At 42.3% G+C, this 144,179-nt stretch overlaps 3 protein-coding genes across 7 annotated transcripts; 2 read left to right on the top strand and 1 right to left on the bottom strand.

Moving 5' to 3' along the window:
• Positions 1 to 39,906: 39,906 nt before the first annotated feature.
• Positions 39,907 to 117,796, top strand: LOC141809285 (trinucleotide repeat-containing gene 6C protein-like). 4 transcript variants are annotated; one of them, XM_074696252.1, is made up of 21 exons: positions 39,907 to 40,011; positions 50,819 to 50,921; positions 54,880 to 54,901; positions 76,573 to 76,929; positions 86,501 to 88,981; positions 90,984 to 91,175; positions 91,617 to 91,789; positions 91,879 to 91,956; positions 92,106 to 92,324; positions 94,480 to 94,626; positions 94,933 to 95,052; positions 95,207 to 95,290; positions 95,392 to 95,626; positions 95,710 to 95,874; positions 96,008 to 96,184; positions 96,294 to 96,443; positions 96,735 to 96,845; positions 109,271 to 109,489; positions 112,131 to 112,204; positions 112,284 to 112,423; positions 112,513 to 117,796. In XM_074696252.1, the coding sequence occupies exons 2-21, from the start codon at positions 50,859 to 50,861 to the stop codon at positions 112,907 to 112,909; spliced, it is 5,604 nt and encodes a 1,867-aa protein (XP_074552353.1). In that variant the 5' UTR covers positions 39,907 to 40,011; positions 50,819 to 50,858; the 3' UTR covers positions 112,910 to 117,796. The 4 variants fall into 4 exon arrangements, with proteins under 4 accessions (XP_074552353.1, XP_074552355.1, XP_074552354.1 ...); XM_074696254.1 differs by lacking the exon at positions 76,573 to 76,929; XM_074696253.1 differs by lacking the exon at positions 96,735 to 96,845.
• Positions 117,797 to 121,151: 3,355 nt separating this feature from the next.
• On the bottom strand, positions 121,152 to 127,464 carry LOC141809287 (uncharacterized). Its single transcript, XM_074696256.1, has 4 exons — positions 127,331 to 127,464; positions 125,513 to 125,863; positions 122,752 to 122,858; positions 121,152 to 121,352 (listed from the first exon to the last, which is right to left on the bottom strand). The coding sequence occupies exons 1-4, from the start codon at positions 127,371 to 127,373 to the stop codon at positions 121,152 to 121,154; spliced, it is 702 nt and encodes a 233-aa protein (XP_074552357.1). The 5' UTR covers positions 127,374 to 127,464.
• Positions 127,465 to 133,458: 5,994 nt separating this feature from the next.
• On the top strand, positions 133,459 to 141,831 carry LOC141810004 (zona pellucida sperm-binding protein 3-like). Of its 2 annotated transcripts, none has more exons than XM_074697297.1 (10): positions 133,459 to 134,002; positions 134,077 to 134,192; positions 134,281 to 134,384; positions 137,559 to 137,733; positions 140,538 to 140,655; positions 140,729 to 140,811; positions 140,886 to 141,043; positions 141,151 to 141,312; positions 141,414 to 141,476; positions 141,593 to 141,831. In XM_074697297.1, the coding sequence occupies exons 1-10, from the start codon at positions 133,610 to 133,612 to the stop codon at positions 141,802 to 141,804; spliced, it is 1,584 nt and encodes a 527-aa protein (XP_074553398.1). In that variant the 5' UTR covers positions 133,459 to 133,609; the 3' UTR covers positions 141,805 to 141,831. The 2 variants fall into 2 exon arrangements, with proteins under 2 accessions (XP_074553398.1, XP_074553396.1); XM_074697295.1 differs by having other exon boundaries at positions 141,414 to 141,512.
• The last annotated feature ends 2,348 nt before the right edge of the window (positions 141,832 to 144,179 follow it).

Genomic DNA, 144,179 nt, shown 5'->3' with positions numbered 1-144,179 from the left:
AGCACCGGGGGGCTAGTAGCGCTGCATATAGCTGGCTACTGACGTACAGTACAAACTTATGTTTGCTTGTTGTCATGTTTCAAACAACAGCGTGTAACTGTACTGATAAATACCTTACCTTGTCACGTTGTAGCCTGTAAAAAGTTGACTGAAACGAAGGAAATTAGTTCCAAAACATACACAAGCCTGGTTAAAAGTCACATCTTTAGAGCAGTGTGCACGAGACTCCGGGCCAGGAGGTAGTGAGGGAGTCAAATTAAAACAGATCCTCTTCATAGCATCTTTAACAAAAAAAAAGACAAAGCTTACAAAGATTATTGTTCACTTATTTTAAGATACTTCCAAAAGTACATAAACATACTGGGCTCTAATTTCGTAGACTAGGCACAAGTGCAGGCACACCTGCCCTGCCACCTGCCCTGCGCTGGCCTTCGCCGCATGGACAAGGCGTGACTGGCGCACTTTGCAAGTTTCCTGCAGTGCCAAGGGAGGCTCACTTAAGGCGCAGATGAGCGCCTCTCCTTACCTTGAAATGCCCTGAGGCTCAATGCGGCTGAGGCGCAGCATCTGATTGGTCTGAGTGATCCCCAGCACCGCGGAAAGTGTGCTGGAAAGACCTGGTAGCGGAGACGGTCAGAGCCACTGTCCCTGCAGCAGGAGAATGGACAGCGGGGTGCTTCAGAGGACACGAAGCGTGTCACCGTGTGGGCCAGCTCCCGGGACAGATTTGATCTGTTCCTTTGTCATTAATAGGAGTATAAAAGTAAGAGACAGTTACACAGCTGGCAGAACCTTTGGTGATATACTGTATACTCTCCTGGTGTCTCCGCCTCATCCTCCTTACAATAATGTACTCCATCTTTTTACCAAATTGTCAAATTGGCGGTGTGCCGCACGAAATTCACACTGCGCAGGGTGGGCCAGGTTTGCGCCCCCTGTGCTGCGCTATGAAATTAGAGCCCTATATCTCATTTCTACTGTTTTTGTTCAGCCATTGCAGACAACTTTTACACGCTGCTCCTTTAAGAACACACTTATGTGTTCTTTTGACTCTTTCATCGCACTGTATCACAGCATGTTACTGTCATACTGTACTGAATCTTTTTTAATATCAAATCCTCTGGCACCATACCCTGTCTTATCCATCCTATCTGATCTTATTGTGAATCTTTCCATAAAGTATGGTACCATCATGTATTGTACCTTAAAGTATCATTTTCCCTATTATCCCCACCTCTAATGCTGGATATGTAAATGAATTAGAAATACTTTGAAAGGAGTGAGGAACCTCCATCCTGAATAGCAGCAGTGTGTTTGTCTCCTGCTCGAGGGGGCATGATATAAATCTAAATCTCTCTAAGTGACTCTCATTCAATCACCTCAGAGAAAACTGATTTAATCGGAAGACCTCAGCCTCCCATTCATCACCCGAATGAAGCGCTGCAGCCCTGGAAATTAACACCAGCACAATGAGTATTTGTGTGTGTGTGTGTGTGTGTGTGTCTGTGGTTTATAAATAACTACCTTGTTCCCTGCCTGTCTAAATAACTGCATTTAAAGCTTTTCCTCGTGCTATACAAAGTTCATTTCATTGTTTCTTCACAAAAAAGCCAGAAACTGGTTTAAATGTTAGATGTTAAAAAAAAAATAAATGAAACAGAGCCTCTCACATTTGATCCTCGAGTCCAGGGATTCAACACTGCAAAGGTGTAAGAGCCAGAAGTTTTTATGAAGCACACCCAGTTCTTTTTTATCACAGTGTCCCTATGATTGAAATAATGAAGAGAAGATATCTACAGCTGTAAACTGAAATCACTCTCATTTTAAGCTTTACGCCCCACTGTGACACACAGATGGCACAGACAGTACCAGCCTGCCTGGGAGAATCTAATCCAGCTCACACACACACACACACACACACACACACACACACACACCAGAAGGAGTGCGCTAAGGTTGACTGACAGACATTTGGACTATTTATCGACTGCTGTGTAGGTGAAAATGTCAGGGGTCATGTCTGGGGTGGTCTGTCTGAGGCCCTGACCTTAGACCTGTGCAGGGACTCCCAGGGGAGTCTGACCAGGAGCAGTGTTAAATATTGACCGATTGTTTAGCTGTTTCAATTAAGTTAAAGAAAAAATCGACATTTTGAGAATTATTTATAATGATTTACTCATATTTATATCCTTCAGGGTTATAAATTTGTTGTTGTTATTGTTGTTTGTTTCCATCGGGTTTCATGTATTTAAATAATATGACTGTCTTGTATTTTTCCTTAATACTTTTTTTTTTATTATTTTCCTTTTTTTTTTTTTACTTTTTTTGTGAGGCACTTTGCAGTGTCGTTTCTTGAAAGATCCTTTTGACACATTCAAGCTTAATGTATGTTGATGAGTAGGATCGATTCCTGGCCCCAACAGGATGTGGTTCATTCATTTCCCCCCACTCTCTCCTCACATTTCCAGTTTCTCTCAAACTGTACTGGACGTCCTCTTGCTTGGCTCGAAGTGAGGTCGCCACAAAAACTGCTCCCCCTGGTGGCTGGCTGCAGTATAGGTTCAAAAATCCAGCTATCCAGTCATTCCAGATGAGCTGTGGTCAAACTTTAAAAATTTAATACTCCTAGTAGAAATGTTTCTTACGTCCAATTGTTGTGGTGATTTGAAGATATTTGGCTGTCTTGTATTCAAGTCCTCTTTTTTCTGATATTATTCAATTATTCTGAGATGAGCTTTGTTTTGAAATGAACTCACAGTGAACTCAGATACTTTTATTTCCATCCAGCTTTTCCCAATTTCCATCTTCACTTACAGACTGATGAAGCCCAGGAATAAAGTGAATTCTTTGCCAAAGATAAAAGATATGACTCGCCCTCAGGTCAATGGACCCCCACTTGCAACATTATTTTGACTGTGAGCAAAAAGATATTTTTACCAGACAAATTTAGAAAAAATAAAGTAGAATATTTTCTTGAAATTTCATACGATTCTCATGGAATGTGTCAGATTTTATTTCCAATAGGGATTTAGCTGCAGTTTATTTGATTAGTTTTGATGCAGCAATTTGTCACATTTCCACCCTTCTGCTCTACACACACCGTTTTTATGCCTCCCACTACAGGAGTGTATGATAAGAGAGCATTGTTGTAAAAGACCAAACACCCATCGGTGTGCTGCTGGAACCTGGTGCTCATTGTCAATTCACACTCCTCCAATTTAAAGGTCATGTCGTCAAATAAAGCCTCCTGGAGCAGATAAGGGTGAAAGAGGAACAAAGAGCAGAGCTGTTTCCTCTTTCCTCTCCTCTGTCTCCTCCACTCTTTATCTGTTAATGAAGCACAATCCTCTCCAGAGCACCAGCGCTGGGATTTGACAAGTTATCACAAGCTTGGTTCATCTGCTCAGCTCAACACTGCTACTCTTCAATTATACAGAACTTATGTGTCAGCTTGTCTGCCCATCTGTCTACATTTTAAGCCATTTTTTTTGCATGTTTGTTTATTTTTTTCTGCTTCAAAAGACTTAAAGTTTTTTCTTTCAGTCCTAGACTGCAAAAAAATGTTCACTGTAAAATAATGGTAAAATATTGGCTGCAGAAAAAGCCAGTAGTTTATTTCAGAGTGCATGTACTGTACTTTATTTTTACAGTTTAAAACTGTATATTGGATTACAGTATATGAATGTAAAATAACTGTAAAATACTGGCAACCCTGCTGCCAGTATTTTACCGTTATTTCACTATTATTATTGTGCACACTGTAATAAATTACTGTAAATTTACCAGGAAAGTTCAGCATTAAAACCTTGTTATGTTGAAATACTTTGATGTTGAGTCAAAGTAATTTCTGTTGTGATGGCATTTTGCAAAAGTAAGTGAGGGGGGAACACAGTGGATATGAGACCCTGCTGTGCATTGAGATATTGCACAAGGCACAGACTGTCTGTGCTAATGTCTGTCCTAATAAATCACTGCCTCAGTATTGTAAAATGAATGTCAAAAAAAAAAAAAAATTCTCAGTTTATCTTTTTCTCCATTTTCAAATTGGCCAACACGATGTAAAAATCACCAGGTACATGGTCTGTGCCATGTGGCGCATAGATAGCCATTCTGTGCTCGTGAGATCAGACAGCTAGTGTGTAGACAGCCTGTGCCCCTTACAGTGTAACATATCAATGTACAGAGGGTAGGGATGGGTAGGCACTTACCACATTTTGTCTGTAGTACCAAGTACCAAATACCGTAAAATCAAACAGTATATAGTTGGGTCATTTTGGAGTGAAACGTGACCACAGTGAGCGAAGGTCCATTTCTCAATGCATTTGTCATCTAGGAGGGCTAAAAAACAAATTTAGTCGGGGTGTATTTTTTAAAATGGCGGGGAAAATTTTTTAGAGGCCAAAATCCAAAATGGCTGTCATGGAAATGATCTTTTTAAAAGCTTGACCTACAATGATGGACAAAACATGTTTTCAGACCTTATTTTTGTTGAGAAATACATATTTCAAGGTTACATAATGATTTGACCTTATTGTAACCTTCAAATTCAAGATGGCTGCCACTTTTGATGTTTTTTTTAGGGGTTTTTTTTGGAAGTTTTTGCTGTTTAGGGGGCATATTTTTTCAGTAATATTACAGAGTCTCTATAGGGTTATAATGGAAGCTCTGCTTATGATGGGTTGAGTAATATGCAGTTAAAGTTCACCGAAATAACATCTGAAGTAAATAAAGTAGATGTTTATGTATAAACAACACTTGTTGACTGCCCATTTCCCATTTAAAAGGACTATGCAGAAATGACTTTTCAGGTCTATATCACAATATTTTTGGCTTTATTAAATTCTTTTGCAGTGTCAGACCAATGGAAATGAATATTCCTTTATTTTGCTCCACTTTAAATGAATGGAGATTTATCATCACCATGGAAACCACTAGAGCAAAGACATATGTGTGATGTCACAAGGAAACTGCAGGCTGTTTTGGAATTTGCTAGATACATACATATCTACATACATACATAAAGTAGTTTGTAGTAGGCACTGCATACTGCCTACTACACTTGAATGCAGTATGTATTATGACTGTTCTGTTAGGTTTATTTTATAGTGAAGCGGAAAAAGGGGTTATTTTTTTTATTATTCCATTTATTTTCAAACTTAATTTTGATTGTACAAAACAAACTATGAGTAGCTGACATTTCAGTTATTAATCTGCAAAAATATTCCCAAAAGCAGTATTTTATATGAAACAGTCAGTGGTGGAAAATAGTTGTTATTTTGAAGAGGAATTACTTATCATTTCGTGACGGCGTACGATGGCCTATTAGGGCCACTTAAAAAAAAAAAAAACACATGAAGCTTCAAATAACTGCCTTTCCATTAAAATAACTGCTCCTTTAAATTTTAAGACATCAGTCTTGGTAAAATAATCTTTGTTGTGGCGGCATTTTGTAACCGTGAGTGAGGAGGGAATGCATTGGATCTGAGACCCTGGTGTACGTCACATTTTGTGTGTGTTATGGATGAACCGTCTGTGTGTCGTCACAACAAAATGACTTCGCTGTTGAATAACAGTAAAACACTGGCAGCAGGGTTGCCAGTATTCTACAGTTATTTCACAGTGAAATTCTTTGCAGTGTTGTATTTAAACAGGATTGTATCATTGAAATTTCCTGGAAAATGTGCAGTGATTTCTTACAGTGTCACCTTTCTGTTCGACTTCTCTCCCTCAGTTCCACTTCACTCTCTTTCTGTTGCAGTTGCTCCTGCTGAGGATCAAAGTGGACGGCCAGGATCCCACTATCAGGTTGAATTTAATTCTTTATGAATGAGTTCCGTGCACGTCTCCTCCCTCCCTCAAAGTACACCTGCAGAGGAAGCCTGTGTGGGACTCCTCAGAGAAATAATGCATAATACTTACAGCTGATAATTTTAACTGCAGCTTGGGAGATGTCTTATCACAGAAATGTGATTTTCATGTGCTCATTTCCATAAAAATGAAACACTGTGTCGTTACACCTCATGAATTAGATTGGAGCTAAAACAGTAATTTTCCTACATATATTAAAAGATGCAGAATTGCGTAATTGTGTTGCCTGTGTAACAGTAGTTTTGACCCAAGATAATAATATGACAGACATCACAGTCCACCTCAGGTCTCCTCTCCCCCACCACACATAGCAATTGTATGCTAATGATGCTACGCTAACAGCCACAATAAAAAGCAATTATGATTAACAAGGCGATGGAGGTGGTAACAATAACAAACGCTGTGATACATCGTGAATCATAAACATCCCCTCGCTGTAATTTCAGAGTTAATTCAGATTTTTCATTCAGGACTGGAAAATTGTCTCTCTGTATTCATTGCTGTGTTGATTGAGTTTAGGTGTGACTGCAAATAAGCATATATACTGTATGACATGTTATATTTACTATATTCTTTTATTGCCATATGCATGACTTCATCTGTTAATTTTTTTTTCATGAGGAGCACTGCACCTGGGTGTCTGGGTGGTTAGTGTATCACCAACTCTCTCTGGCAAAATTACAGGAGGATTCAGGTTTTCTTGGAGAAAAAGTACAAGTAGAATGGGACATTTAGCAGATTATACTGTGGGTTACTTGGCAGCCAGAAAGGATTTTACATTATTTACAATAAGTAGTGCTAAAAAGAATTTAATTCAATTAATATGATCAACAGTAAGTGTGGGACATAGCATCTCCCACTGAGTCAACACAAAGGACTCTAATTTCGTGGTGCAGCGCAGGGGGCGCAAGCCTGGCGCACCCCGCGCAGTGTTAACTTTGTGCGGCGCACCGCAGTGCTCTGACAATTTGACAATTTGGTAGACCGTCGACGCAGAAATGGGTGTGACTGCGCGCCAGGGGGAGTTGACGGCACACCAGGGGGAGGTGTCAGCAGATTCATGTTGGCGCAGTGACAATTTTGTGGCAAAAACAGTACAGAAAGTGCGCTGAAAGCTCGCCAGCTCCAACCTGGTCTATTCTCGGCGCAAAGCGGAGTGCACCCTCCGCAGCTGTAATTTGGTGACAGGCGCACATGTGCGCACATGTCAACAAAGCCTCAGAGGCAGGTTTCTAGAGTGTCAGGCACATTTTAATGCAATAAACAATCACAGCAATCACTATTTAATGTAACCGTCTGAACCAGCATATACATTTGTATCTATATTAACTGTCCCGTCACATCTGATGTCAGGAAGTTTGATGCACATCTTACAATTAAACAATAAACAGCCTTAACATCTGATACTGAGTATATATCTGGCTTCTCTCATTTCATTTTATTCAAAGAAAAGAGGGAGAGAAAAGATGAAGAAAAAAGAGACAAAATAAATGTATGTCACTCAGGATTTACCCGTGATTTCCCATATTTCTCTGTTTTAGTCTTTATTTTTAACCTGATCTAAAAAGATGGAGTACATTATTGTAAGGAGGCTGAGGTGGAGACACCGGGAGAGTATACAGTAAATCACCAAAGGTTCTGCTATTTGGCGATGACAAACCAGGAGTGCAGGTGGATCAAAAGTATTCTGAATGGATAAGCCAGCTGTGTAACTGTCTCTTCATTTTGTTCTCCTATTAATGACAAAGGAACAGATTACATCTGTCCCGGGAGCTGGCCCACACGGTGACACGCTTCGTGTCCTCCGATGTGCCCCACTGTCTATTCTCCTGCTGCAGGGACAGCGGCTCTGACCGTCTCCACTACAGGGTCTTTCCAGCACACTGTTTCCGCAGTGCTAGGGATCACTCAGACCAATCAGACGCTGCGCCTCGGCCACAGGGCATTTAAAGGCGAGGAGAGGCGCTCATTTGATTGATGAAAACAGCGCTCGGCTGTGTTAAACCCACTCACGGCTTTTCTCCTCCCTCTCTGACATTTGCGCGGAGGGAGGCGTGAATGCGCACATCTTGGCACTGCAGGAAACTTGCAAAGTGCGCCAAGTTTGTTGTTGATTCCAGGAAAGTGAAGACAAGGGAATATGAAAAACAGCACTGCCTGCATTTTTCTTGACAAACTTAAACATTTTGTGTACTTTCTGTGTACTTTCATTTTGTGAAACTGAAACATCAGGGAATATTTTGCTTTCCTGTGATTCACTTAACTCGTATTTAGTTGTATAACCTGTTTCTGAGAACTGCTGTATGGAGTTGACCAACTTCTGACACCTGTGAACAGGTACTCCGGTCAAAGATGATCGGACAACAAGCCATAATTCCTCTATAGTTCTTTGTTTTTCTCAGAACCTGGCTTTTATGTATCATCTGCCAAGTTTCCAATCAGATTGAGGCCCAGGGACTGGGCTTGCCACTCAGTAGCATTACGCTTGTTGATCTGGAACTAAGATGCTGCTTGTTTACTGATTCAATTGGAGTTGTTGTCTTGTTCAAACACTTATTTGAGCTGTGGTCTCTATGTCATAATACTTGCACCTTTATGCTTTACTGTCTTCACAGTGCGCTTGAGGCTTGAATTCAGTGTTTGAGGCGTCTGACAAATTGCCTGCAATCCCTAGAGACCCAAACAGCTGACAGAGGGTTGCACTATTTCTGTTGCGGTCAGTGATTATGTTTTTTTATGTTTTTTTGTTTGTTCGTTTGTTTGTTTTTTTCTCGTTTTTATAACGATGAGACTTGTTGATAACATGAGCCCTTTTTCGTTTGGTTTGGATCAGTACAGTTTGGTATGGGTTGGATCGGTGAAGCCTGTTTGCATTTCTGAAGACTAACATCATGAAAATGACCATGCATGGCGTCTTGGAACTTTACTTCTACCCAGCTCTGGCCTTCATTTGAACGGACTGGTTGTGTGTTGTTGCCTCCCAGTGTGGCAGGCTCACCTGCAGGTGGCAGTGTATCTCACGGTCCTCATCTGATGTGTGTATTTGTGTGCATTTTGTCACTATGAGTGCAAATGCATGCATGATTTTGCGAACGTGTGTGTGTGTGTGTGTGTGTGTGTGTGTGTGTGTGTGTGTGTGTGTGTGTGTGTGTGTGTGTGTGTGTGTGTGTGTGTGTGTGTGTTTGTGTGCGCACATGCATAAGCTATGATAGCATATGCTGTGCTGTGACTCCTGTCTGCTCGGATCCTCTGCAGCGATCTGATCGTTTATGAAGCTCGCTGACTGTTTTGTCATGTTGAGTGTTCAGAGAGTCCCAAAGGGTAGCACACACGCATGACAGCCACAAGGACTGTCCAATTGACTGATCTATGTTAGGACACACACACATCACCTCACAGTTATGCTGCTGTTACACACACACACACTCACACACCCACTGACATGTTTTGTACTTGCACACACACATCTGGCCTAAGGGTCTGTCACTGTTCCCCAGAGAGGCTGCTGCTGGGTTCGGTTTTATTGCCTGTATTGATTGTGGTGTGGGCCCAGCGCAGGGATCGATATGTGGATTATAGCGGGGAGTTAACTCCTCAGTGCTGCCCCAGAAACCCCCCAAGTCCTCTGACACCCCCCTCCTCCATGTTCACACCCTGTAACAAAAAGAGGGAGGTATTAATTCACTGACAGTGTGTCTGTTAGTTTCAATGACAGAGAACAGACATGGAGACAGAGTTATATTCAAATGAGGCTCCGTTCCTCCTCAGTCTGCTACACCGCAACCCAGATCCCCCACACCCTGTATCTGCACCTTTGCTGTAACTGACATTTCCATTTGACAGGAGCTCTTGCTCCTTGCTGCTATTTCTATGGTTACCAGTGATGGAGGTCTCAGTGATTTGGTTGCTCCTTTCAGGCTGAGGCGAGTGATACTTTTATTCTGTCAGACTTTCATAATCTCTTTGTTTACAGCATTCATAAAACTTCAAACTGTCACAAGTTTAACAATAGTTAAGGATTAAACATTTGTGTGAATCAGATAATTGTCTTTTGAGAGCCATGGTAAAAATAAATCAAAAACCATCAATTTCAATCTACAGTTTTAGAAAAATTAGACCATCATTACCTAAAATGCTAAAATGCTGAAATAAGACATTTTTCTGGACAAACAAGATGACTGTGGCTCGTATTAAGTATAATAAGACAAATTTTACTTAAATTAAGACAAAAACACTTGATTAGATTTCAGTTTTTTGCCATTTTACAGTTATCTAAAGACAAAAATGAGGTCTGAATTGTTTGTAACAAATTAAAAAAATCTGCCAACGTAACAAGATGTGCTCGGAAATTTGCTTAAACTAGAATAATGTCTTTATACAAGTAATTTCTCTCTTGTTCCATTGGCAGATTTTTATCACATGATACAAACAACTCAGACCTCATTTTTGTCTTAAAATAACTTGAAACAAGACATTTTTCTGGACTCAGGTGAATGTGGCTCATATTAGAGGTGCCATATTATGTTCCTTTCTGCAGTTTAAAAGAATAGAATAGAAATAGAATAGAAAATAGTTTAGTTATCCCCGAGGGGAAATTCAGGAGTCACAGCAGCATTTAAGAAAACAAAAGTAAGAAACTCTATTGAAAGTGTAAAAGTGTCCACAAGAAAATAGATGACGACATCCCGTCCACCACTCGTCCACCACTCTCCAGCCCAGCCAGTCTCCACCTCCACAGGGTCCAGGACTGAGCCTCCCCAGCAGTCTGTTCAGTCTCTGTCTCCTGGATCCTGTCTGCCCACAGCAGGCGAAGCTCCTCCAATGTGGTGCCGGGGTCCGATGTCAGCTCCGTCAGCCACGTCTGTGAACAGCATGATGCCACTCTGCCCTCCGGCAGCCCCTCTGCCGCTGGGCTAGCAAGACTTTGGTCAATCCCACCGGAGATAGATCCCACAACAACGATGGATGGAAGGACAGGTCCACGTCGTCACCTCCCAGCTCACACCTGAGAACCAGCACGTCGTCCTCACCTCCTCCTCCTCACCTCGAGGGAAATCATCAAGCCTTACACTAGTTAGCATTGACATGCCACAGGCTGCTAACAGCTAATTTCACATGTAAACAATGCAGCCATGATTATATGTAGGATCTCCAGACAAACACAGGAAAAAAGTAGTAAAAATATCACTGAAGCCACAAAAAGTTTGGTGTCCATGACCAACAATGAACCATACAAAGTAATGATCCACTCCAAATACAAGGATGATGAAAAAGAGACAAAAAAAATTACAAGAAAATGGACAAAGAAGAGAGAGCTGCTGCAACAGGCAGCTACTTGGGCAGCGCCTAGCAATGCCTAGCAATATATATATATATATATGTGTGTGTGTGTGTGTGTGTGTGTGTGTGTGTGTGTGTGTGTGTGTGTGTGTGTGTGTGTGTGTGTGTGTGTGTGTCGAACTAAGTTTAAATCAGTGTACAAAGTAAAGGTGTTCATGGGGCTCTGGGACCCTTTAAATTACAACTTTGACTTCATTTAAAATAGATTAGTTGGTATTTTGCTTGTGACTGTAATAAAAATAATTTGCAATTGAAGACCTAAGATTGATTTTTAATGCAATGTTTCAAACTGCAGGGTGTCCCAGTTGTTTTTTTCCCCCTAGCACTGTAAATAAGCACGTTTGCTGTTAACTACATGACCATCATATTTCATACACTGGTTGGTGAAAAATAAAGCATCAACTTTAGATATTGAACACATATATCTGCAAAATAACCCCATTCCTCAGTCTAGAACCGTTTCATGTTCAATTTATCCTATTAACAACACAAAAAGCTGACGTTTACACTAACTTGGTTTGCAGGCTGCTGCTACACAAGCTAACTTAGTGCAGTATCTCATCTTTTAGCTGCTGCTACTTCTTTAAAGTTAGCTTAATAAAGTTTTCCTACACATTCAGGGCAAATTACGACATAATTAAAAAACTAAATTACCATACCTCTCAATTGTCTGACCTCGTTTTTATCCACTCACAATTAATGTTGTCTCTGTCCTGTTTAGCCGGAGCTGCAGGTGACACAGAGATGCAGCGCGCTGAACTCGTTGCTCTACTGACCCCAGACCTGCATGGTCACTGGAAAAACCTTCGCTGATCAGAAATCAGCTCTGTGCAGCCTCAGTCTGACCATATTGTGGTAGTAAAAAGTGTAAAACTGACTCTCGATCAGTCAGTCAGCCATCACCATTGATTGACAGAGTTTCTCTTGATTCTTGTGTTGACGAACTTGGCCAACTAGCAGTGGAGATTTCAGAGAGTGGCCTGGGGTGGCCAGTGCCAACCCTGAAAACTCATTGGCCACCCCTTTGGCCAACTACCTATCAGATCTGGGGTGGCCAAAGGGGTGGCCAATGAGTTTTCAGGGTTGGCACTGGCCACCCCAGGCCACTCTCTGAAATCTCCACTGCTCTCTTCCTCTCTCTGAGAGAACAGGGTGAGAGTTTACAGGGTCTTGTTGTAGAGCGGCAATTAGAAGCTTGAGAGTTTGTCAAGATAAAAAAAAATACACACACACACATACACAAAACACAGACACACACACACACTGTATGCCCTCAGATTAGACGTTAAAGGCGTGTGTGTGTGTGTGTGTGTGTGTGTGTGTGTGTGTGTGTGTGTGTGTGTGTGTGTGTGTGTGTGTGTGTGTGTGTGTGTGTGTGTGAAAGAGAAAGGGAGAGAGATGGGAGGACAGGAGGGGAGGTCTTGGTGAGTGGATGCATTAGCAGAAAAACACTCTGTGTCCTTGAGATGAAAAAAAGATTTTTTAGGTTGCAGAGTGGAGCAGGGGTAATGGAAGATTTAACAGCTCTTTTCTTCTCCCATGTATGCAGACTTGTCATGTTGTCCCCTAATGGCTGTGTTTGTCAGTGTTTCATTTCTCTGCCAGTTTCACAGCAGGAAACATCACTCCAAGATGCCCTCTCCCCCTCTCTCTCCGTCTGTGTTTAGTTTGTGACGAGCCGCAGAGAAGTTGTTTAATCAGTGTTAAACAGGGCTTCTGACATGTAAAGAGGGCATGACAGGGATGACTGCAAATATGCATGAGTGATGGTCATACAGACAGGCTGTCACAAAGTCTCACAAGCAGGCCTGTTTTTCATCAATGCACAGCCCCGATCCTTTTAATCAACACTAAACAAACACAAACTACAAACACTGTTGTCAATTCATGCATGCTAGTAAGTCAACAACAATTTAACACAGCTTGAAGAATGCTGACAGCCAGTAGTGTTCACTCAAGAAGCCAGGGAGGGCAGTCTCTTCCTCTTGAGGCCCAATTGTAGAAAAAGATGCGCCAAACTACATAAAAAAAATAAATGTAAGCAACTCTTTTTGTCTTATTTTGAGTAAAAATCTCTCTCATTATACCTGGTATGAGCCACATTCAACTGACAAGTCCAGAAAAATGTTTTATTTCAAGATTTTGAGAGACAAAAGTGAGGCCTGAATTGCTTGTAGCAAGTAAAAGAAAATTTTCTTAACCCCACAGGCAGAATTGCTACAATTAATTCAGATCTCATTTTGATTTTTGAATAACTTGAAATAAAATAATTTTCTAGACTAGTCAAGTGAATGTGGCTCATCTGAAGTCCAACAGCTGAAATACACCAGATGCGTCAATGGTCCAGCTCCCCTTTCATGCAAGTCCATCTGTCATCTTACTCTGAATCTGCTCCATTGCAGTCTCGCTGCGTGGATGGTCCGGCAGGTTGCAGGCAATACTCAGCCATCCTTTTTTTAAGGATGCTGAGCTGTGACGCAAAAATTCAGCATAGAGAAAATCGAGCCGGGCAGGAAGTAATGCATAGAAACTTGGTAAAAACACCCAGTGTCTTTCAAAATAAAACAAACTGTGTCAAAACCAGATTGTATTTGGCTTGACTAATAGATAAAACAAACATGATGAGTGGAGACCAGGAGTCAACAGGTTTGAGGTTTTACTGCCCAGCATGAATGAAGAGAGACTTATCATTAAAGTGGGAAGCGTGGGAACTTCTCAAGAGGTAAAATACAGGTGAAACTCAAAAAATTAGAATATTGTGCAAAAGGTTCGATTATTCAAGCAATTAGACCTACAAGGTGAAACTAATACATGACATAGGCTCATAACGTGCAACTCAAGATATTTCAAGCCTTCATTTGTTATCATTTTGATGATTATTACTTACAGATTATGAAAACCTCAAATTGGAAATCTCAGAAAATTAGAATGCTACATACAATCAAAAGAAAGGGGATTCTAAACAGAGAAATACTGGCCCTCTGAAAGGTTTAATCTTGCCTATGTGCTTGGTACTTTGTTTGGGCCCCTTTAGCATGAATTACTGCCTCAATGGGGTGTGGCATGGATGCTATCAGCTTGTGGCACTGCTGAGGTGTTATGGAAGACCAGGATGCTTCAATGGTAGCCTTCAGCTCTGCTGCATTGTTTGATCTCATGTCTCTCTTTCTCTTGGCAATGCCCCATAAATTCTCTACAGGGTTCAGGTCAGGTGAGTTTTCTGGCCAATCAAGCACAGTTATCGGATGGTCATTTAATCAGCTAGGCGCTGCCCAAGCAGCTGCCTGTTGCGGCAGCTCTCTCGTCTTTGTCCGTTTTTTGTAATTATCTTCATCTCTTTTTCGTAATCTTTGTATTTGGAGTGGATCATCACTTTGTATGGTTCACTGTCGGCCAAGGACAACAAACTTTTTGTGGCTTCGGCGATATTTTTTACTATTTTTCTCCTGTGTTTGTCTGGAGATCCTACATGTAACCATGGCTGCATTGTTTACATGCGAAATTAGCTGTTAGCAGCCTGTAGCATGTCAATGCTAACTAGTGTAGGGCTTGATGATTTCCCTCGAGCTGAGGAGGAGGGGGTGAGGACGACGTGCTGGTTCTCGGGTGTGAGCTGGGAGGTGACGACGTGGACCTGTCCTTCCATCCATCGTTGTTGGGAACGTGGGACCGAGCCCTGGGGGATGGATAAGCTAGCTGTGCTAACCCAGTGGTATCGTGCTTTTCACGGACGTGGCTGACGGAGCTGACATCGGACGCTGGCCCCACATTGGAGGAGCTTCGCCTGTTGTGGGCAGACAGGATCCAGGAGACAGAGACTGAACAGACTGCTGGGGAGGCTCAGTCCTGGACCCTGTGGAGGTGGAGACTGGCTGGGCTGAAGAGTGGTGGACGGGATGTCGTCATCTAATATCTTATGGACCTTTTTGCACTTTCTATACTCTTTCTTACTTTTGTTTTCTTAAATGCTGCGGTGACTCCTGAATTTCCCCTCGGGGATAAATAAAGTATTTTCTATTTCTATTTCTATTTCTAATCAGGTTTTAGAACTTTTAGTAGTGTGGGCAGGTGCCATGTCCTGTTGGAAATGAAGTCAGAGTCTCCATAAAGCTGGTCTGCTGAAAGAACTATTAAATGTTCTAAAATCTCCTGATAGAAAGCTGCGTTGACTCCGGACTGACAGCGTCTGCACAGTGGACCAACACCAGGAGATGACATGGCTCCCCAAACCAACACAGACTGAGGAAACTTCACATTGGACTTCAAGCATCTTGGGTTGCTTTGATACAGCACTTTGAGAATGCCAACTTCTTTTGCAATCACCTATTGAGGCTTTCCCTCCTCGTGGAGGGTGTCAACAATGGTTTTCTGCACAACTGTCAGGTCAGCAGTCTTCTCCTTGATTGTGAATTCTATTGAACCAAACTGGGACACCATTTAAAGGCTTGGATTAATTAGCTAATAAGCGTGACACTTTGAGCCTACAATATTGAACCTTTTAACAATATCCTAATTTCTGAGATTTTAAATTTGGGCTTTTCAAAAACTGTAAGCCATGATTATCAAGATCACAACAAATAAATGCTTGACGTATCACTTTGCATGCAACGAGTTTATATCACATGCTAGTTTCACCTTTGAAGTTGAATTGCTGACATGAGTGAAATTTTTGCACAATATTCTTATTTGACCTGTAATTCCACATGTACATTTCAGCGTGTACAGGTGGAAGTACACTCCTATAGTGTCCTTTCAGGAGCCATCCTGCGTGCTAAAGTGCCCTGCTGGTTGGGCAAACACACTTAAGTGCCCCCTTGTCAGGATGAAACATTAAACTGCCGTCTTGGGAGGCAAAAACACTACGCTGAAGTGCCTTCAAAAATATGCACAACTCTTTTCAGTGGTGAAGAAATGCTGTACATTCCTGCTCTTCAAAAAGTCTGCACACAACTGACAGCTGCACAAAAACACGACATGAGTACAACAACGTTTATGAAAAGTGTTTACAACATTAACTTAAGGAAAAAGCTTTGATGAAGACAAAAGATGGACGATTTTCACCCTTATGTATCTAAATAGATGATGTTAGCCAACTGTTAGTGCTGCTAATTGAAGCAGCTCTGGAGGTGAGGCTAGAAGCCACATGTTCAAAGCAAAACCAGATATTAATTTTTCATGCTCTGGCTCCCAAAGTTTACTTAAGGAGTTGTAAACCACCCATTTTTGGGGGGGAACAAGCCACGGTGACCCAATCCAAAATATTTCCAATCTGTAAACCAATTGACAGAATAACTGTGCAAAGATTAAAAGGGTTCTTTAATCATGTTTCTGCATCATCTTACATCTTTTGTACCAGCTGACAGACCTAGCATATTTGACGAATGCTTTGTAAGGCTTACACTCAGAAAAAACTTGCATTTTTACTATATATGGTAGCCTGCTTGCTTTTCAGAATTGTATCCCAGTCATGTGATATTCAGGACAAGATATTAAGATGCAATGTTCATCCAGAGTAAAGGTAACAGCATCCATGCCTTGTTTTCAGTGTGACATCACTGTACAGCTGTAACAAGCTGTCACAGCCCCGTTTCTGCAGCTGGTGCCTGTCCAAGATCCAGCAGTGATTTTGGACTTTCAAACTCAAAGGGGTTATGAATCTGACTTCAAATCTTCAAATTCTTTTGAAAACTAACCTCTAGTCATTTTAATGAGAGACGGGTGGCAGACGGCTGGTATCTGAATATCCAGAGCTCTACAATACTGCTCTACCATTGTTCTACATTTACCGTCTACATTAATTTTGTTTTGATTTATTCACAGTAAAGGGGTTCGAACCTTATTTTCCCCTCCGTTTTATAGTCAGTAGTACTGTAGTATTGTGGAACCAACAATTGAAACGTATTTCTCGAGGGAATTCTTTTGATGACGGAGCCTTATTTGTCCCTCTGTTTTTTAGTCTGTATTAATGTTAAATTCAAGAACCAGCCATTAAAATTTATTCCTAGGGGGGATTCTCTTGATGACAGAATCCTATCGTCTTATGCACATTATACAGTAAACAGAAACTATAAGGTACTACTTGGGGGCACGTGTTTTTGAGGTGGGAGTGTTGTGAAGGACCTTTGGGTGGGCTCTGCTGTGACGTTTGCCGAATCACCTCTACGTCACTGACCCCATGCTCATGCCGCGGCAGGAGCTGCTTTGAAAAACGCTCTGCATTTTAGGGGCCTCCGCCAGCAGAGAAGCGGGGTGGTTTTCAGGGCGGTTAACACGCGGCTGTGTGAGGGAGGCTTTAGAGCGAGGATAAAAATGAACAAACCGTGAGAACTCCAAGACCCTGAGGAAGCTGTCCGTGTTAGTTTCATATCTGTGGGCCAAAAAACGCACCCGTGACAGTGAGAGACAGATGAATGAAATTCCACTGATCTCTGAGAAAACCTCTCAGGAACTAGAGAAGTTGCATTTCCTTGCAGCAAATGCGTTGAAATGCTGAAGCTGGAAAAGTTTGAATAAAAGTGGAAAAAACTGAAAATGTAAAATAAAGGAAAAAAAAAATGTTAAGAGAAATGAGGAAAAGACAATGAGTGGATAAAGAAAGTGGATACAGTGGAAATGTAAATCAGCCTACAAAAGTTAAAATAATTAAATAAAAAGAGAGAGAAACCAAACAGTGAAATCTCAAAAATGTAGAAGAAAGCAGAAATCTATGATTAATGTGTAAATGAGATGAGGAGAATAGGACCAGTTTAATGTGTGAACAGAGTCTCGAGTCAAAGTCTGCAAAAGGTAGAAGCAGTTGAAGTTGAAGGAGTAGCAGCCTTTTTTGTTTGATTTGAGTCAAGTTTGAGAATTTTATGGCAGGTTAATCGGCAGTTTTTTTCAGTAGCAGCAGCTGCTTCTCTCAGTCAAATTGAAAACATTCCGCCCTCTGAGAGCAGGAGGAGAGGTGAAAAGAGTGAAAAGTTTGTGTCGCTTATACAGTGAAATCTCAAAAACAGTTGAAGATATTAAAAACGTTATTACAGATATCAGTAGTGGAAAGATAAGTGAACATTTTAAAGCAAAAATGAAGTCTGTAAGTGGGAGTAAGCTGAAGTTAGAGCTTGTTGAAGTTGAAGCAGATTTTAGTCAGAGGAGCTGAAATTTCCCATCTGTTTAACATAGAGAAATTTTTTTGGAAAAAGCTGAATAAATCAAAAAGTTTAATAGTTAGAAAAGTGAAAAGATATAGCACACTATTCCTAAACAAGCTGAATAGTTTAAAAGTTGAACGGTGAAAATCGGACAAAATTTGAAGGCTGTGAAAAGAGCCAAAAAACGTACGGAAGAATAAGAAGTTTAACTAGAGAAGTTGCATTTCCTTGCAGCAAATGCGTTGAAATGCTGAAGCTGGAAAAGTTTGAATAAAAGTGGAAAAAACTGAAAATGTAAAATAAAGGAAAAAAAAAATGTTAAGAGAAATGAGGAAAAGACAATGAGTGGATAAAGAAAGTGGATACAGTGGAAATGTAAATCAGCCTACAAAAGTTAAAATAATTAAATAAAAAGAGAGAGAAACCAAAAAGTGAAATCTCAAAAATGTAGAAGAAAGCAGAAATCTATGATTAATGTGTAAATGAGATGAGGAGAATAGGACCAGTTTAATGTGTGAACAGAGTCTCGAGTCAAAGTCTGCAAAAGGTAGAAGCAGTTGAAGTTGAAGGAGTAGCAGCCTTTTTTGTTTGATTTGAGTCAAGTTTGAGAATTTTATGGCAGGTTAATCGGCAGTTTTTTTCAGTAGCAGCAGCTGCTTCTCTCAGTCAAATTGAAAACATTCCGCCCTCTGAGAGCAGGAGGAGAGGTGAAAAGAGTGAAAAGTTTGTGTCGCTTAGACAGTGAAATCTCAAAAACAGTTGAAGATATTAAAAACGTTATTACAGATATCAGTAGTGGAAAGATCAGTGAACATTTTAAAGCAAAAATGAAGTCTGTAAGTGGGAGTAAGCTGAAGTTAGAGCTTGTTGAAGTTGAAGCAGATTTTAGTCAGAGGAGCTGAAATTTCCCATCTGTTTAACATAGAGAAATTTTTTTGGAAAAAGCTGAATAAATCAAAAAGTTTAATAGTTAGAAAAGTGAAAAGATATAGCACACTATTCCTAAACAAGCTGAATAGTTTAAAAGTTGAACGGTGAAAATCGGACAAAATTTGAAGGCTGTGAAAAGAGCCAAAAAACGTACGGAAGAATAAGAAGAAGAAGAAGAAGAAGTGGAATAAAGTCACAGGATAACAATATGTTGAAATGCTGAGTCAGCATTTCAACATAACTAGAGAAGTTGCATTTCCTTGCAGCAAATGCGTTGAAATGCTGAAGCTGGAAAAGTTTGAATAAAAGTGGAAAAAACTGAAAATGTAAAATAAAGGAAAAAAAAAATGTTAAGAGAAATGAGGAAAAGACAATGAGTGGATAAAGAAAGTGGATACAGTGGAAATGTAAATCAGCCTACAAAAGTTAAAATAATTAAATAAAAAGAGAGAGAAACCAAACAGTGAAATCTTAAAAATGTAGAAGAAAGCAGAAATCTATGATTAATGTGTAAATGAGATGAGGAGAATAGGACCAGTTTAATGTGTGAACAGAGTCTCGAGTCAAAGTCTGCAAAAGGTAGAAGCAGTTGAAGTTGAAGGAGTAGCAGCCTTTTTTGTTTGATTTGAGTCAAGTTTGAGAATTTTATAGCAGGTTAATCGGCAGTTTTTTTCAGTAGCAGCAGCTGCTTCTCTCAGTCAAATTGAAAACATTCCGCCCTCTGAGAGCAGGAGGAGAGGTGAAAAGAGTGAAAAGTTTGTGTCGCTTAGACAGTGAAATCTCAAAAACAGTTGAAGATATTAAAAACGTTATTACAGATATCAGTAGTGGAAAGATCAGTGAACATTTTAAAGCAAAAATGAAGTCTGTAAGTGGGAGTAAGCTGAAGTTAGAGCTTGTTGAAGTTGAAGCAGATTTTAGTCAGAGGAGCTGAAATTTCCCATCTGTTTAACATAGAGACATTTTTTTGGAAAAAGCTGAATAAATCAAAAAGTTTAATAGTTAGAAAAGTGAAAAGATATAGCACACTATTCCTAAACAAGCTGAATAGTTTAAAAGTTGAACGGTGAAAATCGGACAAAATTTGAAGGCTGTGAAAAGAGCCAAAAAACGTACGGAAGAATAAGAAGAAGAAGAAGAAGAAGTGGAATAAAGTCACAGGATAACAATATGTTGAAATGCTGAGTCAGCATTTCAACATAATAAAGTCACAGGATAACAATATGTTGAAATGCTGAGTCAGCATTTCAACATAATTAACATGGAAGTATATGGTGTGCTGGTGCTGACTTTGCCTGACAGTTGCCATGTTGTGAAAAAGTGCTCCATCCTTTTACTTTAAAAAAACACTTTGTCAGAAGCAGGACAAGATTACCTACGTTTTAATGTATTTTTTATTTTTCTACTGTGAAGATTTTGGAATTTATGACAATTTATTCAAGAGATCTGCAACCTGTCACCAGCAGCCTCTCTCACTCTAGCTGAAGAAGTTCCGCACTCTAAGAGCTGAGGTTTCAGGGCAAAAATGAAGAGTTTATGTTGCTTTAACAGTAAAATCTCAAAAACTGTAAAAGATATCAAAAAAGTAAAATCACCCCAACAGTCGAAAGATCAGTGAACATTTTAAAGCAAAAATGGGGTCTCTAAGTGGAAGTGTGCTGAGGTACGCTCAAAGTTAGTGGAAATTTGGGGAAGAGAGTCCTGGATTCCCATTCATTCTTTATAAGAGATTTTTCACTGTTTTTCGCGAATTACTGGGCCAAAATTTCATGAAAAGGTGAAAAAAGTCACAACACATTGATCCCGGGCAATCGGCACGTTTTGATGTATAATTTGTGGGGATTTTCTCAAGGAGTAGGGAATCAAAATTTTGTCCGGAAGATGAAGAAGTTGTTGAAAAAAGAGGTGAACGGAAGAGCTTTGCTATTGAGGAGAGGGGCTTGTTCGAAGCCCGAGCCCCTAACAAACACACTCACCACCACATGCAGGAATAGGACCACAAACTCCTTATTGACGTAAATGCTGCTAATGAGGAAAGTATTTCTCTTTTCCCAGTAACTCTTTGGTACTTTCCAACACTCCTCTTCCCTAACCTGTCACACAGGCTGCTTTTCTTCTTGAGCATAGTATGTACTAAACATCCCAAAGCAAAATTAAACATAATCCAATTGATTTGAGCCACTTATTACAGCTCATTCATGCCATAGCTTCAAAGATTAGCAATTGATCCAGTGTGGTTATATCCAAAATTATGTTTGACTCTTACTCCCAGAAGTTTCTTCTGAATCCCCCTAAAGTCAGAGGACCTGAAAAGTTTAATTACAAAGAAGTGTATACAGAAACATCCTTTCTTACTCAGGTTATACCACTACAAATCACTTTTTCTCCACCCTCTGTAATTCACACTGTTAAAAATAGTTAAGGTTTAAAAAAGCATGAGCAAGCTTCAAAAGTCATTGTAAACTGTAAACAGTGCAAAGCTTTTAACTTTCTGTGCTCACACTTTCAGCTTTTCCTGGATGCTTTGGGAAATTTTGTGCATGTGTGAATACAGCTTATCAAAGTTCACAAGGGCAGATCCCTTTCAACTAGTTTCTGCAAAATATATTAAAGCTTTTTACCAGGGAGCGCATTTAGGTAGTTAAACTTCATGCAGCTGAACAGAGCAGCAGCTGATTTCCCTGATTAATCTAACCCATGGGAGCTGAGCATGCTTTTGTAGTATCCATCCATGCCTCAGAACAGGCTTTAATATGTCACTGCTTTAATATGTGATTACGAAAAGAAAGGGAACGGTGGGAACATGACATAAGGAGAGATAAGAGAGCACAGGGGGTTTCACACAGGGAAGGAGACAGGATCGTCCCAGAGCTGATAAAAGAAGTAGACTCTAATTCAATCCACCTTTACCCCCAGCTGCCTCTCAGCCTTACATCTCAACTCCTCCTGCTGATACTATCACAGAGAGAGGGACAGATTAGCTCTCAAAAAGAAATCAAGACCCCTCCCTTTGACCATGTGCTTACTGTCACTGAGTCTCAGTGTGCTGTCCAAATCCTCCTGCTGCTCCACATGCAGCGCTCTCAGAGGGATAGAAGTGCATTACAAGATGTTTGATTTAATAGTAGACTGTTGCATTGTAGTTTAGAGTAGTAGATGTCATGTGGTAGACTGGGAGCCAATTAAAAAAAGACAGCTGCTTTTAAAATGATTAAAAATGGATAAAAATTTCAAACTTATGTCTCTGGCATATGTCTTAAAGTCCAAAGTCCAGTTCTGCAAAGTAGCAATAGGGTATATCTTTTACAAACTGCCATTACTATTTATATCACTCCTGATCCACAGCAACAGACTTCCCTCAGTGACATGTGTTAAAACAAAGATTGGAAGTTATTTAGAACTTTAAAATATAAATCATGTCATGTGACCTGTGATGAGGACATGAACTTTGAATCTGTTCCACAAGATTAGATTTTTATTTCTCTTTTTAGAAATTGTTTCTTGAAAGTATTTTGTCCTAGATAAAGTAATTGTTTATTGTTGCTGTTCTTTTCAAGCTGTCCAGTGATTTAAATCAAACTCAGTATCCTATTTACTAGTTCAAATGTCGCAAAAGGAGGAATCTTTCATAAATGAAATATAAGCAAATTGTCAAAAAAAAAAAACCTCTTGAAAAATACATTTTAATGTTCTTAAAAAGTTCACTTTGGAGGCCCTGAGTATCTTCAGCATTTTTCAGATGTAACAGACTGTGATGCAGCAGTGCCGTTATGTGGTAAATCGCTTAAAGGGGGACATATCATGCTGATCACTGATTTAATGCTTACATATAATATAATAAATTTGAAAACAAGAGCCCCTGAATTTTCAAAAAATGAGATATTGTATTTTTTCTGATATCCTAGAACGACATTTGATGCCTCTGAAAATAGGTCATTGCCAGTTGGCCGCGAGATTTCAAACATCGTGACGACACGAGGATCCTTTCTTTTTATTGGAGTAATCTGATAAAGCAGCTCCTCCTCTGTGATGTCAGTTAGTCACACAACCGCCACCGAGGGATACACCCACCAAGAGCCGAGTATAATGGCGGTAATAACATAGTGAGGAACTGACGGTAGAGGCGATCTTTAGACTACACTTTCAGCATGATGGATAAAACAGACAGAGAAAAGTGAAGGAGCAGGATGGAGCCCTGTTATAGAAATAGTTAATTGGTGAAGTCTGCCTATATTTCCACGTATAAACTATACATGTTACAGTGCCGGTTTGACTCACCACACTGAAGCGTCCTGAGATGATCTGTGTGGAGGTGGATTTTCTTCCTCCTGAGCTGCGGAACCGTCCGGGTCTGACTCAGGGTCCAATACAAAAGGACGTATTCTACACTCGGCCATTTTACTAGTGCTATCAATGCCTTACGGGGAAGTTTTGGCAAACAGCAAACTCGCTCGGTCTGCCCCATTCAATATGGCGATTTTGTAAATACTGCCATGCTGCAAAAACAGCCCCCTGGCTCTACCCCCTCCACCCCTCTGATAGAACTGACCAATCAGAGCACACAGGGCTGTGACATTGCAAGGTTACTGGAGGTCATTCTCGAAAAGGAGCGTTTCAACAAGATCTTCAGAATGGCCTAAAATGAGGATATTGAGAATGCTGTTGTGGGGCAATGAAGGAACTAAAGGACTTGCACTGAGGGCAGAAATGCTTTACAGACATCCTAGTCTAGCAAAGTGAAAAAGAGAAACAAGCATGATATGTCCTCTTTAAATTTGCAACATAAATACAAATTGATTCATTAAGTGAAATGAGGATTGAACACAATGAACAACAGCTAAAATATTCTGAGACTGTCTAATTTTAAATCAGTTTTGCCTTTCTCATTGGAAAAAAATTATGGTACAAATGTTGAATAATGACATGCTGTCACTATTACAGTTGTTCCCAGTTCTTAACACACGCTTCTCAAAACACTAACGCAGCAGTCCTCGACCTTTTTGGCGCCATGGACCAGCTTAATGTCAGATAATATTTTCACGGACCAGCTCTTCTTCGGGCTATTTCACCCTGCCTAAAGAAAATGTCCAAAGATGTTTGTTTTTTGTCCATTTTGCTAGCTTGGGGTTTTGGCGTCAAGATTGAATCATAGACGGGTATGACGGAGAGAAACTAGTCATTTTTCGAAATACAACATTGTGCAGAAACAGATAATGAGTCAAACTAAAATAATGTAAGTCAAGTATTTTTTTATGTGTGGACCGATACCAGTCTGGGGCCCAGGGGTTGGGGACCACTGCACTAACGAATTCCTTTAAATTGTACACACAAACCTGAAAACCTCACACACAAAATGCAAAACCTGACACTCCCTTTTCAGGATGACTCTTTGCCATCAAATCTCTTGACTATACACAAAATGGAACCCATGTTCTGATTTGGTACACACAGCCACATTTTCGAATGACACACACATACCAGTCAATTGATACACACAGCTCAGCATTTGCAGCACACTACAATATATGCATGTATATACAGTATAAGAAGTGTGTTAAAGCTATGTTGTATGATTTGGAAGCTTTGTACATCTTAATAACACCGTTTAAAGGGCTGTTAAGGTCCTATGGTCCAATTTACACAATATGAAGACCAAAATGAACGAAAAAAAATCCATTCAGTATATCTGCTGCAAAGCTGCATACTTGTTGACCAATCCGAACCGTGCATGCCATGCGCGGTTCCGATTGGTCCTTGAGTCCATCCAATCCCCTGTCTCCCTCGCATCCCACCGTCATGCCCATGGTCCCACCTCGTATTTCCCCACTACCCCTTTCACGTCAGCTAGCTGCTCAGCTACTGAAGTGTCATGGAGCCAGAGAAGACCGAAACCAGGAAGCTGTTACTGTTACCTTCCACAGGGAAGGGAAGAAAATGAAAAAGTTTCAAGGAAAAGGCTGAAGCAAGGAAGAATTATGAGCGATACAGGTGCCAACAGAGACGGAATATTGGAGAAATGCACGACCAGTGGAAAAGGCTGCAGAGGGATTTGGGACTGAAGACTGACGCCGAGACAGCTGAACAGGTAATGACTTTGTTTCCCACAGTGGGAGATGAATAACTCTTGTTAGTCTGTGCCTATACTGGCTAATGACTGAACGCTGCTGGTCGGAACAGGCCGGCTCTGTCAATAGATTTTAGCATAAGTTAGCCACACTTTAGCATTGTAAACTGAGCTGGTGAAGACACGCCGAGGAAGGTAAAGCCTCGCCCACAGTCGGCTCTGCTCTGATCAGCTGGCAACAAATTGAAACGCTTCTAAGCTCACAAACCACAGTGGATACAACAACAAAAGTGCACCTGCACCGCAAAAGTAACTTTGGAGTGCGCCTGCACTCACTAACTATGGCTACGGACGCATACAAGATTTGGATTTCATGTTTAATCATGTGAATACTGCCAGAATTTCAACCCCCCCATACGAGCTGGGGGCGGGATCTTGTATCACGGAGGGGAGGGGTAAGTGAGGCTATGTTTTTCAAATGTGTCTCATCAGCCAAACTGGGTTTCAGATCGTAGACCATAGCTTTAATAACAGTTGTTTATGTGAAGTGTATTATCTAACTCAGCTGTCAGACGTCTACACCAGCTCTCCAAAAACATGCTGTGCATTTGTTTAATCCATTGCACTCTGCATTGTCTGGCATGTAAACCCAGGTCGTTTGTAGCTTAAACAACCAAATACTCTTCCTCCTGTGTCTGCTCCTCTCTCTCTGTAATTCTCTGTCTCTCTCATCCCTCCTCTTACTCTGTCTCCGTCTCTGGGGAGCAGGCTGAAGGCATTATGTGCTGCTATGAATGATTCATCGCTCTCTGTGGCGTGTATGTGCTCCGACTAGAAAACAAGGAGGAGACAGGGTAGAGGCTGGGTTGTGGTTGTTGGAGGATGAGGTGACAGGAGAGAGGACAAGACTAAAGGTGAAGGAACACGAGGGAAGACGTAGAAACCATCAGATTCAAAATAAAATGAGTGCAATTTCCGAATGACTCTTTCTTATCTAATATGTTTGGGTTGGAGTAGCCTTCCTGAGGCTCTTAATCCCGCTGCACACACACACACACACACACACACACACACACACACACACACACACACACACACACATACAAACACATGCACTGCACTATGTTTGCCTTGAGGATGGTTTTTACCTCTATTGACGGAGGAGCTTTAAAATGTATGTTCTCACTACCACTTAAGAGTGCATGGTCCACCTCTGGGTGCTAATTGTAATTCATCATCCTTAGAAACTCTCGCCTTATTGTCCCATCAAACTAAATACATCTCAGAGTTTTTGTGCTTTTTGTTTCGTCCACTCAAGCTTGACTTTTACACTTTTTTTTTCAATAATAGGACTAATTCCCCTACAACACTCTCCCCATGCTCTCTTAACCTCTCATGAATTTATAACCACTCAAAGAAAACACCCCACACTTGCTCTGAGGCGCAGAGAGCTCTGAAACAACATTGTCTCTCCTTATTTAACTTTCCACGACCTGGAATAGATTATCTGCCGGATGATTAAGACCTGCTGAATAATTAAGTGGACAATAACGCTAATCCATGAATAATATATCTGTTTATGATGGCAAGGCAGAGATAGCAGTGGCTGTGGTGCTGACAGGATGATTGATGCTGTGGCCCACATCAGATCTTTGCAGTGAGGGGATGCTGCAGAAAGCCATGCTGCCCAGTTTCATTAGGCCACTGTTGGCTCTTGAGCATAATGACATACTTATGTATAATTTACAGGCTGCTCCTGAGGCAGGGGTGGCATACATGATATAGCTGATCACACCCGTTCTTTCGGACAAGACATGACTTTTGCTTTTTAATCCTCTTCCACGCTTCCAAAGAAATGACCGATCAATTCTTAACTATGTTACATTCTTGTTTCAGTCCTTTCTCCTCTCAGAGTGTCACTGAATATGTGCATACTACAGCCTTCATATTACCAGGAAGGCAGTGAGAGACAGTCATGGTTGGGGGTGCAGAGAAAATGTCTGTGCCTACATGATAATTGTAGGAATTTGCAATTTTGTAGGAATTTGAAATTTCGTTGCACATGTTGCATTGACCAATAAAGTTCTATCCTATAACTCTGCTGTAGTTTCCCATCCTGCAAAATATTGTTGCGTATAATGCTGGGATTTAGTTCCTGAAACATTACTCATGTCATGTTGTCCTAAACATCTGCATTTTAGACTTGACAGCAGTGGTGTGTACAGAGGGGGGGCAAGGGGTAGTTGCCTACCCAATGAGCAAGAAAAAAAATAAAAATGATATATATATAAACTAGATTCACCACAATTTTTTTTTTTCATTTTGTCATCTCCTTGTTGTCAAACACTACATCAGCATACTTTGGCAGAGCATGAGGAGCAAAACGGCAACCATTTGTTAAGCGCTCATTGTGTATTACACTGGGTGCCTCATGCCTTCTGCCCTGTCTGTCAGTTCAGAGGCCAGCTTCACTTCCCCCCCCCTAGAGAAAACAATAATCAGATTGAGGCAAGACTCATTGTTGATGATGTATCATTAAACAAAACAAACACAAAACAACAACAACAAAAAAAACACGAGAAAGGCCAGATCAAACCTGGCATCTAACCATTCACAAGCTAACACAAAAAACAAACAAACAAATAGTGTCCTTGGCCTGCAGCCAAGGACACCTTCTTGCTTTGCTAGAAGGTGTCCTCGGCTCAGGCCTCGGACCCTTAAAAACACTCACACTATATGCAGCTGGCCTATCGTGACCAGCTAGCCCACATAGCATCTTAGCTAGCAAGTCAGAGAATAAACTTAAATGGGGACCTTTTTTTTTCATTTCATTTCATTTTCCACCACTTACCCGGGTCTGGGTCATGGGGGCAGCAGTGCCAGTAGCAAAGACCAATGGCTCCTTTTCCCAGCCACGTCCACCAGCTCCTCTAAGGGGGTACCAAGGCGTCCCCTGGCCAATTGAGAGACATAATCTCTCCACCATGTCCTAGGTCTGCCCTGGATCTCCTCCCGGTTGGATATGCTCAAAACACCTCCCCAGGGAGGTGACTAAGGGCAGCCCTGGAGGAGTCCAACCCCGACTGGGAACGAGTTTGACTTACTGTTGGCAATACTGACCAAGCTCTTACTCCGGAAATACAGAGACTTAACAGCCCATAAAAACGGGCCTTCGACTCCATTCCACAAAGCCCACCCCACAAGATACCTCGGGGGACACGGTCAAAGGCCTCTCTCTAAGCCCACAAAGCACATGTGGACTAGTTGGGTGAACTCCCATGCACCCTCTATCTTATCAACATGGTCAACATGGACCATTCAGATTCCATTTCCCTGGCCACCCCCCATACATAGTCGAAGCTTTGCCGGAGGTGTAAGTTGAAGGCCAACCTGACAGGGTCCTCAGCCAGGCGTCCCCAGTAAACCCTCACTGTTCGTTTAGGTTTGCCAGGTCTGCCCAGCATCTTCCCCGGCCATCTGATCCAACTCACTACCAGGTGGTGATCAGTTGACAGCTCTGCTCCTCTCTTTACCCAATGTCCAGAACATGTGGCCGCAGATCAGAGGATACGGCTACTAAGTCAATCATTGATCTGTGGCCTAGGGTGTCCTGGTGCCAGGTACACTTATGAACACCCTTGAGTTCGAACATGGTGCTAGTTATAGAAAAACTGTGACTAGCACAGAAGTCCAACAACTGAACACTGCTCTGGTTTAGATCAGGCAAGCCGTTCCTCCCAATCATGCCCCTCCAAGTGACGCTGTCACTGCCCACGCGAGCACTGAATTCCCCTAGTAGGACAATTGAGTCTCTAATTGGGGTGTTTTCCAGCACCTGCCCCAAGGACTTCAAAAAGGGTGGGGAAAAAAAGATCCAAAAAAGCAGAAGCTGCTGTTTGGTGCGTAAGCACCCACAACAGTTAGGACCTGTTCTTCCAGCCGAAGGCGCAGAGAAGCAACCTTTTCGTCCACCAGGAAAAAACTGCAACACGCCAGCAGAGAGCTGGGGAGCTACAAGTAAGCCCACACCTGCTTTTCGCTTCTCACCCGGGCAACACCAGCAACGAAGAGAGTCCAACCCCTCTCGAAAAGATTGGTCCCAGAGCCCAAGCTGTGCATTGAGGTAAGCTCGACTATATCTAGCCGATATCGCTCTACCTCCTGCACCAGCTCAGGTTCCTTCCCCACCAGAGAGGTGATGTTCCATGTCCAAAAAGCCAGTTTCCGTAACTGGGGATCAGGCCGCCAAGGCCTCCACCTTTGACCGCCACCCGATCCACATCACACCAGACCCCTATGGGTCCTCCTGCAGGTGGTGGGTCTACAAGAGGATGGACCCATGTCACCCTTTCGGGCTTGGCCCGATAGGGCCCCATGGGAAAATGCCCGGCCACCAGGAGCTTACCTGCGGGCCCCAACCCCAGGCCGGTGACCCTCCAGCCAGGGTGAATGAATCCTGTTAGCACTCATCATTAGGGGTCTTTGACAGCTCTTTTTCTGGCCCCTAACCGAGGACCAGTTTGCCCCAGAAACCCTACCAGGGGCAGTTGCCCCCGACAACATAGCTCCTAGGATCAATGAGGCTCAAACCCCTCCACCACGATAAGGTGGCAGCCATGGAGGAGACCTTCAGTTTCTGATAAAAAGTAACTTTACAAAACTTCCCTATGAGGATCAACTAAAAGTCAAACAGGATGATAAGCTGACTCCAAAGCTCAAAGTAACTCAGGCAGAGCTAAAAGTTTGTGTGAATGTGAACAAACATATTGGATAAAATAATTTGTAATATCTGACTTCGTCATAACTGCTGTATGATCGCCATTCTGTACCCGGCGTTCTGGTGTAGTGAAGCCATGAGATGTTTACTGGCTTTGCAAGGGTTTTCTTCTTGTATGCCATAGCTATGAGCATGCACACAGCCTGAAGAACACACCCACTTCTTCCCACTTTTGTGTAATCATTGGCACGGCATCACGCATACACTCGACATATTGACACCCAGTGACTCTCAGGCTTACTGCCGCTCATTAACACTGCCCTTTTTTTAACACATACGCTGGAAATTTCCCTGAAAAGTCAGTAAAATAACAGTACCATAACTGTAATTTGTTCTCATGTTAATAATAGTTCAACACTACATCTAAGTAGTTGTTCGCTCCGGCTTCCTCTGTAATTTTTGTCAAGAGCCACCACTACTTGTGGTCCAATTGTTGAAAAATGCGCACTATAGTGCCCTCTCTTAACCATGGCTGCATTGTTTACATGCAAAATTAGCTGTTAGCAGCCTGTAGCATGTCAAAGCTAACTAGTGTAGGGCTTGATGATTTCCCTCGAGCTGAGGAGGAGGAGGTGAGGATGACGTGCTGGTTCTCGGATGTAAGCTGGGAGGTGACGGCGTGGACCTGTCCTTCCATCCATCGTTGTTAGGGACGTAGGATCTAGCCCCAGGGGATGGACGACCTAGCCGTGCTAACCCGGCGGCATCGTGCTGACCGTGGCTGACGGAGCTGACATCGGACGCCGGCCCCACATTGGAGGAGCTTCGCCTGCTGTGAGCAGACAGGATCCAGGAGACAGAGACTGAACAGACTGCTGGGGAGGCTCAGTCCTGGACCCTGTGGAGGTGGAGACTGGCTGGACTGGAGAGTGGTGGATGGGATGTCATCATCTAATTTCTTATGGACCTTTTTGCACTTTCTATACACTTTCTTACTTTTGTTTTCTTAAATGCTGCTGTGACTCCTGGATTTCCCCTCGGGGGTAAATAAATTATTTTCTATTCTATTCTATTCTATTCTTGAGAGCCAAAACAGGTGCCAAAGTGCCCTCCTGGCTGGCAAAACACACTAAACTGCCCTTTTGGCTGTTAAAATGTTTTCCTTTTGTATTTTCAGTGAAGCAGACGTCATAATGGGTGCCAGAGAGGGTAGAAAACTTCTCTCACATGCTGTATGCAACCCCTGACTGAGTCAGTTCCCCAACTGGGCCAGCCCAGACAAAACAGTCTTAACCCACTCCTGACATCAATCCGCGGTGCATTTAATGTTTAGACTCCTGTGCATAAATGAACATATTTGACAATAACATGAACACCTCCTTTTGGATGAGCGAACAGACTTCATGCTTCAAAAGTAATTCACTCCCTCTCCTGTATTTCACCCTCTCCTCTTCTCGTGGAGCCCAGAGCTGCAGAGCACCCGGCTGGTTTGATTATGTTTGATATTAGAGCTGTGGCCAAGCTGCGGTGAAAAATGCCCAAGCTGCTACCTCACTGTGGCTGCCGGGGGGAACAATGCGGCTTGGCTGCATTTTGCCCCACTGCTGCTGACCTCTGAGGTCACACACAGGAAGGAGACATTCATCACTCTGACACATGCACGCTGAAATGGAGGGGAGGAGGGGGAGGGGGCTGGCGTGTCTTACATGTGCACCTACTATTACCATTACAGTATTAGTCCCTGAGCTCACGCTTGTATTAAAGCTGAGCTGGAGATATGCAGTGTATACATCATTATTACCTCACATAGCTTAAACAGATTTGTTCCCTCATCATGCAGAGGTGCATTTAAATTAGTTTATGATATGATGGCTTATAAATACATACTGTACACATCCTCTCTCTATCTCACTCTGTGCATCTCTCACTCTGTTTCCTTCCTGTCTTCTGTGAATATAATCGTGAGTGGCAGGCAAATATCGACCACAGCCATTGTTAGCCCTAGTGTCTATCTGCTCTCTAAAAAGACTCATTATGTTACAGCAGATTGATATCCCAGCCCCTGAGGACTTTAATCTAATCGCAGATGAAAAAAGAAACATTCATGGCTACTGTTGGGGATGGGGGCATTTCATCACAACAGTGCGTTTGTTGCTTCTCACCTCCCACTCAAAACAGCCCAGTGACCTTGGCAGGTGCTGTCAGAAATGGGATGCTCTTGCTTTTAAAGATGACAGACAAGGTTTCAGCATGTCAGCCCCCCCTCACCTCCCCCCACCCCCACCCCTGATGTCTGCTGCCTTTAGTTGAGATGGATGAGCTTCATAACTTTGTGTGTGTGATGTTGTTCAAACAGCATGTCCACACGAGCAGCAGGCGTAATGTTGGTCACAGGATGAGGGACAAGGTCCATGAAGAAGCAGGGGGTTTGAACATCTGAGGCTGTATTCAGACCAGAAAAGTCCTTTGGTCCACTTGTTTGGTCCGGACCAAAAGCGGACTTCACTTTTTTCATTTGGTGTGGTTCGTATTCAGATTGTACTTTTTGCAAGTGGACTATATTCTGTAAACACATCCACGTGTGTGACGATCAGTGCTCTCATTGGACAGCACTGACAAAGGGGCGGCACACAGAATACAGACCCAGAAATGGAGGTAAACGTGTGTTTGTGCTCTTATTAGAGCTGCAAAATCATTTTCAGTTTCAAGAGCAGCTCCTTCAAAGAAGGCTTAACAACACTGTTTCAAATTTTGGAACAGCGAAGACGAATGCGCGCAGCAAGGAGACGCTATGCTCTGTGTGTCCTGACCCACAACATGCTAGCAACAGCATGGCTAAACAGAAGACTGAGGATCAGGTATGAACCAAAGACGGTTAGGTTACGGTGGCTTTAGAGGCCCAAAAGGCGCATGTATCCTGTAGTTAGTTCGGATGGACCTTGGTTTTTATTCAGACCTGCACCGGAGAACCACAAACCGCACCAGAGTTCTTTTGGAAGCGGACCAAGACCACCTCAAAAAGTGGGTCTCGGTCCGGTTGTTTGGTCCGCACCAGGGTTCGTTTATGTCTGTTCACACCTGCATGAAAAGTCCACACTAGCGCGGGAAACGAACCCTGGTTCGTTTAAAGTGGACCAAACAGTCCAGGTCTGAATACGCCCTAAGAAAAACAGTATTTGGGAGGCAAATGAATGTTTACCTGGGGCATAATTGTTTAGATGAATCCATGAAGCTCACAAATGCAATGCAATTATGTTCATGCTTGTCATAAAGCTCATTAGCACTGAGTGCTAACACAACAAGGTCTGTTTGGGGGCTAATGCCCACCCACACAGCTCACATCTGATTAGCTGAAAAGCACCATCACTTAGAGATCTTTTTATTAGTGCACAACCTGAAGTGGGGTATGAAGATTTTTCATTCAATTTATCACTTAATTTATTGTGGAATCTTATCCAGTTTATGATTGTAACAATAGCATTTGACTATTAAAATGACAGTCATAAGCATTTCAGTAATGTTGTATTCTTTTGAACGTTTTAAATGTAGATGCACTTTTTTTCATAAATAACTGCAATAATTACATTCAGTATAAAACACCCAGTTTTTTCAATCAAGACTAGCACTTGAAGTGGGCCTGCAAACTCATACACTGTAAAAACAGTTCACTGGAAAGTAACAGTAAAATACTTGCAGCAGAAATATCCAGTAATGTCCAGTTATTTTACAGTGCATGTACTGTAAATTTATTGTTACAGTATAATACATATCAGTGTTACCCAATCCTGGTCCTGGAGGACTCCTGCCCTGCATGTTCTTTATGTTCCCGACTCCAACACACCTGATTCATATGATCAAGCTCTGCTTGAGCCTGATAACGAGCCATTCATTTGAATCAGGTGTGCTGGAGTGGGGTAACATCTAAAACATGCAGGGCAGGGGTCCTCCAGGACCAGGGTTGGGTAACGCTGATATATATTGATTACAGTGTATGAATGTAAGATAACAGTAAAATACTTATAACCCTGCTGCCAGTATTTTGCCATTATTTTACAGTAAACTAATTTTTGTTGTGATGGTGTTTTGTGACCACGTGTGAGGAGGGAACACAGTGGATATAAGACTATACTGAATGTTGGGATATTGTGAGCTTTGTTTTGAGGCCCAAGAGGAAGGGGTAAAAAGAAATCTCTTAGAAGTGAGATGCCGCTCGATTCCCATACACCACCATCCCAAGTCACTCACTTGCTGTATTGTAGGCAGAGTGACTGTTTATTCTCTTCCAAAGCTAACACATTTTTACACAGTGATGATAAACTCATGTCAGATTAGGGCGAAAAATTCACAGCAAACAGACTTCACTACCATGTATTGTATTACATGAATGATGAGATGGCCAAGCTATGATAAACTAAAGTTAAGCTAATGTTACAGTACTCAGACGCTATACTATGTAGCTTCTAAATACTGTAATTTTACCCTATCATAGCTTATGTAGCTAATGCAACGTAGCTGTCCAATCAGTCATGAAATGCAGTTCATTGTAGTGAAGTCTGTTTGCTGTAAATTTGTCACCCTGCTCTGACATTGGTGTAGCTGCTATTAGCTGTAGCTGTTGCTTAAGCAGCATTAGCTAGCAATTTCAAAATACAGCCAACAGTTCAAAACATGGCTAATATTTACATGAAGTAACAAAAAGATTGGTTGTCTAATTAAAAAAATATCAATGTTATAGGAATTTTGTCATACCCCTTGGTATCAAGTGAGGTCCCGCTTTGTCTTTGTTTCAAGGGCTGTGTAGCACCTTCCCCTTGAACACTACTTCACTAGATGCACTAAAAGCACATGCAAAACTTCTGCCTATGCCTTTCAGTCATTTTTCAACACTTGACTCTTGATTCTGTTATTTTGTGTGAAATGTCAATATTGGGTACAATATTTGGTGTCGACATGACTGAATAAAAATGAAAATGAAAATGAAATGAAAGCCAAGGGCTAAGGAGTAGAATTTGGATTGGACCCTAAGTAACTCCCACAGTTGTGTAGTTTCACACCAGCACAGAAATAGATACCTTAAAACCAATACCAAAAATTAAACACTTTATTCTAAAATGGTCTAACACTGGAATTCAAACATTGGAGAATTTGCTGTGTATAAATGATAGTTTATACATACGCAAATGTCTCACAGCATTAGGCAACTATGTGCACAAGTACGTGTGTGCAGTATCAATAATGATAAGCCAGTTACCGTAGGTTGTATACCTCCTTTTAGCTCATAGCTTTATTAGTTAACAGTCTAACCAGGTAACACCTTTAACTAGATCTCCTTTTGGCAGAGCTCTCAGGTCTACTCCCTATACTCGTCACAAAATAATGTAAAGAACATTTTGCTCATTGCTGGTTTTATGTGGTAAAAATCTGATCTTTGAGCTTTAGCCAGACAGGTCAGCAGGCCAGGGTCATGATTGAGCTTTTTCAGGCATACGTTGACCTATATGGTGCTCTGATCAATACTGCAAATGTTAAGACCAAGGGGAGTTGGTTTGCAGGAGTAACAACTGGAGGGGAGGCGTTTGTTGAACCAGGAAGAAAAGTTGACTTGAGTGTACTCCATAGTGCACATCACAGAAATTATAATCAGTGACTGTAAATACTGCTGTCTTCTTTATGTTACCAGTCACATAACACAAAAACTTATTTGAAGCCTACAGAATTTGCAAACCAAAAAACGTGATGTGCAGCACGTGTTCAACTGCAGGCTGCTGGTTTTTTCATTTTCTTTTTTGTGTTTTTGTGTTTTAGTCACGAGGTGTGGTTTCATAGATTATCAAAAGATCATCCTTCTTCTCTGAGCATATTTGCTCTAATTAAATTTGTTTGGCACAAAAAAGGTGGATTGTGAGGTAGCTGGAAAGCTTCCCCCTCACTAAGGTGTAAAACATCTGCACATGTACAATGAGTTTTAAAGGTAATTTTTTTTTTTTTTGGAGACCCCTTACTAATCTTTTTCTCTCTCTGAGGTCTACCTCCGGGGGGCGTGGTTGCATAGGTGCACACATCAGCCGCAGGACTCCAGCAGAGTGTAGGCCAGTTTTACCCAACCCTGGTCCTGGAGGACCCCTGTCCTGCATGTTTTGGATGTTACCCCACTCCAGCACACCTGATTCAAATGAATGGCTCGTTATCAGGCTAGAGCAGAGCTTGATGACGAGCTGATCATTTGAATCAGGTGTGTTGGAGTCGGGTAACATCTAAAACATGCAGGACAGGGGTCCTCCAGGACCAGGGTTGGGTAACACTGGTGTAGGCAGAGTTCAGTGATATTTTGTTGCGTAGGCTTATGTTTAGTATTTCTTTAGGTTATTAGGTATTTTCTTCTATCTGTATTAGCATTGTGTTTATGTGCATTGTGTTTGTTAATTTGTAAATATTGTTAATTTGTAAATATGTTGAAAGTGAGGAGGGAAAGAGTCACTGGTGGGAGGAGACTTTTTAGCTGCTGATTGTGGCCACTGCTTCACCTGTGAAGCTCCTTTGTCCTTGATAGCTGCTGCAGGTGTGTGACTTGAAGTTACTCTGTGGCTGTTTTTGAAACCACCTACTACATACTACCTTCTGCTTTTGCTTGTAGCATGTAGTATGACTGATCTCTTGGGTCTGTTTTGTAGTATACTACTCTGGTTTTCCGTCTCAGAAGGTGGAGCTACAGATGATATTGAGTTGGGTTTTTTTGCCTTTAATATAAATATACAAAACAATCTATGGGCAGATCTTGGCATTTGGTTATTTTGTCAATCATATCACACAAAATCATCATTCTTGATTTCTAATCTTACACTAAAAGTTATATCACTGAAAATAAATCTGGATTTTTATTTTTACAGCTGATGGAAAAACCACTTCTATTTAATCCACGTTTGGTTTAAAAAATGAACTAGTGGTTTATATGGGCTAATGAACTTGTAAAAGTAAACACCTATTTTACAACTGGAAGTGACAAGATTTGGGTGTTTCTTCACATCATTTCACTTCTATCTCATGGACGGTCTAATGTTAGTGTTGTGTTGTAATTATAATTCTGATTAATTCCAGGAGATGGCAGTAATTCACCAAAACCTGTCACTGCATTGACAAACAATGTTAGCGCGGTGCATTGTGGGAAACAGTATGCCAGGTAGACTGGTCTGTTGCATACTGCGAAATTTTCCTGGATCAGTAGGACATCTGGGGATTTTTAGTATACTGCAGATTTTGCAAGTTTTCACATACTGACTACTACACACTGAATATCAGCCAAAATAGTAGGCACTCTAGTGTAGAAGGCGGTTTCGAAAACAGCCAACGTGTGTGTGGCTCCAGTAAAAAAAAGTCAGAGCTCTGAATCTGGTCTCCTGCTCCTCATTTCTTCCACCTCATTCTACTCTTTTGGCTCATCTGTCCTCATCCTGGTAATAGAGGTTTCTATGATTACACTTAAAACCCTAAATGGATATATAAAAATAAAGTGGATATGGAAAAGGAGGTAAATTAGTGATTTAATAGTTTTGTTTTTGCTTTTTTGCACTGGTTGCAAAAATTGTGTTTTTTCTCATCTGTTCTTTTTGTTTATTCTTTTGTTTTACATGTTTGAAATAAACAAATTCAATCAAAAAATTACAAGCAATCACTGGAAATGCATAAAACACACAGGCTCTGGAAGGGATCCACTGCCTGTGACACTGAACATTCTTCACCAGGGTGCACAATTATTGCCACCCATCTCTTCCCCACACACACACTTCTACGCTCACACTCCATCATCTTGAGCAATTGTGAATCTGGATAAATGTGTTTGCCACAATCATTGTAATGCATATATCTGCCATTATCCATATGTTGGTGACACTGTGATCCATATGCTGGGATTTCCTGTGTACAGATGGTTGTGTAATGATGGGCATACTGTGGTGATTGTCCTGCTTTGTAAACAGATTCATGGCTATCCTTTATGTGTGTTCACCAGTTGATGTTTCCAGATTCATTCACACATCAGATGCCACAGGAGTCTTGTAGAGCAGATTATAGTGTCTACTAAAAAGATACAGACAGTAAGGTTCTTTCCACAAGCTCAGTGAATGTTGACGTGTTGCCCTGACAGGTCTTAAAGTCTTAATTTTCCTGTCATGCTTGGATAAAACCTCAGAAAGAGTAGGAGAGGGTGAATCCCTGTTGTATGCAGAGATGTTGATGTTAGTTTTGTTCCTTGTTTGCAACACACACCAGTTAAAAATCTACAAATGATGATCTATGAAGAACCAGGAGAGAGTTTGAAGTTTTGAAGCCTGAGGAGAGAAGCTGCGCTGGGAAAACAGAAAATTATCTGGTATTGTTTGCCAAATGCTTGAATTATTTGATACACTTGTGTCTTATTTTTATGTCTTATCATTTTTACGGTTCAAGTAAAAGAATTGTTTTTAGAATTTTACTTTAAATAGTAGGGAAATTCAGGATAAAAATAAAGACCCACTTAAAAAAGTCCAAAACTGGTTCTAAACTTTGAGCAACTTGGTCAAAAGAAGGTATAACATTTTTTTATGCATTGATGGGGAAATGTTGCTTGCAAGTAACATCATGATAAGTACTTCGTACTCTAAAACTCAATATTTTCCTCCAAACCCCGAGACAGAAACATAATTTTCTGTAGCACAGTTTCTTTCTGGTGTGTTTTTCACGCTAAGGTCAATGGCAGGGAAATGTACTTAATGTCAGTCAATCAGTATTTTTCATGTGCAAAATCTACTTTTTTCTTTGCATACTTTTTTCCTGGGGAAAGCACATTGTTTCACATACAACATCTGTTATCGGTGCATAATAGTTTTTTTTTGGCCATGTGAAAGTAAACAAATCCATGCAATGTTTATATTTCTCCTATATGTGTGCAGTATGTGTAATATATAATATTTTGTGCAATATCTGTTAAACATAGTCAATCTTGCCTTGTATTATCTCTTGATGTAAGTAGGTTTTTATCTTTATTTGGTTTAAGTGGTTCAGTACTTATCACTTTTGTGGTACTTAATGCTTCTCTATTGTGCCACGTCTATCACTTATTTTATTTTATGACCCTTTAACATGATCTTATTTTCCAACTGCTGTGCTATTGGAAGAGCAATGGAAATGCCAAGTCCCCCCCCCCCCCCCCCCCCCCCCCCCCGGAATTAATTAAGGATTTCTGAGTCTGATTCTGATAATCTATATAAACTGTGGGTGCCTTAATGTTTGCACCTTCAAGGTGTTATATTCCAAATCTCCTTTTACCTTGCACGATTATAGTAAAATCTGCCTCTTATCTAATTTGTTTCTTATCTAAAAAAAAAAAACTGGAAAATGCATCTACCTAAATTGAAGTTCTTTAAATAAATACTTGAAAAAATGTTCTGTAAGTTAAGTTTCAACCTCGTATAAGTGAAAAGAAGCAGCGTGGTGTGTCTGTTGAAACAGCAGAGTATGGTTAGAGTAGAAATTGCGCCCTCTGTTGGTAAAAAAATATCGCATGGCCTCCAGATTTCACAAAATGCATCCGAATTTACTGTAATATTAATTACCACATGAAAACTTGCTCTTCACCCTTACCACGTCGACTTCTGTTTTCGCATACTTTCCTCGTTCACTTTAAATCGTAGGGAAAGGGCAGGCACGAGGCCACACAGCTGCACGCTCGAGCGCAGCAGTTAGAGAGGGGAGTGATGGAGGGTGAGGGTGCTGCAGTTGTCATGGAAACATTGGGGGGAGGGGGGAGGTGCATTGGGAAGTGGCACCAGTTTGTTTTGTTATTGAAGGTCACGTGGCAAGATGGAGCTCCTCCCCCCTCCCCCCGTTACCACCGATTCAACCGTCTCGAGCTGCTGCTCCGGTTAGTTACTACAAAATGGCTGCAGAGGCTCCGCCGCCAACGAGAACCTCCTGAACGCTTCACGGTAGGCTTTTATAATCCCACCGGCGCTTAACACGACAGACTTGCACGTTATCGCTCTCAGTTGTTGGACATATTATGGAGTTTTGAAGTCAAACATGGCAGCTGTAACGGGAGTGAAAATTTTCCAGCTCAGCCCACTTTGACATCAATGTTTTCCTCGCTTCGAGCAGTTTACGTCTCTGTTTTTACGTCCTGCGTCGGATGCTTACCTTAGCACAGATTTTGTATATTTTCTTTTTGTTAGCTGTTGGACCAGCCTGCACCGTGGCTTTACAATTCAGAAGAATTCAAGGGCACTCTGGTCCGTTGCTAGTTGAGCCGATTTGCTCCTAGGCAGCCATCGGTTCAAGCGGTTCATGTTGCATTGGTGTGTAGGAGAGTTGACATGAGTATTTCTGCAGCTCAGTCTCAGCGGACATTCTGCGAGCTGCAGAAAGAGCTTCAGGCTCTAACTGTATCACCTGATTATTAAACACAGATTAATTACACCTTGCATGCCCACACGGGGCTTCTTGTGTTAAGTATATTTATTGCATGAACATTATAACCTATCACCTACCCAGCAGTCCGAAGATTTTAGTTTACCTTCACTGTTAAAAGAATAGTTCCTATCGTCTCGCTGCAAATGCAGATTTGTATGTTTTAGATGAGTGTATTGCTGCAACACAACCTCTGTAAACGTAGCTCTGCCCCCTCGTACTTAATAAGCTGCACTTGTCAGAAAGTAGCTTGTCAGCCTTCAGTCTTAGCATGATGGAGTTGTGTAAACATGGAGATCAGATGCATCAGTGATTGCTTCCTGAGTTCCCCTCACCACAGAGAAAGCTCATTGCCCCGGGTTCTTGCTGCAGCTTGATATCCTGCAGTGTCACACGCTCCTGACGGAGGAGGCAGTGTGTGCAGACTGGGTATGCCCGCACACCCATGCATGCAGAGGGCAGGCTGACGTCAGCCTGGAGGCCCGCTGGTTTCTACTAATGTGTAAATAGAGTCCCTAATTTGGGACTGAGACTGGCGAGGGATGAAGGGATGGTGGCAGTGAAGGGAATGGTTGGTTGGGGGGTCTTTTCAGTCCCTGGTCAGGGGCCCCAGTCAGCACCCAAGCCTCTGAAAGAGGCAGTGTGTTCTCTAATAGGCACCAAAGAAGGCTTGATAACAAAAACAGGGCACTAAATAGTGTGATTAGTAAAAGACTCAGGTTACAGCCTCACTGGGTTTAAAACTCTGGGTGGATGTTTCAGTATGGGACACGAGGTGTGAGGGGCAAGTTGCCAAATTGTGTGGTTTGGTTCTGGTGTCAGTGATTACGTGCTTTGCTGAAGTCCTCTGTCATGATGATGGACATTTATTGTGTGAAGGCAGTTTACTGTTGTCACTTAAACATGTTTCAAACTTGATTTGTCATTGTCTTTAAGTGTGGGGTATAGAGCTGAAACGATTCCTCGAATGATTCGAGGTACTCGATTACAAAAAATACTCGAGTAATTTTCCCCACCTCGAGGAATCTTTAATTTTAAAAAAGATCAAAGAGTGGTATTTCAAATAGAGCTGAGGCCATATTAAGAGAGTTTTCAGACCCCTCAAGCTACCTCTTATACAAAATAGCAACTAGCAACAAATCTAGCTTCTTTTCTGGAGTTTGGAGACTAATGGGTCATTCTACGAAACGGGTGCCATTTGGGTCCGCAACATTTGATGAGGTGTACAAAGCACAAAAAATGTGTCAAAGCGTGTTTACAAATTTTGGAGCTACCAAAGCAAGTGCTCTTATTGACATACTGTATCAGAACATTCTATTTCTTAAAGAGAAAAATTTTCATTCAAATAATAACTGCTCTTTAACTAAACAAAAATGTATTTTATCCGATTACTCGATTAATCGATGGGATTTTCAGTAGACTACTCGAATACAAAAATATTCGATAGCTGCAGCCCTAGTGGGGTATCTTGTGCAGACGAGCTGTTAACATAATATTTTAGATAATGAACAGATTTGCTGTTGGAAGTTGCCAGATCTGTGCACTTTAAAGTTAAATGGTAGTTTAAAACCATTTTCAGAAGTGAGAACTGGCAACCCCTGCCTAGCTGTCACTTAGAGTTATGTGAACTCTGCCTCAAGTTCAAGCAATTACATTGTTCAGAAGCTTCATTTCTCCTGATTTATCGAGACAGAATGTGTATTGACTGAGAAAGATACATGATTGGGGAGTAATAAGACAATTTTAGGGATGTTCTGAGATTGATTGGACCAATAAAGAGTCAGTCTGGCTTGGGGGAAAAAAAGCTCTCTACTTTTGGAGCATAAAACTGACATTAGGACTAGAGGCAGTGCTTTTTGGAACATGTCCTCACAAGTTATTTTAGGGGCGGGAGTGCAGGAGCATATGTTTCTCTCTTCCTTGTCGTCAGGCCGGGTCAGAAAGCATTAACATGACCACACTGAGAATAGCTTCAAGTACTTTAGAGAGTGCAATCCTCTTTGCAGAGTACAAGGACTCTGTTAGTGCCTGCACAGCACTTTTTAAACGCTCACACATTTAGATAGGTGGACAGACCGACTTGGTCCTCGTGGAAATCTGCTGAACTGTGCACTGTATGGAACATTTTTCACAGGTTGTTAGAAAAGCGGTGTTGTCCTACAGTGCAACTGCGCAGGAGAGCGGTGTTAGCTGCACATTCTGCCGTAGCAGTGGCGGTGAGCGCTCTCCCAAGGGCTCTCCGTGCTCTTGTTTGGCTTGCAGCGGTGGCATTCCTGGCTCTGTGCCCAGCGACTGCCGTCTAGCACCCCTTCCCCCATCTCTCTCTCACACACACACACACGCACCAACCCTGTCGCTGTAACCTCCTCATCTTCGTCACTCCAATGTGGGGCAGCTCCACATTTACATAGCACGATTCACCTTGCACACTTCGGCTCCCCTTCCCCTCCTTCCCCACTCGGTTCTCTTCAAATTTTACACCTGCTTTTATTAGACTGTCCTTGGTCTCTTTCCAGCCAGACTGCGTTTTTTTCTTTTCCCTTTTTCACTCCCTTTGTCGGCAGAGTGAGTGTGTGTGGTTTAAAAAGGGACACCAGGCTTTAATCCTGTTGTTCTGACAGGAGAGTGTAATTCCACAACAGAGCTGAGCTCATTGACCTGCGTCCTTCATATCGACACAAGATGTGCTGCAAACAGCTGCCAGTGATGGAGCTTCGCCCACTACGAGCAAACAAACAAATTAGTGATTATGATTTAATTCTTTTCAATAAAGATTATTAGTCTCATCTGTATTTGATAAGAAGGGTACTTTGCTAATTTTAGATCAGGTCAAAGTGTTGCCCCATTTAATTATTTGTTTTTTCATAGTACAGGCGCCACAGCATTGAAACAGGCAAGAGATGTCATGAGTGTATCCTCCCCCCTGTCACCATCAGCCGGTGCTTTTGAGGTGAAGCGCATCTGTCCAAGCAAGGCAGATGTTTGGAAAGGAACCAGTAGCTCTCATTGAGGGAGACTCTCCTTCCTGCTCGGGGACCAAATGTTTCTTAAACTGAAATCATTTTGACGCTTTGCTCGGTGCTCACTCTCATCATCTGCATCAGAGGCTGACAGCAGCTCACATTAGCTGGAGCATCTCTCTTATCCTCTGGTCCTACATGACACAAGTCCCACTGATGCCTTTGAAAGGAGTAGCACCAGCTATATTTAGCATGGCAGCTGCACCAGCAGGTTCTCTTTCCAGCTTCTTGGAGGTGAAAATAAGTTAATGATGTGAATTGGTGGCTTTGTAGAATAAAGCTGTGAGGTTTTGTGTGAAAGTGAATCCCAACAACATAATCTCAGACGTATAATCTGTACCACTGAAGTAGGGCTGCACATATGGCCAAAATCCAATATCTCAATATTTTAAGGCTATATCTCTATACACAATATATATCTCAATATTCTGATTTCTCCTCAAAATCACTCTATTAATGTTAAATCCAACCCTTTGATGCATAAAATAACATAATGATTCAAGCAGACCTTTTAGTTGGATTTTTAAATTTTAAATGCAAAAAGGGGACATCTCAATCAGGTAAAGTTTAGCAAACTTTTTATTTCAAACCAAACTTGATGTAGTTACATAGTTTTAGTTCCGGTAAAATCATTCAGATTTATTCAACTGGCTGATTATATTATATTATATTATATTATATTATATTATATTATATTATATTATATTATATTATATTATATTATAGTTTCAAAATATGAACAAAAGTTAATATTACTAGAGATAATATTACTTTTACTTCCATAAATTAGCTTCCTGGATAATGTTGGTCATGCTGAAAGGACTCTAGTAACTTCTGTCTGTGAGCATAGGAGCTGGTTGAACTGTATTGGATTGGGGTTTGTCTAGCAGTATTTCAGTATTCAACTGTGAAATAGAGGGGCAGAGTGCGCAGAAAAGTGAAAGTGAAAGTTAAAAACATTCCGTGTTTGTAGGCCTGTCATGATAACAAATTTTGCGAAATGATAATTTTCCAAAATATTATTGACGATAAACGATATTATTGTCAACATTATTTTGATTTTTTTTTTTTCATTTTTTTCATTGATGTAATTATGATAAATGGGATAATAAAGTGAGTACACCATATCAAAAGCAAGAAACTTTAATTTCTTAAGAGTATTTAACTGTAATTAAAAGGTCAGGATCTTTTAAATAAAATAAATTAAAGAAAAAAATATAATAAATTTAACAAACAAGAAAGAGAAAAAAATACAATGAAAATGAAATGAACTCTCTTTTAGAAAAAAACACATGTCAATGAAAATAATTAATAATAATCAAAAACAATAAAACATAGACCCTGTCTCTAAAGAAAAAACGAAACTCCAAAAGAAAAAAACAACAACAAAAACTATAGCCTAAATAAAAGGGAGTTTATAAAGTTCCTGATTTGTTTGTAACATGTACTTTTTCCCAGTCAATCCGTACTGTCTGTCAAACATTTTGAACATTTCTGGCTTTTCACCGTATTGATGGGCTGCATTTCTTTGGCAATGTAGCTGTCTTTGAGCGCCCACCATTTGGCGCTTTTATTTCTATTTACTTTGCAGACCAAAAGCCTCAGTAAGAGCGGATTGTCAAAGAACAAGGCTCTGCTGCACCTCCCCTTCTTCTTCATCGTCGCCACTATTTTCGAACAAATGCGACATATCAGCTGGTTGGTGTTCATGAGCTCACACTTTGTTCATCTGATAAAAAAACAAATATTCCCACACTGGGACTGTGGCAGGCGGCTTAAAAACAGTATCTTTCGTGCCATCACTCATATTAGCATGAGTTTCTTTCCTCCTTACCCCTCAGGACGCTCGCTTCAGCACTCTCTGTGTGTACGCGCGAGCAGCTCCATATTCACCCCAAAGATCACATTTTTGACAGATGCTCACTCCGCTATAAATCCGCTCTAGAACCTATGCACCCCGATGTTAGGAAAGATAGACGTAGTGAGCCATCTTCTCATTCAGCCTCTTTGGTCGAAAGAGAGGAGGAAAACAAACATGCATGCACGTGTCAGTTTATTGAGGCTGGCAAACCTACCGAGGACGTTTTTATTTATCGTTCGGTTAATTGATTTATTGATTATCATGACAGGCCTAAATATACTCAATATATCCCCCAGCCCTACACTGAAGTTATGAAGCAGCTCTGTTTTCATGCAGCTTGCTGTAAACCAACAGGCTTGTTGTGCTGCAGGAATCACCTTTTAGCCTCTACAAACATTGAAGGCATTTACTGAACAAGCCAGGAAGCTCACAGTGCAAGTGAGTGAAGGCTTAAAACAAGTATTGAGCACAAGTGTTAATACTAAAGGGACGTCTCCATTGATCATTTTTTTGCGCTTTGCAGATGCAGACGTTTTAGCAACAGTGTACTGAAACAGATGCACAGGATTCACTTAATTGTGTGTGTTCCCTGTGATTTCCCTCGTGTGAAATTGCTGAGAGGTGGAAGAGAATCTGATCTTTCCTGTGACATGACACTTCCCCCTGATGACCCTGTGACACCTGTCTGTGGGCTCAGTCTGAGAGCAGAGGTGGCTGTGGCCTCTGAGAGATGAGGGCAGCAGCTGCTGTCACCCTGATCGCAAACTATGACAAACTAGACTGGTAAAAAAAGTCACCTGTGTGGTCCAGAGTGAAGTTAACCTGAAGTAATCTCTGTCAGATTTATAGATTATTGTTTTACAATGCCTGTGACCTGGGCCAGGATCATGACACACACCGGTAAACTGTTACTATGATGTACGTCATTAGAAGAAAGTCAACAGTTGCACCTTTTAGAATTGATGTTTAGTTCAGACAGGCAAACCTTTTTCTCAGGAGTTCTTCTGTTATCACACATGCACATTTCTCACCAAAGCTGCCACTGAAGCAATTTTCCAAACCAAATTCAAATAAAATCCTAAGAGAGATGAAAACTAAAAAACTGTGATGGCAGAAACCTTGTTTGAGAAAAAGTTATTTGCCATGTCTTTTAATTTTACTATGTAATCCTTATATAATCTCTGGGGGTGAAAGAAACGATGAAATATAATTCAGAGATGCAAACAAAACCAGGTAAAAATTAATTAAAGGGCCCCAATTTTAGTGCATGACTACGACGGCATATTAGGGCCACTTAAGAAATAAAATAAATAAATACATTTTTGAGAAAAAAACTCAAAAGTTTCTAAAGTCGCAGATTTACAACTTTAGAAACTTGAAAATTTGCAAGTTTATTAAGTGGAAAATTTACGACTTAATTATCTAGTAAATTTGCGAGGCAAAAAAGTCACAAATTTACGACCTTGTAAAGTCGTAAATTTACTGGTTTGTGACAAGTCCCGGGTGTTAGCTGATGCAATGGGGATGCCACGCTTGAGAGATGCAGATAAGCTGAAAAAAAGCTTAGTTGGAAAAAATGTAAAATTGAAGGTTGTTTTGTGACAGATAAGGGAGATGTCAGATGTTTTCATGTGTCTTTGCACATTAATTAATTAATTAATTAGTTAATCTGTGATCTACTGAGAAGTCAGAGTGGAGTGTAAACTGTAATCGATTGCTCTGGTCTCTGCTGCAGAGCAAGATCGGCTGTTTACTTTTTTTCATTCCTTTAATGAAATACTCCTGTGGAGGAAAATTCAACGACTCGCTCTTTCGTTCATGTCCTGTTGAACCACACACCCCATCTGTATAGCTCGGAGAACCATTTCCCGTATTTTCCGCACTATAAGGCGCTTCGGAATATAAGGCGCACCTTCAATGACTGGCCTATTTGAAAACTGTTTTCATATAGAGGGCGCACCGCATTATAAGGCGCATAGAATAGAAGCTACAGTAGTGGCTGGGGTTGCGTTATGCATCCACTAGATGGAGCTGCACTAAAGGGAATGTCAAGAAAACAGTCAATAAGTCAGTCAAACTCAGGCTACATCCACACAGAGCCGCACATTTTCCTATCCAACTATTTTCTGTGCTGTTTTCAAAAAAAGTGCGCTGTAAAGACGAAGCCATTTCTGCCGTCCACAAAAGCCGTTTCCAGAGATCAGTTCAAATGCCAGACCTTTGGGGGGCGCTGTATTGCTCTGAGAATAAACAAGAGAAGAAGCCCGGGCCAGCCTGTGAGCTAATGTTAGCACTAGGGATGCGCGATAACTTTTTTTTTTTAACCGATACCGATAAACCGATAACTTTCAGCTTCTACAGGCCGATACCGATAACACACACTCTCAAACATTTATATATTATCCTAAGATCATGACGTGAATTCTATAAACAAAACCAAAGTACTGTTATAATTGGAGCTACTGTGTACAGTATAGTGCTTGTATATAACTTGAGTTTGTATCCTATATATTTTTTTCTACTTATGTGCTGGTTCTATTCTTTGGTACAACTGCTGCTGGAATCTGAATTCCCTGGGGTAACCTTCCTGAGGGATTAATTAAGTTCCCGTCTATCTATCTATCTATCTATCTATCTATCTATCTATCTATCTATCTATCTATCTATCTATCTATCTATCTATCTTAAAGGACGACTCTGGCTTCTGGTTTGATTCAAATGAATATCTTTCACTACAGTAAATGAGGTTCACTTATTTTTTTTCTGCAACTTAAACGTCGTAAAAAATTGATAATAGAGACACCAAAATTTCGTGAAACCTCTCAAATTTGAATAAAGCGTTTTTGTGCTCTCATGAGATGATTTTTCAGAGAAGTTTATCACAAAATATGCAATGGAAACACCTTTATACCATATACTATACTATACTATACTATGCTATACTATACTATACTATACTATACAATACTATACTACCTTTAAAAAACATGTCACTTTATTAACGCACCTCCCTCACCTACACGTACAGACTCTGGCGTTCATACTGTAACAGCTCTGCTGTTAGTTCTGTGTTCAGGGCAGATGTTTGTGTTTTTGACCATCAGTATGAAGGCATCATGACGGCTGTGAGCGGGTCAGAGAGCAGCAGGAGGGAGGGGCGGAGGTGTGTGTAAGACCTCACTCAGTGTGAGAGTATGTGAGCTGGAGATGATGATTTTCATTCAGTGTTTTGTTGGTGCCCATAAAGATGGCACATGTTGTGACCTGACACTGTATTCAAAACAAATAAAAAATTAAATTACCTTAGCCCGTGGGTCATGTCCGGCAAATTTCTTGGATTTTTCAGAAGTGTGTAAGTCCCAGTGGATTCGTTGTGGTCGGCTTTACGTTATTAGCGTCTTTAGCATTCTGGGTGTCCTCATGCTTTCAAAACTCTGTCGAAGCGATGGTTACGTTTCAGCTGACTGATTAGGTTTAAAGTATTGAAGCTGCTCTCTTTTCCTCCTCATGGAACTTTCCTGGAATAACTGTCTTCTTCAGAAGCTTTAAAGAAGTCCGACAAAGTCTACTCCATGTTTTCTGTTTTGAAGCGTCAACATGCTGTGCTGTGTTGTGATGCATTTAGGGTGTGACGGAAAATCACGTTTGCTAGTCCTTCTTTCAGCCTTTTTAAATTTATATTTGCATTTTTTATGTGTAACGTGAAAAAATACTGTGGATGCCAATTCAAGTCTGTAACTACAACAATATGACCAAGTTAATGAGTCTTTTCTGACATGAGGGGGAACTCTTCAATTTTTCAGTCAAGAAGTGTTGTTATTTCTTTTTTTGCCAACGCCTCTTGAACGCATCACTCACTGCAGGCCGTTCATGTCTTACAGTGAGAGCGGGACAAAGATACACGTTATCGGGGCTAGCCGCCGTAATATCGGACCGATAGGAATGACGTCATAATTTCCCGTTATCGGCTCGATAACTATCGGTCCAATAGTTATCATGCACCCTTAGTTAGCACTTAGCAGAATTCCTCTGTACAGGTTCTTACTGCTTACCGCTGTTACTCCGACGACACCCTCTGACTACAGTAGCCATGATTAATCAATATTGATCCATATATAAGGCACATCAGATTATAAGGCGCACTGTCTGCTTTTGAGAAAACTGAAGGCTTTTAGGTGCGCCTTATGGTGCAGAAAATACGGTACGTTGTGGAAGGGGGAGAAACTGATCAAACAACAGATGACAGTTGCAATTAATGAATAGCAGAGGGACACCACTGAACGGTTGTCCCATCTTCACTTACAGGAAGTTTGAAGCAGCACTGTTTGATTTGAGACAGCACTACCCTGTAAGATTTTGTGCACTGCTCTAACATGTACAGGTACGCCGTGTGTTTCATGTGAGCGCACTGACTGAGGTATCTGATTTGAGACATAGCCTACGTTTGAAGCCACACTTGCAGCCCCATCAGACCAAATAATATCTGTCACAGTTTTTGGTTGTGTTTCAATTCTATCAATGACACTCAACAACAAACTGTTTCCAGCACAGAGCTGAAGGGCGCTGTCTGTCTGTCTGTCTGTCTGTCTCCACCTGACTGCCAACCAACACTCAGGAGGGAGAGCCTGTTGCCAGGCAATGGCATAGACACACAATGCTATCACCAGCCTGCAGCAGCATTGGCATGGCATGGGAAAAACACTGATGTATAATTTTGCATCTTTTCTTCAAGAAACTTTGTGCCAATTCTTTGTTCTGAGGCTTTTTCCTGAATCCTGAATCCTGGTTTTAGATTTGATGTTTTTGTTTGTCTGTGTAGGAGATCGAGTTAGATAAAGAGCAACTCATATCAGGGAACAATAGGCCATTGTAAGGTTGTGTTGAGCTAGTGTGTGTCTATTGTGAACAGTTTTTCTCTCTTGACTGGCTAAAGAAATTGTAGGTCAACACTAGGAAGGTGTAAAGACCTTGTCAACATATGTACTTCATGAAAGTTGTCTACAACCAGAACACTGTCTGATTTGTCTTCTGTGGTCTCCCATCCAATCAACTGTGTCAGAATCCATATCCTCTGGCAGGAGCCTCGTCTCATTGGCCCTCTTCTTTACTCTTCCAACAAGACCTCCCTAATAGTTTCCAGAACAAACCCCACACACTAACAACCTCAAAACTCCTCTTGCATTTTCAGAATACAGCACTTTGTAATGACATGTGCTTCCAGATAGTACAAAACAAACCAACAATCGCCTGCCCCGTGGTTGTCTTACTATTACACCTGTGTTTGTGTAGCCACAACTTCACCTGACAGCAGAGATTTCATCTTTAACAGCAAGAATAAAACAGCTAATCAACTAGAGTCAGTCTCTTTCTGTACCGTGTTCACCTGTTCAGACACAGAGCATTTCTCTTCATTACCATCTTCTCTCTGTGTCTCTTTTTGTGTCACAGCTGTTAGAAGGAGCAAGAAAAACAAGAAGAGAACCATTTGATGGAAGATAAGAAAAAGAAAAAGCAAGACGAGAAGAAAAAGAAAGAAGCTGCTCAGAAAAAGGTAAGATAAAGATACATTTGCTCATTGTACACACGCAAACATTTATACTTAAGCTTAAAGGTGCAGTGTGTAGAAATTATCAGCGACATGTAGCATTCAGATTTCAGAATGAATCCATCTGTTCCTAAACCATCCCATCACTTAGTGACTCTCAGCCTTTACAGATCAAAGGGGATCCTGAAGATGGCTTCATTTATTCTAGAGCTGAAACGATTCCTCGAATAATTCGAGGTACTCGATTACAAAAAATGATTGCGGAATTTTCTCTGCCTCGATGAATCGTTTAATTTTAAAAAAGATCAAAGAGTGGCATTTCATATAGAGCTGACGCCATATTTAGAGAGTTTTCAGACCCCTCAAGCCACCTCTTTGTCAAAATAGTGACTAGCAACAAATCTAGCTTCTTTTCTGGAGTTTGGAGACTGATATGAAAGCATGTATTGATCTGCATCAGCTGCTTGTATCTCATATCTCAACAGATCGCTAGGGCTGCAACGATTAGTCGACATAATCGACTACGTCGACGAAAAAAATTCATCGACGCAAATTTTAATAGTCGACGCGTCGTATTATTGTTTTTATTGTTGTTGTCGCATGGTGAAATCAAATACCAGGGGGTAATACTAATTGGTAACTTCAGTTCACACCATGAGGTGCTGTGTGATTGGATACTTTTATGGGAAAAGATCACTAAGTTCATACGTGAGGAATATTGATGAGGAAAAATCTCCACTTCCAGAGAGCGCTGTGCGCTGACAGAGGCTCTGACGGAGCCTGTCAGCTCCCGGAGTTTAGCGTCTGATAACGTGATCTAGAGAGTCCTTCACTCTCTGTTACCAACAATTTTTTTAAGGTTCTAAGCGACAAACTAGTGTAAAAAATCCCCCTAACTTTTGAAAAGAGAGGAAATTTATCACTCTCAAGCTCACACTGCAGCGGTAACACTCAGCGGGGAGGAGGAGGGGCGGAGTGCGCATGAGCGAAGTGGAAGTCGCGCATGTAGAGAAACGAAACTTAACGCGTTGTCATGGAGAGTTGGGGGAGAGTCATACGGGATCATACAGAGAGCAAAGCCCCAATGAGCAAATAAACATTAGAAAACGAGCCCAAAGTCACTAATAAGCGGTCTGTCCAACACTGCGTACAACAACTTAATTTCCCTGTTACCTGCTTCATTCAGTTTGAGATTTAGCCTATTTATTTTTTGTATAGCCTAGTACTTATATTTTTTCACGTCATCATGAATGAAATAAAGACAAACAAACAAACAAACAAACAAACAAACAAACGTGACACAGGGCTGACCAATCAGAGGTGAGAACCTAACTCTGGGTAAATGCAGTAAAAATGCAACACACAGGTTGAATTATAAAGGTCTGCACCTTTTAAAGGCCAAATTAGGTTGAAACTCAAAATAATCGTGATTAATCGACTAATCGAAAAAATAATTGATAGATTAGTCGACACTAAAAATAATCGTAGTTGCAGCCCTACAGATCGCACGGAACTTGGAATTAATCCCACAAAGTCACTTGATTTTACACTTGCTTGAAACAAATTTTCATTTGAAAAATAACTGCTCTTTAACTTAACAAAAATGTGTTTTATTCGATTACTCGATTAATCAATGGGATTTTCCGTAGAATACTCGAATACTAAAATATTCGATAGCTCCAGCCCTAATTTATTCTGATCATCATGTTGATGGGCGTTGATGCTGCTAAACATAGTCTCACAGCTGGAGAAACAACAGGCAGAAAACTCCATGACAGCCACATCACCCTCTGCTAGCTCATGTTCTGTTTGACAGAGCTAGCCTTCAACAATGAAGCACCAATCCACCTCTGACTGTCAGAGAGGAAAGAAAACTATCAGACAGAGAAACAACGACGTTTGTTAGACTGTACCATAAACAATAAACAATGACCTTTACAACCAATAAACGTTGCTACAGAATCATTCTCCAATGGCACGTCACCTTTACCTGTGGAGCAGAAAACAACCAAGTTCAGCGTCGTCCTTCAGACCCAACTTTTTCATTGATGACTCCCAGCTTGGAAACTCTACACACGTTTACTCTCCTTTTAGTCGTTGTCCCGGTTTCTCTTCATTTCTTCCTGATCTTTTTGGAGCAAAATCTGACGATTTAGATAGATATAAGATAAAGATAAGGATAAAATATACTTTATTCATCCCTGAAGGGAAATTATTAGATAGATAGATAGATAGATAGATAGATAGATAGATAGATAGATAGATAGATAGATAGATAGATAGAAAGAAAGAAAGAAAATACTTTATTTGTACTCGAAGGGAAATTCAGGAGTCACAGCAGCAATCGATAAAACAAAAGTAAGAAAGTGTATAGAAAGTGCAAAAAGGTCCACAAGAAAATAGATGACAGCCCGACCACCACTCTCCAGCCCAGCCAGTCTCCACCTCCACAGGGTCCAGGACTGAGCCTCCCCAGCAGTCTGTTCAGTCTCTGTCTCCTGGATCCTGTCTGCTCACAGCAGGCGAAGCTCCTCCAATGTGGCGCCGGCGTCCGATGTCAGCTCCGTCAGCCACGTCCGTGAGCAGCACGATGCCACTCTGCCCTCCGGCAGCCCCTCTGCCGCTGGGCTAGCACGGCTAGCTCGTCAATCCCACTGGAGATAGATCCCACGTTCCCAATAACGATGGATGGAAGGACAGGTCCACGTCGTCACCTCCTAGCTCACACCCAAGAACCAGCACGTCGTCCTCACCTCCTCCTCCTCACCTCGAGGGAAATCATCAAGCCTTACACTAGTTAGCACTGACATGCTACAGGCTGCTAACAGCTAATTTCACATGTAAACAATGCAGCCATGGATACATGTAGGATCTCCAGACAAACACAGGAGAAAAGTAGTAAAAATATCACTGTATATATATTTACACTCATGTGATATATATTTGTGATTCTCCATCAGAAAATACTCTCCGTAACAATTTTTTCCTGCAAAACAACAAAAATATACTTTCTCTTCTTCAACAACAACTGCTTTCTTCTTCTTCAATTGTAAAAGCAACATCCACTGTCCTCTTCTCTGCCTGACTTCTCTTCAAGGCCAGGCTCGTATTGAAAACTGTGTTTCACTCTTTCTGTCCCCCAAAATTTGCCGTAGACAAACTTTCCCATTCGTCATGTCTGCCTCTGTGAACCCGGCTCTTAGTAATGTTAGTATAAAAATCTATTTCCAACTTAATCAAAAGACAGTAAGTTGAATTGGGATTATTTTTCACTTATTTTAAGATATTTCACAAACATAAACATTATATCTCATTTCCCCGTTTCTGTTTGGCCAAATGCTGACAACTTCTACACGCTTTACCTTTAAATGACCCCCATTTTTGTGTAATGAAAAGTCACATGGTTGAACATTATCTTAAGACTGTGTACTGTAACTGCATTGTTACTTCATGTTCCTGTATGCTCAGCTGCTTTTTCTCACATGCACTTTGAGCACAAGCATTTACCTTACCTTTATGAAGTGGTCACCCCCCAGCTCCCCTCCTTACCCTTCCCTTCAGTGGGTCATCTGTTTTCTGTGTTAACAGGTTGGCCTGCTCCCCTCACTAACACCTATGTTTCCTTGAACACACATTGCAGAGCTGCTAAAAGTAGTCTTAATGTCTAAGAGTAGCATTTTTGATCTATTTTCACCTCCAGCTCAATGAACCCATTCACCCTGCTGAGCATTAGGAATGAACATGAACCTCTTAGCATTTCAATAGATGCACAAAACCGGCCTCTGAACATTTTGTTCTGACTGCCCTGGCTAGTTGCTCCAGCACTGTTGTGCAGCTGGCGAGCCAGCCAATGCAACTCAGATGTGGATGGAGCGTTTACATTTCAACCCACAGTTTCAACCCAGACGTGAGTTTCTGATTTTTCTTCACATGTTCATTTATATTTTCCTTTTTTTTCTTTCAGACCACAGAACAGATAACCAAAGGTGAGTTTTGGCAACTTTTCTTTCACTTCTAATCTTTGTTTTCTGGCACCAAAATAAAAAAGCAATCATATTTATTCAGCATCTTTATGTTTGCCTGCAGGCGTGCGTTGTCCTTTGCTCCGTCTTACAGCATGATGCCCAGACAACAAAAAACACTGTCAAAGTTGTCTGCTCTGACTTTCAGTTTTTATGTCTCAGACGCCAAGGAAACTTATCTTACGGGGGTGTAAAATGTTCGTCTTCATAATTAGATGGATAGCTCATGACAAAGCTTGCTTGTTTTGCCTCCCAGCCTCAATTTGCCCTCTGTTCCCTGCTGTGCAGTTTGGATAAGATGCATTAGCTTTTATGATCACAAACCATCTTTAGCAGGGACAGCCAGGTGGTCCAATCTACCTGAGCAGAAATGGATGCCATAGTGCTCATACAAGACTAATGGGGAGCACGGGGATGGTGCAGCTGCTCCTGAGGCCTCCCTATGGGCTCCTCGGGCAAACCTGGGAGGTGTAGAGGTGAGGAGAAATCTCAGAAGAGAAGAAAAATAACCAGAAAACAAAAGAAAGGAACTTGCCACCTCCTTTAGGAAAAGTGTTGAGCTCTTACTCACTGTTTCTACTACAGCTAAAGCTCTTAATGATATGGGAAGCCTTTGTCGGACAACCATTTAGCCCAGGAGCTGATAACTCCAGGCCAGGCAGATGGGAGGAGAGTTAATACCTCACAAGGGATGGGCAGAGGCAAAATCTGATTAGAACGTCTGCTACACTTTGGCAGTGTGGCCTTAATAGCAGCAAGAGAATACACACCTGATTACAGCATGTGTGTCTTTGTGTTGAAGCACCCAAAGCTGTTTTTAGACAAATGTGTTTGTGCAAGTTTGGTGGCTAATTTATGTTTGGATTAGTAAAGTCAAGAATGTGTGTTTGCCTCTTGTGGGCGCACAGGACTGTGAGCGCTGGAATCATCTAGGGTCAGCGCCTTGACCTCCCACTCTCCCCCCTGAAGGATGAGTTAATGAGGCTGTAATGTCACTGAGATGCCCCCCACACTCACACACTCACTCCTTTTTCCTCTGGTCTGAGTCATCCTTAGCGCCTCACAGTTTGCAGCACTAATGAATGTGATCTGGGTTAGCTGTGTAGCTCAGGGTTCTCTTCGTCTCTCCTCTTCTCCTTTGTGTTTCACAGCCTTCCCAAATTGACCTATATAACACACTTTTCTCCCCATCCTCAAACTAGACTGTGATAGGCACCATTCTTTTATAGCTGCTTGTAACAGCAACACGCCACGGCCCCCTTACATGCCACATTCAGCATCTTGTTAGTCTTTGTATAAAGCATGCATTAGATTATTGCCAATACCATCAATTCAGTGATACATCTCATACTAGGGATGGGTATGAATAATTGAATACTTGCTGTTAACCCCATTATTCAAGCAACATTTTGTTATTCGCACACCTGCGCTGCTTTTGGCGACATAATTTGAACACACACAGTGTTACAGGTGTGACCCAGCGTTTTGTCTTTGCCTTACTGGATAAACTGGGTAGTAGAGCCCGACCGATATGGGATTTTTGGGGCCGATGTCGATACCGATACTGGGGGCAAAAAGAAGCCGATATCAGATATATCGGCCGATATCCGATATATCGACTGATATCCGATATATCGACTGATATATGTAATAAATTCATTGATATACACAGGATAAATACTGGATATGAACACAAATTATGACTAGCTATTAAAAAGTTCCATCTTCCATTTAATGCATGGGACTAAACTAGATTTTAAGAAACAATGTCGCTGCTTTCAACACATGCAATAAATACAATTACAACAAAATACATTGAAACATATTCAAAAATTATTTCAACCAAAACAATAACTGGTGAATTTATAAGCCCAGGTTAAACCTGCATGGCATTATAAAGTGAGGAGCTGTGTAGTAGCCTTATACTAATTAACACATAGAAACAGGAGCGACAGAATCTCCGCAGGGCAAATTTCTTTATAATCGGCTTAATTTTGGCCGATGTTGATTAATCGAGGACAGGCTATAATCGACCCGATTAATCGGGTGGGCCGATTAATCGGTCGGGCTCTACTGGGTATCAAAATTATTTACAGGATACAAACTGACGACTTCTTGAGCCACAGCTTCAGCACATCAAGCCAGGTTTTAGCAAAAACAATTGTTTTACGGCTGCTACGGCAACTCTCTAGGAACATGAACAAGCAAAAACACAACAAATTCAGAACTGTCTGCTACACCTGAGACATGTCAGTCAAGAAAAGTTATTTCTGGAAGTACTTCAACAAAACCCATGAAGATAATGTGCAGTGACAGATATGTGCTTTAAACTTACATGCATCAGAATAATTAGCTTGATGTTTAACCACATGCGCTCGAAGCACAAGGAGAGAACAGCTGATGCAGGCAGTCTTGCCTCACGTCAGTTGTTAGCCCTGTTAGCACATGGATGTGACAAAAACAGGGCGAAAAAGATCAGCTTGCTAATAACTGGAAGTGTACTCTCGTTAAAGGGGACATATGCTGATGCCTGATTTAATACTTACATATAATATAATAAATTTGAAAACAAGACCTTTCACCCCCTAAATTTTCAAAAAATGAGATATTGTATTTTTTCTGATATCCTGGAACGAGATTTGATGCCTCTAAAAATAGGTCATTGCCAGATGGTCGCAAGATTTTGATCGTCGTGACAACACAAGGATCCTTTCTTTTTATTGGAGTAATCTGATAAAGCAGCTCCTCCTCTGTGATGTCAGTCACACAACCGCCACCAAGGGATACACCCACCAAGAGCCGAGTATAAACGTATAAACTATACATGTTACAGTACCGGTTTGACTCACCACACTGAAGCGTCCTGAGATGATCTGTGTGGAGGTGGACTTTCTTCCTCCTGAGCTGCATAACCGTCCGGGTCTGACTCAGGGTCCAATACAAAAGGACATATCCTACACTCTGCCATTTTATTAGTGCTATCAATGCCTTACGGTGAAGTTTTGGCAAACAGCAAACTCGCTCAGTCTGCTCCATTCAATATGGCGATTTTGTAAATACTGCCATGCTGCAAAAACCGCCCCCTGGCTCTACCCCCTCCGCCCCTCTGATAGAACTTGTGACGTTGCGAGGTTACTGGAGGTCATTCTTGAAACGGAGTGTTTCAACGAGATCTTCAGAATGGCCTAAAATGAGGATATTGAGAACGCTATTGTGGGGCAATGAAGGAACTAAATGACTTGTACTGAGGGCAGAAATGCTTTACAGGCATCTTAGTCTGGCATAGTGAAAGGAGAAACAAGCACATGTTCACTTTAATTATTGTGGAAGGTGACGGCTTCACAGAGCAGATTGCATTTGTCAAGCCAGAGTACAAATGTGGAAAAGGTGTATGCAATGACTTTTGTTATGGCCCAGAGGGGCGGTGTCCCACGGACCCTGTTTAATTTGATGGTTAAACTAAAAATAAAAATAATCTTCCAGTATTTTGATATTCGTTCATTGGATATTTCGAATATTTAGAATACAGGAGTCTCACACTGTGATGTTAGACAAATTGTAACAGTTTCACTCATCTGAAAGTGAAGATGTTCATTTCAATGCTAGTTTTTGATTATACAGCTGCAGGTTGTCAGCTTCTTAAAAATAGTGAACAAAAACAATAAACAGAATAAACAGCTGATAGACTTATCAACAAAAACATGCAGATTTTCTCTCGTACTAGTGCCAGGTACACTTGGGGCTAATTAGGAGAATATGGCTTGTGTGGAGGCTGATAAAACACAGGAGATCTGCAGTAAGACCCCGAGCACCATAGTAACACTACACCACCTCCTGTCTGTTCTAGCAGAGAGGCCCACCCAGGGACCTGCAGGAGGGAAAAGCAAGCAGAAAAAGATTTACTGTGAGGAAAGCGAGAGGATGAATTATTTTTGTTACATTTGTGCAAAGTGTGGGGAGGCGTCTGCTAGAACACGGTGCCTTCAGTTGTTTGAGAGGTCTAGAAAACAAAGCTTGAAAGCCGTGAGCAGAAGAAACAGACGGAGCCATGTGAAACTGTGAGAATGCATGGCAGTTTCCTGTTTGCCGGCACAGCTGAAGGGGCCCTTTGCAGGATAATTCTACTGGCTCACGTCTCAGACTCAGACACACACACACAAACACACTCACTCTCACTCTTGCTCTTGCTCTAACAGTCCCCTTATGTGACACCAGCAGCATATGTACATTGTGTGCTTTGGCAAATGCACACATGGTTTTACTCATATAGTTCTGTATTACTACCAGAAATACTACACAGACCTCACCACCGTACAGAGAATGTTTTGAATTAGCACATGTAGCACATTCACAACAAGCTACCAATATAAGGGAGCCCAATGCCAAACTTTTTTTCACTTCAGCAATCTCTGGTGTGCAGAGGAAGACTTTTGACTGAGGCTCAGACTGAATCTGGTGCATTTTGTTGTGGTTTGGAAAGTTCATGTGGGTTGAAAGTGATTCAAAAATGAGTTAAATATAAATGAATCTCCTGACTGAACACTTCTGAAATTAATCCGTATAAGCGGCATGCATATTCGTGCAAATACATGGACAACTAAGAGAAAATAAAACTAGCCCGATAAGATTGTGTCTTTGTTAAAGGGCATATTGCAGGTTAAAGACAACAGTTAAACGATTTGTAGGGAAATTATTTCAGATTAATATTTTGAAAGAGTTTCCATAATGAACAAACCACAGGGTCTCCTGGAGACATTTTAGTATATTTGTTTTTACTTCTGCATTAAAAACTGTCATTTGAAGGTTAGGGTTTGAAGGTGTTGTCACAGAGAGGAGTCCCTCTGCTTCTACCTCTGTTTAACATTAATAAACATGGATCAGAATGTCACTCCTGTTAATGAAGAAGAAGAAAATCTGTATTCCTATCCATGTGATGGTCCTCGGGTTTATAATTATGAGCCTGTTATGAAAGATGGATAGCAGGAACAGGGCAGGATCAGGAGGAATAACAGCCGTAGGAGAGCAGAGGAGTTGTGGAGTGAGGAGAACAGAGCAGGTGTCCAGGTGAGTGAGCGCTGTTAGCTAGTGATGTGTTCACGTCAACTTATTTAAAGTTTGAAATCAGATACACTGACTTCAAAAATAAGTAGAAAGTGTAAGAGCTGATCATAAAGCAACATGCTTTGAGCTGTCATGATAAAGCCCATAGAGAGAAAGACAGAGAGAGGTCTATCCACTGATCTAGAGTCACAAAACAAAAACTTGGCTACAGAGATCAGCACACATATCTGTAGGGTTGAATCTTTGGTTGAGTCTCCGATAAATCTTGTTTACGTCTGTCACTGGGAGCCAGGCCAGGGTCAGCTGCTGCTGCTGCTGGTGAACCTACAGTTGTTTGTATCAACGGGACAGCACCCAGGTTAGTTCCACCTGGACCTGGTTCCTGGTATCCCTGGACTCCATCATATCACTAGGCACATACATTTCTGACAAAAATGGTCACCACAGACCACCATGTTTTTTTGTCACCAATGCAGAAATACAGTCCCATCTTTTCACCAGCACAAAACAAACCTGAGATCCAAACTCCATTTTTCTTCCTGTTGAGGAAAAAGTGGGCTTTAAAGCTAGTATTTCTGCATCCAGCAAAAATGCAATATTTAACCATCTTAATGAATGGTCAAATTAAATAATACACTGAAAGAAACACAATAAACATGACTCAAAATGATGGCTCTCACTCACTATCCACCTATTATTCACACTGGATCAGAGTGGAGTCCAAGAACATGTCCTTTGCTACATCATATAACAACATGTTGAAAAGAAAAAGAGTAGGGCTGTCATTTTAATGCATTAATAAGATTAATTAATTACACCACAAATTAATGCGTTATAAAAATTAACGCAGATTAATCTGGATCCCAAACCCACAAGGCGTTCAAAGACACATAATTTTCAAATGTCTGGCATTTACAAACTGTTTGTCCTACTTGGAAAAAGTGGTGTTCTCGTGAATGTATGAGTGAATGTATCACACGTGAAGTCAGCAACATGCTTTAAACCAGAGGGGAAGCGAGAGTGATTTTTGTGAGACTGCCGTCCACATCTCGTTTATTCACACGTCCTTTTTGAAAACCTGCAGAAAATCAACCGTTTGCTCTAGCTCAATTCTGTAAAAACCAGATAATTTTACACTCTTTACTGCATTAAAAAAGCACTGAATGATTGTTATTTGTTCTGTTTTTAAATCTAAAGAATTCTTTGAAAATTTGCTTCCATCTTCCTGGTGTCATGTTTCAGCTGACCAACAGTTTGTGTATTCAGAGCATGTAAAATTGAAAATACTTCACTTTTCTTTGATCCAAGACTTGAATAAAGTGTTTTGTACATAGTTCCTCACAGTTTTCAGCCTTTAGCCCCGGTTCTCCTGACATCATAGAAGTATAGAAGTTTATATTGCAGTGAAAATTGAATCCACATCGAGTAAAAATGTCACAGAATCAAAAACCGTCCCAAAAATCACATCAGCTTATATTGGGTACAGGAATGTGTAGATTTTGTAAAGATAGAACCATAACACTTTTTTTCATTTGTTCCTTATGCCTCAGGGTACCTAAAAATGTGTTGTATACATTCCCACCTTATTTTTAAATGTTTTTTAATGTCTTTTAATGAAATTTTAATGTCCTGGAATTCAAATTCTTTATTTTGGGACCTTAAGCAGATATGAGATAAAAATGCAATAAATTATATTAATTAATTACAAATCCTGTAATTAATTAGATAATTTTTTTTAATTGCCTGACAGCACTAAAAAAGAGTGTTTTAAATAGCCGTACTGAAAACAGCCACTTCAGCCACTAAATTTGTGCCTCTTTTGTTGTATAACATAACACATGTTTTTTTTCCTGCAATCTGCCCTTTCACTCTTTTTTGCATTAAAACAACAGACCTACAGTTACTATCCCCCATCATTAAACTAATAATTCTGAGTGAGGCTAGAGTACTACCCATTCTCCCATTAACTGGCTGTACTGAAGTTAATTTCAAAGGGTTAATAAGCTGTTGTTGATGCTGTTTATATTAATCCTTATCAGGGATAACAGTACCACATACATGCACATCAGGACGCACATTTACATGGAGCAATGAAAGATAACATTATTATACGCAAGTGTCAAGCCAGTAATTTCATAACAAATTAATTTGCCATGTCTCTTTTGCCTAATTACGGTGCTTTGTGTTGTAGAGTCATAAATTGGGGTGTGATCAGAGGGGAATTTATAGCAGTGTGCCTCTTGTCAACATCTCCGCCCCTTATGCACGCCGTCTTCCCGGAGCGTAGCTTAATGCATGCAGCCATGGAGATGATAAAGTGCATTTTAAAGAGCAGCAGAGGTAGAAGATAGATACTGCTGCTGGCGAGTGTTGGACCCTGCATAAATTGTGTATATGTCCTTATTTTATTTTAAATGACTGTCTTTAGCATGCACGTTCACAAGGCATGATTCCAAGATGGCTGCAGTAGCCTGAACCTTTGTTGCTCACCTCAGTCTGCTTCTCCAAAATTTGGGTTCTCTACAATTTTGATGCCCTAATTCAACGGCGATGTACTATTGTTATGTATTTTTTGTGTTATTTTTGTATTTTTGTAGGGACCTCCTCGAAAACGAGATGCTGCAACTCAAGGGGCTGTCCTAAATAAATTGAAATATGAATAACTATCAACATTGTTTGATGTAGACTCAGTTCAAAGATCCAGCTTCCTCAGGGAACAGGGTTTAGCTCTACAGCCAACACACACTGGTACTTCAGGCACATCCAAACTATGAAGAGTCGTTTTTTCTTTTCTCTTTACATGGAGGTTACGACGTCAGAAGGTCAGATAAGACATTTACCCAGAGTTAGGTTCTCACCTCTGATTGGTCAACCCTGTGTCATGTTTGTTTGTTTGTCTTTACTTCATTCATGATGACTTAAAAAAATATAAGTACTATACAAAAAAAGTCTCAAAATGAATGAAGCAGGTAACAGGGAAATGAAGTTGTTCACAGTGTTGGACAGACCACTGATTAGTGACTTTGGGCTTGTTTTCTAATGTTTATTTGCTTATTTGGGCTTTGCTCTCTGTATGATCCCGCCTGATTCTCTCCCAGCTCTCCATGACAACGCGTTAAGTTTAGTTTCTCTACATGTGCTTTTTCGCTCATGCGCACTCCGCCCCTCCTCCTCCCTGCTGAGTGTTACCGGTGCAGTGTGAGCTTGAGAGTGAGAGCTCCATCAGATAAAAGTCCTCTCTTTTCAAAAGTTGGGGGAGTTTTGACACAAGTTTGTGACTCAGATCCTCTGTTACTGTTTGTAACAGAGAGTGAAGGGGACTCTCTAAATCACGTTATCAGACGCTAAACTCTGGGAGCTGTCAGGCTGTCCAAGCAGCGCCTCCGTCAGCGCACAGCGCTCTCTGCGAGTGGAGATTTTTCCTCATCAATATTCCTCACATATGAACTTAGTGATATTTTCCCATGAAAGTATCCTATAGCACAGCACCTCATGCTGTGAACTGAAGTTGCAAATGAGTATTTCCCCCTGGTATTTGATTTCACCATGTGACAATGACAATAAAAGCAACAATACACCGCGTAGACTATTAAAATTTTTGTCGATTAATTTTACTGCGACGTAGGCGATTATGTCGACCAATCGTTGCAGCCCTAAAGTGAATGAGGCTGCAAATGGTTGTGAGTGGTCTCATCAGGGTGAGATCTGGAGCTGTACACCTGGCTTGTCATATTGGCTAATCAAGGGTATTTAACACATACCTGTTCAGTAGAAAGCCAAGTCACGTTGCTATTCATCCTGTGCTGTTCTCCAAGTTCCTGAAAGCGAGTGAAAGTCGAGCCAAGGTCCATCCTGGCTTACGAAAAAGCTTTATCTGTTTGGAGTTCTGTTTCACTTTGGTTGTTTTTCTTTCTCCGTGTTAGGTCCACTATCATAGCTGCTCTCATTAGCTTCTTTTACTCGCTATCATCAACACCCAAAGTCACTTGAGCTCTGGGTATGCTGTGACTGGCTGAGGTGACCATGCTTACTCCCTACCCAGATTTGTCCCAACACAACCAAAACATCAACTTACAGGCAGAGGAGGGGGTTGAGGCAGACACAGACAGTAGCCACGGTCACATGAGGAGTTTTTCGTCTTTCCGACTGGAATCTTTCTGAATGACTTTTGCGAAAACAATAGTATACATGGAAAGGAATATTCCAATCTCTGGTCTACGTGCGCCGCTGTAATCAAACAGAATAGTCAATGGGGCATGCGCAGAAAAACATAAACATCGTGTGATTTATCAAAGAGTTTATCTTTCACTTGTTGGAATAACTCTGTATTGCGAGTTTGTCATCCGTCCAGTCTTGAAGTTATGTTCAATTCTTTCAAAGTTTGGATCAAAACCAAACTTTCCAGCCGCAGTCCAGTGCTGACGGCTCGCCGCCATTTTTAAAGTTGAGGAACGTCTTTAGTTACGTCTTAGGTCATGTCTGAGCATGCGCTGAAGGAACGCACCCTGACAACTTTTCGTTTGAGTGGATACATGATACCTCAATCGGTTTGGGGAAAGGAATATTCCACCCCTGTGACACCGATTAAATGTCCATTCGGATTGACACTTTTCTTTGAGAATGAGGTGTTTACAAAGGTTAAATTCTTTCCGTTTGAGTACATAAACCAAATGCAAGCGAAATATTTGAGTCCATGTATACGTGGCTACTGACACACATGTAGAGGCTCAGAAGGGATGATTGAGCAGGGTTATTCCTGTGAAAGTTGACGTTTTATTTTTTTTTAAAAATCTTTCAGACTCTACCTTTGAAATCAGTGTGAATTGTGTCATCAGTACCGTATCAGGAGTTTCCCTTGAATTATCAGCCCATTTGCACCCAGATGTAGAAATGTGTAGTTTTAAAGGCAACCCAAAATCAATTTGTCAGATAAAGAAAATTGTGTGTTGACATTTATCTGTAAGTGCAGCACTTTGCGGTGTTTTTAAAAGGTTATATTACAGGTCAGAAGGATAGCATGTCCCTCTCTCTTTCACACATCACTTCCTCTAAATCATAACAGGCAGAGGAATCTGGTCTGCCTGCAGCTGTTGGCAGAAAAAGACCAGTGACAGAGAGAGATGAGTCCACAAGAGCCGTCTCTGTCCTCCACATGTCTTCTGAGAGCATTGTTCATTCAGGAATAGTTAAGAGCTCTTTACTGGAGACATTGTTTCTTTTACCTGTTGTACATTTTACTCCTCAGCTGTGGGATTATGTTACACCATTTACAAACCTAGTTACAGCTAAATAAATGCCCTGACCTACATGGCGGTGTACTTCACCCTGTGCTTTCAGACATTAAGTGCCTTTTAAATAACATTTTGTCTGTGTTAAATGTGCAGAGCGAGGGAGGGTTTTCCCTTAACTACAGTGTCATATTTATTCACTTCTAATTAAGCCTTTTAATCTCCTCTCATGTGAGACTCACGGCTCACATTTTAAAGCCCACAGGAGGAAAGACATGGAGAACCCTGAAGACGTGCCTCCCCTCCTCTCTCTTGATTCACTGATATTACTGCCACCTCTTTAAGAGAAATTTCATACGATTTTAGCTTCTTTATTTTTCTTTGTGTAGTTCTGTTTCATTAACGTCACACAGGTGAGCATCCTGATGAAGCTGGAAATACACACTGTAGATAAAGACTAAATTCTTGTTTACAGATGGATTCATGCATGTTAGAGAAAAATACAGATTCTTTGGTTTTTAAACTTTGTAAAGTCTGTGTTGAGAAATGTTGTGCTCGTAGCAGACTGCTTTCCTCACAGAGGCTGTGTTAGATATATGCCTGGTCATTAAAATGAGATTATCAGTGTCAAAGTAGGTTATTTCTAAATGATATTTTTTCACTTTCCTGATTGGATCAGACAAGATTGATTTACGACCCGGGTCCCTATGACAACAACACGCTGGCCGAGACAGTTTAGCAGTGAGATCTGAGTTATTCTTGACTGAAAACTATTTCTGAGATTAGTTTTGGAGTGATGGTAGATGCTGGAGCTGGACCAGCCAAAAAAAAAAGGACAGAAGAGCAGAAGAAAGCTAGTCGAGCATGAGCTAAAAACTAGAACACGAGCTAAAGGCTAAAACACGAGCTAAAGGCTAAAACACAGTTTTTGACAATGCTGTTTGTGCTAACATTGATTCCAAACCACATGCTGCAGTTATCCTGCAGTGGTCTGTTCAAACTTGAGAGTCTTTCATTAAAATTCACTAAAATAAAAAGTGAGGTTACGTTAGCTCTGCTTGGTGAGTTACTTTAGCTCTGCTTGATGAGGTTGTAAACACTAGGATTGATAACAAGGATTTGCCAACGTGACAAGTTAAGGACTCGTCTCAGAGCACAGGGCTGTAAGTAGAGCTAAATATAGTCGGCTACTAAACTACGGTACAAACTGAGTTTATAAAGTTTGATTGTTTCACGTTTCAAACAACAGCGCTACACGAATATTAATGAATACTTTACCTGATCGCTTTGCATCCCCTAACCTGCAAGTTGAACTTAGAAAATTTGTGTTCATTAACTCATTGACTACCAGCCATTTTCAGAGCATCTTGAACCATCTTTCAAGCCCCACAGAATATTGTTTTCTATGACTTGTAAAAACTGAAACTACCTAAGAAGAGTGGACTCTCCTCTTTCGTCTCTCTCTTCCTGTTTTTGATCCAAAAATCAGAGGAAACACACTTTTTTAGATTGCACTCCATCCTGTGATCTGTCCTTTTATGATCTCTCTCATCATTTCTCACAATCCAAACACTCTTTCTCTTCAAACTACCATGACCCACACTCTGTTTGAGTGTGGACTGCCTGAACTTTGAAGACTTGCAACGTCTCGCCATGCATCTGTCATATCCATGCTAATCTCTCAACCAAAGAGAGCACTGCTGTCACCTACAGCAGTTTACTAGCCTGATGTTGATTGACAAGCTCCACCAGACACGGCCTCACTCTGCTGAAAAACATAATTTACTTCTATAAACGCAGTCAGTGCTTGTAATAGAACTGGCTTCAATAGACGTCAATGGAAGCCAGCTGAAAAGAAGTGAAAATGAAGATCTACTCTCCGTTGGTTTATTTCAAAACTCACATACAAGAGCCATATCCTCATGACAGTGGGTGCAAGTTCTCATTGGAAATGGAGTCTTTATCGCTGTCTTTTCCAGATAGTACAGTCCCTTTAAAGTTTGGCTGTGTAAACAATAACATAAGACGGGAATTTCAGCTGATTGCAGTATTTTTCTGGTGGAATTAAAATATTAATCTAAAAAACTTCTATGGCGTAATTTACAATGAAATAAGATATTAAATTATTCATCAGATTCTAAAATGTTGCATGCTGCTGTTGTTTAATGTTGTGACTGAAGTATAACACTTTGATCCCTTTGTTGGAATTCTTGTAATCCCCAATCTGACTTTTTTTTTTTAATCTTTAACTGTGCTTCTGTTCTTTCAATCCAGTCACATGTCCGTTAGGTTGTCTGATGGATAAGAAGTAGCTACATATAAAGCCAGCAGGGCCGCCTGTCAGAGGAAAAGCATGCACTCTGCTGTCCATAGAGCAGCAGATAGCACTGTTTATAGGAACAATACGTTCTCCAGGTAGTTGGTACAACCTCCGTGTAGGCTGGCTGATTAAAGGCTCAGCTGTGGAAAGCTTATGAGTGCTAACAAAGATAACTTTTCCATCCAGAACCCCAACAGAACGTGGATCCACTCAGATGAATGGGAAGCAGTCAGTTGGTTGCTTTTATAGGATGTGTAGGAAGAACTGAACTGATAGCAGTGTTAAAAGCTGCAGCTGTTGCTCTTGCAACAAATTAACTCACTCTCACATTTGAAGCAGTGCCAGTGTCTGCTGTTAAACTACATTCTGCTAAACATTACCGCTTCCAGCAAAAAACGAAAGACATTTATTTGCTAGAGCCTGACCGATATGGGATTTTTGGGGCCGATGCTGATACCGACACTGGGGGCAAAAAAAAGCTGATATCCGAAGTATCGGCCGATGTCTGATATATCGACCAATATCGATATATGGGGTGATATATATAAGAAATTCATTGATATACACAGGATATATACTGTATATAAATTAGGGATGGGTACCTTTCACATTTGAAACAATACGGTACCGATGCCCGATACCTGGCAATCGGTACTGGTACTCAACGGTACCACTTTTCGGTATGTTTTTGAGTTTTTGTGGTAAAAAATATTAATTTGTTTAATAATAAAGTATTACATTTTTTCAATTTTACATATTTATTCTTCAATATGTAACCTTGAAATGTTGTAATCATGTCCAGCATGGACAATCACCTTCTCTTCCACTGCCTCACAGTCACAAAGATGCATTTAGGTACCTAAAGATGGTACCTTTGGATTTTACGTGAATCGGTACCCGGTACTTTTGACAGAATTCGGTTGGTACCCATAAAAGTACCTAATTCGGTACCCATCCCTAATATAAATACAAATTATAATACCCATATGATTCAAGACAGAGACAGAACACTCTTAAATTAAAACAAGGAATTTTTATTATAAAACATAAGAACTGTAGTTTAAACCAATGATAAATAGGAACAAGCTGTAAACACAATAATAAATAAAAAAGTCAAACTGTAAACACCTCAAATAAATAAGTCAAACTTTAAAAACAGTAAGTATAAAAAAGTCAAATTGCAAACACGCAATGATAAATAAAAAAGTCAAATTTTAAACACAATAATGAATTTTTTAAAAAGTCAAACTGTAAACACACTATGATAAATAAGGCAATAAGGCAAATTTGTGCAAACAAACTAGTGCAAACTGTATTTTAAGAATACAATGAAAATAAATATTCAAATATCAAGTTTTCAAACTGTAAACATGTAAACAGTTGCATAATGCATATATCGTTTCACAAAGTTGGAGCTTACATGACGTTAAAACGCCGTACAATACTCTTATATTAGATAATGGTGGATATGTGTGAATTAACAGTTCCATATATCTCTGTTTATGTCACAAAAAAACAAAAAAAACTTACACGACATTAAAACGCCATATTATACTCTTACATTAGGTAATGGTGGACGTGTTTCTCCCACAGAGAAATCTTTCATCGTCATGGTCATGTGGCCACAGAGGAAGCATCAAACCCTCTGCCCCCTCCTTTTCTTCCACCTACCTTCAGCTCTCTGATATCTTTCCAGACAACCAGGTCTTAAACTGTGAGGTGAGCATGCTATCATCTCTTCTCTCTGAAAATTAAGACCCCTTTCAAGTGTAAAAAGGATGTCTTCCCCTCCATGAAGTGCACACATCCCTGAGGCCACATTTTGATGTGCATCTTTGATGAAGTGGGAATTCTCCTGTGCTTCCACACAGCTGAGGACTGTGTTTTTGCAAATAGGCTGTCAGAGCTAGTGGCTGTGATCTCTTTTAGTGCTGCTCACTTTTCTCTGCAAAGCATTTCTTGTAACCCACACCTTGTTGATGCCAGAGGTTGGTTTGATAGTTTTCATCTCCTGATCTCCTTCCTAAGCCAGATTCAGTCTCTGATTTCCAACACAAACCTAATTGCAAATGACAGGGTGTTTCACTTTGATGCATCAGTCTTTCTGGTCCATCAGTCCAAACACGCAGGGCTCGTGTCGTTCCTTTGGCGTACTACAGTCAAATACGGCTCTAATTGTAAGTGGATTTGGATCTGAGCTGGTTTCATGTAGAGCGACTCAAGCTCACAGTAGCGCGTGAGGGGGAGGAGACTGTCTTACACACACACACACACACCCACTATTCACTTTATCACTTACCCTCTCTGCTCTATCTGGCTTCCTCCTTTCTCTCTCTTCTGATTGTCGGACAGAGCAGCGAGCCACCGCTCCCCTTCCCTCATCCTTCATAAGAATCTACGTCACACATCAGAGATTCCAAAGTGTACGACGATGGCCTCAATTAATCACATTATACGATGTATCACAACCACAAAGTCCTCTGTTTTCAGTGGAAATCACCTCCGAAAATCAGCGGGGAGAGCTGGCTCGGAATTGTTGCATCCATCTGCCCCCTTAATGCTGCAATAATGATGAGAGGATAATGGTAGATCACAGCAAATAAAGGAGAAAGGGAGAAGAGATCACAGGAAGGTGGGGAGGAATGAAACACAGGGATGGAGAGGAAATGGAAGCAGATGTAGAGAAATCCGATGAGAGGCGAACTCAAGCCCTCCAGCTTCCTCCCTGAGCTCCAAGGCTGCAGGGAGAGGGAGACACACAGACAGAAAGGCTGAAACTGGATCCAAATATGCAGTTGGTGGTCAAAAGGGTAGTGGAGGTAAAAATAACATAGGAATCCCGACACACACACACGCGCATGTAAGACATAAACATACACAGGAAGAATACGAGGAGGAGAGGCTGGTTGTTCGGGGTGTCTGTGTGTGTGTCGGCAGCCTGTGTGGATGTATATGCCCTGACATATCCTGTCCTCTCCCCTCCGTGTGGGCCTCAGCATTACATAACCCTTTGTTTTATGTGTGTGTCGGGCTGGCTGCATGTGTGCGAGTTATTCATTGCTTCACTGCACGCGCTCAGGATGGCAGCCAGTGGTATTGCACAGCTCTTTATAACTCATTTAGACCACACAAAGATTTTCTTTTCCTTATGGCTGAAATTTTTCTTTGCCTCAGTTTTTTCCTCTTTTATTACGAGAGACTAAAACTATGTTGGCTGACTGTGTGGACTTAATGTCTGATCAGCTGATGTTGTGCTCGTTCAGTGCGTGAATGCTCTGAACACGTTTTTTTTTTTTGCATCCTGTTTACATTCTAGTTTACCAGCTTATTCTATTATGTAATGAAATGTACTGAGGCGATTATCCCCAGTGCTACGTGTCCTATAATGCATCTCAGCCAGCAGCGGCTCAGTGACCTCGAGCTGATCATCCTGTTTGACTCAGTGGTGACCTTTAACCCTGCATTTCCACATTCAGCTGCAGCACATTAGCCCGCTCAACATCTAACACCTTATAGCTTGGACCATGGCTTTTCCAGGGGAGGAGTTTTTTGGTTCGCTGTTCTCAGATCTAAATTTGAACTTCTTTTTGAGTTTTTTTTTCTAAATTTGATTAAAGGCCCTGTGTGGAATTTATAACTGATCTTGAAATAGTCTCCCTTTTATGATTGCCTGTTAAAAATCCACAATATAAAATGAGATTATCAGTGCCAATATCTATTCTTTATAAACACTGTTTCTCAGTATCAATCGTCAGGTTGGGCATTCCCGGGAAAACTCAAATCTTGGGGCATAAACACACACTTCCTTTGAGGACACTACACTTGTCAACGTTTAAAAGTAAGAAGCAAGATCTTTCTCTTTGAAGATGCTGAGACGTGAGGAGAATCTGTTTTAATTAGACTGCAGCACCATCCTTTGTCAAGGAGTGCACTCACACTGTCGTGAAGACATGACATTTCAACAAGGTGTGTGTTTTGGAAATGAACATCGATCAGATCTTGTTTATCTTTGTTTAAAGGGGACATATCATGCTGATACCTGATGTAATACTTACATATAATATAACAAATTTGAAAACAAGACCTTACACCCCCTGAATTTTCAAAAAATGAGATATTGAATTTCTCTGATATCCTAGAACGAGATTTGATGCCTCTGAAAATAGGTCGTTGCCAGTTGGCTGCGAGATTTCGACCTTCGTGACGACACGAGGATCCTTTCTTTTTATTGGAGCAATCTGATAAAGCAGCTCCTCCTCTGTGATGTCAGTTAGTCACACAACCGCCACCGAGGGATACACCCACCAAGAGCGGAGTATAAACATATAAACTATACATGTTACAGTACCGGTTTGACTCACCACACTGAAGCATCCTGAGATGATCTGTGTCGAGGTGGATTTTCTTCCTCCTGAGCTGCAGAACCGTCCGGGTCTGACTCGGGGTCCAATACAAAAGGACATATCCTACACTCTGCCATTTTATTAGTGCTATCAATGCCTTACGGTGAAGTTTTGGCCAACAGCAAACTCGCTCGGTCTGCCCCATCCAATATGGCGATTTTGTAAATTCTGCCATGCTGCAAAAACCGCCCCCTGGCTCTACCCCCTCCGCCCCTCTGATAGAACTGACCAATCAGAGCACAAAGGGCTGTGACATTGTGAGGTTACTGGAGGTCATTCTCATAACAGCGTTCCAACGAGATCTTCAGAATAGCCTAGAGGGCAGAAATGCTTTACAGGCATCCTAGTCTGGCATAGTGAAAAGGAGAAACAAGCATGACATGTCCCCTTTAAGACAACTTTTTATTGGACACAACATGTATAACTTTGCTAACTTTACTGTTTTGGCTTATCTTCACAGAGAAATTAAGAGTTATAGACTTTGAGTTATGCTAAATATCCTAAATCCTTAATATTCTTTCACAGCTAAAAAAATAAGTCTCCCTTTTAGCCAAAAAAAAAAAAATAAATACTGAACTAAAATGTAAATTACATTGTTTTCAAATGTTACAATTTTTCCATGGGAAGAAATATCTCTCTAACTAAATGACTTCAGTTTATCATAGCTCCAGTTTGCTTCAATTTATACTGAAAAGGTGACATGTCAGACCTGTATTTGCCGAGTGTTTCTGCTGCCCCCTAGTGGCCCTCAAAAACTAATATTGCAGCTCAGAAACTGTCTAACAGTACTTCCAGTCTGCCACAAACAACAGGAGACAGCCAGGTGTGTGTGAGCCCACTCTCGCTGTGTTGCCATAGGTGGCTGCACAAGCAGCTACTAACTAACAGCACTGAGACCTGTTCATTTCAGGGGACACAATCTGCCAAAAACCATAAGTGTTGTCTGCTGACAGGACGGAGGAGTATTTACAGCGCTGTCCTGCTGGAGACCACAGTAATGCAGCAGGCACATCTAAGTCCATTATCTGTGACTTGACCTTCTCATCACCTCTAATCTGTGTCTTGGCCATCCCTGGAGGCTGAAGGTTTATATCAGAGCCACTTTGAGATTACTACAGCCCTTCAGCTCTTTAAAAGAACAGCCATGTGTTCAGACTGACTGCTGCGGACAATCAAGCTTCAGGCGGGCAGGAGGAAGGCCGATCATGTGCATTTATAGACACTTGCCTTTTCTGAATTCAACATGAAGGTTCTCCTCCAAAAGTAACCAGGGATTAAAAAAAGATGCAGTGCAGGAAATGCTTGGCCACAGGAGCCGTCCAGGAAAGATCGCTGCTTGTTCTGTGTATGCAGCGTTTCCCACAGAGCAACATATCTGAGTCTGCTAAAATATTTGAAAGGATATCACCTCTATTAAACAACTTTGATCCTCTCCTTCAGTCTCTCTCTCATACAGTCTCTCGTTCAGTCAGTACATTCACATGCAGCTTCAGAAATCAGACCATGAGCTTATTCAGGGCGAGATCGGGCTATTAGAATGCATGGAGACGGCTTTGTCGAATCAAAATTGGACAAAGCATGGCTCAATTGACACCGTTACCGTGTAAACAGTAAGCCGGTGTTTCCAGTGCAAACGCTGACACCACGCCACACTTAGCTTTGTGCCATACTTGCCAACCTTGAGACCTCTGAATTAGGGAGATTTTCAAGGGGGTTGGGGTTGGGGTGGGGTGGGGGGGGGGCGCGCATATTCAAACAAAACAAGAAGAGTGAAATACTTGAATTTCACATAGTTCATTTATTGGACAAAGAAAATAACAGTCCACAGTAACAAAGTAAAGTCACCTAGCAAATTTAATAGCTGTCCACAGTACCCATGCAAAAGATGGTAAATAAAAGTATGTCTTAATTAAATAAATAAATAAAACCAAAGAAATGCATACATTGCATATATTGGTGGTTAATCTATGCAATGTATGCTCAATAAATAAAAATACAAACAAAAAAGGCATTTTTACACGAGTACTTTCTCTTCTTACTCATTTCTTCTTCTGCTTCTTCTTTTTCTTCTGTTCTGTTTGCCGCGCTTGACTTCGAGCCAAGGTGTAACCATTATTAATGTCCGGCCAGGAAAGGCGCCCAGTCAGAAGGATGGTGTAGTAATATTGTTGTCCAGGTGGAAATCGGGAGAAATTCATGAGAATTGAGGGCCCGGGAGATTTTCAGGAGGGGCACTGAAATTCGTGACTCTCCCGGGAAAATTGGGAGGGTTGGCAACTGTGCTTTGCGCAAGCCCATCCAACACTACAACAGTACCCTTGTTAGGTTTGCCATGGACTACCGTGTTGTGCTTGTGCTGCCCAATATACTGAATCTGCTGACTGTCTTTCAACAAAATGTGCATCTGTTGCTCCACTTCTGCTCATACCATTCACCAATACACCAGATGATCGGCCCAACTCCACTTCTATGGAGACCAAAAACTGCTTCTGGAAAAGACAGTTATAGCGCCAACTACAGGCCTGGCCTGCTTACTACAGCGTTTCAGGCCCTCAGCGTTTCTGTGTAAATGCATATCTTTTTCACTGCGTTTTAGCGTTTTCAGTTGAAACCTTGTCATGATTATGGGGCCTCAGGTTGTGGGATTGCTTTAGGACTACGGTTGGATTCGGTGAGACTTGGCAGGTCCCGGTACGCCTCAACGTTCAGTCTAAAGAGGAAGTACACAAGCCAGTCTATGGCTCCAACACAAGAAACACACACCACGGCACATACTGACATAAAACATGGGGTGTTACAGCCACATCCATCTCAGCCATTGTTGTTAGAATGATGTAGGGCTGGGCAGTGTATCAATATTTTAATTATATGGAAATACGATTAAGTTCATTTTGCGTATTATTTAGCAGTACATTTCTTTGCGTGGTCTGCAAGTTTGCTCCTATTTTGGTGAAACAGTAGCGTGTGCTTCTGAGCAGAGTGCCAAAAGGGCCAGCAAGATTAAAAAAAAAACAGAGAAACCTGATACTATTTTTGACATGTTTTCATGTTAAGTTGTTGAAACAGTTAAAAAGTTTCATGAAAGCTGACAGGCTGATCACCAAAAGCTTGATGAAAACTCATCTGTTGATTTTTGAAGAATGAGAGGAAAGATGGACAAACTAAAACTTCTGATCCAAAGGGAGCAGAAAGGTTTCCTGTATGAGTGTGACCAGCTGATGCGAAATACACGCAAGTGCTGGAGCGCAGCACTCATCATTACAGTATCCACAAACTGATTAAGATGAAGGTTAAATTAAATATAACCCACGCAGAGTGACAGAAGGAACTTATGCTGCTAAATCTTATAAATCTGGACATAGCGAAGAACGGAAGTTTTCTCCATGACTCACGGAATACTAGAGTACTGTGTACTCGGGATATGACAAATCATTACAGCATAGAAAACGCAGAGGTTGATGATAGCGTGTCTGTAAACACTGGTAAATGATCATAGTAAGCGCAGATTTGATTCCCTCATGCAACTTTTCCAGCCATGGTCTGCATTTGTCTCTATTGTGCTTTCTTTAGGGTGGAACTCCATTACGCATGAGGAGTGATTCATTTTTCTATTATCTTCAAGATCTATCGGGCAAGCTTCAAAGATCAATCGGTTGATCGTGATCTACAGGTTGGCGACCTCTGCAATAGACCTAAATTTGGATACATAATTAATATGATACATAATGAATATGAATAGATACATAATGGATACAAAATTGATATGAATAATCATAATAAATATGAATACACATATCAAGTGTTGTCATTCTGGTTAAAATATAGAGATATACATCTTACATCCTGACATGACCTAAAAATATCGAGATATGGATAAAATGCCTTATCGCCCAGCCCTAGAATGATGCTTTTTCTTCGGATGAACTGAAACTTGTCTGATGCATACAAAGCTTCACTTATCAAAAGCGCAGCCCATAGAAACGGAGTGAGACGTTCTCAGTCAGAAGTCTGATTCTCTTTTCTGCATGTAAACCCTGACAAGAATAGATTCTGTGGCTTTACGATCAGGCTATGACCGTAGCCAGACTGCACCCGGGCATGTTAACATACTGAGTGACTCAGCACACATTTTGGATCTTCTTTTTCACCTGTTTAAAAATCAAAATATTTAAAATGATCAACTTCAGTCCCACTCACAAGCTTTAAACTGGATTAGATAAAGGTCTTTGTTGAACAGAAGAGGTTGGGCCAAGGGACCTCCTTTGCTTCCTCTGTTTTCTTCTGCAGCATGTGTTAAGACAGGTCAGAAGACTGGGTACAAAGCTAGGTCAGATTGTCTGCTAATTTATTGATGGGGGCTTGCTAGTGCTTTTGGAAACATTAAAAAAAAGAAAAATGCAGTTTCAGAGCCTGAGTAAAGTCTGTGTAAGAAAACACTGGTTTGTGTCAGAGCAGAAAGGAACAGTAGTCTTTGTGTTCCCAGGAATATGGTGACAAAAGCAATCTAACGATCAACTAATCACTCAGGGATCGTTTTGGCACTGAAATCAGCTCTGCTAACTCTTCTTTCCCTCCCTGCATCTCTCTTGTTGCCTGTTCCCCACCACCCCTTCATCCCCACAGTGCCAGACTCTGCCAAGCCGGACCCCACCCCTCCTCTCCCCCCAGTCAACCCCAGCTCTGCCCCAGCTGTACCCCCAAGCAGTGGCAATGGCAAGCGCGCCCCCACCGGAGTTCAACTGCAGACAGCACAGCAGCCCCAGACTACGCTCCAGCAGCGCTACCCGCCTAGAGAGGTTCCCCCACGCTTTCGCCAGCAGGAGCACAAGCAGCTGTTGAAGAGGGGCCAGCCTCTTCCCCAGGGGACCCTGCCTATTACCATCGCAGGGCGTCCCAACACCGCTGAACCTGCTGCAGCGGGAGTAGCCATAAACTCCTCTATCTCCTGCTCTTATTCCTCCACAGCCAGCCTGCCTACAGGTCAGACAATCACTACCCCTGACGACAGTGCAGTAAACATGAATGACAGGAACCTTCTGTGTGATTTACTTGTTGCTTTGAAATTTATCTCTTCAGATGCATCCATGAAAGTGACTAGGGCTGCACTACTTTGTCAACAGGATCAATTATGTTGACTCTAAAAAATTAATCGATGCAAATTTTAAGTGATGACGTATCATTTGATTAATTTCATTGTTGTCATACAGTGACATGAAATACCAGGTGGAAAGTGCTCAGCTGTTACCTCAGTTCACTGCATGAGGTGCTGTGTTATTGGATACTTGAATGGAAAAAAGATCGCTAAATTTATACATGATAATATTGATGAGGAAGTATCTCTGCAGCTCCAACAGCACTGGGCGATGGTGGAGGCTCTTCAACTCCAGCTTGGACAGCCTGAGCCTGGGGTTTAGCACCTGATAACGTGATTTAGAGAAATAAATATTCACTCATGTCTTCTTTGTTTTCCGTTGTAAACAATTTTTCAGTAATGGGTTACAAACCAGTGTAAAGACTCACACTACAGTAAGGTCATTTGTCCGATGGAGCTAATTAAAGCTCACATTGCACTGGTCTAACCAGCAACACTTAGCAAAGTGAGTGAGTGCATGTATATAGAGAAGAGAAACTGCAACTTGAGTATGAATTGTTGCTTTCGTGTTGTGAAGAGCTGGGGGAGATCAGGGGGAATCAAAGAGGAAGCAAAGCAAGCCCTAAAAAATAATTTTGCCTTAGAGAACAAACATAAAGTTGCCTATGGTCTTGCAGTACTGCTAACAACAACTTCTCTCCCTACCTGCTCACATGACACAGAGCTGACCAATCAGAGGCGAGTACTTAACTTAGCGTAAATGCAATGAAAACTTGGAAAGCACATTCAACAGATGTTGGTTACAGATATGAGGTGCTGTAGAAAAAATACTTAAACCTCTAAATATAGAGTACTTACTTACTTATAAAGTGATGTTTAAATATATTTCTTTGGAAATACTGTAAACATTCTTTAATGACAGTGTTTGAATTGAAACAAAAATGTATAAAAACTGATTTTACTGTAAAGCTTTCATGTAGAAAAGGAACTGTGGATTCTAAATGATTAATACCCCAATTTTTTTATATTCAGTTACTGACCAATTCATATTTTACATAAACAACGGTTAATGAATTAATGTCTGTTTTAAACAATCAGTTGGACCACCATCATTAATTCTTGTTAGTAAAACACTATTTTCGGTCATATTATTTTGTATGTCATTTGCTGAGTCATGTGTTTAATTATTTGATGTTAAAAAGAAGGTAAAATGATATCAACGTGCATCACCAAAGTCACTGAGGAAAAACAGAGTCCAAATTAGGTTTGAACAAAAAATAACTGATAGATTAGTCAACTTCAAAAATTATCATTATTTGCAGCTGTAGCTAGAATGTGGTCAAGAGTTTCTTTCATGATAAGCAAGAGTGACATTTATATTGTATGAATAGTTACATTGATCTAGTAATGTTAAATAATCGTTAAATGAAAGTTTATTCTCTGAATAATTTTAAAATTATAATTGTAAATTTTTTTTATTAATTGATAATCTAATCGCTAGATTAATCATTGAAAAAATAGTTGTTTGCAGCTCTAAAAGTGACTTTGTATTTTTACCTGGAGCATTGACTAAAATAAACCAATAAAAAAAGAAGTGGCATATTTTCTCTTGTGGAGTGTAAAGTTATACTGCAAGGACCACTTCAAATAAAGCTCAATGAAACAATACGAGAAAGCATTGTTGACGCACTAGGGGTGTAACGCTACACAAAAATCACGGTTCGGTACGTACCTTGCTTTTAGGGTCGTGGAACAATGCAAAACCATTTGCTTGTTTAAATGTTTATTAAACCAAAAACTTGCCATTATACAGCGAGGGGGGGGGCTCTTCAAGCTCTGGTTGGTCGTTGGCAGCACCCATGATGCACAATTCAGACACAAGCTCCTGTGGCTACGGAAGCTCTTTGATATTCATCTTCTGATTGGCTCACCGTGAGATGTCACGTCCACATGATATGCACATGATTGCAAAGCAGAATCACGGACCACTTTCCTCATGAATATTAAAACATCTTCCCTGCTCAGCCAATCATAGACGAGTACTAGCATGAATATTAAAGAGCCATGTGCAGCGGCTAACGTAAACTTACTGTACTCGTTCGAATACAGCACTGTACCCAACTGAACGGCCTTGTGGAGCAGTTCGGCACGGATACATGTAGCATTACACCCCTATGACGTACAAAAAAAATTACAGCATCACCTCTTAATTAAGCCTCAAAACATACATTTCTATTACAGTATATCAAGACCACCTCTCTCCAGTTTGGTACAGGTTTAATATGAATAATAAAATAGATGGATCAGACAAATGGACAGGCCACAATCATTTCTTGTCACGTCAGAAATCAGCAGATTGTCCCAGACTTAAATTTTCCCTCCCTCAAACTGCACTTCAAACAACAACAAACCATCTGGTGGGAACTCAACTGGTCCTAAAATTAGTTCAGAGCCAAAATCAGACTTAATCCGCTCAGTGTGCACCCAGCTTCAAACAGCAACATTAAAACATAATGTCAAAAAAACACTCCCTGATGAAGTGGAATCAGAATATGTCTCAGTTATTTTTACATGTAGTGTTTGCATCTTTATTCATACCTACTTCTCCTCCTCCTCCTCCTCCTCCTGAGAGCTGTTTGTCTAACATGTGCTTTGCTTCTTTACGCTTTGCATAAACTTGCATACCTTAGTGACATTTTCAGTGTGTATTTTTTTCCTGTATCGCACTGTGACTGTAGCAGCGTTGTGTGGTGTACCTGTAGAGCAGTGTATAGGCGTCACAGGTGTTGCTGAGGGTTGTTTGTTTTCCCCCTGCCTCCGCCTGGCAGGGGATTAGAAGTGGGGATAGAGGAATACAGAGGGAGAGGATGGAGAGTAAACACAGTTGGCTATCTCTCTGTGTTTGTGTATTTTCTTACCTGAGGGCTCTGCGCGTCCCACTAAGTCGGTTGTTGTGTTTTTCTCGGTTTGATCTTTAATGAAACATCATCTGCCGTGTGGAGATGATGTTGAAGTCTTGTTTTGGTTATGAATGCTGCGTAATGAAACCTCAGCCCCTTCGATGCTGTTTGGATGCGATTTTATCTCTGTGGTGATTAAACAGTTATCCAATCCTCTTCACTTTCTCCCTCTCATCGTCTTCCTTTTACTTCCTCCTCATTGAGCGTGGCTGACCAGCTCTTCAGTATTTCCTGTTTTTGGAGGAGGAGCTATGAGGAGTGGGCTAGTTGGCCAGGCTCCTTAGTAGGCCTGACCTGATAGAGAGACTGAGTGAGAGGAAAAAAGAAGGAGAGCTCGAGCATGGCAGAGGTCCAGTGCTGTGGGCTGAAGTGACTCATGGCTTACGGTAAAAGCTGCTACTTGTCTCCACCCCTCTCTGGCAGGCCTGCTCTGCTCTGCTTTTGCTCTCTGTGTGTCTTTGAACCCACTGATTACATTAGGATGGACAAACAGGAGGACCTTCCCAGCTCAAAGACAGAAATGAGTCCTCTAGGTTTTTGCACATGAACAAAAACCTCACAGGCTTTTCTACGGGTTCACTTCAGTCACTCCATCCCCACATCCTCATCTGCTGATTGTCTCTTTCCCTTCTTTCGTTTCCCACCGAAAGCTAACAGTAAAGGCACACTAGCTGCTTTCATTCCCTCCTCTCGCTCCCTCCTCTCTCCATCCGCTGACTCCCCCTCGCCCCACCCCGTCTTTCATTACCCGGTCACATGTCCGCTCTGAAGAAAAGAATTGCTGATAAACATGGTCCGTGTGTCTGAATGTATTTGTGCTGCTGCACATAAACAAACTTTCTTTTCTCTGTCGTCTGAGCTGGATGCACCCCTGCTCAACTTTACACAAAGTTTTATTCAGTGGTTAAGATTGGCAGCTGCACCTTCTGCTGAGTTTTAATGGTCAAGGTTCACAGCAAGAGTTCAGACTTAATTCAAACATAAGCCCATATGCGCCTCTTTACTCCAATTTTGCACATTTATTAGTCTTTGTGTGGCAATAATGCAGGCAGTGGAGTTAAGATGACTATTAGCTTCCCTGTAACTCAAAGCTTATAGTTTATAACTGCTATTTCATTTTTTACAGCCCTTTATTACATTTAACAAACTAATAACAAAGATTTGATCCTCAGTAGGAATTGTACTTTCTCTGCACAACAGCATCAACAGAAACTTTGCAGAGTTAAACAGACTTTGTGGAGTGAGAAAAGCATGCTGCTAATGTGCTAATATCTTGCCTGGTGGGGAACAGAGAGTGTGTCTACATGCTAGACTTGATGTGCTTTGTAAGTCTGCTGATGATGCTGTAAGAGAGCCCTGGGAATCCCCCTCAGAGAGGGCTGGGACGTCTTGTTATGTGATTAAACATCAGCTCACTGTTAACCACAAATGTTTAGCACTCTCTTCCTTTTTTTTTCTTTCTGTTTCTGTGATCCTGCTCTTCTCTCACCCTCTCTGCATATTTATTGTCTTCTGATGCATGTGCGTTCAACTCGTCCAACTTCGCTATAGCAACCAACCAGCTTACACATGCACTCGTTGGCCCCAGGATAAATCAAGCGTACGCACTATATGTGAGTCCGTCAATCTTCCTGTTATAGCAGCCCTCTCCCCATGTTGTCGTTTGCTTGGCCAGCAACCCCTATCCCAAGGCCCTTTCATGTAGAGGAGGCGTGAGGGAGCGGGCTATTTTAAGACTGGCATGCTGGAGAAAGCCTTTGACCTTGTTTATCCTTTGGAGGGGGGAGGAGAAAGAGGATACTCAAAGGCAAACATGACGTACAGCTCTCTTAAAAAAGTACTTTTAGGAGACTGAATTTCTCGTCTGTTTCTCTTTTCCCTTGTGATAATGTCAATATAATAATGTGTTAACGGCAAAGCAATGAAGGGGTTAAACCCTAGCACTGAACATTACTAAATGTTGGCCTGTTAAATGCATATTTCACATACTTTTTCTCCCATAAAGTAACAGCATTGAACAGCAGCACAAAGTGTTTTGCCTGCTGTGCATGCAGCTTCTAAAAAGCTGTTTTTCTTTTTTTAAATATTAAAGATGCAGTGTGGAAACGAGGATTTTTGCGACATTTAGCATTCAGATTTCACAGTGAGCCTATCTGTTCCTAAAACATCCCATCACTTAGTGACTCTCAGCTTTTGTAGATCAAAGAGTATCCTGAAGATGTTGATGGGTGTTGATGCTGACGGACATGTCTCATAGCTGGAGAAACAACAGGCAGAAAACTCCATGACAGCCACATCACCCTCTGATAGCTCATGTTCTGTTTGACAGAGCTAGCCTTCAACAATGAAGCACCAATCCACCTCTGACTGTCAGAGAGGAAAGAAAACTCTCAAAGAAATGCTAACGTTTGTCAGACTGTACCATAAACAATAAACAATGACCTTTACAACCAATGACGGTTGCTACGGAATCGTTCTCCAACGGTACGTGTCACCTTTACCTGTGGAGCAGAAAACAGCCAACCTCAGCATTGTCCTTCAACCCAACTTTTTCATTGATGACTCCCAGCTTGGAAACTCTACACCAGGGGTCACCAACCTTTTTGAGGCAGAGCTACCTCACGGCAAATGAGTGGCACAAAGAGCTACTTGTCTGATAAACCTTTCAGAGTAAAATTGCACTGGTCACTGGTCTCTTCATTCCTTCCTGATCTTTTTGGACCTAAATCTGTTGATTTACACTCATGTGATGCATGTTTGAGATTCTCCATCAGAAAGTACTCTCCATAATAATAATTCTTCTCAATACTAATTATCATTATTATGATTCTTCGACAACTATGGCCGTCTTCTTCTCCTACTGTAATAACAACAACCACCCCCCTCTCTTCTTCTCTGCCTGACTTCCAGGTAGATTTCAGGACCAGTGGTCAGGCTCGTATTGAAAACCGCATTTTGCTCTTTCTGTCCTCCAAAATCTGCCAAAGACAAACACGGTTGTTCGGTATGTCTGCCCCTGTAAACTAGGGATGGATACCTTTCACATTTGAAACAATACGGTACCGATGCCCAGTACCTGGCAATCAGTACCGGTACTCAACGGTACCAATTTTCGGTACCTTTTATGTGGTAAAAAATATCAATTTGTTTAATAATAAAGTATAGATTTTTTTCAATTTGACATACTTATTCTTCAGTATATAATCTTGCAATGCTGTGTTCACTGCCTCACAGTCACAAGGATGTGTTTAGGTACCTAAACATGGTGCCTTTTGATGTTACATGAATCGATACCCGATACTTTTGACTGAATTCGGTCGGTACCTATAAAAGTACCTAATTGGGTACCCATCCCTACTGTAAACAGGACCCACTGATGTAAATGCAAGAAGCTTTTTTCTAGCTTAGTAAAAAGGAAACTAATGGTTTATGGGGATGATTGTTCACTTATTTAACATAATTCACAAACATACATTAACATTATATCTCATTTTCACCATTTCTGTTTGGCTAACTTCTACTCATGCTTCTACTTAAAGTGTATTGATCATTATTGTTGAACATGGAGGTAGCACATTCCTGAGCCACATGCGTTCATGTCTGTTTATCTGTTAGAGAGGTTGTTCATCTGAGTGGCAGGAAGTGTTGTCAGCTCGCTCTGTACCATCCAGTTTCTCTGCCCCTCTGGGACTTCATTAAGCCAGGATCAGTCCAGCTGAGGCCAATACAGTCCTCATGGGTAACTTCCTCCATCCACCTCTCTAAATCCATCTCTGTCCTTAATTTTTGTCCTCACTGTCTTGGTTTTTCATCCCTCTTTACGTGAGGGATGCCCATATGAGCTCAGGAAGTCGAGTGGTTATTCTGTTTGTTGGTGTATCTGCATCAACACAGTGCAATACAGTGTGTCTGTGTAACACACAGCAGTGCGAGTGGCCATGCAGTAAGCATGGCATGACCTCACTGCATGTTGGTTCCTTGCAGAGGAGAGCGGACTGCACAATAAAGGGACTCTGTTCTCTACCAAACATTGACTTATTGTGTTGTTGCGTGGGCGCTGGGATCATTTGTAAACAATACCAGCCTTGATCCAGGGGCTGAGGTCCTTTTTCTTCCCTTCCACAGCGCTCCCAGCCAGTCTGCTTCTCCTCTGCCTCTCTGCTGTAACTCCTGTGCAATGTTCGGAATCAGATCACCAGCCCCTAATCTTGCACTTTGATCTTTATGTCATGTCCTTACTGCCCTTAAAGTGGCAGTTTGCTTTGAGTGCCTGGCTCCTTTGGTTCTCACTGTATAATCAAGACATTCACAGCTAGAAGGTGTAGAGTTTGACCAAAACAAACATTTGTCATCATGTGTGGTCTGATGACGTGACTGTGTATACATTAAGACATGCATGTGTGAAAACGCTGTCAATCCAGCACTGTGGGGGCGGCATGCTGTTGTGGGTTATTTTTGTTGCTCTCCCTCATCCCTCGCTGCTATTGAGAAGGCTTTCCATTGTGGGCCGGGAGCACTAATTGCAGATAGAGAGGTCTTGGCTAAATATTTAGTGACAGTTTTGGGGGAGGGGAGGTTTTTGTTTTGTTTTTGCTCATGCTTCCTGAGTGCATAATAAAAGTCTCCAGACTTTATCATTCAGCTGTTAACCAAGTCCCCCCTCCATGCAGGCCACCATCATCAATACTCCCGTCTCTCCGTTGCACCCATCCCCTCCCCCAACCCGCCTCCTTTCAGTGCTTTTCCAGAGAGAGAGAATATCCTCCGTCAGGATAGGAATAGAGCACGATATAAATAAAGCCAGAGGGAGGCAATAGATAGAAGAGGAGAGACCCAGCCAGAGCAGTGTTGGTGGGAGGGACTGTGTATGAGGGGTGAGGAAGGAAGAGAGAGGGGGGGGTGTCTTATGCCGCGCAAGAGCTGTGCAACTTCTTGGCAGCTTTTCAGAAACGAGCCTCAGAGGCTTGGCGAGCCGAGCAGACATATTGAGACAAGGATGGTTGCTGCGTTGCACAAAACCTAGCATTTTACAGGATGGTCGGGAGACACCTCTCCACAGGTATTTCACCACTCTGTTTCACCTCTCCACCTCTCCTCTGCTTGGGCTCCCTGTTTTTCTCTCCTCCTTGGTTCATCTGCGTTGTTTTAGTGGCTTGCTTTTACACTCTGCGTGGGTAAGACGTGAGCACTTTCAGATGTTAAAGTGACAGTGTATCACTGGCATGCAGCGTTGAGATCCTCCGCTTTGTGTGCTTTATTTTGAGTGAGATGTACATGCTTTTACAGCAGCTATGGTGGAGCTGCAGACAGTAGCTCAGAGCCTTTTTGGCTGTAGTTCAGGACTGAGAAAATGGCGGTCCTGCACTTCTCAGTGGAGTGACGCTACAGAACGACAGCACTGTGTGTCAGAAACACAGTGCCCTCTTTCCTCCTATCCTCCCTCACTGTGTTCACTCTCTCCTTTAGTAGCAAGCGTTTGATTAAGCTTGAAAGAAAGGAGTGGTGCACAAATGCTGTAATATCCCAAATGCAGCTGTGACAGCATTCGTGCATGCAGCCAGGACATGCATGTCCTGGAACATGTAAACAACAAACCACTGCAGCACACAGGGCAGCAGGAACGAGGCATTATGTTGGCAGTGGATTCTTCAGTGCAGCAATTATGATCTGCAACTGGGGTTAGTTTGATGTCAACAATATAGGTGTGAGCATGGGAACTCCTGGGAATCTGCTTCACTCAATCCACAAGGATAGACGTGAAATAGGCGCAAGTATTTATTTAGGTTGTTAGAGACGTTTTGCAGCTGGGTGAGAGCTCATGTTTAGTTTCAAATCAGATTTCCAGAGACAGGATAGAGACGTGTGTGCTTTATGTCAAGCAGAGGTCAGAACTTCAGTGCTTATGGGATCAGAAGTTGAAGGAAGCATGGCCTCAGCCATTGAATAACTCTTATTGTGTGATTTTCAAGCATGTTTTTTCATGTGTCATGAGACACACATTATGATAAATATGTTCTAAGTGACTGTAAAACTAGTGATATTTAAGATTTTTTACTTTAATAAATTCATTGAAGAGAACCAGGTGATTTTTTGCTACCTTCACCTTACATTGATGCAAATGGAAAAAAAAATGTTCTGCTGTCACACTGTGGATATTCTCTCATTTATCTTTTTTTTAAATCATGGAAAGTGTTGTTCTTGTGTGGTCAGTTTGTATGTTGTAAAAATATGGATAAAACTGAACATTTCTATACTGTACTGTCACCTTTACTCTATGTTTTCTTTGGGGTGTGGGTGGTATTTATCTGTTTCTGAAAAAGCGTCACATTTAGTTTTCTGCATGTATGCATAAGCTGGCACCTTGCATGTTGCCATGGTATTTTAACCTCAGGGAGCACGTGTGGGAGTGATGATGTTAATGGTTCCTCCTTTTTTCTTATCTTGAATCTTACGTTCCCCTTATCTCCTCACCTCATGTTGTTTCTTTCTTCCCATACAGAACTGCCCCCACAGAGTGGCCAAGGAGCCCAGTATGATAATCCCTTCTGGGGACACCTGCCAGCCAACAGAAGTGCCACAAGTGCTGCATCTTCCACCAATCTCAGTGGCTGGGATCAACTGATCATAGACCAGAAGGACACAGAAGCTTGGCCTTCTATTACCCTCAGCCAGAGCCAGGCCCCTCCAGGAGAATGCCCTTTGGACACTGACCCTGGTCACCTGACCAGCAGCAGCAGTAGTACTAGTAGTAGTTGTAGTACAGTGATTATGGCCACAGGGGCTAATAGCCAAACAGGCCACTTTCCTGCCAACCAACTTAGCAGCAAGGCCAACAGTGGGCCCAGCCCTGCCAGTCATAGTGGAACCAGCATGCTCTCCAGCCAGGTTGCAGCCAATCGTAGCTGGGGCTCTGGGTCTGGACCCTCCCATTGCCCACCTCAGTCCTCATTAGGGAATGAAGGGAAAAGTGATAGCCCAGGGGTGGGAGGAAGCGGCAGAGGCTGGGGCCCATCTTCGTCATCTTCCACCAACAACTTTAACTTGAACCTAAACCCCAGTGCCAACCCTTCAGCCTGGCCCATGCTGGGACATGATGGGGGTAGCACAGGGGGAGGCAGCTCAGGGGGAGCAAACACCATTTCAACTCCTCAGTCTACACCCAACCTCTGTAATCCACCTGGCCCCCCACCAGCCCAGACCAGCACCTGTACTGGAGCCAGTGCTAACAGCAGCTCCTCTGTGATTGGCAGCGCCTGGGGTAGCATGATGGCCTCTGACACGTCAGAGCCGCACCCCTCCCCGTCCACAAATGTGTCTTTCAGTTCGGAACCTCAGAACCTTAAAACTGATGGACCAAATCACACTAATAAACAGGAACCCCCCAGCCCTATTCGCAGCTTGCCTGGCTGGGGAAATGCAACTGTTGCCCTGGGTTCCATGGGCCAACCCCAAACAGGGGGCCCACAGGTCAATGGAGAAGATGGTAGTTCAGCATGGGTCAACAGTGGTGACTCTAAGGCACCTTCATCTAAAGAGGCCCCTGGCTGGGACTCTGGCTGGGGAGGAAGTGGAGCTGGAAATTCTGGAGGCTGGGGGGACCAGCCTGGAAGAGGCTGGGGAAAGCAGCACACTGACGAGACACAGGGGGGCTGGGATGCCCCAAGCTCTCCTCCCCAGGATGCACAGACTAGCCCCTGGAGCAGAGCAGTTAGCACAGCTGGTGCCAGTGAGGGGAGCAGTGACAGCATGGAAGGAAATCCCCAGCAAAGAGAGCGCTCATCCAGAGATAATCCAGCTCCTCTTCTGCCTGCTCAGGATCTGGACCCCAGGGTTTTGTGTAACACTGGCTGGGGACAAACCCCTGTTCGTCAGCATACCTCCTGGGACATGGAGGATGCTAAACGCAAAACTGAAGGCTCTGAGTCATGGGGCTCTGGCATGACTTCTCCAAGTGACACCCAAGGGCCCTCCAAAACTAATATGGGCCCCTCACAAAGGACTGATCCTGGGAGCAAAAATGATGTGCCCGGTTCTCAGGGAGCTTCAGGTTGGGGTGGAGGCATAGCTGCTACCAGCCAGGCTAGCTCTGGTTGGGGAGAGCAGCCCAACAACATCAAGCCCCAGAGTGGTCGCAGTGGCTGGGGAACTCCTCCAACAACAGGCCCTCCCCCCAGCATACCCAAGAACCAGTCCTGGGGAGAGGAGAAGTCCACTGGGTGGGATGATCCTAACATCAAGACAACCTCCCAGGGCTGGGGAGATCAGCCCAAAGTATCTCACAGCTGGGGCAGCAGTGGGGGGAGCAATAATTCAGGGGACTGGAGAGAAGCAGAAGAGTGCAAGAAGAGCCCCACAAACCCTGGATGGGAAGGTGAGGCAGGTGGTTCGAAGGAAAACCCTAGAAGTTGGGGAATGCCTTCTCCTGGACCTGGGATGTCTGGAAGTGGAGGAAATGGAGGCTGGGGTGAGCCAGTCTGCCAGCGTCCAAATGCCCCCCCCTCTACCCAAAGCTGGGGTCCCAGTGGAAATAGTGGAGGAGGGGGCATGGGCACTTGGAGTGGCTCAGGCCCAGTGAAGCAGGGTGGAGGCTGGTCCGGCAGTAAGCCGGAATCCTCAGCTGAGCCTACAGGCTGGGAGGAGCCGTCCCCACCCTCAATAAGACGGAAGATGGAGATAGATGACGGGACGTCAGCTTGGGGTGACCCTGGTACCTACAGCAAAACGGTTAACCTGTGGGACAGGAACAATCCAGGAATATCCCAGGCCAAAGTCCCACCCGGATGCAATAACCCCCCAGGCCCAAACAACAACAACAACAACCACCCCCCTTCACACAATCACACCTATCATGGGCCGCCTGCACCTTTACAGAACCACACTTCAAACTCCCAAAACCAAGGGCCCACTGGTGGACCCATGGATCCTGTTGTCCAACACCAGACTGGACCATCTCACTCCCGGGGTCCCCTTTTGGCTCAAAGTAAGACATCTCCTGTTTTGTTACAGTCTAACTGTGAGAGTTGAGTTGAGGTGTGTTTTAAATAAGCCTTATTTTAAGCTTTTCAGTTTACGGAGTTTGCTTTCAGATTTGTACCCTAAGTATATCATGACTTTGCTTCTTTCACTGCTCAAAGCGAAGGTGTCAAACATGAAAGCCAGTCGGTTAGGTTGTACGGTACTCTGCTGAGCTCCACTCTGTTGATCCACTTAGAGATAATACTTGACCTAGTTTGTCCTCTCTGGATTTACGTCTAATTCACTATCCAAATGAGCTAAGCAGCACCGCCCTGTCTTTCCATGAGGCTCCTCAGATTTCACAACACTGAACCCCTCTGTAAGGGTAACCCAGGCAACCTCTCATGGGTACTCAAAGGAAGCACAAGAATGCTGTTTACAAAGTGCCTCATGAAAACAGCGATTCACCACAAACTGTTTGAGACAGCTCGGAAGTGTGTGATTATATGGGAGCCACCATCTGTCAGTGTTTGAAGGGAGGAGGTGGGGCAGGCTTACAGAGCTGTGAGGGGTCAGACGCCCCCTGCTGTCCCTCACTTGACCCTGCACACTGGCTCCACATTGGATCTGTTTGCTGCTAAATAAGACCTGCTAGCCGACCCTTAAACTGGCCCACTTGTTCTTGAGTGTAATGAAAAATCAGTTTTATTTGTAACTAGGCATAGAAAGTAATTGAAAAATGACCCCCTTGGCAGTGTTTTGATCAGTAAAATCCTGTCTTTCTCCAACTGGATGGTTGGTTGCAGTACTCTTTTAGAGCTGCCGGCATGATTTGACCTCTCCCTGGAGAGAGAGCTAAGCTGAGACTGGCACTGCCACTGGCCCACAGACAACACCGTGTTCCTGGTGCCAAGAGGAGCCGGGCCATGCCAAATCTTAAATGGGCATCTTCTCTGTGTGTGAATGATCCTGTGAGGCAAGCCCAGGTTTCTGCACAAGTGGCACTTGACACTCTAAAAGCGAGGGACAAACGGGGTCAGGGTGTGTGATAGGCTCAGATGGATTCGAAGCTCGGATTTATTCAACAAAAATGAAACAAATAGAAATAAATAAGATTTAAGTTCTGTGGGTCTATTACTTTAAATCATTGTAGGGCTGACGATAACGATTTTGGAAAATAGTGTAATTTCGGTTTTCTTGGACCAATATTGCAGTTGCGATGAGCATGCAATTTTACTTATTCCATTTTTTTTTTCTTTTTTTTGGGGGGGGAGGATTAATCGTCTGCATTTTTTACTCAACACAAGCAATAAACCATTCTATAATATGACCAACACGACAAAGGACACTGGCAACATATAATTAATTCTGTCCTGTAGACCATGATCCATGAATTGATTGTAACATACCTTTATTTAACTATTGCAATCACAGTAGAATGCAAATTGGCTTTTGCTAGTTTCACTAGGTAGACTGACTACAGGTTACTAGTCCCCTCCAGGTCTGTGTACAAGACACTTTTTTTTTCCTTTCTTTTTTTTAGTAATTGCAGCCTTTGCGACCTGAAAATTGTGCTTTATTAAATTGCAATGTCAGTTTCAATTCAATGAATTTTTCAGCTCTAATTTTTTGTTTTAAAAGTAGATAAAGGAAATTTAAATCTTGTTTGATTCACCTGCTTGTCCTCATACTTGGGCCTCCACAGGTGGCACATTTAAAAGTTAAGAAGTAAAAAGAGTTTTTGAGCTTCAGGGGGAGAGCTCTTAAACAAAACTTAGATGGTTTCTGTAGGTTTGATTCTACCATAAATCTTCTTGTAGTGAAGTGAGCTCAAGTGTCAGTTAAGAATGAGATTCTGCACCATAAACCAGCATGAAAAAATGTACTTTTAGAGCAACTTTAGTAAATCAGAATGTGAAACTCGAACTCATCTCAACAGCTGCATAACCCAGACTTTGTGTCATTTATAAAGAATGCAGATAAAAAGGTCTGATGGTGACTCCTGGATATTGTTGTACCTCTTACAGATTGGGGAGAGCTTCCCAGCTCCCACAAATCAGAGAGCTCTTGGGGGGAACCTGCACCCCCTCCGGTCAGCGTGGACAATGGGACATCCGCCTGGGGGAAACCTACGGGCAACTGTGGAGGCTGGGGAGACAACAACTCTGACAGCTACAGCAGGGGCAACTCGACAATGACAAATGCATCTTGCAAACCTGGTTGGTACTCTGTATTCAGTTTGATGATACAGAGTAATGACAGTGCTGTGTGTGCTCCTCACTGCTGAAAAAAAGTTCAGTAATCCTCCCCCAGTGATAAGTGTCTCAAGGACATCCGTTTGATACAAGAGGAATTAGAGCACAGATTAGCCCACACTGGCCTCTGGTGGCCATCTGATAGTATTGTTTGGAATAAATTCTCTTAGATATTGAAAAATATTACACCATTGCTTTGTAATTGATCAGTTATTGGTTGATTTTTCATTTTATATTTATTTTAACTTCAATTTATCTTGAAAAACCTTGCAGTTCCAAAGCAAGAGCGCGATTGATAGGACTTAAACTTTTTGGGCTATTTTGCTGACCAGCATAGCAATTAATCACATAAGGCATGCGTCTATCTTCCTGCTTTGTTTGATGCTAGTTTCATGTGCTTTCCAGCCCCAAAACCTATGCAAGATGGATGGGGAGGTGGAGGTGAAGAGCTGAACCTGTCGGGCAGTCAGTGGGATGCTGAGGAGGGGGACATGTGGAACAGCACCGCCTCCCAGGAAAGCAACTCCTCCTGCAACTCTTGGGGCAATGCATCTAAAAAAGCCCCACCAAAGGTGCAGGTAAGGACCACTCTCTTCAGAAAAAAATTGTTGAGTTGTGTATTATTGAGTTAGTGTGGAAATCACTTTCTAACCTCATTTTTTCTCAGGTAAAAGTCCCAGTGAAGCAAGAAGATGCCTGGATCATGAATCGTCTCATCAAACAGCTAACAGACATGGGCTTCCCTGTGAGTCTGACTGTAGACACTGTTGTGAAAGCAAAGCTGATCTATCATTTGAAGATCAGTAGCCTAAATCCAGTAACTGATTTTGTATAGTTGCTAATAGGCTTGGATTTGTTTGAGTATAACTGCTGTTTATGTGTTTTTATCTCCAGAGAGATCCAGCAGAGGAGGCTCTAAAGAGCAACAACATGAACCTAGACCAGGCCATGAGTGCCCTGCTGGAGAAGAAGACGGAGCTAGACAAGCGGGGGATGGGGATGACCGGCCACGACTACAACAACGGGCTCATCAACAAGCCCATGAGCTGCCCTCGGCCTCCGCTTCTTTCCAAAGACCCCTCAGCAGACCCCCGCCTGCCCTTCATGGATAAGGTAGTTCAAATTAAGCAGATAAGAAACATGAGACCAGGAGACATTTCTTTATTTAAATATGCTCAGCTTCAGTCAGGGAGGGGGGAGGGGATTGGAATTTGTGATGTAAACTAAAAACCTGTAAGAAAATCTCTGCTGGGATGATTAACCACCTGAGTCATGAGGTCATTCTCTCATCTTTATTAAAGCAAAAGGTCCTTGTGCATCTAGCAGTCTACCTCTGGTGGCTGTTAAAAAGAATGCAACACACAAGGCAGAACAAAAAATTGCATCTTACCTCTGAAGTTGCAAAGTCCCCTAGTTTGTATTTAGTAGCTGTAAATAAAATGTTAAAATCAGTGAAACCTGTTAACAGTGGCATTTCATATCCAGACGAGGGATGGAATGGTTCATAAAATCCACTGTTTGGATCTTATCACTGTTTTGTTGTAACAGTTTTTGATTACTTTTGGTGACCATTGTTGTTGTTTTTAACACCCTGAATACCATATATCTCTACAGTCTACTGTGAGTGTTTCCTTAATCAGTTATGTCGTGTATAGTCCTGTAAAACCAGAAAGGAGGAGGCAGTTTGGTATTTGAAACATCAATTAAAGCAGGTGAGACATTGCTCATTTCAAAATTCCAACTCCTCAGTAAGGAGAGTTTCTATTGGCTGTCCCAGGAGTCGCTCAAAGTCACTAAGTGACACCATCACCTAATTTGCACAATAAGCAATTTGCATGTAATTGACATAAACGCTGTAGGACACAGGAATAACACAGAAGAGACAGAAAGCAGGTAAAGAACACCTTAAATGTATTTAAAGGATAAGTTTGGTTTATACAGCTTTTACATTGTTTATAGAATGAAGTAGAACAAAATACTCACCCAGAAGGCTTTCCTGATCCAAGCAGTGCTTCGGGAGATATTTAGATCCAAAATCGTGCAGCGAACGTCTGTATAATGGGATCCATCGGGGAAGAGACAGCGCCGCTCCTAGAACTGCATTAATCGCCCAAAAACTCATGTTTTTCACCAATATTCCATCATGGTCTGCTCCGGGTTAGTCCTCTGCTGCAGTCTGTGTCACTCCAGACAGCGCTGTGTGGCGTTAATGACCTCTGAACTGACAAAGACTTTGTTTACATTTGCCCCTCCGCACATACGCAGTACTCTCTAGAGAGCTGACTCCACTTCCTCATTTCTTTGAGGGGCAAACGTAAACAAAGTCTTCGTCAGTTCAGAGGTCATTACAGCCACACAGCGCTGTCTGGAGTGACACTACTGCAGCAGAGGACTAAGCCGGAGCGGACCATGATGGAATATTTGTGAAAAACATGAGTTTTTGGACGATTAATACAGTTTTAGGAGCGGCGCTGTCTATACCTCGATGGATCCCATTATACGCACGTCTGCTGCACAATTTTGGATCTAAATATCTCCTGAAGCACAGCTTGGATCAGGAAAGCCTTCTGGGTGAGTATTTTGTTCTACTTTATTCTGTAAACAATTTAAAAGCTGTATAAACCAAACTTATCCTTTAAAACAACAAATCTCCTCTGTTGACTATCTTCTAATGTCAAATATCGACCCCCCTCCTTTATCTGGGCTTTGGACCAGCAGAAGTGACACTCACCTGCTCTATTCATTTAAATGCAGTTGTCTGCTGTGGAGCAGCAGGAGGAGAAAGCTTGAAGTGAGGAGGTCTGTCTGCCTGTGTTTTGGAGGGAAGGAACTCAAAGCAGCACATGCTGCTCATCGAGGGGAGAAAGATCAAAACATGCTTCACATTAATGTCTCCAAACTCCGGAGGAGTTGCTAGATTGGCCACAAGTCCCTTTTAAAAGAAAGTCTCCAGAGGGGTCTGAAAAGTCACTAAATATGGCAACAAAGTCTTTAAGTTGGTAACACTCAGTTGCGGTTTTATCCTCCACTTTCTTATCATCGTCATCAGAGCTCACACTGTCCTGCTGTACTCCTCCGCCTCGCGTTGCGGATAAGTATGATCAGAATCACACACGCTCCAAACTGTTTTTTTCATAAACCGGTCCATCCCTAATCCAGACTATGCAGTTATTTAAACTCAGTGGAATTCTGTGACGTACAGTGTACAGCTTGGGTCAGAGGGAGCCACATGTTGACTCTGTCTTCAAACCAGTCTTTCACTCGGCAGATGCAGAGTGGAATGTTTGGCGGTGGTGGAGCAGCACAAGCCCGGGCCATGCAGCAGCCTCAGCCGCCTCCTCAGCCGCCAGTGCCGCCTCTCAGCTCCTCTCAGCCTAGTCTACGTGCTCAAGTGCCTCAGTTTCTCTCCCCTCAGGTACACACACTCACAGATATGCAAACACACCAGGTCTCATTTCTGAAGTACAGGCTCTGTTAATAAATGCATGACTAGAATGTAATATTCACATACTGCCCTTAGAAGCATCTTTGCTGAGAGTTCATTCATTCATTTATTATTTATGACCATATATACCTCAGGACGTTCTGGGTGTAAGCATATACTATCAGTAGATGAGTGTTTTGAGTCACTGTGGGACAACTCAGAGAGATTCTACATCATTCACAGAAGAGTGGGTTTTTTCACAGTTTGATGTGTGAATGTGCTGTAATTTGCCCACAGGTTCAAGCACAGCTCTTACAGTTTGCAGCAAAAAACATTGGTCTGAATCCTGCACTTTTAACCTCACCAATAAACCCTCAACATATGACCCTTCTGAATCAACTTTATCAGCTGCAACTGGTGAGACTCATTGAGCCCAAAGACAAAATGCACCTTCAATGTTCTTAATATCTGTACTTTAAGACACATATCAAATAGTTTTTAGTATTTGTGAGAACTTCTAAGTTAGAACTTATTTGCCACTGACTGCTGTGGACTTCCCTCTAAAACACAGGCATACCAGCGTTTACAAATTCAGCAGCAGATGTTGCAGGCGCAACGTAATGTTTCCGGCCCCATTCGACAACAAGAGCAGCAAGTAAGTTGCCCTTTTATCTTTCATTTCCAGACTAGTGTGAAGTTTAGTTCTTTGAAATTATCCAATTCATTGAACATGTTTTCTTCTCGATGTTGTTCCAGGTTGCACGTACAATCAATAACATGCAGCAGCAGATCCAACAGCACCAGCGTCAGCTGGCCCAGGCCCTGCTGATAAAGCAGCAGCAACAGCAGCCCCCCTCCCATTCTGGCCTTCACCCTGGGACTAAATCCACCCTGGATTCATTTCCAGGTCATCCCCAGGCTCCTGGCCTCCCTGACCTGCAGACCAAAGAGCCGCAGTCATCTCCAAACACTTACAGCTCCTACTCTCTCTGTGAGTGCACTGAACTCCCTCTGCACGCCACATGTACTGTATGTTGAGGTGTGTTGTGTGATAACACGTGTCTGTCTCCCCAGCTGGACTGAATCAAAACATGAATGTAAACTGCATGGAGGTGGGAGGTCTGTCTATGAAGGAACCCCCACAGCCTCAGTCGCGTCTGTCACAGTGGACGCATCCAAATTCCATTGAGAGCCTCTCTGGAAACTCCTCTCCTCTGGAGCCCAACCTGGGCAAACATGGTGAGAAACACAGCTGGCTTCTGAGAAAATAAAAAGGGAAACGTCTAGGTTCTCTTGCCTTTCTCCGGTCATTTGGTCTGACAAAAAACAAAATCCCAAATATTTTAAAAATATTTACATTTTTGTCCCTCAGGTGCCAACTTGGGACCCCCTGGCAAGCCTCATCAACTGGAGGATTCTTACAGCCCCTACAACCTGATGTCCAGCTCTGAGTCTCCTACCAGCCCCCTGGTCCCCCCTGACAGCTGGGGACAGGGCAAGAGCAGCAGTGACAAGATGGCAAACGGGACCAACATCAACTGGCCACCAGGTGAGAAGCTGTTAGCTTACCACTGTCCACCTGTCTGTTTCTTCTGGACCATCATTCTTATATCTTTAACTGTGTTAAAATAGTTTTCATCATATGTTTCTGTTGTCAGAGTTCTGCCCTGGTGTGCCCTGGAAGGGTCTACAGAACATTGACCCTGAGACTGACCCAAATGTGACTCCAGGCAGTGTTCCAAGCGGTCCCACTATCAACACCAACATCCAAGATGTCAACCGCTACCTGCTGAGAGACAGAAGTGGAGGTAAGCGTGGGGAAATAGTTTGAAGAAGTGTTGCTATTTTTAGAGAAACAGGAAATTCAAGAAGTTTTTTTTTAGAAATGATCCCTAAGCAAAATTTGTTCATTCTACTTTTTATTTTTCTACATTTTCCTTTTTTTCTTTATAATCTTTGTCTTTGCTCCTTTCTTCTTAATGAGCTCACTATCATCATTTTTTGCAAACTTTTCCTTGACTCCATTTCTGTGTCTCTTCTTTTCTCCCTTCATTTGTTCGTGTCTGTCTTTTCTGTTTCTATTGATGGCACCGGCTTAGGCTCTTCTCCTACTTCAGCTCAGAAAGAGGCTCTGCCTCCCTCCTCTGATTGGCCAGTCAGTGCCTACACTAGCTCATTCAGTCTGTCGTCCCCGGAGGCAGACGATTCAGGTACACAGTTTGTCTGTAACGCTCTCCCCACACGTTGCAGTGGCTTAATCACTGCAAGTCAACATAATCTTCTCCCTCCTGCTGCTGTAACAACCAAACCCTTAACCTCTAACCAGAGTATCTGAGCTCTCCTGTTCCTGCCAGTCCCTGCTCCTGGTGTTTTTAAGGCCCTGTGTACACGACAACATTTTATCTGAAAACGCTAAAACGCAGTGAAAAAAAATCTACATTTACATGGAAACGCAGAGGGACTGAAAACGCTGCAGTAAGCATGCCAGGCCGAAAGTCGGCACTATAGAGCTGCATTACCAGCAAGCAGACCGGTTCGGTTCGTCTCGGTACGGCGTGCTTTTTGCGGCGTTTCCACAGACTTATCCTGGGACGGATCCCTAAAAACCGAGACGAGCAGGCCTACTTTTTTGGGACCCTTCCATATGGGTGCTAGACTGAACCGATCCGCTCTCGGAAGGTGGAGCTTCAACACTGCAGACCGTTGATTGGTCTAAAAGAATCATCACTTACCCCGACAGTGCCTGCATTCCTCCTGGCGGCACACAGACCTCTCTGAAACAAAGCTTGATTGCACTTTGTATCAAAGAGCTACGTGACAATCACAGAGAGGACAAAATGCTGCATGTCTTCTATCTATGCTCTTTGTTTACTGTGTCACGTTTTTCTTCTTTGTTGGATTTAATAGCGGGGTAAGCTGCTACGATGTCGCGCTATTGTTTAACAGCTGCGGCTTCAGACATCCAGCTTACACGCCGCCTACCACGAGAGGGCACAGTTTGCTGTGGAAACACAAACAGGATCAGGCCTAACTGTACCAAACCGTCCCAAACTGAACCGACCCAGACTGCTTGGTGGAAACGCGGCCTAACTGTCTTGTCCAGAAGCTGCTATTGGTAGATCTCCACTGAAGCAGAGTTGGGCCAATCATCTGGTGTATTGGGGAATACTAAGTGCAAAAGTGGAGCAACAGATGTACAATTTGTTGAAAGACAGTCAGCAGATACAGCAGATTCAGCTGCACAAGCACAGCACAGTAGTTCATGACGATCGTAACAACAGTACTGTAGTCCTGTTATATGCACTCGCATCGGTGTCTGCAGCGTTTCAGAAAAATCACACTCTGGAGGCTGTTGTTAAGGATTTCCCAGATGCAAATACACATATATCAATGATGAGACGACAGAATCAACTTGGCAGCCTTTGCGGGTTTTATTGAAGTCACACAGCTCGAAACACAGCAATCATGGTAGATGGACGGACCGACTCCCCTCAGCTTCAAACATGTATCTTTATGGAAGGTTTCAGTGACGTCATCATGTGTCTGTTTTTGCCAACTCGTAACTATGGGGATAGTTTGGCTCCAGCCAAACTACCACTGGTCACGGCATGAGATTTCCTGTACTCTCTTATCAGGGTGGAACGTTTTGGCAAAGGTTTCGAGTATTGTTTTTCGCTGCTGAGAAACTCACCTCTGACCTCTCTCACAAGCACCTTTTCCGAGAACAAGTCTGCTGCAGGTCTGGCTGAAATTACCTCAACTAGAATCTCACAAACATCACATGAAACGAATAGCTGTATGTTTAGCCTTTAAATTCGCCCTAACATAATCCCCCCTATAATTCCAATTTTGGGATTATATTAGCATAAAGCCGAATTTAAATAAAATGCAATCCCACAATGACATCACCGAAAGTCCACGTTCTTCCTTTAGCTAAAAACAACAAAAATACATATATGAAATGTAATATTGTTACCATGGATTACAAAATGATGTTAGCTTTGATAATATCAGTCTAACTACTTTGGAGTACACGTATAGATGTCTGTATATAACCAGAACATTGACTTCATCATAATCAGAATGCAGAATACATCATTCACCTTAAGAAGTTCACATCTTGCAAGGGCGAAAACCTGCCGGCTGCTTTTAGCAGGAAATTCCCTTACGGCCCCACCCGCTGGCGACCTTCATCGTGAACTTCAAGTCACTACACTTTTCACTTAAACACAACAATTGCCATAGAAGCCATTTGAGATGATTAACAAAATATCTTAACTGTAAGCATTTCTCCCAAGGATAAATGTGATTAATTACCCATCTTTTAAAACTGTTGAAGCTGATGTAGCTAAACCTGTAAGTATACCTTCTGTATTGATTACATGAACTTAAATGAACGTATTATCCCGATTATAACTGATAACATGATTAGACATACTAAAACATAACATACTCATGAACTGAAATATGCATTCACCTGTGAGAATATGAGAAAGTAGTATAAAGGTTAAATGCAATATAATGTCCACTTAATGGCCACTTCTTGGTTATTCCCATTACTCCATCGTCCCTTGTGATATCCTCTTGCTCCTGACAACATTCAGTTTTTACGAGTTACCTCAGACGGGACTCTGTTCATCTCCATCAGAGTCGTCACAGTAGTCAAGATTGGGGTACAAGTCCGGATATCTCCCATTCTCTGCGTCCTTTTCGTCCAGGCAGAGTTGTGCTTTTTGGGACGGAGTCATCATGTTCAACATTTGTGCTCGCTGGAGACCAGCCACCATCATCAGCTGTCTGTCCAGAGCCTGCTCACACCGTCTCCTCAGGATGGGAACGATGCAACATGCCAAAAAGGAAACCAGTATTAGGACTATTAATGCACTAATGCCAACTTTAGCCCAAACGGCTCCCCATTTCCCTAAAATTTGGTCTAACCAATCACCAGACATCCCCCCCTTGCCAGCACTCTCCCTGAGTTCCCCTTTTAGCTTAGTCAATTTCTCCATAGCCACAGAGAATATACCATCAGGTGCTGTGTTGCTCATCTAACTATGATCTCTAATTGCTTCCCCAATTTTAACATTACCTGGCAGACACCTTTTCCTGTGGTTTGTTCTTCTTTCCCTCTTTTGACCCCACACATTTCTTCTCCCATAGAATCCTGAGCCATGACTCGCACTTCATATATTGTATCCCCACTATGCATTGAGGTGGGTACATCTACACTCGCATACCAATGCCACATAGTGTGTACTGCTCTTTTACCACACTTCTTGGCGTTTACTAATTGCTGTAGAATGTGTGTATGTTTGAGCTCAGCTGAGAGTGTCAGCAAAGGGTCTAGACTGTCATGGGATGGTGTCTGTGTTGCATCGTACTCAACTGACTCATAGGCTCTGTCTCCTCCGAGGTGCTGATTCGTCTCGGTCGTGGGTCTGGTCTCCAGGGCATTCAGCTTTACTCTTTGAGTCTCCACTTCCCATGTTCCTATGGGTATCCACATCAGAATGCTTGTTACGCTCAGGACACACCACAATGTCATTTTGTTCATCTTTGTTTTTTAACTGAATACCGCCCTTTGTTTTCCCTGGAACTGCCGTGCAGTGAGACAGGTGATACCACGTTCCACTTCCTTCAACCTGAACTGCCGTTGGGGTAGCTCGCACCACTGTGTACGGCCCCTCTCGTCGCGGCTCGTTCCACTTTCTTCGGAAGACCTTGACGTACACCTGATCACCCGGCACCACCAGTCTCTTGGTCCCCTGGTCAGGGATTGGCTCTCTCCTCTTTTCCTGTAGGTAGATAGTCTTATGTATTGCAGTTAGTTGGTTCATATAGTCTTTAAGCTCAACTTGTAACTGCTCAAGGGGAGGTCCCTTATACGGACCTCGCAACTGCGGAGCTGGCATAGGCCGGCCTGTTAGCATTTCATGCGGGGTTAAATGCGTGCTTCGGTGAGTTTGCATACGATAACTCATTAGTGCAATCGGCAGAGCATCTACCCAGTTCAGCTTTGTGCTGGCACAGATCTTATTGATCTTTGCCTTAAGAGTTCCATTTATTCGTTCAACCATCCCGTTGCTCTGGGGATGATATACCGCGGATAATCTCTGTTTTATTCGCAGCTGTTGGAGGACACCCTTGGCAACTTTATGTATAAAAGCAGACCCATTATCTGAACTTATTTCTGACGGTATGCCAAATCTTGGAATAACCTCTCTTGTCAGAAATTTAACCACAGTCTCTGAACCCAAGGTTTTTGATGGAACCGCCTCTACCCAGCGTGAAAATCGATCTATGATGACTAACATATAGCGCTTCCCTTGCACTGGTTTTATCATGTCAACATAGTCTATGGCTAGGTGTTTGAACGGACCTTCAGGGACTGGGATGTGTCCAACTGGTGTTTTTATTGGTTTTCGTACATTATTTTGAGCACAGATTTCACATTGGCTTAACACTTCATCGACCATAGCTTGCATGTATGGTGACCAATATCCCTGTTGTCTTACCTTTTTTAATACCTCCCCCCTTCCACAGTGGTCTGCACTGTGTACTTCGGAGATTAAAATGGTCAACAGGGGCACCGGTGCAACCAACAGTCCTTCATGGGATCTCCATAAGCCTTTTTCATCTGTTGATGCCCCTCTTTGTCGCCACAAGTTTTGTTCTGTTTCACTTGCCTCTTTTTGTATTAACACAATGTCTTCAGGAGTGACTGTTGGTTCAAGTGAGATCTCAGGAGCCAAGATGGCTGCTTCGCACTTGGATGCTGCTTTGGCAGCCTCATCGGCTGCATTATTTCCTTTTATCACTACATCGTTACCTTTACGATGAGCTTGACACTTAATGATAGCAAGTTCGGATGGCAACATCATTGCCGACATCAATTCACTTATCTGGTTACCATGCTGTATTGGACTGCCATCTGTTCTTCTGAATCCTCTTTGTCTCCACAATGAACCAAAAAGATGGCAAACTCCGTGCGCATACGCTGAGTCAGTGTATATATTAGCTACTTTCCCCTGTGCTAATTTACACGCTTCAGTCAATGCTTTTAATTCGGCCAGCTGTGCTGAACATGGTTGAGCACAACTTTCAGCTTTTTCTGTAACAAACTTGTTAGCTTCTTGTTTCACTACCGCAAACCCTGCATGATTTCCTAGGTGGTCTCGGTAGCAGGAACCATCAACAAAGTATGTCACATCTTCACAGATTACTGGTGTGGACTCAAGGTCAGGTCTGAGTTTCGTGTATCTCATTGTTTCGGCGATGCACTCATGAGGGTCACCCTCAGTTTCTAGAGGAATTACGTTTGCAGGATTTGTTGTCTGACATCTCTTTATTGTTATATCTGGATACGACAACAACGGTGTATACTGCAAACAGCGTGACTGAGTTACAACGAACTTCCCTTGGTTTATCAACTCACTGATTTTGTGATGAGTGAGAATAGTAACGGGATACCCCATTGTTATTGTGGATGCTTTTTCATATGCAAAATGCACTGCAGCCAGGCCCTGATAACATGGCGGCCACCCCTGAACCACATTGTCAAGTTTTGTACTGTAGTATGCTATGGGCTGTTTTTGACGACCACTGCATGTTTCCTGCATTAACACAGCTGTTGCATACATGTCTGCTCTGTTTGATACATACAACAAGAATGGTTTGTCGTAGTTTGGTGTTGCAAGACAAGGAGCGGTTTGCATTTCTTGTTTCAGTGTTTCGAACGCTGTCATTGCTTCGCTCGTCCATTTCAACTGAGCTTTCAAAGATACATTACCTGCTGCTTTGATCATTTCTCTTAATGGAGAAGTTTTTTCGGCATAGTCCTCAATCCAGTCAGAACTGTAACCCGTCATTCCCAAGAATGTCATCATCTGCTGTACATTCCTTGGTCGCGGGACTCTACTCACGCCCTCCACCTGGGACGGAGATATTGCTATTGTCCCATGAGAGATTGTTCTTCCCAGGTACTCCACTTGAGGCTGACAGTACTGCAGTTTTGTTTTGGAGACCTTGTGTCCCCCCTCTGCCAGCCTTTGGAGCACCTTCACTGAATCTCGATGACACTCATCCAAGGAGGATGAGCAGATCAGCAAATCGTCCACGTATTGAATTAGTGTGCTGTCAATTCCAATATCCTCCAAATCTTGCTTGAGGACTTGGTTGAACACATGTGGACTGTGCTTCATTCCTTGTGGGATTCTTGTATATGTTAACTTTTTTCCTCTGTAGGTAAATGCAAACAGGTGTTGCGATTCCTCGGCTAAAGGGATGCTAAAGAACGCAGAGCACAAGTCTACCACTGTGAAGAACTTTGCATCCGGTGGAACATTTGTGAGGAGTGTGTGTGGATTTGGCACATCCGCTGGTAGGTCCTGTATGATTTCATTAACTGCTCTCAAGTCATGCACCAATCGGTACTTTGATTTGTCACTTTTTAAGACTGGAAAAATAGGTGTGTTACATGCACTGTTTGTCTCGATTAACACACCTGCTTTGATTAACCCCTCTATTGTTTTGCTCACACCTGCCTCAGCGTCCGATTTTAATGGATACTGCATGCGATTTGGCAGATGTAAGTTTGGTTTGAGTTCGATTCTGACCGGATTAGCAGATTTTACTAAACCCACATCAGTGTCATGCTTTGACCACAGCTGGTCAGGAACCCGTAATGTCATGTCTTCAAATAGCCCGTTTTTGTCTTTGCTACTTTCAGTGAGTACCTGCTGTGTGCTAGGTTCGGGAATTACCACTTCCTGTGGCTTAGAAATCATTGTTGCGTCACACAAAATTTTCAACATGTCCCCTTTTTGTGAAATCAAGATTAAAGGGTTGTCAGTTTCTTCCCATTTAGTTTGGGCAGCGGCCCGCATCATTGGTCCCAAATCTTTTGATCTAAAGTTTTCATTTACCAGCAGCGTGATGTGTGGCAAAGACTCAGGGACGTTGTACCATTCAGAAATAAATGAGTTCTCTTGTACATTTAGAGCTGCCCCATGTTCACCCACTATAATATACTGTGAGCTCAAATTGATTTTTACACCTGCGGTTGCCTCATCCCACTTTTCTTCAAATGTTTCGCTGCCCGATGCGTCGTAGTACATTGTACAATGATACTCAGAAAATGGCTTTTTTGCTTTTGGTAGCTGCACTTGAATGTACTTTTCCCATTTTTGGAATGTCTCTGTCACAGGCCCTGTGATGTCGCCCAACCAATACACCTTGGCGCCCTCTGTTTGCATGTACATTTGAGATACCAACCCAGCGCTGTCGATGTACACACCCAGTGGTGAACACCAAATTTTAATTTTCAGTTTACATAATGCATCTCTCCCCAATAGGTTAACTGGTGTTTGGTTCGATACCAAGATAGGAATTCTGATTTCATTTTCGTCTGTTGCTATTCGCACTGGAGCTGTCATAGGAATTAACTGTTTTATACCCGAGAACCCCACTGTTTTCACACATTTGCCTGAGAGGGGAAGGTGAGAGCCACATTCAGGACACACACAAGTGTGTGTTGCTCCAGTGTCTACCAACATTGATGTTTGCTTATTTTCAATTTTTACTTGCAACATTGGTTCTGCATCAGCTCCTTTGGTGATTAGAGGAAGCTGACCCTCCCCTGTGGGATTCTCTGGGCACCCCTAATACCCATGGTTTGGACCTGCCCATGGATTGGTTGGTCCTCCACCTCTCTGTTGCATGGGCTGCACTCCACGACCACTTTCTGCCCACTCGGGATTCGCTCGTGAATTTGGACAATACATCGCTTTGTGGTTGGGTTCACCGCAGTTCCAGCAGCGTCCTGGTATCGACTGTCTTCCTCCCCTCCCCCTCTGACCCTCCCCTCTACGCTGCATTGGCTGTCTTTGTGGGCCATAATATGGAGGGTTTCTTGGAGGTTGTGAGTACTGCTGCTGCGGATATATGTTAACCACTGGTGTTGCTTGTGGAGGGGGCGCCGATGGAGCATTCTCAATTGGTTTTGGTGTGATCTGTGCTGCTTGTCTTGCAGTGTCAGCCACGACAGTAGCTTGGGCTTTTACTTTATTTTTACTCTGTAATTCACCAAGCTGCAGCTGTGCCAGTTTCCTCTGTACATTTTTCTCCTGTTCTTTGTTATTTTGCTCCTCCTTGCGATACTTTTCCACAACGTGGGTCACGTGATCGCAAAATTGTCTGTGAGGCATAGATGTCAGTCCAACCACATCCTCCAGTTTGCTTCGGCATGGGGTTGGCAGAGCCTCCACGACTGCATTTCTGAACAAAATCACCAAAGTTGGGCTTTTGTCCACTTCCTCCTCTGTTTCCTGCTTCCATCTTTTTAACAGCTTGTTGATATAGGTTGTCGGGTTTTCACTTTCTTGCAGGGGGTCACCTTTTAGAGCTTTAGGATCCGTTCTAGTTGGATACTCTGTGCGTAACGCTTGCCAGAGTGTTGTGCGATACGCATTAAACTCTGTTCCATCCGCTCTTGGATCAATCATCCAGCCATTGCCACTTTGTCCCAAAATGTTATTCATTGCAGGAGCTCCAAATGATTGAGCCCACACAGACTTAATGTCTCCCAAAGCTAGTAGTTTTCCCACTGTTTCTTCTTCAAATGCCCTGATCCACTTGCTAGCGCCCTCATGAACGTCTGGCAGCCGTGAAACCAGCCCAGCAAGGTCGAGTGTCTGCCATGGGATGTAATGACCCTGGGTGCCCTTAATCAGAATTGGATACTGCCCGTCTGTGTACCTATCTGGTGGGTGTATGTTTGGTCTGTATCTAAGATCATACTGTCTCTGCATTTTAGCTTCGGGATGTACACCTGCAGTCTGAGTCGGTGTCCCTTTTTTCCCTTCTTTTGGTTGCTCCCCTGTTGCTGGTCCCTTAACTGTATGATCATACTGTTCGTCTATAGCTCCCTCTAATTGTTGGATCTCTGTTCTGTTTGTTTCTCTCTCATAATCTGTTCCCACACTCTCTAAATCTAACCACCATGTCGTTGATGCTGACTGTCTGCTGTCGTAGTCTGCGTAGCAGTCTAGAACAGCTTGTTTTCCCTGTGGACTTGCCTTCAGTGTGGTGCTGCAGTGTTTTGGAACTAAGTCGTGTATCTGCTCGCCCTGTGGGGACGTCTGAGTTGGCTGTGGGTTAACTCTGTGTCCAGAAGTCTGGGTCTGAACTTGAGGCTGCTGTTTTTGAGTTGGCGTTTGCGGTGGGGGCTGCTGCTGTGGCTGGGATGTGGATGGCTGCGGTGTGGATGGTTGGGTGTTAGGGGGAATACCCACACTGGCCGTATACTCTGGAGGTTTATTTGCAATCTGTGTAGTAGAACTCTGCCCTTGTCCTCCAAAACTGCTGCCCAATGACTCACTGTTCACTATATCACAGCCTCCATTAATGTGGAATGATCCTGTGATCACTGGGTATAATCCACTGATGGTTGTTGCATTTGTTTGTTCACTCTTTTTCTCTTCACTTGCTGACTCGCTCATCTGAAATTTCATCTTCCTTGCATTGTTTTGTTTGCTTCTCTGCAGCTCAGCAAGACCTTCCCTTATCGTCTTCCTGTGAGATTGGCCTTCTTCTTTGAACAGGTTGATGATCTTGATCTCCAACTCCTTCTGCTTCAGATTGCTTTTTGTCTTAAATGTTGGTTTGCGATCTTTTATGCGACATTCCATATCCCCACACACTCCCACATCAAATGTGCCCTCTTCTGGCCACGCAGGATCTAATCCTTTGTACTGTTTGTGCCACTTGTCCGAAAACTTCTGAATGTCTTTCATTAACTCTGGGTGTTTGCAGCTAATAATAGCTACTGGTGTGATATTCTTAGACATATTGATTATATTATGATTAAATGCAATTAAAAAACTCAATAATAGTAAATGTTAACGTACAAAAAACGTGTGCTCCAACCCTAAGTACCCTTGCTTTAATGTTCAGCACTTTGAAAAAACAAAAACGCTGTCCCAGCTCCGAAAGTTGTTGAGGAGAGAAAGGGAGGGCTTCTCACGAAGGGAGGGGGCGAGTAAAGAGAGCAGGCCGCAGGAAAAGCCTTCAGCGTATAAGGCGGGAAAAGCCTGGTGTCTAAGTGTAGCTTTCTATTTGTGTAACACGCTCCTCCCAACTCTACTTCCTGAATCCTCAGTCTAGTTTTGACCGTCAAACAGGCAACTTCCTCAATTCTCTCCGTGTGCCATTCCCAGCTGTCTTGATTTCAACTTTATCACATCCACACTTACTCACATTCTCTCTATTTGCTCTTACACTTCACACATCCACCTTTTCTTGCTCAGAAAAGCTTAACACGTGCTATTATATACTTTTTGGTTTTATCTAAGGCCCTAGGCCCACAATTCCCAGTTTTTCCACAGTACATGAGATTTATGTTCAGTTTGGCATACACAAGCCCCTAATCTTTGCACAATACGGAGCACATCAGCATAGCACATGAAGTTAGTGTTAAGGTGAACGTAACTCAGAGCAGCACATTAGACTCATTTAGCAGATTCCACGAAATTATACCCCATGCAGCATAAATCAGCCAGCTTTTAGTTTACATAGCACATGTAATATCAGATCTCAACATGTATTATTGCACTCAGCTTCCACATCCAACACACATCACTCGCACACATAAACACACACAAACGGCAGCTGCTTTACTTCCACACTACACTGAGGGTTAACCCACACACACAAGGAAGTGAGACGTGGGAGACAAAGGAAAAGAGACGCTCATTCACTCCGTCTAGTCCGTCAGCAGTCAAGAGTCGGTCGTCTTGGTCATGCAATATTGTTTTGTATGTTTTTCTCTCTCTTTTTTTGTTTTGACTGGAGATATTTTATATAAAGGCAGATGTTTGTGTACTTAACACGTTGATCAGACGTGTTTTAGTCGGTGGCAATTGGGAGAGGAGTTGCAGATCTGACAACTCCTTCCTTATAGATTTGTTCTCTCCAGTATCCAATTATCCTTTGCCAAATAGTATTTTATTCATTCAAGGTTTGCCGCACCCCCCTTATAGCTAGCTTTTTGTCTAGGTTTGTTATGTACTATAAGAGCCCCTCCTAAGGACTGAAATGAATTTCCTAGGACTTTAACAGCCAGTGCTACTGCAACTTTTCTGCATTCGCAGTGCAGCCCAGCAGCATCTCACTGCTCCTGAAATAGTGAATTTCTCCACGTATAAACTATATTAGAAAAGTCCGCAACCGGTAAGGTGAGCGCCTTTCGAGCCCTAAAAGGTCGGCCCCCGATCACGGCACTTAACATGAGCAAGGTCCTAATGGGTCAACACCGTTCAGACTCTCACTCGCTCCTCTTGAGCTGTATCTCTGATTTCAGTCAAACCTCATCGTGTTTAAACAGGCCCGGGCCAGGCAGTCGACTTCAAAAACCACACACACACACACAGTGGTCAATGGCTCTCCAATACCATTTTTCTGTATCTTGTCTCACGAGCTGGCCTCCAGTGTATGCTCGACAGCCATACCACTGAGGCCCAGCATATCTTTAACAACCTTACTCTAAATGCTTGGCCAAGCTTTCTGCTGCTTCAATCCCAATGATTAATTTGTCCGTCTCACAATTTAGGTGTCCTACTGACACGTTTTCAAGCAGCCTTCATGTGCACATGAATAACAGGCTGAAGCTGATTCTGTGTCCATAGGTTCTTTTATGTGAGAGAGAGCCAAAGCAAAAGTTAGTCTCACCACACAGTGAAATCACTCTTAAAATTGAGAATAAAATTTCTCCTACCTTTTGTGCCGGCACAGATTTCACCTGCCTGGAGAGACCAACGCTCCGGCTCCCAATCAGACCGAAATTCGATGACGCCACTTATGTTAAGGATTTCCCAGATGCAAATACACATATATCAATGATGAGACGACAGAATCAACTTGGCAGCCTTTGCGGGTTTTATTGAAGTCACACAGCTCGAAACACAGCAATCATGGTAGATGGACGGACCGACTCCCCTCAGCTTCAAACATGTATCTTTATGGAAGGTTTCAGTGACGTCATCATGTGTCTGTTTTTGCCAACTCGTAACTATGGGGATAGTTTGGCTCCAGCCAAACTACCACTGGTCACGGCATGAGATTTCCTGTACTCTCTTATCAGGGTGGAACGTTTTGGCAAAGGTTTCGAGTATTGTTTTTCGCTGCTGAGAAACTCACCTCTGACCTCTCTCACAAGCACCTTTTCCGAGAACAAGTCTGCTGCAGGTCTGGCTGAAATTACCTCAACTAGAATCTCACAAACATCACATGAAACGAATAGCTGTATGTTTAGCCTTTAAATTCGCCCTAACACTGTTGGCTGAAACGCCGTTACTGTGTAAACGCGAAGCTAAAACACAAAAAAACTTTTGCGGTTCACCCTAAAACCGTTGTCATGTAAACGGACCCTAACCCTTTTCTTACCTCTGCTCCTCGTGAAGTGCACATCCCCCCTGCTGTGGTGTATCTAATACCTCCTTCTCTTCTCTGTGTGGTATGAGAAGTGTTTTTTTCCTGAAAAATCTAGGACAGTCTTGAGCTTTTTACTCTGCAGGAGGAGCGGCTGTCTCTCTGTCAATCAGTTCTGCACACAAACCTTTCCTCACTCTTCTCTGCGCAGGCAAACTGCCAGAGATGAAATCTACGTGGTCTCCAGGTCCGATCCCTCACAGCCAGGCCCCTCTATCCCACGAGTTGTGGAAGGTCCCACAGGGCAACCGTGGCAACAACACGGCTCCTTCCCGGCCACCGCCTGGTCTCACCAACACCAAGCCTTCCTCAACGTGGGGGAGCAACTCGCTGGGTCTGGCTCAAGGCTGGAGCAGCTCCTACACCACAGGTAGGCAGACACAGTGACAGCAGACAGATTTCATATCATCAGGGCCTGTATGCACATTGAGCCCTTAGCTAGCTAAAATGGACCATATGTCCTAAAGGTAAAAAAAAATCAATAAGTGGTATGTATGAGCCAGGTTGACAACCTGGAGCATAAAACTCAAGGTAGTGGAACCCACCACTAGAGGCACTAACAGCAGGAAGGTGGACAATCGTGCAATGGGTTACCATTCGAAATATGGAAAGAGCAGATATTTAGGGATCAAATGAATCCTTTAGAAAAGTATGACAATGTGGAGCTATACAGCAAATTTAGATTTGGGAGACACACCATTTTTTGGTCAACAGATGAGGTAAGTCTCAAACTGGCGAGGCTGCTGTCAGTTTTACAAGTTTTATTTGCTCTTTGCTTCTATACATCCTTCAAGAAATGGAGTTCACAAACTGCTTCAGGAGCTATTCATCAAGGTACTGGGTCATTGCTGCGGTGCCTGTTCCTCAAAGCAGCTTTCATATGACTCACTTCATTGTTTTTGAGGTCCTCGGCTGTGCTTTCAGAAACACCACACACATTTACTTTAATCAAGATCTTTAGCCTAACTTTCCCTTTATCTTTGCTTATCTGATTGGATGGTTGATAGCAACTATTTATTCATTTTCATACAACTCGTACAAAAATCTCAATTTTTTCCACTGCAAAATGTTTTTCTTCATCTTCTCTCAGTCACACCGTTACTGCTCACCTGGTTTATCCCTGATTATGAGTGGGAGGAATGCACAGTTCAAATTTGTTTGAAAGGATTTTCCAAGAGGGTCCCCTGAATTATGACCTAATCTGCACCTGCGTCTCATTCATGGTGTAGAAATAGAAAATAGAAAAATACTTTATTTATCCCAGAGGGGAAATTCAGGAGTCACAGCAGCATTTAGGAAAACAAAAGTAATAAAGTGTTTAGAAAGTGTAAAAAGGTCCACAAGAAAATAGATGACGACATCCCATCCACCACTCTCCAGCCCAGCCAGTCTCCACCTCCACAGGGTCCAGGACTGAGCCTCCCCAGCAGTCTGTTCAGTCTCTGTTTCCTGGATCCTGTCTGCTCACAGCAGGCGAAGCTCCTCCGATGTGGCGCCGGCGTCTGATGTTAGCTCCGTCAGCCACGTCTGTGAACAGCACGATGCCACTCTGCCCTCCGGCAGTCCCTCTGCCGCTGGGCTAGCACAGCTAGCTCGTCCATCCCACCAGAGATAGATCTCACGTTCCCAACAACGATGGATGGAAGGACAGGTCCACGTCGTCACCTTCTCCTCCTCAACTCAAGGGAAATCATCAAGCCTTACACAAGTTAGCATTGACATGCTACAGGCCATGGTTACATGTAGGATCTCCAGACAAACGCAGGAGAAAAGTAGTAAAAATATTGCTGAAGCCACAAAAAGTTTGGTGTCCATGACCAACAATGAACCATACAAAGTGATGATCCACTCCAAATACAAAGATGACGAAAAAGAGATGGAAATAATTACAATTAATGTATTGTTTATGTAATGTGTAATTAGTTAACTTGCTGGTTATTAGCAGTCATGCATGCTGCAATCACTACAGTCTAACGTGCCATTCCATAACAGTACATTAGGACCAGTGTTGGGAATAACAGTGTTACTAACACTGCAAATTTAATACACGCAAGTCCATAGTAGTCTGAGTTAAAACTGGCGTTTTCGGGATGGAAGTATACTATGGGGACCGGTAGGTGTCAAGTGAATTGTAAATATCACAAGTCTGTTGGGATAACTGACCTCTGAACTTCCATTGTGGCTGTTCTTCCGTTGTGTTATGGTGTTTGTGGTGATGATGTTGTTGCTTTTGCAAATCAGCTGACACCTACAGGCCACTGTAATATACAGAGACTACTTCAACATCATAGATGTAAAAGGCAAGAACATACATGTGAACATTATGTCCCAGAACAAAACCTGCTCAAAAACTTAAGTTTTTTTTCTCGAAAAAGTAACGCAAGAATTACTTTCCCTAGTAACTAATTGTATTTCTGAAGGAGTCATCTAGTTACAATTATAATTACTTTTTGGGAAAAGTAACAAGTAACTACCACCAATTACTTATTTTAAAGTTATTTGCCCAACACTGGTTAGGTCCTGTTTGTTTAATGACTGAACATGCATAAGGCCAAGTCCAAAAAATAAAGAGGGTATCAAAAAAGGAAATCTCCCCTAGATCAGATCTTTAGCTTCTGAACATTTATATTTTCTTCCCTTAGTTTTGTAGAAACATTATTTCCCTTGGAACCCTGAACCCTGTGAAGGAGTTTCAAATACAGAAATAAAAGGAGAAATACTGAAAAACTAAGACACAGGGATCAAAACTTTGTTAGACGCGAGTTGTCTGTGCTGTGGAGTACAGTACATGCTATAACCAGAGTGAACTCAAAGAGCAGGCAGCACTTTGATGTCAGGTATAGACCAGGCAGCATAGACAACGACTTCTCTATGTGGCTGAAAAACATGGACTGTCATTGGGTGGAGCTTTCTCCCTCAGCAGAAATCAACACCAACCATTGAGAATGATTTTAATTACATAAATACAAAATAACAAATCCTTGCTGTTTGTGTTTCTCTGTCCCACTCAGCTGGTACCACATGGAGCACAGACAGCTCCAACCGGACCAGCAGTTGGCTGGTTCTGAGGAACCTAACTCCACAGGTACCAGTCTAAACCTTCCTTTCAGCTCTCACTCTGAGTGTTGTATTTGTATTTACGCTCGCTGTGGTTTGTGTCTCAGATTGACGGTTCGACTCTGCGTACACTGTGCATGCAGCACGGCCCCCTCATCACATTCCACCTCAACCTCACGCAGGGCAACGCTGTGGTGCGCTACAGCTCCAAGGACGAAGCTGCCAAGGCCCAGAAGTCCCTGCACATGTACGAGACTCAATCAACTGCTTTGTTTTCTTAATTATTCAATCGACACTCTTGTTTTTAACTGTTGCTCATCCATGTTTTTTTTCCAGGTGTGTGCTCGGCAACACCACCATCCTGGCAGAGTTTGCCGGGGAAGAGGAGGTGAACCGCTTCTTTGCACAGGGCCAGCTACTGGGCGGGACAACCAGCTGGCAGGCCACTCCAGGCACCAATCAGACGAGGATGGGTGGGACAGGGTCAGGAGCCCCCCATCCCATCGGACACTCGCCCCACTGGAACAACAACAACGGCAGCAACAGCAGCAGCAGTAGCAGCAGCCTGGGAACAGGTGGAGCAAAAACAGGTGGAGAGTTGCTGTGGGGTGGCGTGCCGCAGTATTCCAGCCTGTGGGGACCCCCGAGTGGCGAGGAGGGACGAGTGGTGGGGAGCCCCACCCCAATCAACACGCTGCTGCCTGGAGACCTGCTCAGCGGGGAGTCCATGTAGGAACAAACACACACGGACAGGAGTGAACACTTTACAAATCGTTGTGGAGATAATCAGTGTGGATGTGACGGTGAAAAGGAGAGATGAGAGGAGGGCAGGGCCACAACCTCGCTGCTCATCCTCGCCAACCTCCTCACTCCTTTTTTCGGTTTTAAAGACATTTTATTTGTGGTTTCTTTTGTGAACATCAGTGAGAGGTTTTGCTCACAGTGTTTGGCTCTCACTTTTGAAGACACAGGAAAAAAAGTCTTTGATTCAACAAAGAAAGAGAACTTTTTATGGACAAGAACTTTGGAGAACTCGCTGTGTGATACGTACTTTAGTCAAACTGACACAATGACGAGCTGCCACCTTGAAACTCGAGTAATCCCTCTCTGCCTTCCGAGGCAATCATACTGCACCTCAGAGATCCATTTAAAGGCATCATTCCCAAAGGACAAAAAACCTTCAATCAGAGTCGTTGTCGAACTTTCGGCTGGTCCAGATGACTTTTATTTCTCTCAGCACTAATATTAGCCTTAACCTCTCCTGCCCTGCTTTCCTCACTCACTCTGTACTTGGTGAAGAAGCATACGGACACTTGCACATCCTTATTCCTGAGCCAGTGAAACCAGATTGGAGAGTACATGCTGCTGCGGATTTACATTAGCAACCACAGCTCACAACTTCAGTGCATTTTTTTGCAAGCAATGGAGTTCCCCCACACGATGCTCAAAGGGAATGATGCAACTTTGTTCCATGTGTCCAAGCCATTTATTTTTGTAATGGTCTTTGTTTTCGTTTGATTTTCCTAAACCATTGCAAACAAAGCTAAGAATTGATATTCAGATGTGTCTGTCAATCCTACCAGGTGGGGGTGAGAGTTTGGGGCTGGGGGGGGGGTGTTTTAAGACAGGATGGATGACGAAAAATGAACCACTGCTATTACTACAGAACTGTAAAGACAAAAAACTCCAATGCACCTCGACTCCTCTGTGGGGAACCTGGAGTTTGATCTCAATCTCAGACCCTGTCACTGATGTTATGGAAAAACCTCAAGTTGTAACTGTTTCCAACCAGTGAGTTAGTCGCAGACCCTCCTCCCCACGTTTCTCTTATCTCCAACTCCACCTGCAAAAACACCATTTCAAGTGACGTGCAATATAAGCCACAGACTTTACCGTCCAAGAAGAACTCTGAAAACAGAGAGGAAGACTGGAACGAATGATTGGATAGCTCCCTCCTCACACCCTCAAACTGCCACTACTACCCTTCATCCCCCTCCCGCCTCATCCCCTCCAAGAGTGTGTGAGCTCAGGAGAGTAGCAAGCTGGTCTTCAACCACCCGTACCCACAAAGCACTTCTTCAGCCAGCCTACTCTCCACACATATGCCAGTGACTAGATGTGGGGCAGACAGAGGGATGAGTGTGTGTGTTTGTGTGTGTGTGTATGTGTGTGTGATTGGGGAGAAGGCATCAAACCAAAACGAGAGGAGCCTGTTTCCCCCTTCTACCCAGAAGACCAGATAACCTTTATGTTTTTTCTGCCCAAATATTGCATTTGTATAGAAGTATGAGGCAAAGGTTTGTGAATTGGTGGTCTATCATAGCACTTAGCAAGAGCGCCGCAGCTCGTTTTTACCCTTAACGCCAACGACTCGAAAAAAGGAGAAGCAACACTGGCAAATAAAAAACTGACAAAAACAAAGACAGAAAAAAGCAATCTGCTCAGAGGCTTCTCTGTACACTTATTTTTTTAACTTAACATGGATGTGAAGATGTTTTTTTCTTTTCAAATCCTTCTTCCCTCAAGTTGGTGGGACCAGGAAGGATGTCAAACACGGTAGCAAAGTGAAGGGAACTACAAAGAATGAACTTACAAACTGAAGACGGGTGCAGCAGGGAGGAACCCGGAGCACTCATCTTCACCCTCTATCAGAGTAAATATCACTGTTACATTGCATACTTTGAATTCTTTAGCCTTGGTGTCTGAAAACACTCAACGTGTTGATGTTCTACTGGGTCCAGCAGGGAGGATCGCCATCTGTTTTCGTCTCTTTTTTTTGTCGTCTTTCTATTGGAGGCCCTGCCAACCTGTGTGAAAGTGTGGCCACTGAGTGCCTGTCTGCTGCGGCATGCGGTGCTCCGCAGCAGTCCTCACCCCCCACCCCACCCCTCCATCCTCCTACTTTGCTCGCTCCTCCCTGCGGATCCCTACAAGACTGGCTCCCCTTCTCTTCTTCCTCGCCCCCTCCTTCCCCTCGGCCTCCAGGCACAGAGCAGCTCTTTCAGAACTGGCCCACCTGTATTAAATTTACTACTACTGCTGCGCCAGAGTCTGTCCTCAACAACCTCCAGCTCCAGTCTGTCTCTGTCTCTTCTGCAAGGATCACTTTAGCCAGAGAGCGATGCATTATGGTGTTCTTTCTGGTTTTACTTATGGAATTGCCAGTGTGCATTTTTATTTTGTTGTCATGAAGTTTGCTGATATTGTTGCTGTTATCATTTACGATAAAAAAATGATTGTTTTCTGATGATGATGATAATTTCATGGCTTTTTAAATATTGGTCTTTATGCAGTGTTCAGCTTCTCTCCTGCCCCTCCCACTACCTCCAAGGCATAAGCAGAGTGAGGCAGAGGTCCAGAGGTACGCCTCAGCTGTGCAGCAAGGCCAAACACAGTGAAACTAGGGGGTGGGGGGGTCTTAATGTTGTAATCAGAGGGGGGGGTGTCTTTAAAGAGTGAAATCAAAGGGCCGTTTACACGACAACAATTTTTGGATAAAACACAAAAGTATTGTTGCGTTTCGGCTTCTTGTTTACACGGAAACTTTTGAAAACAGCCTCCAGACTAGAATTTTTCTGAGGCCATGTCCACACGTAGTCGGGTATCTGGGAAAAACCGCCTTTGATTTTACAAGTTTGCGCCTGTCGTCCACACAAAACCACAGTTTTACATCACTAAAAGATGTTTTCTGAAAACTCCGGCCAAAGTGAAGATTTAAAAAAAAAAATTGGTTTTATTGTGGAAAACAAAGTATTCAGTTCTCAAACATCACAGCTGAATGATGGGGGCTTATTCCAATTGGCTGGCATGGGTTTCAAATACGGGTTTCAATAGTTCAAGCTGCACTTATCAGCGGATTTGCCCGCTGCGTGTGGACGAAAGGAATTTTAAACACGAATGAGGCGGGGATATTCATTTTTGAAAATACCAAGTCCTGAAATGCTGCAGACACCTTTGCTGTGTAAACGGCAAGCTGGAGTTTTCAGCGGAAATTCTGACGTCACACTCTGCTTTGAACATGCAGGTGTTGCCATCGTTGTGGAGTAGTGTGACGCAGAGTCCTGCACGGGTCCAATTTTCAAGATCTGCCCCTCCCCGCCCCGGGGACGTACAAACCAGCAGCCCGAACCTTAACCTTATTTAAAGTAATCATTTTGGGTCATATTGTCTGAAAATTGAACGGCATATCACCATAGTTCAGATGCCAGTGAGTAAATGCACCTGAATGAAGCAACTCTTCCAATAAAAGCCTGACTTCAGCTCCATCATCAACCCTCTGTGATCTTCATACAACTGTAAAATCACTCGTTTTTTTATGTTTAATGCTTTTAATCTATGAAAAGGACCTTTACATGTGTAATAGTAGACTTACTTTCTGTCCAGACTGAAGCGACGCTCAACAGGTACGAGCTGTGATCATGTAATAACCATGGATGTATTCTAAGAACTGGATAGCGTGGCTATATGGTCACAGCCTTACAACCAGCTTACAACTTACATCTTTATTTTATTGTATTTATTATTATTTTATATTAGTTTTGATGTGTCAAACTAAAACACACGACCCGACCCGCATGTTATTTTTTCCACCCAGATCCGAACCCAGGAAAAAAAAAAGTTTTTAAAAACCACCTGCAAATCAGCTGTTTTTGCGGGTACCCGCAGGTACCCGACCCAGTGCAGGACTCTGCTGTGACGTGTTCATGCTGCTGAATCTGCTGACTGTCTTTCAAAAAAATGCACCAGATGATCGGCCCAACTTTACTTCATTGGAGATCTACCAAATCTGCTTCAAGACAAGTCAGTTATAGCACCAACTACAGGCCTGGCATGCTTACTACAGTGTTTCTGTGTAAACACAGACTTTTTTCCAGTCGAAATGTTGTCGTGTAAACGGGGTCCATATCTTGTTAACTCTCTCCACGAAGTGAGCCAGCTTCCTCTCGTCCATCCTGAGGTGCCCAACCTCACACACACACACAGACGCACACACCCACACACACCCATCCTTTCGTGTTGATGGGCCTCACTCACACTGGTGCTTTATGTTTAACTCTGGGAGCACTCAGTTACACTTAGAACCACCTCAAGTGATAACAGCCTTCCATTTCTATGCAAAGACAAGGAGGTGTTTGTTCACAGCCATCTAGAAAAACACAGCCATCCAACACACCCGCCAGTCTTCACCTAGCTCTCCACTTTTACGACCAGGCAGCTTCCCTTCCCCTCTCTTAAGTCTCCCTCTGTGTGGACGGATCCACGGTGACACTAACCTGACCTGCTGGAGGCACTGTTGGTTGGCAGTCTTCAGCCTTGTGCCAACTGATGCTCAAATATCTTCTTCCACTTAGCCATATCCTCATTTATCTTTAGCGGGTTGAGACTGGAGCTTGGTCTCTGGCTGCAGAAGGCTCTAGGAGTAGATGGGCAGGACAGATGAAAGGTGTAGGTGTTTATCAAACGAAGGACTGGAAATGTAGAGGAGGACCAGGCTGCAGGAGGAGGAGGAGGGGCGGTCCCTGTATTTGTCTGTGCACTGTTTATGGGTCACATCGGGTACATCTCTTTGAAAACCAAAAACATCTTTGTCTTCATCATTGAGGTTTTTTTTTTTTTTTTTTTTGCAAAAAACAACTGTAAAAAACATTTAAAAAAACAAAGAAAAAAAAAGTCTGTTCCAGCTGTGACACCTGTTTCTCTGCAAGCTGCCGCTTTCTCACTCACCCCCTGTCTGGGCTCTTTTTGACCCACACTCGGGGAAGCTGTATCCAGGTGGTTTACTTCTGGACCGCCAACCTGAAGGTGGTGCAGGTGGATTTATTACAACAGGTCATTTCTGGACAGCTGGTTTCTAGAATATCAGCAGAAAAAATGGGGACAAACCTCAAGTTTGGTACCAAGTCTTAAAACTTTGCGCTCTTCCAGAGTCGCCCCTTGAGACCCACATCATCCAACAAAACAATCACTATTGCCTGTTGTCATCTCTGTGTGTTTGTCTGTTCCTGAAAACCTGCATTTACTCCACACTGGACTTAAATCAATGGACTGGCGTCAGAAGAAGCAGGGAGGCGAACAGAGCGGGAGGGCGGGTGATTGGGGACAGAGGGCGGGTCTCAGATGTGCCCTGGATTTCTTGGCGCAGCACCAGCACTGAGAGCACCCAGCTTCGTCCTGCACCCCCTTCCCCCCTCCCTCCTGCACTCTTATCTACCTGTTTGGTGTTGGAAATCAGATGCTCACCCTTTTTTTAGGCATCGCACGGACTCTGAGGCAACTGGAGCTAAAGCAAAATCTGCGTCTCAATCATGGATCAGACAGGGGCCCTGAAAAGAGTTGAATTAGCAAATCTCCAGGGCCTGGGGTTGAATATGCACATGCTAGTTCATATACGGAATACAACCGAGAGTACATAATGTGTGTGTATATGACTAGATCTCTCTGTTTCCCTTTCAGCCCTTACCCTGTGTGTCCTCAACACTATATTCCCCAGAAGACAAGATCATACACATATCAGAGTAATACAAAATAATGAAAACAAATACTTGAATCAAAAGAAGCGCCAATAATGTAATGTGAACATTTTTTGTAGTGGTTTTTTGTTTCATTCATACACTTCAGAGATTTTTGATAGCATCGGATCAAGCGTGAATCAAATTTGAATTAAGAGTGTTGAAAACAAAGATCGATATAAAGGCAAATTTACATCTGTCGTATTCGAGTGTTTGCACAAGGCTGCTTGTACTGTATGTGGTGTGAATGAGCGTGTCAGCACGCAAGGTTGATGTTGTGCGTGAGAGCTCGTGATAACAGCGGACGAATTTCCGCCTTGTGATTCTTTTCAATTCAGTATACTTTTGTTGATAATTTTTCTTTTTTTTTCTTTGCTTGTCAAAAATATATTCTGATGTTAATTGTTACTAGCCTCTAGCGTTGCACTGAGTGTCAGCCTCACCCCTCATCCAGCTAAATGAACAACATGATACAAGTACTGAGGGGGGGGCGGGGACAGTTCATGTGTAAATGTTTACTCAAGGACTAAAATAAGTGTGTTTTTAAAATGTAATGTTTATCTACCTTAGTGGCTTTCATTGTGGAATAATCCAAGAAAGTATGGATCATAATTGAGTATTGCACCATTTTTCAGACTGTAAACCTAAAGAAAAAAAATGAGGAAAACAACAAAAAAATATTCAAATGTTAAAAAAAAAAAAAAAAAAAGAATGCAGCAAAAAAAAAGAAAAAAAAAAGTATTTCGCAGACCTGTGGCCATAGATCGGAGTAGAAGGACTTCAGCTCTCCAAAATCTGAGCAATGGAGAGCATGGAGGACGAGACATCAGACTGAGCCTTGGCTTTAGGGCTCACTTCAGAGGTGCCTACCTTTTTGGTTTGTTAGCTTTCGTTCTGTTCACTCATTTTTTTTTTGTTTTGTTTGTTTTTTTCCGTGTTGTTTTGCAAGGCCACTGACAGTTTACAAACACTTCATTTTTTTTCTGGAGTTCAGAAAAAAAAATCAGTGACACAAGAGATTTAAACTATCGGAATGTTGGAAAAAGAAAAAAAAAAGGACAAATGCTTCCATTTTTAAAGAAAAAGTGCAAAGACAACACTTCACAGAATGAAGAAAAATTGTGCTACTTTCAGAACTCTGGGATTGAACAGTGTTGTCTTGTTCTGTTTAACCTTCTTTATTCTGTGTCGATGTTGATTTTAATGGACTATCTGAAGCCTGTATGTTTTATGTTGATTATATATATTTTTCCTTTATATAAAAACAAAAACAAAAAAAGAAAAGAAAAAAAAACATAATTGCTCACTATCTTGCACACACACGAAAAAGTGGATCTTGTCTCAGGAAGGCCAGGGTTCCAGAGTACCAACTCCACGCCATTTTAATGTACATTTTTATGATGAGTAAAAAAAAAAAGGATGGTTTAAAAGAAACAATTCTAAGCACTGAAAGTTATGGATTTCAGAAGAAGAGAAAATACCTTTGTTTCTAAATCCGTAGCAGTTACATAATAACCAAATAATGGACTTTAAATGAAAATGGAGTGCTTTATATATAAATCTATATATTAAAACTGCTTTACATTTAAAAATGAAAAAAAAAGGTCAATGATTTTGATTGTTAAAAAAAGAAAGACAGTGAATAACATGCAAAATGCTGTATGTTGAATCTTTATTGTGTTTTCTTAATTAGGTCCCGTCCTGACTGAATCAGGAGTATTGTGCATTACTCTCTCTTTCCTCTTTCTCTCTCTCATTCTCCCACTGCGGGTATTATTTTTATGATTCATTTCGGAGGATGTTTGTAAAACATGAGCTGGTTGTAAAGGATCATGAAACTATGCACAAGTGTTTGGGCGGGGAGGGGGGCGGGCAGGGGGAGCTGGGGATTTTATGGCCTCCTTCATCGCGGCTGGTCTGTTGCAGGGGTTTAGGGGATTTGATGTGTTTTTATTTACATTTCTAGGGAATGGAGGGGTGATACACGTACAAACCCCTCCACTTTCTCTCTTCCTCCCCCTGATTCAGAGCGACCTAGCGCGACATCGCCATGCTGTGTACTCCTAAAACCAATGAGCGTCTCACTCTTTAGCACTGTGGGATTCGAGCCTGTCACCCTCAAGGGTTTTCTGTTATCAAAGGTTTTCTTGGAGGGTGGGTTCTGGGTGGGAGGGGCAGGTTAAAGGGTTTAGGGCTGCTTTTTTTTTTTTTTTTTTTTTGCCTTTTTTTTGAAATATTAAGTAAAAATGTCTGTACTGAGATTTAATGAAAAGTCAGTGGCTTGTAATGTTTTATTTTTTCTCTCTGTATATCTCTTTCTCCTCATAGAATGTGATTGTTTAATGACATGCACCGAAACAAATCTTTTCATGAACTATGGAGCTTCTTTCAAATATTAATAAAATAGCTTTTTTTCTTGGCTGTTAAAGGAGTGTCTGTTGTTTTTGTTCCCCATACGATGTTTTGTCACAGCTGTCTGGGACAGGCGTAGTAGTTCTCTTGTGGTTGGCGCCTGATGTTGGGGTTGGCGTACACGGGGAAGTTGACTTCCTCCAGGTGTAAGGGAGTGTTGTTTTGGGGAGTGACCACGTTCTGCTTCCTGGTCATCTCCTCGTAGATTGGAGCAGATGGTTGTGGCTGGTGACGCAGTGTCGCCTTCGCCTTCACCTGTGGCACAAAACATCACTTATAGATGGACAGAGAAACAGATAGGCCTTTAAAATCATCTCAAAGGCACATGATTAGTGGAAAGCACCAGAGACACCAAGAGGCCAGCCACAGTCATGTTTGTGCAGTCCTCTTTTTCATTCAGCTCTGTAGTCCAGTGGTTCTCACACTGTTTTCAGTGACATCATTTATCCTAAAAGACTTTCAAATGCCTGAACTCTTTTTTTTCTGATATACAATTTAAAGTAATACTCCTGGATGGAACAAGTTGGGTCCTATCACAAGGTTTAGGGCAGAAATTACCCCTACAGCAGTGTTTTTGTGCAGCAGAAGCCCAGGGTGCACGCACCAAACACCCCCTCCCTGCTCCTCTGCCGGTTTCCTCTGCACTCAGACGGGGCCATATTTTACTTGACCAAAAACACAAATAAACGGACTCCCACCAAAAAAAATCTAATATCGGTCTGCATTCACGCTTTATTTACAGAATTTTCAGCTCGTTACTTTCACACAAAAACACAGCTAAATAAGGCTCTTGTTCTCATTGTGTCATAAAAACGGCGCTTCCTCCGCTGCAGAGCCACAGCTGGCTACGAGGCACTTGTCGCTTAGTGTATCAGTCCGCGCGCAGCGTGCCAGATATAAACAAACACAGGTAGTCTGCCAGAACGAAGAGACACGATGAGAACTAGAGCCTTATTTAGCTGTGTTTTTGTGTGAAAGTAACGCACTGAAAATCCCGTAAATAAAGCGGGAATGCAGACCGATATCAGATTTTTTCAGTGGGAGTCTGTTTATTTGTGTTTTTGGTCAAGTAAAATATGGCCCCGTCTGAGTGCAGAGGAAACCGACAGAGGAGCAGGGAGGGGGTGTTTGGTGCGTGCGCCCTGGGCTTCTGCTGCACAAAAACACTGCTGTAGGGGTCATTTCTGCCCAAAACCTTGTGATAGGACCCAACTTGTTCCATCCAGGAGTATCACTTTAAAGTTTTTATACAGGAGAAAAAGTGTTGTGAAAGTATTCAGCAATTCAAATTCAATTCAGCAATGTGGCTCATGAATCCTGACTGCCACTTACCTCAAATTCCCTTCCTTTTCACTGTCACTGATGTAAATTTAACAGCTATATCTTTTCAATGAGTTTTTCTGTAATTTGTAATATATATATAAAAATAATGTTAATCACTCATTTTAGGACTAAGTTCCCTCAAAGTAAACTATATCAGATTTTACCTTCCCAGGCTTCTTGTGAAGCTGACACATGAGCTTTTTTTATTATCATCACTAACATTAACCTTAACTTTAACAACTCTAAAATGATGTGATAAAAATAGAGAACGCACCAAGAGTTTTTTTTCTAAATCTCTTTCTGCAGAGGTGTTAGAAGTGTATGCACTCACACATTTCAGCATGGCCAGGCAGCTCAGTGTCATCAGGAGAAGACCAGCTGCTGCACAGATGGTCAGGAGCAGAGGATGGTAACTAGAAGAGCCCCAGCAGTATCTTCCTGCAGATAAAAACAAACAAAGCAAACAAAAGCATGCATTAGCACATTAATATCTAAACACAGCTGCTCAATAGCTCAGAAGCTTTGAAGTTAAATTAAAGGTGCAGTGAGTAGAAGTTAGCAGCATTTGTCTCAACAAAAACTGTGAAAATGAAATAATCTTTATATGTTTGTAAAGTAGGGGAGACCGGGTATAGTTGTAACATGGGGAGAATTGTAACTCCACCAATTGCACCAATCAGGGATAAGACAGGAGTCATATCATCATTTCAATATTTACCCACTTCCACCCTGATCACACATGGTGATTGTCAGGGCTGGAAACAGGTGTATACAGATTATATAGAGAAAAAAATGGTTTTGAGGTAAGAAAGTAAAATTTTTGACTGAGACTATATTTTGTTTAGTATTTATACTATTCCAGATAAAAACCTTTTATCAGAATAAACTGTAGTTTCTCAGGCAAAATGTGATGTATTTTTCCCCATGCTAATTTCAATCCACTATGCTAATACAGCTAGCTAAACACTGGCTGACAGGGGTGGGGATGTACATACCTTTAAAAAGTGTTGTGTTCCCTTATGTACAACTAAGAACATTTTCTTGATTTAAATAATGTAACATGATGCTTAGGCAGTGGGAAAGAAAGACTGACAGAGGTGTGCCAGCAGATAACTCTATAAAAGCATCTGATGAAGTCACAAAGAACATTAAGTCAGTCAGATCAGTCACAAAGGCTCATGGGATCTGCCATGTTACTAAAAATCACTGCAGAAGCTGAGGGTCCAGTGATATCCCAGTGTAGGTTACTGGAGCAGCAGTAAGGTTTTCTCTGAGGGGCAGAAGGAAAGGAAATCTTGCACCTCAAAAACAAACAAACAAACAAAAAACCCACTCCAGGGTTACAAACAACCATTTGTGACATTCAATTTAAAGGGGACATATCATGCTTGTTTCTCCTTTTCACTATGCCAGACTAGGATGCCTGTAAAGCATTTCTGCCCTCAGTACAAGTCATTTAGTTCCTTCATTGCCCCACAATAGCGTTCTCAATATCCTCATTAGGCCATTCTGAAGATCTCGTTGAAACGCTCCATTTGGAGAATGACCTCCAGTAACTTCGCAACATCACAGCCCTTTGTGCTCTGATTGGTCAGTTCTATCAGAGGGGCGGAGGGGGTGGAGCCAGGGGGCGGTTTTTGCAGCATGGCAGTTTTTACAAAATCACACATTGGATGGAGCAGACCGAGTGAGTTCGCTGTTTGCCAAAACTTCACCGTAAGGCATTGAGAGCACAAATAAAATGGCAGAGTGTAGGATACATCATTTTGTATGTTATTTCCGCAGCATTATTGTGGTCCAGGTTCACAGTGCATGTCAGAACAAGCATGCAAATATCACAGTCTCACAAGTACTACAACGTCTGCTAAAACTACAGTGTTTTAACTGCTAATTCAACATGTAAAGCCCAGCTGCTCAGCAGAGCCAAGTCCCTGCATCCAGCATCTGAGGGGGGAGACTCGGCTCTTGGTGGGTGTATCCCTCGGTGGCGGTTGTGTGACTAACTGACATCACAGAGGAGGAGCTGCTTTATCAGATTACTCCAATAAAAAGAAAGGATCCTCGTGACGTCACGACAGTCGAAATCTTTCTGCCAACTGTCAATGACCTATTTTCAGAGGCATCAAATCTTGTTCTAGGATATCAGAAAAAATACAATATCTCATTTTTTTTGAAAATTCAGGGGGTGAAAGGTCTTGTTTTCAAATTTGTTATATTATATGTAAGTATTAAATCAGGGATCAGCATGATATGTCCCCTTTAAACACACACACACACACACACACACACACACACAGAGTTTTTGTTAGACCTATGTGTTCTTTATACACCTACACTGTTGTGTTTGTGCATACATACAGTTAAGGATGAACTCTTACACCAAACAGGAAGTGAGTTATGGTCAGTCACAGAGAGAGAGACGTTGTTCCAGATCCTTCCATTTCAATAAACCTCTTTTTGAGGGGCATAACCTTATGTTTTTGCTTTTTCTTGTCTAACCATTACAACTTACCCCAGCATGTGTTACAAACTACCCTGGTAGTGGGGATGGTTGTATCAAAGGACCACCAAGTATTCAACATCACCTGGTGAGGTCTGTGATATTCTTGCAGAGGTTTGAATTGGTGCCATTTGTAGTAAACAAAAGTTTGAGAACTCTGACTCAAAAATTCAGTTGGAGTTGCTAAAGCAAAAAGTGTTACAACCATACCCGGTCTCCCCTGTCTTAAAGTGAACAATAATCCCCATTACGCTTTCATCAGAAAAAAGCTTTTTATATTTATATTCATATAACTGCAGGTCCTGCTCACAGAGGCAGACATAATGAACAGCTATGTTTGTCTACGGTTTGGGGAACAGCGAGAGCAAAACATGGAGAGGGGGGCAGTGTTGCTTTTACAGTAGAAAAAGAAGCCTTCAGTTGTTGTTGAAGAAGAGGAAGAAGAAGAAGAAAAAAAAAGCAGAAGTAGAAGAAGAAAAGTAAGAAGGAGAAGAGATTTTTGTTGTTGTTGTTTTTGCATAAATGAATTGGTATTGAGAGCATTTTCTGATGGAGCTGAGCAGCTGAGAACAGAGGTTTTTGAACCACCTACCTTCAACAAGCACAAACACTTTTTGAGGATCCACGACAAGCTGCTCGGAGCTGTTCCGCCTCCTGTAGCTCTGCTCCCACAGGTACAGCCCTGTGTCAGCGGGCTGTAAATGAATGATGCTGACATTGACCTGCTGGGAGTCCAGTCTTCCGCTGAGCCGCAGACGACCTCTGAGCACCGGGTCAACCCTGAGCTCTCCGTGCTCAGACAGGGAGAGCAGGGTGGTCTGGCTGCTGGAGTTGTGACGGTAAAGGTAAAGGCCGGTCAGGAGGCCGTGGTCCTGCTGAAGGGAGCAGGAGAGCTGCAGGGACTGAGACTCTGACAGGTGTCTGAGGATCAGCTCTGCGTGGGCTGGAGGAGGGAGAGACAGGAGACGCCTGGGCCTTAAATCATGCAAGCTGCTAGATTCAAAGGACATTTATGGTCTGCAGAAAACTAAGACCAGAAATATTTTAATTATATTTTATATATTTTATTATAAAAAATTTTACATGTTTGTTTTGAAATGTTCGATTTTTGTGGCATGCTGTGTGGCTTAACAACACTGTTTCACATTTTGGAACAGCAAAAACAAATGCGCGCAGCAAGGAGACGCTATGCTCTGCGTGTTCTGACCCACAACATGCCAGCAACACCGTGGCTAAACAGAAGACGGAGAATCAGGTATGAACCAAAGACGGTTAGGTTACGGTGGCTTTATAGGCCCAAAAGGCGCATGTATCCTGTAGTTAGTTCGGATGGACCTTGGTTTTTATTCAGACCTGCACCGGAGAATCAGAAACTGCACCAGAGTTCGTTTGGAAGCGGACTGAGACCACCTCAAAAAGTGGGTCTCGGTCTGGTTGTTTGGTCCGCACCAGGGTTCGTTTGTGTCTATACACACTGGCATGAAAAGTCAGCACCAGCGTGGGAAACAAACCCTGGTCCGTTTAAAGTGGACCAAACAGTCCATGTCTGAATACCACCTTAAAGAGATCCTCCTCAGAGCAGGTTTAATGTTGTATTGATTCAAAGACTCCACTACTTAGTTGGCCTATCAGGCCCTGTAACGCCACATTTTAATCTATGCAAGCTCCCAATCAGCTCCAACATGAAGACACAACATATATCATTTGTGTGCTGATGACATTTCACTTTCATACAATGGTCAAAGCCCTAAACGTACAGACTGTAAACTCCTAAATACTATGAAACTTTTAAAACTCAACACAGACTTAATTTCTCATTTTTCAGTCCAAAAACTTAAAGGCAACACATCCAGACCCATCTCACATCAGAGTCTATGAAATAGAGTGAGCAGGCCAGAAATCTTGGATTTATTTTAGACCCCAACCTGAGCTTTGAAAACCGTATCTTTAACATGACCAGAACAGCATTTTACAGTTTAAAAAACACATCAAAACTCAGATCCTTCATGTCCCAAACAGACACAGACCAATCAGCTCATGCATTTATCACCACCTGGTTAGACCACTGTAACATGCCCTGCAGTCTGCTCATCATCCAAACAAATCAAACCAAAGTCCGAAGAGGGAGTCTCTAGTTTCTAAAGCATAGGAATAATTCATCTTTTTATATTTGTGGGCATTTGTACGTTTTTGTTTTTATGCTGTTTTTTTTCACTCTTTTTCTTCTTTTCTTTTGTGTCAAAGTACAGCCTCACAGAGCACCTCACACACAATTCCAAAAAAAATATAAAAAATTAAACTTTCAATGTTTGGGTAATGAAGTGACAAATGAATGAAATCCTGGCTGTAGCATAGATATTATTATTTCTCAAATCTCTTCTGTAGTCTGTGAAAAACGTAATTCTTTTACCTTCAAAAAGCAGAATGAAGAGCAGGACGCATGGAGCTCTCATCTTCTTGGCGGTTTCAGTAGTAAAGACACTAAAGCTCAGTCATATTGTTCTCCATCTGTTTCCTTCAGCTCTGTGGGAGTTTGCTCTCAGCCTCTCTGTTTATCGCTCTCCAACTCGCTGCAGGAAGACAAATCTAAATCAAGAACTACCGGTGTAACTCTGAGTGGGTTAGAGCTCTGAGGTCATTGCACACCAGTTTATATTTGTTCAAAGCTCCAGACTCCATAAGTGATAGGTGTTCGAGTTTGTGGGGATTCACTGTTTTGAGATGTTTCAAAAGGGAGTGTGTTCACTGGGCGTGTATGCACATGTGAAATCTGTGCAATTATTGACTGACACATGATGCCTTTAAATCCTCACACCATCAAGTCATAACACACAGACAGATGAGTATCATTTTCGTTCTGTATCACAGGATATGTCTGTTGTGTTTCCTGCAGTTGGTGAACAGTCACAAGCAGCTGGGACCTTTTTTTTCAGGGGTTTAAAGAAGAATCACCAGCCTGGCTGACATGTGGTTTACTCTGGTTTCCTGTCAAAGTGCGTGCTCCAAAACCCCTCCCCTTCCTGTCAGGAACCCTCTGTGTGTGTGTGTGTGTGTGTGTGTGTGTGTGTGTGTGTGTGTGTGTGTGTGTGTGTGTGTGTGTGTGTGTGTGTGTGTGTGTGTTTAAGTGTTTTGTCTTTGTTTATGTAATATTCAATTTGATGTCATTAAATTTTAGCCCTTTACTTTTTCCAAAGTCACATTTATCACAGACTGAGGATCGTTCTTGCTGAAAGAGGGGAGAGAAAGGTGTTGTAATTTGGACCCTTGTTCAAATTAAAAAAAAAAAAAAGCTGTTGCTATTAAGCATTTGACACCCATTCCCTCACAGTGTTTCTGTGTTAAAGCCAGGATCTTAAAGATATTTCAAAGCACCTTTGATGTGTATGTTTGGTAGCACTTTATAACACGGCCCACATCTTACAGTGTAGTTTTCTTAACTAGGTTAACTTTACGAAATGTACACGCCATTTCGCGGAACCTGTGTAGTAGTTACACTTGTGTCTTAAAGCGTAAGTGCTGGAACTGCGGGTAGCTTGGGGTCCTAAAAGTTGTAAAGGGCAAACTGAGATTTCCATGTTTAAAAGCATCTTAAAAGCATCTCATAAGTTATCAGTAATGCGTTTTTGTGAAAGTAAGTACCCCAGTAACTTACAAGTTATGTTTCAGGAGTGTTGAGTGGGGCATAAAATTTTAGATTGATATATTATGTTTGTTTATGTGGCAGGAAATAGAATAGAATAGAATAGAACAGAAAATACTTTATTTATCCCCAAGGGGAAATTCAGGAGTCACAGCAGCATTTAAAAAAACAAAAGTAAGAAAGTGTATAGAAAGTGCAAAAAGGTCCACAAGAAAATAGATGATGACAGCCCGTCCACCACTCTCCAGCCCAGCCAGTCTCCACCTCCACAGGGTCCAGGACTGAGCCTCCCCAGCAGTCTGTTCAGTCTCTGTCTCCTGGATCCTGTCTGCTCACAGCAGGTGAAGCTCCTCCATGTGGCACCAGCGTCCGATGTCAGCTCCGTCAGCCACGTCCATGAACAGCACGATGCCACTCTGCCCTCCAGCAGCCCTCCAGCAGCCCCCCTGCCGCTGGGCTAGCACGGCTAGCTCGTCCATCCCACAGGAGCTAGATCCCACGTTCCCAACAACGATGGATGGAAGGACAGGTCCACGTCGTCACCTCCCAGCTCACACCCGAGAACCAGCACGTCATCCTCACCTCCTCCTCCTCAGCTTGAGGAAATCCTCAAGCCTTACACTAGTTAGCATTGACATGCTACAGGCTGCTAACAGCTAATTTCACATGTAAACAATGCAGTCATGGATATATGTAGGATCTCCAGACTAACACGGGGGAAAAGTAGTAATAATATCGCTGAAGCCACAAAAAGTTTGGTGTCCATGACAACCAACAATAAACCATACAAAGTGATGATCCACTCCAAATACAAAGATGACGAAAAAGAGAAGAAAAAAATTACAAGAAACGGACAAAGAAGAGAGAGCTGCTTCAACAGGCAGCTACCTGGGCAGCTACTTGGGAAGCTTGGGGTCCTAAAAGTTGGCCCTTTGGCGAACTGAGTTTTCCACGTTTAAAAGCATCTTAACAGCATCTCATAAGTTATCAGTAATGCGCAGGCGCAGGCGCAGGCGCAGGCGCAGGCGCAGGCGCAGGCGCAGGCGCAGGCGCAGGCGCAGGCGCAGGCGCAGGCGCAGGCGCACCTATCCTGCGCCGGCCTTCACATTGCGGACAGGGCGTGACCGGCGCACTTTGCAAGTTTCCTGCAGTGCCAAGAGAGGCGCAGTCAAGGCGCAGAGGAGCGCAGTCAAGGCGCAGAGGAGCGCAGTCAAGGCGCAGAGGAGCGCAGTCAAGGCGCGTCCGCGCCTCCCTCCGTGCAAATGGCAGAGAGGGAGGAGAAAAGCCATGAGTGGGTTTAACACAGCCGAGCGCTGTTTTCATCAAATGAGCGCCTCTCCTTGCCTTTAAATGCCCTGCAGCCGAGGCGCAGCGTCTGATTGGTCTGAGTGATCTTCAGCACTTTGGAAACAGTGCTGGTTGCAGAGACGGTCAGAGCCGCTGTCCCTGCAGCAGGAGAATGGACAGCAGGGCGCATCGGAGGACACGAAACCGTGTCACCGTGTGGGCCAGCTCCCGGGACAGATATAATCTGTTCCTTTGTCATTAATAGGAGTACAAAATGAAGAGGCAGTTACACAGCTGGCTTATCCATTCAGAATACTTTTGATCCACCTTCACTCCTGGTTTGTCATCACCAAATACCAGAGCCTTTGGTGATATACTGTATACTCTCCCAGTGTCTCCACCTCATCCTCCTTACAGAAACGTACTCCATCTTTTTAGATCACGTTAAAAATAAAGACTAAAACAGAGTGACATACATTTATTTTGTCTCTTTTCTGCGTCTTTTCTCTCCCTCTTTTCTTTGAATAAAATGAAATAAGAGAAGCCAGATATATACTCAGTATCAGATGTTAAGGCTGTTTATTGTTTCATTGTAAGATGTGCATCAAACTTCCAGCTGCCATCAGGTTAACTTTCCATTATGACAAACGGCTTTAATCTGACATCTGTGATTGTTTATTGCATTAAAATGTGCCTGACACTCTGGAAACCTGTCTCTGAGGCTTTGTTGACATGTGCGCCTGTCACCAAGTTACAGCTGCGGAGGGTGCGCTGTGCTTTGCGCCTAGAATAGACCAACCACATTTTCCGCACTACAAGGCGCTTCGGAATATAGGGCGCACCTTTAATGACTGGCCTATTTGAAAACTGTTTTCATACATAGGGCACACCGCATAATAAGGCGCACAGAATAAGCTATAGTAGTGGCTGGGGTTGCGTTATGCATCCACTAGATGGAGCTGTGCTAAAGGGAATGTCAACCAAACAGTCAATAAGTCAGTCAAACTCAGGCTACATCCACACGGCGCCGCACATTTTTCTATTCAACTATTTTCTGTGCCGTGCGCTGTAAAGACGAAGCCGTTTCTGCCGTCCACAAAAGCCGTTTCCAGAGATCAGTTCAAATGCCAGACCTTTGGGGGCGCTATATTGCTCTGAGAATAAACAAGAGAAGAAGCTCGGGTCAGCCTGTGAGCTAATGTTAGCACTTAGCAGAATTCCTCTTTACAGGTTCTTACTGCTTACCGCTGTTACTCAGACGACACCCCCTGACTACAGTAGCCATGATTAATCAATATCGATCCATATATAAGGCGCATCGGATTATAAGGCGCACTGTCGATTTTTGAGAAAACTGAAGGCTTTTAGGTGTGCCTTGTGGTGCGGAAAATACGGTAGTTGGAGCTGGCGAGCTTTCAGCGCACTTTCTGCTCTGTTTTGGCACGAAATTGTCACTGCGCCAACATGAATCTGCTGACACTTCCCCCTGGTGCACCGTCAACTCCCCCTGGCGCGCAGTCACACCCATCTCTGCGCAGACGAGGGAAACATGAGGGAAACTGTGGTGTCCGTGCAAAGGGTTTTCCTGACTGATATTACATTATACCTTACAACAGGGTTTAACATAACCTTTAAACTAATTATTGTTTTAGCTGGAGCCAAAAACCTACTGCTACCGTAATGCCACAATACCAGTCCTTCGACTGTATCTGAATGAAGAGGCAGACTTAAAGCCAGATTACCGTCTGAGCAGGGCTTCTCTGGAGCACCTGGATTCAGAGCCCACTATAGCACTGAGACTGCGCTGCTGAAAGTAACCAATGATCCACTGTGGTCTTCTTTCTGTGCTCAATCTTAGTGCCACTTTTGACTCTATTGATCATCGCATTCTTCTGCCGAGATTAGACAGTCTTCTGTGTATCTCAGGAACCGCTTTAGCTTGGCTTCGATCGTATCTTTCGGATCAACATCAGTTTGTTCATGTGAACAACGTCTCTTCTTCACACACCAGGGTGTAATATGGAGTTCCTCAAGGTTCAGTGTTCAAACCGATTCTTTTCATCTTGTATATGCTTCCTCTAGGCACTATATTGAGAACACACCATAAACTTTCACTGCTATGCAGATGACACTCAGCTTTACTTGTCAATGAAGCCTGAAGACACAAACCACCTATCTAAACTTGGAGCATGCCTCAAAGATGTAAGGTCCTGGATGTCGCTACATTACAAACATCTTCATATGAACAGTGCACATTAAAGTGATACTCCGGGATGGAACAAGTTGGGTCCTATCACGAGGTTTAGGGCAGAAATTACCCCTACAGCAGTGTTTTTGTGCAGCAGAAGCCCAGGGCGCTCACACCAAACACCCCCTCCCTGCTCCTCTGTCGGTTTCCTCTGCACTCAGACGGGGCCATATTTTACTTGACCAAAAACACAAATAAACGGACTCTTACTGAAAAAATCTGATATGGGTCTGCATTCACGCTTTATTTAGAGACTTTTCAGTGTTACTTTCACACAAAAACACCGCTAAATAAGGCTCTAGTTCTCATTGTGTCTCTTCGTCCTGGCAGACTACCTGCGCTTGTTTATATCCGGCACGCTGCGCTTGGGACTGATACACTAAGCGGCGAGCGCCTCGTAGCCAGCTGTGGCTCTGCAGCGGAGGTAGCACCGTTTTACTACACGATGAGAACTAGAGCCTTATTTAGCGGTGTTTTTGTGTGAAAGTAACGCGCTGAAAATTGGCGCTGGGGGGGGTTGGTGCGTGCACCCTGGGCTTCTGCTGCACAAAAACACTGCTGTAGGGGTCATTTCTGCCCTAAACCTTGTGATAGGACCCAACTTGTTCCATCCTGGAGTATCACTTTAAGCTTATTTCAATTATCTAAATGCTCAAAGCATCTCCATGTCTCCTGGTAAAGGTGGATGAGACTGAGAGTGAGGCGGAGGCAGGGACAGCATGCAGACAGTGGAGGCAGCTCTGTTGCTGAGGTGAGTGCTGAAAGATGACAGGTAGTTCTGAATAATGTCACATGACTTATTGGGAAACTTAGCATTTTCGAACTCTTCTAACGGCCAGTGCCACAGTAAATGTATAAAATATTGCAAAAGCATAACCCTTGAACTAAATAGAGAACAAATACCAAAAAGTTGTCAGTGTCAGTCCTCTGTTTTATACCAGAGCATTGCAGCTCACGCCTGCTCCAAGGAAAAACAATGAAAGAGAGAGATAACTTTCAATCCAAAAACATGATAAAATGCACCGGAATGCAGGAAATTGCATTTAGTTTTCTAATTTTTTTTTCTGGGGGGGAACGCTATGAAAAACATGTCCAAGTCTTTACATACACACATCTTAAATGTGTTTTTAAAAATCATTCTTTTGCAAAGGCCTGACATAAAAGTTAAAATCTTTGCTTTTAAAGGTGGTTCTGGGTTTCTTGCATTAATAATCATTGAACATTCACTCTGGTCGTTGCCCATTCCTTAAGATAGAGAAAAAACATAAATTATATCTTCCTAGTTTGTTTCAATGCTGCTTCTGTCTGATGAAGGTCTAATCTTGGTGTGATAAAAAGCAGACAGTTCCTCTGTTCAGCTGTTGAGGAGCTGATTGGGCTCAGGTGTGCAGATCTGCTCACATGACTCTCATTGTCCTCACTTAAAAGTCTCCTCTGCTCAGGCAGCCCAGCGCTCATGTGGATCAGACAGGAATCTGTGTGTCCTGGACAAGTTTCTGTTTCCCCTGGCATCCATGGAGACTTTTTATCTTTGGGCCAACCTCTTAATCGGACTGCTGCTGTCAGAAACCTCTCTCAGACCTTCTCATGCACTTCCACCGCCACTCAACAGCCAACATACCGCCCAGCAAACCCCTCAGATCACAGAGAGCTCTGAACACACAGAGCAGGAGGAGCAGGGAGCTCCACCTGAGGAACCAGTGCTGCTGAACACGGTCAGCGTGAGCTGCTATCCAGACTTTCTGGATGTCATCATCAAAGCAGACATGTTTGGAGTCGGTGCTCCTGTTAATAGTAATGATATTCGTCTGGGAGTGGAGCACCATGTTCACTGTGTGGCTGCAGCGGCGTCAGGAGAGGAGTACAGGATCACTGTCGGGTTATTAGACTGTGGCACCAAACACTGGGTAACGCTATTAGTGCAGGTGAGACATTTCTGTGACCTTTGACCTTTTGTTGCTAACACTTCTCTCCTCCACAGATGACTGAGGACTCTCTGGTCTACACAAACCTCCTCATATACTCCCCTGAAGCCTCTCCTGATGGGCTCATTCGAATGGAGGAGGCTGTGGTTCCCATTGAGTGTCACTACCAAAGGTCTGTGCTTTTTTTAATTTTACAATCCTCTTTACAAGTCCTTAAATGGTCTGTAAGTCCTTTATATCTGCGCCCTTTTTCTTCTTAGGAAACACAGTTTGTCAAGTGCCTCGATCACACCCACCTGGATCCCGTTCCTTTCCACTCAGGCTGCAGTGGAAACTTTAGAGTTTGACCTGAAAATTATGACAAGTGGGTTTAATTCCTTCTACTTTGTTCAGCGCTTGCTATTTTTTATTATTATATTTTATCTATTTTGAACCCCACCACCACCCTCCCTAGTGGGGAACTATTTCAGTCACTGTTTGTCCCTTTATTTTAAACACATTTATTTGTATTACAGAAACCTGTTTAGGTGTAAGTAGGTGGTGAGCCTTAAAGGATTCACAAACGAAACCAAGCAACATACAGAAAAACTAAACTATGCACCTTATGCAACATGGGAACAAATAGTCTTACAGCAAAACTGACACAGCATTGATCCTTACTAGCTGGATAGTATATAATAAAAATAAGAAAAAAAAAGAGGAAAATATGAAACAACAAGAACAAAAGATATAATTAAAAACGGGTTGAACAGATGGGATGGATTAGGCAGGACACCATTTCTGCCCTCACCACCCCATAGCCTCAAAAAACTTTGCCCCTTTATCAAATTATTTTATTTAATTTTTGTTGTAGTGTCCTTCAAGAGTTAAGTTTTTTTTTTTGATTGAAACCGATACAAATTTATGATAAAGAACATTTAAAAACAACAAAATGCTGACCAAAGTTCTGTACAGTCAAAAGTTAAAAACAAAATAAACGATAAACTTGTGCAAGACGAAGAAATAAAAACTAGGACACAAATGGATCAGTTGAAACAAAGGATTAAAAGCCACATTCTCAAGCAGAGTCAAAAGCCACAGAGTAAAAGTGCTTTTTCAAAGATGCTGTAAAGAGGATCTGTTTTGATTGGACCACAGTGCCACCTTCTGGCCTGGAGTCTCACTCACACTCATGTAAAGATGTGACTTTTAACCAGGAGAGTTTGTTTTGGAGCGAATTTTCTTTGTTCAAGTCAACTTTTTACTGGACACAATGCAAGAGCCTCACCAGACAGAGCTAACCGTAACCCTTTTAGGCCCTTTTAGCCATTAGCTTGGACTCTATCACTATCACAGAAATCGTTTTTAGCAAAGAAAAATACGGATCTAAAAAAGGTTTTAATAGGACAGAAAGATGGGAAGGGGCCTGCCTGTTTAATGTCTTAATAGTTACAAACAAATTTATAGAATAAATCCTAAAACACACTGGAAGTCAGTGAAATTGGGTTTAAATGGAGGAAATGTAGTCGTATTTGCGTCTACCAGTTAAACACAAGCTGCAGCGGTTTGGACAAAGGTTATAATAGTTTTAGATTTGTCATTATAGTTTAGTTTTAGTTATTTTTGACGGGTTTTTTTTCCATTACAGTTTAGTTTTAATTAGTTCTAGAGTGGGCATTCTAGTTTTTATTTAGTTTTGATTTTTGCAACAAGGCTTAGTTTAGTTTTAGTTTCAGTTTACTTTTAGTTTTTTCACACCTTATCAACAAGGTGCAGGATTCAAAAAGGTCAGAGTAAATACTTTGTAATACTATTTATTTTCAAGTCCAACATAGTGCTCACTGCTCAGTTAATGCTGATACTGAACTCTTGTCTGCTGCCTTCAACACTGGAAAATTACATAAACTTAATATAAAAAATACAAACATAAATTAAATGAAAATAATATAAACATAAATTTTATTGAAAAAATATAATATGAGCTTTAATAATCAGAAACGTGGACTCAGTAACAATAAAGGCAGACTCAAATACAATTTAAGTCAGACTCATAAGCAATCAAACTATTACAGATGCTCTAATTCATTGCTCCACTACGTTTGGTCGCAGCACAGAGCACAGCCAGTCAGTGCAGTAAACAAGCACGTCCCAGTACGTCACTATGATGGTGCCGTACAGCACTGACAACTGCCGAAAACTGTCTAAAATTGGTTGGGAAAATGTGTCGCATTAATTTAAACCCAAAGGCTGCTAATATTGTCAAACTATAACTAAAGACACCTTGTCTATAATTTTAGAAAGTTTCAGTTAGTTTTGTGAACACAAGATACAGTTTTAGTTTACTTATCTTTTTTTTTTCTTTTCTAGTTTTTATTAGTTAACTGCAATGTATTTTAAATTTTAGTTAGCGTTTTTAGTTTCATTTTAGTTAACTATTACAACCTTGGTTTGGACAAGCTGTACATGATTCTGAAGGTTTGGCGCCAAAGTAAAGTGCATCGCAGTAATCAAGACGAGTGTGATAAAAGCATGCATAGCCTTCTCAAAATCATTAAAAGATCAGAAAGTACCCTTAAATCTGAACATATTCTAAGATTCTACTTCGGATACTTTTACAATATTTTTTCTCCTAAAAATCTAATTAAATGAACAGAATAAGAGTTTGATTCTGTGATATCCCCTAACATCACAGAGAAGAAATCCAACTTCAAGTGCAATTTCATTTTGAAACACATTTTTTAACCTCTTCTCAAAATGCATCTACAATTTTATAATACCCAAAAAGATGTAATGTTGACTCAAAACCTGCACTTGTCTGATTGACTAATACCTCAGATTTTTAACATTCCTCTGTTAGCAAGGAATTAAAAGTATTTTTTAATTGAAAGTATCTTTGATTCAACAACTGCTTTCTATACCAACCTAAACAGTTTTCATGGTACAGGGCAATCCAAAGTCTCTTATTTTTTTAAAAGGTAGTGTACAGAATATTTCACAAGGAACGTTTTGTTTAATAGAAGTTTTATGTTACAAATTATCTCCCTGTTTAGAAACATAATTTTTATAACAGGTTGAAAAACAGTTGAGAGTTCTAATCCTTATTTATTCTGATTAAATTTAATAAGGCAGAGGACAGTTGATGAAAGGACTGGAGGGAACAAATAGTGCTTTACAATCCTGTGGATGGGGTGAAGTTTATAAATTTTCCTCTTCCAAATAAACTGGCCTCACTTTAATCAGTATCCAGGTGGTCCTCAAGTTACAAACACGTTCTGTTCGTACGATGCATCGTAACCCAAAATTCCACAAAACAGACAAAATACCCAGAAAATTCTCCACTAAACCAATGTGACATGGTTTGATTTGCAAAACAAGGTTAAAGCCTTTTTTAGGAAGAAGATGAATACCTCTTTTGAACAAAGTGGCCTTTAAAGTAAGTTCAGATGTATTAGTTTTAACCCACCTGATTCATACCTGTTCTTATACATGACACTCTACGTAGTTTAATCCCTTTTGCTTTGTCTTTTTCGGTGCTTACTGATATTGTTTGCTTGTGTAGACGACTGGATGTATGAAAGAAGCTCAAACGTGTTTTACCTCGGGGACTCTATCAGTATCCAGGCCTCAGTCAAAGTGGGACATCACATGGGGCTGCGGGTGTTCGTGAGCAGCTGTGTGGCAACGCTTAGCCCTGACATCTACTCTACTCCCAGATACATCTTCATTGAGGATGGGTGAGCAGTAACCTTACAAGGTCTCAAAACTGGAACATTTTCTGGGAGGGGTTCAACTTTCTTGACAGATGTGCTGACTAATGTTTTTTAAGGCTAAAGTGAAACTAGGACTTTGATCTCCTCCTCCACTCGATCCCCCTACGTCATCACCCCTAGACTCTTGCTGGTTGTTGTAGTCAGAGTCACTGTTTCTTCTCCTCCAAAGCAAATTCATTTTTACAAAGTGATGATAAACTGATGTCAGATCAGGGCGATACATTCACAGGAAACAGACTTCACTACCATGTACTGCATGACATGAGTGATAAAACAGCTAAGCTATGAAAAGCTAACGTTACGCTAACATTACAGTGTTCAGAAGCTGTTATATAGTTTTGATACTGTAGCGTTAGCTTATCATAGCTTATGTAGCTAATGAAGCTCCTAAATGCAGCGTATCTGTTTAATCATTCATGAAATGCAGTTCATAGTAGTAAAGTCTGTTTGCTGTGAATTTGTCACCCTGGTCTGACCGTAGCGATAGCTAGGTCATTATAGCGAGTGATTTTAAAATACAACCGACAATTCAAAACATGGCTAATATTTACGGGAAGGAGCAAAGGGTTGGATATCTGTTTTTTGTTTTTGTTCTTTTTTAAAGGGATATCGTGGGAAATTTGTCATACCCCTTGGTTTCAAGTGAGGTCCTGGTTTGTCTTGGTTTCAAAGGCTGAACGGGGTCACCTACTCAGAGGCAAAACTTGGGGCACAGCCTAAGCTGCGAGGACATCTGTACCCCCTAAGTGATACTTTTGACCAGTAAAAGGAAAGTGTTTTTAAAATGTGGCTAGCACGATGCAACACAATTAATTCCGCTTTAAGGCTCAATTAACTACCCCCAGTGACCAGGCAGGGGGCGTGGCCTAGTTCAGGGCTTGTGGCCTAGTTCAGGGCTTGTCAACCAAACCAAGCAGCAACCTCTGGTCTACAAATGAGGCAATGTGGAAGAAACTGGAAAAGACCCTTACAGCAAAACAAAGGCCCAGCGCCCTGTAGACCAATTTATAGTCAACGTCACCAAAATGCTCAGATTTTAGAAACTGAAGCAGCATTTCGCTCCATTCATTCAAATTATTTTAAGCAGCATAAAAATGTCTTGTTGTTCTGTGGTCAGTTGTCAGAAATGATACTTCCATGGGGGCAACTTCTAATAAGTTCCGACCTTAATAAAGGTGTTTTGTAGTTAACGGTGACCGTGCTAATTGGTGACTCTGTCAAAGGTGTCATTAATTGTTGACTGAGTCACCATTTAACAGGGTCACACTGAAACACCTGCAATGTCTGGGGCTGTCTTATTAAATGTGTCTTCTTTATCCAACCTCGGGTAACCAGGTTTGACCACAAATAATTTAATCTGCTGGATTTATGTTCCAAGTGAATTAAACAGTCTTATTATTCATTTTGAAATTAAAAACCATCAATACTCTGATAGATTTGGAGCAGTTCTATCTTTTTAAGGACTTAGTTTTCTGGATACTTTATTATAACCCAGTACTTGTCTTTGCTGTGTACAGAGGCGTATTGCATTCACTTGAAGAAAAAAAAAACAACTCAGGTTTTTCAGAGTAATTTATTCTTCAGTTTGTTTTTTGTGGTAATTAATTTTGTTTTTCTGATTAATATTCTTTTATTGGTTTGATTTTTGTTTTTATATTGGTTTGTTTTTTGTTATTTCTATTTTTGAGTAATTTTTTTCTGATTATTTTTTTTATTGGTTTGTTTTTTGTTATTATTTCTGTTATGAGTAATTTTTTTTCTTCTGTTTTCAGATAACTTTTTTTTCCTGTTTTTCGGAGAATTTTTTTCCTTAAGTATCGAGATACTCCCATGAGAACCTCCAACCTGCAGACGACTCCCGTGGATGTGTGGTGGCTCCTGTGTCCCGCACAGATCAGAGATCCTGTTTGGCACATATATGCCTTATCCTTAACTTTCTACCAGCTTTCCAATGTAGAAGCAATGCATTTTTTTAATGCCCACATCTTTGTCTATTCTAAAGTATTACATTATACAATAAGCTTATATAAAATACAAGGATAAAGTCGAAAACCTAACAAGGTATCATATCCTGTGTGTGGCTAATACCTTACCTTTATTGACCCGGTACGGACCGGTAGAAAGGAAAAAAAATTACTCCTAAAAACAGGGGGAAAAAATTACCACGAAAAACAGCAGGTTGAGGTTCTCGCAGGATTTCTAAGTGTCTCGATACTGCAGGAAAAACAGGAAAAAAGTCTGAAAACAGAAAAAAAAAATATTCATAAAAAAAATAATTATAACAAAAAACAAACCAATAAAAAATATTAATCAGAAAAACAAAATTAATTACCACAAAAAACAAATAGAAGTATAAATGACTGAAAAACCTGAGTCGTTTTTTTTTTTCTTCAAGTGAATGCAATACGCTTCTGTAGGTTTGGGAGGTTTTCTGGTTTATTTACAGAAGAGCATGTTGTGTCATACTGGTCTATAGCTATTAGCGCTGGGGCACAAAGCCCGCCTCATCCCCAATATGGCCTGTGCTGACAGTCTGCTTCAAAACTCTGTCAGAAACCAATAGGTGACGTCACTGAGACCACGTCCATCTATTACAAAGTCTGATTGTAAGTCATGGCTCCACATCAAGCTCCAAATCAAGTCTGACTATTCCTGACCAGGGATCATGAGATTCCATGATTCAAGCACCTGCAAAAAGGAGGCGTCACCAGATGTGCACTTTCACCGCTCACAAACCTGCAGTTGTGACCCCTTGTTTTGAATACTAGGTGTTTGGTGGACTCTCAGCTTCCAGGCTCAAAGTCTAGCTTCCTGCCCCGGACTCATGATGACCAGCTCCACCTGATCATTGACGCCTTCAGGTTTCATAACGAGGACAGAGGAGAGGTGAGGTCGACCTGACTACAGTATTGGCTGCTTGGCTACTTTCTTTCCTCACCAGTTCCTTGTCTTCTTGCAGCTGTACATCACCTGTCACATGAACGCCTTACCTGCACACGACACAGAGGCAACGAGTAAGGCGTGCACATTTGTAAATGGAAGGCAAGTGTGATCCAGTCCTCATAGTTTGGAATCAAAGTGAGGACATGTTGTGAACTCTGACGATCCTTTTTCAGGTGGAGGTCAGCTGATGGTAATGACTACCTCTGCGGACACTGCCAAAACCAAAATGAAGTGAGTGCTAAACCAAGCAGGCCAGGCAAGTTTGGTGCTCGTGGTTTTGGGAAGCCAGACGTATCTGAATCCTGGAGGAGTGCGGTGGCTAACAACATAGGTGAGATTTATCCTACTAACAGATAACTCATCAGTTTTAAACAACATGTTTTCAATCTTAGACGTCGGACTATACTCACAAAATAAAGCTGCTTGACCATTTGTCAGTGTGGGAGCAGGAGGCCAAAGTAGGTCCACTTGTGGTGCTGCCTGGTAAGCCGAGAAGTGGGCCTCTACCTGAAGCGGAGCTCCCTCCAGTTCTCAGTAAAATCAGCAGACCCTCTCTGTACGGCAGCCAGTGGAGGAGTGGAACCAGCGACAAAACAGCTGGTAGGAGTAAAGGTCAAGACCTGAGAGGATTACTGCTGCAAACTCAGATACACTATGTGTAACGGTGCATGACTGTATCTTATTCTTCATCCCTGATACAGTTAAGGTTCTGGATCCTGATCTGCCAACAGATGATGACTATGATAAAGAAGAAGAGGATGAGGGTGAGCCTTTGAGGAAAGACTTTAAAAATGGAGCAGGTCTGGAAGATAAAACTCTAGAAGATGTGTTAAAAATATCACTTCAACCAGTGTTTTTATTTCTTAAACCTCTCCTTTAGTTGTAGATGATGGTGAGGAAGGTGAAAGTGCTGCCCCCAAAGACAAGGAGGATCCTGTGCCCACTCTGAAACCAAAGGCTGCAGTGGAGAACACCAACAGCACAGCCTCCCCCAGCGATATCAGCCCCACTGAACAGGCTACTACAGAAATGACGATACAGGCGAACACTACAGTATCTGAACCTTTACACAAGCATAACCCAAAGAGATAATAAAAGTTTAAACAACTTGACTCTGTGTTGCCGGGATGTTCAAAGTCTGCGTTCTCAATCTGCAGCTCTTCATCATGATGCTTGTGGGTTGAACTTTCTATCAGCATTGTCTGATATGACTGGTAGTGCACCACTTTGGCTTACTGTTGTTCACAGAGAGAGACCACAGCCCTTTAAAGTGATACTCCAGGATGGAACAAGTTGGGTCCTATCACAAGGTTTGGGGCAGAAATTACCCCTACAGCAGTGTTTTTGTGCAGCAGAAGCCCAGGGCGCTCACACCAAACACCCCCTCCCTGCTCCTCTGTCGGTTTCCTCTGCACTCAGACGGGGCCATATTTGACTTGACCAAAAACACAAATAAACAGACTCCCACTGAAAAAATCTGAAATCGGTCTGCATTCACGCTTTATTTAGAGAATTTTCAGCGCGTTACTTTCACACAAAAACACTAAGTACGGCTCTAGTTCTCATCGTGTCTCTTCGTCCTGGCAGACTACCTGCGCTTGTTTATATCTGGCACACCGCACTTGGGACTGATGCACTAAGTGGCGAGCGCCTCGTAGCCAGCTGTGGCTCTGCAGCGAAGGTAGCGCCATTTTACAACACGATGAGAACTAGAGCATTATGTAGCGTTTTTTTTTTGTGTGAAAGTAACGTGCTGAAAATTCTCTAAATAAAGCGTGAATGCAGACCGATATCAGATTTTTTCGGTGGGAGTCTGTTTATTTGTGTTTTTGGTCGAGTAAAAAATGGCCCCGTCTGAGTGCAGAGGAAACCTGTAGAGGAGCAGGGAGGGGGTGTTTGGTGCGAGCCCTCTGGGCTTCTGCTGCAGAAAAACACTGCTGTAGGGGTAATTTCTGCCCTAAACCTTGTGATAGGACCCAACTTGTTCCATCCCGGAGTATCACTTTAAGCATCAGCCCTGGGGATCAACTTGCAATCTTTCTGCTGTTTCTCTGGATAACACAGAAAAACCCACATAATCCAGATGTGTTGACTGAAAACTAACTTGGAAGCAAATCTATCAGCTATGAATTCCTGAATTGCTTCCTACTATAGGTGACCTTTTAACTTGTGTCAACCAGCAGTGTCTGCTGATTTGGCCAAATCTCAGTTTGTAGTGGTCACAGGGTGCGTCTCAATGCGTTAACTTCGTGCTTCCTCCGTCCTATCTCCTCCACGCCACCAGAAGTACTTTCCCAGTCGCCATTTTTAAGACTGTCCCAAAGCGATAATTGCACTCAGAGGAGAGAGGATTGAGGAGACTGATCGGAGGAGCGATGATCGAGGAGACACGAGCCGGCTTTGAGGAAGTCTTTTCACTGACTGACACGCCCCCATATGGAATATCACTCTCTTATTGGACGCTGCAGCGGCTCAGACTTAACATGAAACTTCACACAACTTCACACAACAGACTTTTATTAGAGAAAAGACGAGCTGAAAACAGGCACTGAGGATCGTTCAGAAACTGATCATAAATCTGGTAACAAAGTGTTTGCTGTGAGTTTAAAGCACAAAACACTGAACACAACCATCATCGAATCAATATAACAGAGGATTAACACAGAAAACTGACTGATAAATAATATCTACCTGAGACACAATAAGGTGGGTTATATTAATAAGCTTCAGAGTTCACTATCAGATGTGCTCTAGATAAAGGCCAATTAGTTAATAAATAATCTCACAATTATGCATTTTACCGGTAAAGTGATCCATGAGCTTCTAAACAGCACACAGAAAAACAGAGAGCAGGTTTTCTTCATGGTAACGTGTTTGTTTAACTGGTTAAAGGAACAGACAAATCTCTGTTACTGTTTCTGTTTGATCAGAGTTATTACAGCGCACATGTGCAGACACACAAACAGCTGTTAGAACTGACTGACAGATGATCCAGAGGTGATCAGCTGATGCCGTCATCACTGAAACACGTCGCTTCATGTGACGCTCCGAAGGAGAGGATGTCCCATTGCTCTAAAAACCAATCTCCTCCATCCTCTCTCCTCTCTTCATTTCCTCACGTCTCTCCATCATCTCTGGTGGGAGGGGCTAAGACGCAAGTGAACAACGCATGTGGAGGAAGGAAGGATGGAACTTTGGAGCTTTGAGACACACCCAGTTTGTCAAAAATTCCCAGATTTCCTACTAAGAATTTCTCAGTATGCAATGGACCAGTCTACCTAGCATTCTGTGTCCCACAATGCACGGCGCAAAGCTTTGATAAAATACCATGAAATCAGTAAAATAAAAGAATAAAATTGAATGGATTAAAAGAAAAAAGAAATCCAAAGAAAAGAGGACAAAAATGTGTAAAAGAAATATTGGTAATAATGCAGTCCAGTGCAAAATGAGAAAAATAATTAAATGAA

Source organism: Halichoeres trimaculatus, unplaced genomic scaffold, assembly GCF_033239565.1.
Source record: "Halichoeres trimaculatus isolate MK-OKI-2021-1 unplaced genomic scaffold, fHalTri1.1 fHalTri1_scaffold_20, whole genome shotgun sequence".
Taxonomy (NCBI): Eukaryota; Metazoa; Chordata; class Actinopteri; order Labriformes; family Labridae; genus Halichoeres; species Halichoeres trimaculatus.
This window is presented reverse-complemented; position numbering and strand designations above follow the sequence as displayed.

Bases quoted from the DNA above. Each gene is read 5' to 3' on its own strand.
- LOC141809285 (XM_074696252.1), top strand. From the start codon at position 50,859: ATGGAAGATAAGAAAAAGAAAAAGCAAGACGAGAAGAAAAAGAAAGAA. The intron at 91,176-91,616 runs GTTGGTACTCTG...TGTGCTTTCCAG, and splicing joins AAATGCATCTTGCAAACCTG to CCCCAAAACCTATGCAAGAT. The intron at 95,053-95,206 runs GTGAGACTCATT...TCTAAAACACAG, and splicing joins AACTTTATCAGCTGCAACTG to GCATACCAGCGTTTACAAAT.
- LOC141809287 (XM_074696256.1), bottom strand. From the start codon at position 127,373: ATGAGAGCTCCATGCGTCCTGCTCTTCATTCTGCTTTTTGAAG. The intron at 125,864-127,330 runs GTAAAAGAATTA...TCCCTCCTCCAG, and splicing joins CTTCATTCTGCTTTTTGAAG to CCCACGCAGAGCTGATCCTC. The intron at 122,859-125,512 runs GTAGGTGGTTCA...TTTTATCTGCAG, and splicing joins AGTGTTTGTGCTTGTTGAAG to GAAGATACTGCTGGGGCTCT.
- LOC141810004 (XM_074697295.1), top strand. From the start codon at position 133,610: ATGGAGACTTTTTATCTTTGGGCCAACCTCTTAATCGGACTGCTGCTG. The intron at 134,193-134,280 runs GTCTGTGCTTTT...TTTTCTTCTTAG, and splicing joins ATTGAGTGTCACTACCAAAG to GAAACACAGTTTGTCAAGTG. The intron at 141,044-141,150 runs GTGAGATTTATC...ACCATTTGTCAG, and splicing joins TGCGGTGGCTAACAACATAG to TGTGGGAGCAGGAGGCCAAA.